The sequence below is a fragment of the Aedes aegypti genome, chromosome 3 (genome assembly GCF_002204515.2).
Source record: "Aedes aegypti strain LVP_AGWG chromosome 3, AaegL5.0 Primary Assembly, whole genome shotgun sequence".
NCBI lineage: Eukaryota > Metazoa > Arthropoda > Insecta > Diptera > Culicidae > Aedes > Aedes aegypti.
The window spans coordinates 27999608-28143786 of record NC_035109.1 but is presented as its reverse complement, the minus strand read 5'-3'; the positions used below and the strand labels follow the sequence as shown (position 1 = coordinate 28143786).

Here is a 144179-nt window from a genome sequence, read left to right as displayed (position 1 = left end):
CGCTGTAGGAGATGTGTGCTACTTGAATCAATTGTTGGCGATGGGATCCACCGCTCGGAATTCACGTTCTCTGGTATTGGGCCAGCGTATTTCCAGGATAGTTGCCGACTTTCCAATCATTAGAGTAAAGTGGGGCAAAAGTTCGAGTGGGGTAAGAGTTTCTTTATAAGATTTCTAGCTCAATTCAAAACAAATCTTATAAACGTCATGGTGGTTTGAATGCTATTCAAGTAAGAGACTTTCACTCCAAATATCATAAAAATCGATTGAAATTAGGAAAAGTTATGGCTATTTGTTGTTTTTAGACGTGAATATTGTAATTTTTGGTCAAACTTTCGTTGAATGGAACCAATTGAAGATAAAATCTTTTTCAATATTTTATGTAAGGGCGTTTCTAGGCCTATCATAAAGTTGCTTTGAGGTGTTTTAGTTTTTGCATAAATGCTTGGAAACAATTTTTGGCCCATAGTGGGGCAAAAGTTCGAATCAGCGGGGCAAAAGTTCGACCCATGTATAAAATCACGGAAAAAATTGCAAATTGCCTAAAATCCACATATTATCTTCAAATTTAGTTAAATTTGTCTGATCGTGTGAAAATTGTCACCAAAATTTTACATTTCCGCTTAGTTTTGCGAAAAACTGGTATTTTTAAGTATATTACAATTAACTCGGTTTTGGGCAATTTTTTGATGAAAATTTACTGTGTATTTTTCGTTAAACTTAAGTTTACGGCTGGTGTAAGGTATGCCTGTCATAAAAGGATCGATATTTTGTGTTTTAGCCAGCGAACTTTTGTTGAGCGTGCAACCGATCACGTTGCCATTAGCAACCTAACTAGATATAGTTTGAATTCAAACGTAGTAGGCTAAGAAATTTTCAAATAAAATTCTGTCCCTTTTGCCGACGTTCTCACCCAATAAAGACGTGTTCACGTGTAGCTCTGCCTATTTTATTAGGTTATCGGCCCAGCGCGGAAAAAGTAGTGTTTGCGACGCGAAAAATGGGTGAAGAAAAGTTGTGGCTATTCGATGGAACCAATTTCGGAAACTGGAAATTCCGAATTGAGGTTCTGATGGAGGACAAAAATTTGTTGGACTGTCTGGAGAACGCCATCGAGGACGAGGAGTACGCGAGGGATCTCCCGGAGGACACGGCTGCTGTCAGGGCGGAGAAGAAGAAGAACCTCGAAGAACGCATGGCCAGGGACCGGAAGTGCAAAAATTTACTCATCCACCGAATAGCAGAGGACCAACTTGATTACGTGAAGGACAAAAGGACGGCGAAAGAAGCGTGGGACGCTTTGAAGAACGCATTCGAGCGTGTCGGAATCGCCGGGAAGCTTTTCCTGAAGAAGCAGTTCCAGGAGTTGCGTTTGAGAGAAGGAGAAAACGTTAATGTAGGGTACCGGTGCCATTAGTAGACTACCTAAGCTATAAAAAATCATAACAAAATAACGAAAAGCCTTTACAGAGATCTTTTGGCGTCAACAGAAAGATTTCAACCTCTACTATATGGGAAAAATATAAAAAGAGTGATAAAACTTATTTTTTAACATAAAATTGCTTGAGCCACTATTGGTACACGTGTTCCAGTAGTTGCGCTAGTGCTCCAGTAGTAGACGTTCGGGAATAATACAATGAATTTTAAACAAAATGGTAAATTTTAACATAGGTTTAAAATTTTTCCCTCGGAACAGTAACTTATATCTTTCGAATGGAGCAAAAAGATCATCTCTGGGACATTTCTTCATTTTTATACATCCATTTTAAAAACGGCTTCCATCAGTTGATCCACTAATGGAACACGACGGCAACTATTGGTGCAAGGGAGCAATTTTTTTGCGTAAACTTAATTATATATATGACTTTTTGATAAAATAAAAAGCTGAAATTTAGCAAATCGACTAAACTAGAGGCGTTCTATCCACCAAAAATAGCACATGTCGTTTTTATCGAAAAATGTACGTTTTATTCCATAGTCCAATCTACTGGTACATTACAACCATTGGCACCGGCACCCTATACCTGCTCAAATTTGAAAAAGTGCTCCGTGAAATTAAGGCTGCCGGAGTAAAAATTGAAGAGGAAGACGTGGTTTGCCAGCTTTTGCTTTCGTTGCCGAAGTCGTATGATGCCTTGATTACGGCTTTGGAGACCATCCAACCGGACCAGCTAACCCTGGAGTACGTTAAAAAGCGGTTGATGGATGAATCAGCAAAACGTGCAAATCAATCGAGCCACGCGGAGGACGCCACAGGTGTGTCAGCCTTCACTGGGAAGAAAAGTGGCTTCAAGTGCTTTGAGTGTGGTCGTTTCGGGCACAAACGTGCGGAATGTCCCGATTTCCGGCCAGCGGGAAGCACGCAACGTGAGAAATGCACCAAACCAAAATCAAAATGGAGCCGAAAATCCAACGGCAGCGGTGCGCATGCCACGTGTGAGAGTGAAATTTCTTTCATTGCAACCACGGACAACGGTGCTTTTTCGGCGCCTACTGCGATGTCGAGCAAGCGTATTGAATTTTTTTTGGATTCGGGTGCGACAGACCACATGGTGCGAGATAAGTTGCTCTTCGAGGAAATGCACCCACTCAAGCGCAAAGTGTCCATTTCTGTGGCCAAATCCGGCCATACCATCGTGGCAGAATCAGCAGGCACAATCCGTGTCGATATGATGGTAGATGGAAACCGGCAACCGTCGGTGGTGAAGAACGTTTTGTACGCGCCCGAGTTGCAGTGCAATTTGTTCTCTGTGCGTCGACTTGAGGACATTGGGATGACGGTGAAGATTGGCGGAGGAAAAGTGGCCATTGAGAAGAACGGGCGCATTGTATGCGTTGGCCAACGGACCGGTCAACTGTACGCTCTCGATATCTACCATCGTGATGGTGCGGAACCAGCGAGTGCAAGTGCCATGACATCGAAGAACGACAGCTTTGAGTTGTGGCATCGAAGATACGGTCACCTAGGAGGTGCGAACTTGAAGAAGCTCTGGAAGGACGGTATGATCGAGACAGCGACGGAGATTCGGGAATGGCCCGATCAATGTTTGTGCGAAATTTGCTTGGCAGGTAAGCAGACTCGACAACCTTTTGACGATAGTGTTGAGCGGCGTTCGTCTCGTCCGTTGGAACTCATACACTCCGACGTGTGTGGGCCGTTTACCCGAATGGCAAGCGCTATTATGTGTCGTTTATGGACGACTATAGCCACTTCACGACGGTTTATTTGCTCGAATCGAAAGATGAGGTCCTGGAGAAATTCGAGCAGTACTGTGCACTGGTTACGTCATTCTTCGGCACAAGGGTGTCGAGGCACCGGTGCGACAACGACGGGGAGTACACTGGTAAGTCGTTCAGGAAGTATTGCCGCAATGAAGGCATCCGTATGGAGACAACCGTTCCGTACACTCCGCAGCAGAACGGGGTGGCGGAACGATTAAATCGCACGTTGCTGGATAAATCTCGTTCCATGCTGCAAGATGCTGGTTTGCCAAGAGCGATGTGGGGTGAAGCTATCCTTACCGCCGCTTACATCCTGAATAGAAGTCCGACGTCTGCTCTGGAAGAGAGAAAAACTCCGTATGAAATGTGGTACGGCAGAAAACCGAATGTAGATAAGATGCGAGTGTTCGGTTCAACTGCTTTCACATGGGTGCCCAAAGAGAAGCGTGGTAAATTGGACCCGAGGAGCGAGAAAAATGTAATGGTTGGATACACCACCAACGGCTACAGGATTTGGGATCCTAGGAAGAAAACGATTTTCACATCCCGTGATATCGTTTTTGACGAAAACAGAAAGATGAAGCGTACCGAACCAGTGAAGGTGGTATACGACTCCGACGACGATGATGAACCTGTTGTGAAAGTGGGTGTTGGACCTGAAGCAGCGAAACCGAGCGAAATTGAATCGCTTGGAGGAAGCGAATCCGCTGATGATGAGGAGTACGAGGAACCAACCGGTGCGCTCCCTTCGCAATCAAATAGTTGAAACTCCCCTGCAGAGGTGTCCACGAGGCAAAGCAGATGGGAGCGCAGAATCCCCGGTAAGTTTCTAGATTTTATTACTGGCTTTGAAGCAAATACTGGCAGTGAATGTTTCGCAGGTTCTGCTGATTCCCAAGCGACAGGCGACGTGGAGATGGCTTTCGCATTGAATGCGGAGGCGTTCGTAGAGGACCTACCGTCAACCATCGATGGCCTGAGGAAGCGAGATGACTGGAGGCACTGGAAATTTGCCATCAATAGTGAGCTCGAGTCACTACGCAAGAACGAGACATGGGAACTCGTACCGAAACCGGCAGGAAAACACCTTGTGGATTGCAAGTGGGTGTTTAAGGTGAAGCGAGACGATGCCGGTAACGTGGACCGCTACAAAGCGCGGCTAGTTGCGAAAGGCTATTCGCAACGGAAAGGGTTCGATTTCGACGAAACGTACGCGCCGGTAGCCAAAATCACCACTGTCAGAACACTTCTGGCGGTAGCACACAAGAAGATGTACCATATTCACCAGATGGATGTACGCACCGCCTTCCTCAATGGCATACTGAAGGAGGAAATATACATGCGACAACCAGAGGGTCTCCATAATGTCAACCCAAATCTTGTGTGCCGTCTCAAGAAAGCATTGTATGGCCTTAAGCAAGCCCCAAGGAGCTGGAATGACCAATTCCATTCGTTCGTGACGCAGCTAGGATTCAAGCGGTCCAATGTAGATACCTGCCTCTACCATTTGCGGTGGAGCGGATTCGTCGTCTACTTGTTGCTGTACGTCGACGATATCATCATTGTCTCGGACCGATTGGAGCTGGTGGACAGGATCAAACAACAGTTATCCAACCAGTTTGAGATGTCCGATATGGGGGAGTTGAAACTCTTCCTAGGCTTGAAAGTGGATCGAGATTTGAGCGGAGGTACAATGAAGATTAGTCAGCCAAAGTATATTGCCGACCTGCTGCAAAGGTTCGGCATGTCCGACTGCAAACCGGTAGCGACTCCGTGGGAATTAAATCTGAAATTGGAGAGTAAAAAAAAAGGAGATGTAGTGACGAAGAAGCCGTACAGGGAACTCATCGGCTGTTTGACGTACCTGGCACTGGCTTCGCGACCGGACATCAGCGCTGCAGTAAATTTCTTCAGCAAATTCCAATCTGCACCAACCGATGTTCACTGGTGCCATCTAAAGCGTATATTGCGGTATCTGAAGGGGACCGTCACCCTGGGCTTAGTGTTCCATCGACATGGAGGTCAACCGCTAGTTGGATACGCTGATGCTGACGGGGGCAACGACCAAGATGATCGTCGGTCGATATCCGGCAATGTATTACAAGTTTATGATGCCACTGTCTCGTGGATGACCCGAAAGCAAGCAACTGTATCGCTTTCATCAACGGAGGCCGAGTACATCTCTTTGAGTCAAGCTGCATGTGACGCTATTTGGCTCAAGAATCTACTTGAAGAGCTTGGAGTTGTTTTCCATCATCCGATACCGTTGTTCGAGGATAACCAGTCCTGTATCCGCAACTTTGCCAAAAAAAAGTTTTTTTATATCTCTTAAATTGACCGATTTAGAGCTATTTTACTACGGTGACATAGGGTGGTCCGAACAAAATTGGTTTTCTGGCTCTAGAGTTTTCAATTCGAATTTTTCATCAAAGTAGTCTATGAAACACTTTTAGAACTTTGAAAAATGCGTAGTTTGGTGAGTGAAGAAACTCGTTATCTCTTTCCGTTTGGGAGTTATTGTTGTTTTTCTCTCAAAAACATGCCTACTTTGATTGTGAATATTTTTGATTGGGGCAAACATAAAAAATATCTTTTGACGGCATTCAAAAGACAAAATAAAATTGTATATTATATCAAAAAATTACAAATGTGTTATTTTTGTAACTCTAATAAAATGCCCTTAAAAACCAATAATTTTAAGCAGAAAAACTTTAATAACTTTTGAACTAAAATAGATATCATCAATCTTTTTGCATGAAAATTTGCGTTTTGTTAAGTTCTAAAAGTCGTTCATAGACGGCTTTGACGAGAAATCTGAAATAAGAAAGATAGGGCTTTAAAACTATTTTGAAGATTTTCATAGTATGTATTTCTTTATTATTTTGCAATTTGAGCATGAAAATAAAATTTTAGACAAAAATGATCTTCTACAAAATTGTTTATAAAAATGTAGGCTTTCATACTGAGTCATTCAAAACTAGGGTGGTCCACAATTTCACACAAATCATATAATCAACTTTTTTATTTGCAAAAATACTGGTATATACTCTTAGGCAAAGCGGTAGAACTTGGAATTTTGACCAACTTTGCCAAAAAAAAGTTTTTCTGTAGCTCAAAATTTGACCAATCTAGAGCATTTTTTCCTAATCATCAAAGGGTGGTCCAACAAAAATCAGTTTTTCAATTCTAGTGTTTTTAATATTAGTTTCTCGTCAAAGTCGTCTATGAACGACTTTTAGAACTTAACAAAACGCAAATTTTCATACAAAAATATTGCTGATATCTATTTTAGTTCAAAAGTTATTAAAGTTTTTGTGATAAAAAATTGGGGTGGGTAATGTCTATTACATTACCGCGGGGTTGACGTAGAACTACGATGATTAATAATTTGATTTGTCATGTGTATGAATTTGTAAGTGTACTAGTTTTGTGTTGTTATTGATCGGATGAAGTTTTCAGAAGTTAACTCTTTTTGGACTCATTTTGGTAGTCCTAAAAAGAACCATTTGTCGTTCTGTGGTTCCGAAAATCAGTGTTTGGTGTTCCAGGAATAATGCCAGATGATTGAATTTGTTTGTTTGGTCGTTGCTTCCTTGTGTTGCTTGGTTGGGTGATCGGTTTCTGGCTCCAGCTGTAGTTCGCCAAACTCCTCCAGTAGATTAGATGTTTGATAGCTCGGGTGCTTCGATCGTTAGAATCGATAGAATCGGTCCAGTGCTTTGGTTTGTAGCAATATCCATTGCATGAGCATTTAGGCTCTGTACATTGATACTCATCAATATGCAGGCTTGGCCGCTATGATCCAGTATTTCACGCAGTTCGTCTCAAAGCGTCACTAATCGATGATTGCCTAAGCGCTGCAGCTCATTCCTCAAGTCAACCCTCTTGGGAGAATTGCTGCCTTTGGCATGATGGAACTTAAAAATATTGGAAGAGTTTGTCAAAAATAGTCCTTGCAGTGAAGTAACCCGCGACAAACAAACATATACCAATTGCTGATCCTGGCTTTTGTCATAGTCGTACACGACCTCGGGGAAAGTTCCACCTTGCGACTTATGAACAGTAAAAGCACAGGCACTAACCATCGGGAACTGAATGCGTTTGCAGTTGATTATGCCGCACAGTTTGAAAGTAAAATAAAAATTCTCTATACAGGAGTGAAATTGGAATTTCAAAACCAAGAGCCTTACGTTGGCATGAAATATTTTGAACTCTTATAACTGTTTGCTGGTTTAACGAAATTCCTTTGATGGCACCGCAATTGAAAGACAAGACATCAAAGGGTCATGTCGTCTACTTACTGAATCCCACATACCTGTCCAAATAGTTTAATTACTGTTTTAAAATAGAACGTTGATTTCAAGCAAATTTATAAATAGGGGTGCTAGAGAAAATTTGACGTAATTTGCTTTCCATTCTCCGCTTGGATCGCATCTCAGCATGCGACAGATCGGCTTGCTCTGACCGGGCGTGCTTCTCAGGCACAGACATCGATAGCGAAGGACCTTCCCGTTTGTCTTGTTTCGCTCAAATCAAACTGTCGAGCGAGCGAGAGAAGATGCCGTCCGAAGCCAAAGTCATCACCGCTGCCGCCGCTAAGAAGAAGAAGAAGAAGAAGAGCAAGCAGTCCACAGGAAAATTTGCGGTCGAACTGTGAACACGGTCGGGCAAGTCATTCTCGCTTTGTGCTTCACCGCTTGTTTGCGTTCACCCAGCCATCGTCATCGCCGCCATCATCAGATTTCGACTTAAGCCCGGTGATCCACTACCTGTTACTGTTGTGCGCCATCCACGCCACGAAACTTTCGGTTCGTCATAAAAGCAAATATGCTCAAATTTATACATTTGAGTTGAGGATTCCCCGTTTGACCATGGCAATCAACTGATAACATCCCGCAGTGTTATTTATCTGTAAGAGCATCAAAGCTAACAAAGCCATCGGCCCTTTTCAGGCCCTCAAGTTAGTGGAAAAGAGTTAAAAGAGAAATATTTCCGACTTTATATATAACTTCTTATATTCCTAAATCAATTTCACAGCTACATACAAAATTTAGTTGGTATGAATAATTTATGACTCAACCATTTGAGATTGTACTCGCGGACGCTGCTGCAGTGCCGTCGGGGTGAGTGCTCAACATTCCACAACAATTGTAAAATAGAGTGGCATTTCCAACAGCGTCTTTGATGTTCCATATTTTATGGGAACACTTTGATTAGCAAAATTATCACATGTAACCAAATTGCGACATATTAAGAATACTTTTGAAAAGACATTCTCATTGAACAATTGTAATAATTTTGGCACCCATGGATCAGAAATTTACCGTCATAATAAAGAAAACGATTGATTATCAATTGCTCGTATTGAATATTTAGTTAATATCAACCCTTCCAGCAATTCATGTTCGACCAATTTCTCACGCAGTAGCATTCTCCGCAATTTTCAAGTAATTCCAAGCCCAACACATTATTGGCACATACCCATTTCCCAGATTGGTCGATCAGAAAGCGAAGAGCACAAAAGGGAGGAGCATCATCTGCTATTCTGAGGTTATAAAACATGCTTCCTTCGTCGGATCCAGTTTCATTCCAATTCCGCTTTCGAGCTGGTAAGAGCTCCTCCGAACTTGCTCAGCGAGAAGTACCTCGATGCTAGAAATCTGCTGGGAGCAGAACAACCAGTGGTTTTATTTGCTCGAGCTTCTTTCACCGATGGCGAGTGGTGGGGTTCTCGCTTAGTTGTTTCGTCACTCCGTTCGCTACTCGCACGCGATTGGTTATTGCTTTTGCGCTATTTTCGTTGATGATTCTTCGCTGAGAAAAAAAAACTGCACTGAGAAAAATCTACACGCCAAGGTCGTGTGTTTTACTTATAGATTTGCGCAATGAGGAAACCCACATGACTTGAGTGTGGTATCCATATGGATTTCGTTATTGACTTCACGGTATAATAACATGTGTATCAACATTAGGTTGTCATGAGAAACAAATATGAATGTCTAAATATTAAATCATGAAAACCAACTGATTTGCTTATTGAATTCGAAATGTAGTGGCTTTAGATAGTCATGTGTGATAGAACATGAATGTCATGAGACTGAAAGAAGAAATTTGATAGTAGAAATCTTGCTCCCCAAAATATCGATTCGAGGCTCCTCTGCTCGTCGCAAGCTCACTTGAATGTTTTTTTTTTTCAAACAAGTGAGTCAGCAACAAGCGGGGCGCCGCAAATCCATAATTTGGGAAGCCCGGGATTAGCATATTTCATTTTATTCGAAGCTGAAAGCTAGGAAAATCTGTTAGTGGAATCCGATTTTTCTATAACACCATACATTATATCTAACGCTGGAAGTAATGCATTTTATTTATAGAAAATTAGAATGAACTCCATATATTCACTCGGACATCTTCAATAATAGAAAGAAAAACGAATCCGCAAATTTTCCTCTAACACTTTCAGCTTCAGAATTTGCTGCTTCTCTTTGGAACATGATGATGACTGTCGTTCGACACGAGGTCCATCCGCTATTTAGTTCGCTATGGGTTGATCACTAATAATTTAGAAATTTGGAACACGGAAATCGACAGCAAGCTCATCGATTTAAAATCGACTAACTTGAACATGATGATCATGACACAAGATAATCATAAGTTAAACACACTGAATCCGTGTTGGGTGATGATCCATAGCACCTATAGGTTGACGCATACGAATTTGAAATGGAAAGCTTTAGGAACTTATGTGGAAAACTATGGAATTCAAGTTGTCGGTTGATGAATCAGTCCATGAAGCAAAACTAAAGAATTGAATGTGTAATACACACGAAGTTTGTAAGAAAATCACAACAAATCGACATAGACGTTCATGAATCGATCCATAATTTTAAACACACGGATCAAGCGTGTGGATTTTTTTCAGTGTGCAACACTTTTGATTTTTCATGCAAAATGACCACCTTTGATAAACTATATCTCAGTTATTTATGGACCGATTTGAATGAAATTTTCACAGAATATCAGAAATAACTTAAATTTTAACATATATTTTTGAGTAATTTTTCCAATCACACGTTGAAAAGCAGTAACGGTTTGACTAAAGTGAATTTTTTGACGATTTGTTATAATTAACATAACTAAACAGCAAAGTTGTAGATTTTGACGAGATGAATAAGTTTGCTGAAGACAGTTTTTGTGTAAGGCTATCAGAATTTAAGATAAAAAGTTTTGAATTTTTCGTCGAAAATTACAGTTTAGTCAAACCGTTATTACTTAAAAACTTGTAATTGGAAAAACTATTTAAAAATTATATGTTAAAACTCAAGTTACATCTGATATTCTGTGAATGTTTCATTCGACAATATTTCCATAAATAACTGAGATCTAACTTACCAAAGTTGGTCATTTTGTATGGAAAATCGAAAAAGTTGCAAATGCATGTGAATAAGTTGGGGCCTTCCTTAGCCGAGTGGTTTGGTTAGAGTCCGCGGCTACAAAGCAAAGCCATGCTGAAGATGTCTGGATTCGATTCCCGGTCGGTCCAGGATCTTTTCGTAATGGAAATTTTCTTGAATTCCCTGGGCATAGAGTATAATCGTACCTGCTACACAATATACGAACGCAAAAATGGAAACTTTGGTAAAGAAAGCTTTCAGTTAATAACTGTGGAAGTATCCTAAGAACACTAAGCTGAGAAGCAGGCTCTGTCCCAGTGAGGACGTTAATGCCAAGAAGAAAAAGAAGAAGAAGAATAAGAAGATGTGAATAAGTTCTCAGTTTATTCGACAAACCAGCTAAATATTTTATGGGTGCACAACAGCAACAGGGTAGCGGATCACAGGGATTTAGTTGAAGTCTGGAAACGTAGCTCAATAGTGAGCAAGTTCGGAGGAGCTCTTACCAGCTCGAAAGCGGAAATGGAATGAAACTGAATCCAACGAAGGCAGCATGTTTTATAACCTTGGAATAGCAGATGATGCTCCTCCATTTTGTGCTCTTTCTGATCGACCAGTCTGGGAAATGGGTATGTGCCAATAATGTGTTGGGCTTGGAATAACTTGAAAATTGTGGAGAATACTAATACGTGAGAAATTGGTCGAACATGAATTGTTGGAATGATTGGCATTCCCTAAATATTCAATACGAGCTATTGATAATCAATAGTTTTCTTTATTATGACGGTGAATTTCTGATTCATGGGTGCCAAAATTATTACAATTGTTCAATGAAAATGTCTTTTCAAAAGCATTCTAAACATGTCGCAATTTTGTTACATGGGATAATTTTCCTAATCAAAGTGTTCCCATAAAATATGGAACATAAAAGGCGCTGTTGGGAAAGCCACTCTATTTTATAATCATTGTGCACTCACCCCGACGGCACTGCAGCAGCGTCCGCGAGTACAATCTCAAATGGTTGAGTCATAAATTATTCATGACAAATGAAATTTTGTATGAAGCCGTGTGAAATTGATTTAGGAATATTAGCAGTTATAAATAAAGTCGGAAATATTTCTCTTTTAACTCTTTTCCACAAATTTGATGGCTCTGAAAAGAACCGCTTTGTAAGCTTCGATGTTGTTACGGATAAATAACACTGCTCGGACCAGCAAAACTCAGGGGGCTTCTGGTATTTGCCCCTAACGGGATTGCTTCTTGACCACCAATGATGATTTCATCAGGAGTCGAAATTTTGAAGCGCGGGTCAACAGCTCCTCGGCCGATGAAATTTGCGGCGGCGATGACGATGGCTGGGTGAACGCAAACAAGCGGTGAACCACAAAGCGAGAATGACTCGCCCGACCGTGTTCACAGTTCGACCGCAAATTCACCTGTGGACTGCTTCCTCTTCTTCTTCTAGGCGACGGCAGCGGTGATGGCTTTAGCTTCGGACGGCATCTTCTCTCGCTCGCTCGACAGTTTGATTTGAGCGAAGCAAGACAAACGGGGAGGTCCTTCGCTATCGATGTCTGTGCCTGAGAAGCTCGCCCGGTCAGAGCAAGCCGATCTGTCGCCTGCTGAGATGCGAGCCAATCGGAGAGTGAAAAGCAAATGACGTCAAATTTTCTCTAGCCACCCCTATTTATAGATTTGCTTGAAATCAACGTTCTATTTTAAAACAGTTATTAAACTATTCGGACAGGTATGTGGGATTCAGTAAGTAAACGACATGAAGCTTTGATGTCTTATCTTTCGATTGAGGTGCTAATCAAGAAATTTCGTTAAGCCAGCGAAAAGTTATAAACGTTTAAAATATTTCATGCCAGCGTAACGCTCTCGGTTTTGAAATTCCAATTTCACTCCTGTATAGAGAAGAAAGACGTACTTCTACGTCAAAAATATTTGATTTTCAAGGTGTTTTATTAGAGTTACAAAAATAACACATCTGTAATTTTTTGATATAATTTACAATTTTTTTTTTGTCTTTTAAATGCCTTCAAAAGATATTTTTTATGTTTGCCCCAATCAGAAATATTCACAATCGAAATAGGCATGTTTTTGAGAGAAAAACAATAATAACTCCCAAACGGAAAGAGATAACGAGTTTCTTCACTCACCAAACTACGCATTTTTCAAAGCTCTAAAAGTGTTTCATAGACTACTTTGATGAGAAATTTCAATTGAAAACTCTAGAGCCAGAAAACCAATTTTGTTCGGACCACCCTATGACACCGTAGTAAAATAGCTCTAAATCGGTCAATTTAAGAGATATAAAAAAACTTTTTTTGGAAAAGTTGCTTGAAATTGAATGGTCTACAACTTTGCTGAAGCATGCATAGTATAATTTCTACAAATAAGAAAGTTAGTTACACAATTTCTATGAAAATGTGATCCACCCTAATTTTAAATAACACCAAACAAAGGACCTTACTAATACAAACAACTTTGTAGAAGACTGTTTTTGTCTAATGTTTCATTCTAAAGCTCAAAATGCATCTTTCCGCGTAAAACTGATTCCTGGACCATAGTGCAGTGGTGTCTCGGAAAGTAATGAATAGGTTTGAAGAGCTAGACTAAAGCAATATTGATAATCTTATAATACCATATTATAATAATCACACCAGGATTAAAGTGATTGTTTTAGATTCAAGATCTAAGAACTCAATTGAGTACAAGATTTTAAATGAACAATCGTAATTACCAATATCTTGAAGATAAATATAAAAATGGTCATGGCTGCATTGGCCGGACGGGATTCTACAAGAATCCAGGAAAGATTCAATAAGAATCCAGGCGGCATTCTACAAGAATCCCAGATGCGATTCTACAAGATTCTCAGACGGCAGTCTACAAGAATCCCAGACGGGACTCTACAAGAATTCCAGGTGGGATTCTACAAGAATCCCAGACCATATTCTACAAGAATTCCAGGCGAGACTCTACAAGAATCCCAGGTGGGATTCTAAAAGAAACCCAGACAGAATAGTACAAGTATCCCAGACAGGATTCTACAAGAATCGCAGAAGAGATTCTACAAGAATCTCGGACAGGATTCTACAAGAATCCCAGATGGAACTGTCCATGAATAACAAATGTGATTCTACAAAAATCCCAGACAGGATTCTACAAGAATCCCAGATGTAATTCTCCAAGAATACCAAATAAAATTTTACAAAAATCCCAGACGAGTTTCTACAAGAATCCCAGACGGAATTCTACAAGAATTCCAGGTGGCACTCTACAAGAACCCCAGACGGGACTCTACAAGAAGCCCAGACGGGACACTACAAGAATCCCAGGTGGGATTCTACAAGCATCCAAGGCAGGATTCTACAAGAATCCCAGGTGGGATTGTACAAGAATCCCAGATGCGATTCTACAAGATTCTCAGACGGGATTGACAAGAATCCGAAACGGAACTCTACAATAATTCCAGGTAGGATTATACAAGAATCCCAGGCGATATTCTACAAACATCCCAGGTGGGATTCTACAAGAAACCGAGACAGAATTGTACAAGAATCCCAGACGGGATTCTACAAGAACCTCAGACGAGATTCTACAAGAATCTCAGACGGGATTCTACAAGAATCCCAGATGCAACTGTCCAAGAATAACAAATGGGATTCTACAAAAAATCCAGACGGGGTTCTACCAGAATCCCACATGGAATTCTCCAAGAATACCAAATAAGTTTCTACAAAAATTCCAGACGAGATTCTACAAGAATCCCAGACGGAATTCTATAAGACTTCCAGGTGGCACTCTACAAGAACCCCAGACGGGACTCTACAAGAATCCCAGATGAAATTCTCCAAGAATACCAAATGGGATTTTACAACAATCCCAGGCGGGGTTCTACAAGAATCCCAGACGGGACTCTACAAGAATGCTAGACTGGATTCCAGGCGGGATTCTACCAGAATCCAGGCGGGATTCTTCAAGAATCCCTGACGATATTCTTCAAGGATCCTAGACGGGATTCTACAAGAATTCCAGGCGGGATTGTACAAGTACCCCAGGCGGGATTGTACAAGAATCCCAGACACTACTCTACAAGAATCCCAGACAGGTTTCTACAAACATCTTAGTCAGGTTTCTACAAGAATTCGAGACGGGATTCTACAAGAATCCAATACATTCTATTAGAATACCATACTGGCCTTAGATAAACGTAAAAGTTTGCTAATTAATCAATTGGAAGGTTAACTTCAAATTACCAGTCAGACATTTACCCTAGCAAAGTATCGGTTTATGATTGATTAAACTCAGTACTGTGACCTGCCGCCTACATGGTGAAACCCACATTTTGAAATCATTCGCTTTGACGTAAACATGTCTGGTGAATTAATTCCAACGGCATTTTAGAACTAGGCCCCCGCTTGCAACGTTCGTCGATTGATCGCACATAACTTATATCACCTCTAAATATAGTACCGCATAGTTTGACTGATAGCAATCGGTGCACCACCTCTAACCTGTGCCCACAGACAAACAAACGTAACACTTTAAAAATGTTGCATGAATTACTGTTTTGTGCAATCATACCACAAAAAGGCGCTAGTGTGAAACGTCAAACACGAACAAAAACGATGCACGTACCTCTGGTTGTGAGTTTTGTAACAAAGTGAATTTGAAATGATCGTTAAATAATTTCAATCAGTGTTACGTCTATGTGCCTATACTGCGCCGTAGCGGTCGACATCTGTCGTCATCGATCAAAGCTTGCACGGCACGACTCCGCTCCGAAGCAATTGAGACTCAATTTGAGTTCCAAGGCACTTACTTATGGCTCATAGTGCCCTTCTTCCAATCGCTCTGGCCGCCTTCGATCTCTTATTGGATCTCAGAACTCGTGAAATCCATACCTAAAGTAATCAGTAAGTTTTTTCCCATCGCAGCAGCTCGCGATTCGCTTATCATGTCACTAAAGAGAGCCTACTATGACGACGTTGCCTTCTTAAATTATGGATAGATTATTCAACTTTTGCATCCTTCGCAGCGTTTTTCCCATCCATATGGTACACTACTCTTCAATACGCCCGCGGTGGCAAGTGCATCATGGAAAAAAATCCTCCTTCATACCAAAACCAGAGTGTGCCTATTGCACTATGGTTGGACTACATTCAAAGAAGTGGTCAAAACCACCAAAAATGTTTTTTTAGAATTTTACATATTTCATCATTTTATAAAATATTTAAGAATATAATATTCTTCCTTCAATGAAATTGTGCTAAAAGTTAAATTTGTTTAACTTATGTGCCAAAAAATTGCCTAAATTAAAATAGAATGCACTAAAATCTCTATTTACGTTATAGGTTAGGGGTACATCAAAAGAATTTTACGTAAATAGAAACATTACGTAAATTCTCTGCTTCGAAACACAATTTGTATGAAATTTACATGTAATGTGATGATACTTTTGTTACTCAGTTCATTTGAAATGAATGTATCTACTTTTTATAACTCTTTTATACGTTCGATCAAATACGAACGAAATTTGTATTTTGAAATTTGATTAAAAATTTTAATTCATTTCTGATAAAATCAAGTATTACAATGCACTGTTTAAAAAAAAACATCAAATATTTAGAAAGGAGATGAGCCAGCTTCGGGCTGCAAATCTCGATAATGAAGATAATAATAATAATAATTAATATTTAGATATTAAGATCTAAAGTATATTACTTCGATTAACACGATAAAATTAGCTTTGGTCTAACTTTATTCATTTGCGACCAATGTGCATCGCCCAACTCGTCCACAAGCAGAGTTTCACATTTCCTTATCAAAAACCGATGGATGGCTCCATTTTTGCAATCTCTTGCAAAGTGCTGCAATGAATAAAATATTAGCCCGGCTTCAATCGCGAACGAAAGAATGATCCGAGAGTGATATGCCAACTGCCAACAACAGTGAACAGTATCTAATGCAGAACGAGCGAACCTAACAAGGATAGGAATTTCAATAAAAGTGGTATTGAGTAACTCTGAGGGAGCACAAAACGCACGCTGATATTACGAGACGACGGACACTGCGTTCGATTCTTTCCTCATGGATAAGAGAAGGGACCTTTGAGTGGGGAGGGATCTTCTTCGTGGCCCTTCCAAGGAAGGGTATTTATTTTGCGACGAGTTAAAGTGATTTCTGGAGAATTTAGTACAAACGGAACGTTCAATTTAAGTAATAAATGCTTCCTATCATCGTCTTTCCATTTCCATAGTTTGTAGATCCCGAGAAAACCGTTTCTGTTAGCACTAGTAGTGGGTTATTTTCAGATGTCCTTCCCAGAAGCATATGAAGAAGTTTCAAGAAAGATATGTCTTTATATGCATTTAAGAAGAATTTCAAGAATTTTCCTAACCCCAAAGAGTCTGCGATGGAAGTCACAGAAATAGGGAGCCGAATCCTATTCTTGGCACATTTGATTCACTTCGGCAGAGGGGTTTTTTGAAAGCTACAGATCTCATATTTGGCTACAACATGCGTCGTACTGATGCGCTTCTTATTGCAAAATGCCAGACAATTTGACCGAAAAAAAACATGCTAAAGTGAATCATGAAAGTGCCCAAGTGGTTCTACACCCTATGTGCTTGCGAAATGAAAACCTGTATCAATTTCGTCGGGGATTTTTACTGAACTCAAGCAGAATGTAATAGATGTTTATGCCTTTAACGACGACTAAGGACGACAGACCACATTTTTACATTCAATATAGGATTGACCCCTTGAAGATTTCCTAAAGACAGTCCTCTATGTTTTTCATAGTATTCATTCTGAATAAATCTAGAAGGTTGCATGAATGTAGATAGTAATAAATGATGAAAAACCTTAGCGAGTTTCCCAAACAATATTTGAAATCTCTAGAAAGAACATTTGAAAAATTCCTAGAAAAATTTTAGAATCCATTACGAATAAAATTTAAAAGAGTTTTTGGAAACACGCCTGGAATAATTCTTAGAGGAATGCTACGAGAATAAGAGGAAAGGAAAAAAGATCTTTGTAAAGATGTGTATTCAAAGAGGAAACCATTAAAATATTTGAGAGAAATTTCTTCGAAAACATGTTGGGAAATTTCTCATGAAATCATTTTTTTTTTTTTCATCTTTATTAACGAGATTTCCAGTCCTGGGCTGATTTATCTCAGGACAAACGGCTTCTCTTCCCTTCCTGAATGAAGTCCTCACTATAACTTTCACGTTATAAGTAACTATCTAGGGGATAAGATTCAATCCCTGATCCTTGGCGTGAGAGACGTAACCAGTGGATAACAACAGAGTTGTAACAGATTTTGCTACTCAGTCATTGCATTTATTCCAACAAAATATGTTGCAATTTGGCTGGAAGTAGTTAAAATAACAAAAATTATAATACATATTTTTCTGCACTGAACTAAATAAAAACAAAATATGCTATACTTAAAACAAAAATGTCACTCATTATATTTCAAATCAAATAAAAATATAACTCATTTTGTTATTTTTCATAATTGAATTATGACAAAATTAGTTATTTTCTTTTCGTGAATAAAAGCGCACATGTTTCAGCAATATAGCTCTCCGATTGTTTATAACTGTGTTATAATTAAGTTTAACTGAAACAAATTGGAAACAGCGTTTTTTATTATAACCGATTTTGTTTTAATTATGTTATAGTTTCCTCCATCCATATTTTTTGGTCGGGGTCTGTATTCTAACCACTACACCAGACCCATCCCCCTCTAATGGGAATGTTAACTCGAATTACATAGAATTTCGTAAAAGTATATGGAAGAAACATGTTAGAATCCTGAATCAAATTTATTGCAGAATGTCGAAGAAAATATCTGGGCTGATCTCCTTAGTATTTTCTAGAAGGATCTCTCATGAAAGCAATGGATGACCTTCAAAAAGTTTAAGTTAACTATTGGAAAAATCTTTGATTGCAGTAAATAAATGAAAAACCGAATTTAGTTCTATACCATTTAATTCCACAAGAGTTTGTATCCTTTGACAGATACGCGTATTTCGACCTCAACTGTAAGGCCGTCTTCAGTTACGTGTACTAGACTTGACTACTAGACTACTCATGTACTAGACTCGTACTACACGACAATGAAGCCTATTTACTTTAATCATTTGTAAAAAACTTCTATAGACTCCCTTTTCCTTTGAGTCGCATGACTGCTATAACCATAACAAAAATAATTTAAAACAATCACGATCGATACCTTCTCCTACGTATAGGTATTCCACAAAACAGTTCGAAGATTTATTATCATCTTTGCAGTAGTTCATGAAATGTATAGCAGGATTGCGACTACAATTCTTAAGGTGAAGATGCGTCGAAGCCAAACCTCAAATTTTCAAGGGCACAAATCTAGAGAACTAGAAAACGATTTGAGCTAAGAACTTAATCGATTGGTCACACTCTTGAAAATTTGTGATTTGGCATCTATGCATATTCAGCTTAAAGAAACCAAAATTTTTATTGACGCAGTTTAAATAGAAGAATTATTGAATGCTTAATTGAAACAATCGTTGAGAAAAAAAAAACATTAAAATGTCCTAAAAGAATCATTAGAGCAGTCGTAAAATTCCTAGAAAACCCATGAATGTAGTATACCAAGTAGAGTAATAAATACTGTTTAGCATCAATAAATACTGATTAGTTTTAGCAAGCACTAATTACCTCGTTTAGGTCAGTAATTTCCAAGCCATCAGCAACAAACCATTTTTTTGCAAACTACCAAAAACCCCGACCGCCATAAACCGCTTGTTTATGACAGCCTCAAGAAAAAACCCAAACCATCCATCCAATGCCAAGAGCTACCCGCTCTTGAGCACCGTTATTTATAAACACAAACAATACACAATAAACAGTTACCTGAACAAATGTAATCTAGTATTTAAGACCTTAGGTAAATAAACGAAGACACAGTCTAGTGACCTGAACCCTTGGAGTGTGGACACGCTGTCCAACGTATTTAAATACGAGTATCACAATCCTCGACAATCAGAAAAATCAATGGTGTACCAAATGGCGACCTGTGACTTGAGCCTCTTCTCAACACAGCTCGAGGAATAGTGAAGTGAAGTGAAAATCACGACTTTGAACAATTATCGTCGCAACAATAAACTCCCAACTCCAGTGATTTGTGTGCAAAGAAAGTCAAACACAATGGGATGGTTCACGTCGGATAATTTCATTTCGAACACCGTCGAAATACCGACAACAGAAATCCGAATTATGGTCGGTGTTGCCATTACCATCAGTGTCGTGCTTGTTGGATACCTGATCCTACGTCTATACAACAAATATCAGAAGAAATCGTTACAAAACACTATGCAACAAGAAATCCGCATGAACAATTTGGAAACGAAGTGGCAGGCTAAAGTTTAAAGTGACCAAACCCGTAAAATACGCAAATGTTCGAAATAGTGTGTGGAATGAGTGGCTGCTGGCCAATTTCTGCAACGACGACAACGACGACAACGGCGATACCAACAACATCGTGGAGCAGCACCTCGATCGAAACGACCACAGTGCACGAAATTGAATCGAACAATAACAGTGAGCTTGTGCTAACGGTAATAATAGTGATAGCACTAGCTTGTTTAGCAATTGCGCTAGTATACTATGACAGACAAAGAAGAAAGAAGCAAAGTGCGAACAGGAAATTAATGCAGATCATCATCGCGACAGCGCATCGATCGATTATCGCAGATGTCACAAACGAGCAGCAGAACGAGCAATAAGCAAACCAGACGAGACAAACAGAAACAGGCATATTTTAACCAGCTAGCAGAGGAATGAGCAACCCGGATGAGACTGGCAGAAAACGGTATGTTTTATTAAACGGATTGAATAACTATTAGTATTATAACAAAAAAAAAACGACAATAATAATAATTGCAAACTAGCCTAACGAGAAACTCAGTAAATTAAAAGCCTCTTGAATGAATAGGTTAAGAGATATTGAAGAAGAAACAAAGAGGGAACACCAAAACCTAAAGAAAAGTATTAACAGGGCTAGAACTCTCCAAGGAATCTTACAAAAATCCGAAAAATTAAAAGATTTTCGTAACGAGTACAAAACCATTTTAAAGTCATACGAATATAGACTAACACCAAAAGTTTGGGACCTCGAAGTAACAAACTACGAGAAACTAAAGTTAATATTTGAGGAATGTCACACAATTCTAGACAGATCCAAAATACTACCAACATTTAAGGCAATAGCCAAAGCAGCAATTATTTGCAATCGATTGAGCTTCAAAAATCAAGAAGTTAACGTAACGGTTACTACCACCACCATGCCTCTCGATATCAAATTGGCTACCGCCATTGTACAGCCGTATGATGGTTCGCCCAATGGACTAGATACATTCATTGACTCGGCCAATCTATTAAAAGAATCGGTCGACGGAACAAATTTACAAACAGCAATAAAATTTTTACGTACCAGACTAACTGGCAAGGCAAGACTAGGTCTGCCTGACAATCTTACAACCATCGATGCTTTAATTGACAACGTAAAGTCAAGGTGCGAAGAAATAGTAACACCTGAAAGTGTTTTGGCAAAACTAAAAACAATAAAACAAAAAGGGGATATCGACAGTCTTTGTAATGATGTCGATTCCCTCTGCAGTCAACTCCGTGCGACTTACATAGCAAGCGGAGTTCCCGACAACGTAGCAAAGAAAATGGCTACAAAAGCAGGCGTGGATGCACTCGCAACCGGAGTAACCAACCACGAGACCAGAATTATTTTAAAAGCCGGAAATTTCACAGACGTGAAACAGGCAATACAGAAAGTTGCTGAAAATGCAAACAGCAACACTAACAACTCCCAAATATTAAACTTTCATACCAATCGGCAGTTCAATAGGAACCGGAGTGTCACTAATCGGAGCCGAGGTAATTACAATTCTAACGGCAATTACAATTATAATGATAATTACAATTCTAACTACAACAATAATTACAACAATAACAGACGTGAATTTCGTAATAACGATTTTAGACGCCAACAACCTCAAGAAAGGAAAAATTTTGGCAGAAATTATCAAAGAGGTAATGGATCCTCACATCACCCACAAAACGTACAATCCAATCGCAATTATCACGGCAGAGGCGGACATAACTGCTTCCGTCGGATATATGCCACAAACATAGAAACAGATCAAAATCAACCACAAATGCAACAACAATTTACAAATTCTGCACAAATCCCGCAATCTCAACCTGTAACAAACAACAACTCTTTTTTAGGGAATTTGGCATCCCAAGCCAATCTGGGACAATATATGCACTAAATCTAAGTGCAGCAAACTTCGTAAACGTATTTGTTGGTATGACCAACTCAATATGTTCATTTATAATCGATAGTGGAGCAGATATATCAATCATGAAAGTAGATAAACTCCTACCACACCAAGTAGTAGACAGGAGCAAAAACTATCGAATAACCGGAATTACCGATGGCATAAAAGAGACATTAGCCGAAGCCATTACGCCTCTAAAATTTAATAATGGATTAATAGTTAACCACAATTTCCAGTTAGTAGAATCTAACTTCCCCATTCCAACCGATGGCATACTCGGACGTGATTTCCTGACAACATTTAAGTGCACCATTGACTACGAGCATTGGCTGCTAAATTTCAAATTTCAACAATCGGAAATATCGATTCCCATTGAAGACAACTACAACGGAAAAATACTTATACCAGCAAGGTGCGAAGTAGTACGAAAAATTCCAAACTTCAATGTCTCAGAGGACACCTTAGTGCATTCACAAGAGATACTTCCCGGTGTTTTTTGTGGAAACACTTTAGTCTCCCAAAATTCACCATGTGTAAAATTCATTAACACTACTGAGAAAGAAGTACTAATACAAAATTTTAAACCAAAAATTGAACCGTTAAATCATTATGTGACCATTAAACACAATCATTTGAGTAAAACGCAGAACTCAGATAGAGTACAGGAAGTTATCTCACAAATAAATTTCGATAAAGTACCACAATTTGCAAGGAAAAATCTCCAAGCGCTCATCACAGAATTCCAAGATATATTCAGTCTACCCGATGAAAAACTACCCACGAACAATTTTTACAGCCAAAGTATACATGTTAACGATAAAATCCCTGTGTATATCCCCAACTACAAAAATATACACTCACAAAATGGCGAAATGGAAGCCCAAATTCAGAAAATGTTGAATGATGAAATAATAGAACCATCTATTTCATCATACAACTCACCAATTTTATTAGTTCCGAAGAAATCGGACAATGATACAAAAAAGTGGAGACTTGTTGTCGATTTCCGACAGTTAAACAAAAAAGTCTTAGCAGATAAATTTCCACTTCCACGTATTGACACAATACTTGACCAATTGGGAAGAGCCAAGTATTTCAGTACATTAGATTTGATGGCGGGTTTTCATCAAATAACACTAGATGAAGACTCTCGCAAATATACAGCCTTTTCATCAGCATCCGGACATTTCCAATTTACAAGGTTACCGTTTGGATTGAATATAAGTCCAAATAGTTTCCAACGGATGATGAACATAGCAATGGCAGGCTTAACGCCAGAATGCGCATTTGTATACATTGACGACATTGTTGTCGTAGGATGTTCTGTCAATCACCATTTTGACAATTTGAGAAAAATATTCGAACGACTGAGATATTACAACCTCAAGTTGAACCCGAACAAATGCAATTTTTTCCGAACGGAAGTGACTTATCTCGGTCACAAAATAACAAGCAATGGAATTCTTCCAGATGATTCCAAATTCAAAGCCGTGGAAAACTTTCCCACGCCTACGAATGCAGACGAAGTTCGTCGATTTGTAGCTTTCTGCAATTATTACCGCAAATTCGTCCCGAATTTTGCAAACATAGCAAAACCACTGAATGATCTGTTACGAAAAGACACAAAATTTGAATGGAATTCAGTACACCACGAAGCGTTCAATAAACTAAAAATGTATTTAATGTCACCCCAAATATTACGATACCCGGATTTCACTAAAGAATTCATAGTGACTACCGATGCTTCAGACGTGGCGTGCGGAGCAATCCTCTCGCAACGCTACGAAGAAGGAGACTTACCCATAGCATACGCCAGTAAAAGTTTTACAAAAGGCGAAAGAAATAAACCAATTATAGAAAAAGAATTAACCGCCATTCATTGGGCAATCGATTACTTTAGACCTTATTTATATGGACGAAGATTTAAGGTCCGTACAGACCATCGTCCATTAGTTTATTTATTTAATATGAAAAAACCTACATCTAAGCTGACTAGAATACGTTTAGATTTGGAGGAATTTGAATTCGATATAGAATTCGTTCCTGGAAAAGCAAACGTGGGTGCAGATGCACTTTCACGAATTGTCCTAAACTCCGAAGAACTTAAGCAACTATCCATTTTATTTGTAAATACTAGATCCATGGTTAAGAAAAAAAATTTAGGGCAAGATAAAGTGACACCTCAAAAATTAGTGGAACCACATTTACAGACTGATCACCTGGTTGTGCGTGAAACTGAAAATCCTTCTGAGGTCCAGAAACTTTTAAAACTTGATTGTGTAGTGCACCATAATCAATTAACGATAATATTATTAAATCATAACAGCAGAAAGATACTCAAGCAATTTACAACAAAATTTACGCGCGATAATGGAAGTCAAGCCTTAGAGTTTGCTCTTCTAGAATTAATGAAATATATGAAATTTTACAAAAGAGACAAGTTTGCATTGTCAATGGAAAACGAAATCTTCAAATTCATCTCTTTACATACACTAAAGGAAATCGCAAACAATGCCATTTCCACGTATGAGATAATTCTTTATAAACCTCCGACGTTTATAGAGAACGAAGAAGAAATTATTAAAATCTTATCACAGTATCACATGACACCTACGGGAGGTCATGTAGGCCAACACAGACTTTATTTAAAACTAAGAGAAATTTACAAATTTAAAAACATGAAAAATTTAATATCCAATTTCGTCAGAAATTGTGAAAAATGCAAAATCAACAAAGTAATAAGACACACCAAGGAACCAGAAGTTGTCACTACAACTCCATCTAAACCATTTGAAGTACTTTCAGTGGACACTGCAGGACCACTGACAAGAACAAATAATGGTAACCGATATATTTTAACAATACAATGCAACCTTACCAAGTACATTGTACTAGTACCGGTACCAACCAAAGAAGCAGCAGTATTAGCTAGAGCATTGGTATACAATTTTATTTTGATTTATGGGACATTCTTGGAGCTCAGAAGCGATCAAGGATCAGAATATAACAACGAGATTCTTGAACGGATTTGTAAACTCCTAGAAATAAAACAAAATTTTTCCACCGCATATCACCCACAGTCTATTGGAACATTAGAAAGAAATCACAGATGTTTAAACGAATATCTGAGATGCTTTACTAATGCTCATCAAACAGACTGGGATGATTGGGTCAAATTCTATGAATTTTCATTTAATACAACACCTCACACAGAACATGGTTATACTCCTTATGAATTAATTTTTGGAAGAAAGGCAAGATTACCGCAAGAGTCTAAAAACTTAAGTTTAGAAGTCGAACCAATGTATAACTTCGAACAATATGATGCAGAACTAAAATTTAGACTTCAAAATTCAAACAAAATAGCAAGAAACAATTTAATTAAAAATAAACACAAAAGGCAAAATACAGCAAATACAAATGTAAACCCCATCACATTGAATGCAGGAGATAAAGTATACATCACAAACGAAAACAGGAAGAAACTAGATCCCTTTTATATAGGTCCATACGAAATTGTAAAATTAGAAGAGCCAAATTGCTTCATCAAACATACTGTAACGAATAAAGTCACCAAAGTCCATAAAAATAGATTAATAAAAGCTTAAAAGCTAGTTAAATACTTTTACCGATACATTAAGACTTATATTTTCTTTTTCCGAATGGTTACACCATTCTCCTAAAGGGGGGAGGTGTATTATACCAAGTAGAGTAATAAATACTGTTTAGCATCAATAAATACTGATTAGTTTTAGCAAGCACTAATTACCTCGTTTAGGTCAGTAATTTCCAAGCCATCAGCAACAAACCATTTTTTTGCAAACTACCAAAAACCCCGACCGCCATAAACCGCTTGTTTATGACAGCCTCAAGAAAAAACCCAAACCATCCATCCAATGCCAAGAGCTACCCGCTCTTGAGCACCGTTATTTATAAACACAAACAATACACAATAAACAGTTACCTGAACAAATGTAATCTAGTATTTAAGACCTTAGGTAAATAAACGAAGACACAGTCTAGTGACCTGAACCCTTGGAGTGTGGACACGCTGTCCAACGTATTTAAATACGAGTATCACAATCCTCGACAATCAGAAAAATCAATGGTGTACCAAATGAATCAAAAAAATTCTAGAAAAAATATAAATATGATAATAAATCTTCGAGCTGTTTAGTAAAATACCTATAAGTAGATGAAAAAACCGAATTTAGTTCTATACCATTTAATTCCACAAGAGTTTGTATCCTTTGACAGACACGCGTATTTCGACCTCAACTGTAAGGCCGTCTTCAGAGTCGTGTACTAGACTCGATTTCCGAGGAAACCAAGAATTAATTCCTGTTTGAAATAGTTTCCCAAAATATTATGGAAGGAATTTCCAAAAAGTTCAATAATTTTTTACTAGATTAAATATAAAAAGGAATTGTTAAAGAAAAAATAAGAGGAATCTAGTATAAATATACTATGAAAATATATTTGTAAATTTTCTGAAAGTGCTCTTAAAAGTCTCTAATCGAAATCTTCAAGGTATTCTAGGTGATTTATGTCAGTATTCTTGGACTAGATGTCCTGGCAAACGTTGCATTTTACCAAGCAGTAGGCTATGAAATAGGCCTTACAAAAATCTCTTAGAAGATGACAGTGTAGTGTTTCCCGTTTTGCTCCGTTTTCTTGTTGGTTTTCACAAATAATATAACTTACAAACGCGTTCTCAAGCCATTTCGTGACATACACACGGTGTGTTTCGTAGAACAAGTTTATTACAAAAAAATAGGTAAGTCTGAAACTTCTCCACAATAAAGTCTAGGTTTCTCGCGTTCATTTGCTGCTAAAACCAAAATAATCGGTCGGGGGGTCCAGAGTATTTTTTTTTTGTTTGATTTCGAGAGACTTGCACATATGTTTGAATTTACCTACCTATGTGTTTATGCTAATGGCGGTTCAAAATTAAAAAATGTTTGAGAATTCAATCTCACATATGTTCCTTACTATCCTTAATATAAAAATAGTGTTCTGTGAAATTCGCAGCTTTCTAGGTGGTGATTTAAGGTGGCCCAAAGACAATGTAGGTTTATACGGAAATTACTATGAAGAAATTTTGAGGTATGTTCCAAACACGCTTGTACTGTAATGTAAGTACAAACTTATTATCCCATTGTAAAAGCTCATTCTTCAAACCATAACAAAGAAATTTGCTGAAGAGAGGAATTCAATTCGACAGTTTGCAGAAGAGATATTCATGAGTTTGTTTGCTATTATTTAGCTTAACCCCTCTACCGCCAGCTTCATTTTTTCAGCACAAAAATATATTTGAATCGTGATAACTTTTTTGTTTCTCTATATTTTTCCACCATTTTTTCACAACTTCTCAAAAAACTCTTCTACTTTTGGAATCTATGTCGGTATTGACCATTGGTCAACTGGTTTTAAAAATATTTCGGTGTTCCTTGGGGGACCGACACTTCCCATATAAATTTCAATATGATGTTTTAAGAAGTTTTCAAGATCTCGTTACGGCTAGAGTGGTACCAAAAACATAAAAGCTCATTGCTCAAAAACAGTTACACCAATTTGTTTAATTTCTTCACTAAAGTTTAGTTTTGAAAAGCGAATAACCGAATATGAGAAAAAATCTGTAGCCAGAGATAATTACGAGAGTTATGGCTATGCGTCGGTCCCCAAGGAATTTTGGAATATCTCCGAATATAAATGACCAATGCTCAAAACCGATACTGATTCTGAAAATAAGAGAGTTTTTTGAGAAGTTGTGGAAAATTTTTTCAAAAATATTGAGAAACAAAAAAATTATCGCGATTTGAATATTTTGAAAAAAATGAAGCTGCCGGTAGAGGGGTTAATATGGGGTTATGATACTGCAAACAAGTACAAAAATCCCAAACCCATTTTAGCCTCATGATGCTAGTTTCTGATCTTTTCATAAGCACTGTGCCATTAAGAAAATAACATAAAAAATATAAGATTTGAAACTTCTCAAATACGATCCAAATTAGCGTATTTTTTAGCACCATGGGGCAAGTATATTACATGCCTTATAACAAGCTTTATCACATGCGAAGCCCTCTACTAGTTAATTCGAATAACTGAAATTGTGTTGTTTGAAAGGCGGATAAGTCACTTTTGTATCTAGGGGTCATGCACAAATTACGTCACGCTCCATGGGGGGGAGGGGGTTAAGCCATGCGTGACAAGCCTTACAAAATTATCGGAGGACTCATACAGAAAGTTGACAAGGGGGGGGGGGCCTTCGAAAAATTTGAATTTTAGCATGACATAATTTGTATACCATCCCCTACGAATAAAAAGAGAAATCTCGCATAATTTATGATCTCGTCCTAAAAGCCATAGCTTGTTATTACTGAGCAAACGAATGGATTTACACTTTATTTCACAATGCTACGACGAAGAGAAGATCCTCCTCTGTCTCCCAGCGGTGACAGTTTTTATTTTGGTCCGTTTATCTGCTTAATAACAACGAGCTACACACTCGATTATCAATGGTTTTAAGGGTGAATATACATAGAAGCCAAACCTCGAATTTTCAAAAGCACAAGTCTAGAGAAGCAGACAGCCGGTAACTCACTGGTCACTCGCTGGTGGCGACCAATCAATAAAATGTTCAACGCAATAGGTTGTCAGGTTCTCAAGATACAAATCTACAAACAAGCTCTTGAAAATTCGAGGTTTGATATCGAAGCATCTTCATCTATTAAAAATATTTCCTAATAACTTCTTACATCATTATGACCAATTTAAGTACGATTTTCAAGGTTTTTCGTGGACAATAACTAAAATGACGTTTGAGACAGTTCTGCAATTATGCGTATATTATATGTCATATATGCTTATAACAGCTCTTATGAGCAAGAACAACTTTACCTTCCAAGCCAAGGTGTTCAAATGGTTTGATCTCGCAGTTTGTCCCGTATCTATGTTCAACGCAATGTGTGTCGGTACAAAAACACATATCCATGAATACTTCACACAAAATAAAAAGAAATGTTCTGGACCCCCCGACCGATTATTTTGATTTTGGTCGCAAATGAAAGAGCAAAGTCTAATTGTTTTTAGTTCGAAATTTCAGACTTACCTATTTTTTTGTAATAAATTTACTCCTCAAAGACACCGTGATACAAACACCATTTCATTTTTATTTATTAGAGATGAAAATGTTTCAGACGATTTATGTGGAGAAATTTGTAGGTTATAAATTTATAAAGATAATTAAAATAACTCTATGGAGGACTTAAAGTAATTCTAGCAGTAAAGCTTTTGATAGTTTCTTGAGCGACTGCAGAAAATATTTGCAATTCCTTTCCGATCGGATTCTAGAGGAAATCCGGTATGTTTCTAGGAATCTTTAAAAAAAATAAAACGCCTTTAAGGATATCTTGATCAATTATCTATGAATTAGTGGTGTTGGGTTTAGTCCACAAACCTTCACAACACAGTAGTTAAATGGGGCCAGCGTTGATCTCAACCAGTTTTGTAGATGGGTGACTAATCCATTTTAGATGCCATTATCGAAGCCCTTCTTCGGTGTGGAGTACGATTTACCCTGAGAGAGAGGAGACAGCACACTGACAGTAGGCATGTTTTCTTGCCTTCTTTACTTCTTTCTTTGATTCTTGGGTTCTGCACAACCGTCAGATGATCTTATTTTGGTCAAAATCATATTCAATTCTAGTTGGTCACTATTAAAAAGAAATGAATATGAAAAAAATCAGTAGCACACAACTACATTTGGGAATTCAACTTTTTGAAATGTGAAATAATCGAAAAACATTTAGAAATCTTAATTACGTTTAATTGAATTTTGACGGTTTTCACGCTCTGCCCTTCGAATGTGCAGTTTTCCAGTGACAGTTGATTGCAGGTTTCCTTGACTTTCGGGAGCTCGCAATCTAAGCCAGCTATCTCCTCTCTCTCAGGGTTTACCGATTTTCCCGGTGATACATTAAAACTGAACACACATTACTTAGAAACACCAAAACACATTAAGAGCCCCTTTTATTACAAATTACTATTTACAATAGTGTTCTGCACAAAAATAATTTTCTCTCTTTCACCTCTTCTTGAAATAAGTAACTGGCCTTGTGCCAGTAAACGTCAAAATCCCAAACAAAATCGAAACAGTACAAAGCCAAAAATTGAACTGAGTCGAGCATTAGGCCTCCTACCCGACGTTTTAAACGTAAATTACTGTTGAGGACCTTGGGCTACTCTGAAACGATGCAGGGTGTAAAGTCCGGTAAACCTTCCTCTCGAAACCAGTGCTGTCCATGGTCAGCATCCCTTTTATTTTTCTGCATTCATCCGCTTCCGTCACCTCTCACACACAGCACGAACGGTAGAATGAACATCGAGAAACACTAAAAACTTTCAATTGAATGTCGTCTGACACGATGACATTTGCATATATCATAAATTTTGCAAAGAATTCAGATCTTGCATGTTATGACTAATGTGACACACATACAGTGAAAGCAACGCCTATTACGAAAAATGTCATTTTTATTTACGACATTCGTTTGATCGCTCGTGTTGTGCATGTCTAAGGGAAGCGCTGCCGAATATCCGCGAAAATGAGTCGACCACGATAACAAGAAACAAGGTATTATATTCCGAAAAATGACACTTGACGTCATTCCTATCGCAATCTCGAACGAGTACAAGAGAAAGCAAAGCCGACTCTCTTTTACTATCCTTCTAGCCCCATGCTTGGCGATAGGAATGATGACACATATTTTGATTGAAAATTCGAATTCCATAGAGAAAATCCAGGAAGATTATTAGAAATAAAAAAAAAGAATTCCCGGATTCCTAATAAAATCTGTTCTGAGTCACTACACGTATTAGGATGGTTAAAAATATCGTTTTTGTTTCACACCGCTTATCCGATTCTAAATTGGATTCTGAGTGTTCACTTAAAATTTGAGCTCATTTGAACGAAAATTGAGACTGCACAAAGCTTCAAAATTTATATGATAATTATTATGGAAAAAGCAAGCATGCACTCAATCGGTCATAAGCATTGTGCTGAAACTGTTAGATTGACGCTGTTAGATACATCAGCTAAAACATTGTTGAAGACCGTATTCAAATTGGACGTTAACTAATTACCGTGTGGGACCAAAATCCGTACACTTGATTATATTTTCAATATCTTAATATAAAAATGGATCAATATGTAGTTTTAAAGTTACACATCTTATTACAATAAGTTATGAGTTATTGTAAATGCTAACAAAATTTAAGTAGGCCATGTTTAAAAATTCAAAAAATCAAAATGTGATCGCTTGTCATTATGAGGTATAGTTTGTGTGCCTTCTTAGTGATTCGTCAACAAGAAAGGATATAGTTTTCAACATAATAATAGTGAAATTTGCACATATTTTTAACCAGTTGTTAATAACGATGTCTTCGAAACGTAAGTATTTGTGATTCCAAAAGAGTAAATGCAGCTTCTTAGCAGCATAATTACTGTTTGAGAGAATTTTTGTGATGTACGTATTTTGATTCATAATTTGTATTTGAATCGAAATCCGTACAAGGCAAAACATTTACATATTTCATCATGTTTTAGCCAAAACAAATGGTATATGAAGCCCTAATCTGCCAAATTCTTCTAATCTCCTTCTTATTATTCTTCTTCTTAGCATGACGTCCCAATTGAGACAGAACCTGCTTCGCAGCTTACTGTTCTTATGAGCACTTCAACAATTATCACACGACTACACTAAATTCATATATTTCCATAACATTTTCACACTTAGTGTGCGATTTTTATATGCGTCGTAAAGTGTATATCAAAGTGTATTTGTTAAAAAAAACCATAATGGATAGTTATGTTTTAAAGGGTAGTGCAGTTGGTGAGTAGAGTATATAAGGATAGATATTCATGAATATTACTCTAACGTTATGGAAAAAAGCCTTTCAATTCATACGAAAACGATGATGGTATTTTTTTCTCAAAACGTTTCAAAAAGTTTTTTTTTTCTGCCATTTGGCTTTACGAATTCCATCTATCTGTCTGCGCAAGGAAACCCACAATTGTGCTAACAATTTTTGTGACCCAAATAGAAGAGCATGATAATACTTTTAACTTAATTATTTTAATATTAGATATACAATTCTGTTTCTCTTAGCCTAGTTAACGTAGTTTTTAACATGTTCTTGAAGCTTGCCACACAAAATAATGATATCATTTTGTTTTAGTTTGCTTAAAAATAGTGACCCAAAATCACCCTAATGATCCAATGATACCCCACACGACGGTATCATAAAGACATAGTAGCAGTAACAGATTGTAAATCTGATAATAAACGAGAACTGAATCAATTCCACATAATGAGTCAATAAAAATAATAATAATAATAATAATAATAATAATAATAATAATAATAATAAAACGAGCAGGAGGAGATTCGGAATATGGTTGAAGGCGAAACGTATAAATACCTTGGATTCCTGCAACTTAGAGGTATTCGCCACACGATGATCAAGAAGGAGCTGCAGGAAAAGTTTTTGTCACGTGTCAACTGTATTCTGAAGAGCTTTCTGTCTGCCGGCAACAAGGTGAAGGCGATCAACACGTTTGCTGTGCCCCTGTTGACGTATAGTTTCGGGGTGGTAAAGTGGACCAAGACTGACTTGGAGGCGATAGAACGAGCAGTACGAGTGGCGTTCACCAAGCACCGAATGCGCCACCCAAAATCGTCCATTGAGAGAGTCACCCTGCCACGTGCAGCAGGAGGAAGAGGCGTCACCGATATCCAGGCACTATGTGTCTCCCAGATCCAGCAGCTGCGGGCATATTTCGTAGAAAGCCAGAACCGCCACGAAATTTACCGCACTGTATGCGAAGCTGACCACGGCTTCAGCGCCCTGCATCTGGCGCAGGAGGATTACCAGCTGAACTGCGACATCAAAACTGTCGATGAGATGATCGCAATGTGGAAGCAGAAGGAGTTGCATGGAACGCACCCCCATCAACTGGAGCTCGAGCACATCGATAAGGTGGCGTCAAACACGTGGCTGGTGCGGGGTGACCTCTTCTCAGAAACAGAAGGTTTCATGGTAGCCATCCAGGACCGGGTAATTGCGACGAAGAACTATCGGCACTACATATTGCACGAAGACGTGGAGGACCGCTGTAGGAAGTGCAATTCAGTAGGGGAAACTATCGAGCATGTCGTTGCCGGCTGTTCAGTACTAGCTGGATCAGCCTACCTCGATCGTCACAACGAAGTTGCCAAGATTGTGCATCAACAGCTTGCCCTTAGGCACAACTTGGTGGATCGATTTGTGCCCTACTACAAGTACCTGCCTGACCCGGTTCTGGAAAATAGTTGCATAAAGCTGTACTGGGATCGCGAGATCATAACGGACGTCCTCATCCGTGCCAACCGCCCCGACATTGTAGTCTACGACAAAAGGATGAAACGAGTTACACTCATCGACATCGCTGTACCGCTGGACCACAATGTCCAATCAACGTTCTCTAACAAGATAGCGAAGTACCACGACTTGGCGGAGGAGTTGAAGCAGATGTGGCACCTAGAGGACGTCCGTATAGTTCCGGTAGTCCTCTCAGCGACCGGAATTGTCCCGAAATCTCTCCTATGGTCCCTAGACGAGCTGGAATTGAAGAAGGACCTACACAGCATCCAAAAAGCGGTGATTCTTGGAACCTGCAGCATAGTTAGACGGTTCCTGAACCACCACAACTGAGAAGCTCATCCAGCAGACTCATTAGGATAAGTAAAACCGACCAATGAGATCCACAGAGCCTAATCCCCTTTGGCATACAGATTGCCCGGGGTAGGTGAAAGTTTCCAGCATTTTTTTGCTGAGAAGTGCCAAAACTCTATAATAATAATAATAATAATAATAATAATAATAATAATAATAAAACAACAACCTTTTTTTCGCAAAATTCAGCATAAGTAATATCAAGAAGACAAATAAGAAGATAAAAATACAGTCGACTCTCCACAACTCGATATTCTATAACTCGATATACTCCCGAGCAACACACATGTTATAATAGTGTATTATCAACTTATATATGACTAATTTTGGTCATATATCAGTTGATAATACACAATTATAACATCTGTGTTGCTGGGGCTGTATTTTTGGGTCCCTCCAAATTTCCATACATCGTGCTCTCCATAAGTCGATATTTCTATAACTCGATATCTCCAATAGTCGATGTCGCGTGAGAGATAAATTTCTCTCCATACCTCGATATCAATTTTGAAATCCTTTTTATTCGAGGAAACTAGGGCTAATTCGTGTTCGAAGGTGAATACATACTTGCAAGCTGTAATAAAAGTTGAAAAAAAACATGAAAATAAAAATAATATTGTCAATAAAAAAAGTGATTTTTCGAGCATTTCGAAAAAAATTTTAAATGATGGTTCATAAAAATCAACAAAATAGTATTGCGTTCTTACAGAAGTAATCATATATGTATTGATAATATAAAAATTTGTTCCTTCGATTTTGGGATTTTTCGTGTCAGTATATTTTATAACTGGATGATTCTAAAAGTCGATGGTCCCTTGAATATCGAGTTATGGAGAGTCGACTGTAACGTTTTTGGAATTCAAGCTTTAAATGTTGGGCAACTGTACGGATTTCAAATCACAGGTGTACGAATTTTGATTCAACCTCATCGGGGTGTACAGATTTCGATTCAAGACAAGTGATTTTTAAACCGATTATTTATGGTTTCTACTCAACTTAAGGGCCATGTTGTGATTAATTATATCTTAAAAGATGTGAAAGTTAATGAAAATAACTGATTGGTTGCCTATATCATATCTACTTATTTTTAACAGAGCGTTTAATTTGGCTAAGTGCTTAGGTGTACGGATTTTGATCCCTCACGGTACTGTCTTTATTGCATATGTTTATATCCAATTGAAAATTCTTGAACAGTGGTCATTATTCTTCTGAACAGGCAACATTGCTGCATGTTTTACTGCATATCTGATGCCTTGCAGAACAGTTCAATTATTCTAGCCAAAGATTTTCAATCCTTATAACAATCATTAACTAAATAATGAGACGTCCAATTTGAAAATGATTTTAACCCTTAAATCGCCGGAACAGACCTTTTATGCTTAATCAACTGTTGCTCAGAAACAAATAAGTTTAATGAAATGCGGTTTTCATTATGATCGATGGGATGAGTTAGTCTTCCTACAAATGGGGTTTTTAAACCAGAAGTTCAGGTCTGTACATGTTTTTAAATCGGAAATAAGTGTTCCCTAGTCACATTTTTTACAACTTCAATAACGAAACCAATATTAAACAATAGGTTTTAGGCATTATTAGACTTTAAATAACGGCCCAATGCAAGAATACATCATTTAGCTTATTTTCTACCATGGGGCGCAAGTCTGAACCAGGTTCCAGAAGTACTTTCCGGGTTGGATCCGAGGCCAAAGCACACAAAACAACAATGAGGCTTCTTGAACGTCATGAAATCATCCCACAAACCTAATCCAAGACATCATCTCTCAATATTATCGATTTTACCATATGACCCAGCCTCGGTTTTAGGGTCACTTCCGAGGAACCAGGAGACAAACATGGATGAAACTCAAAACTGATTCACCGGAAGTACCCTCAGAATCCGGTCATTGCCTGGCCAGCTTGACGAATAGTCAATACAGACATGAAGCATGTTCCAGCAGCTACGATGAGGTTTTTTCATGAAGTTTGAGCAGGTGAATGTGTGGTCTTACTTTTTATATATGTTTGTCTCTTTATATTGTTTGTCACTGGAAGTGACCGCAAAATCCAGTCATTTTCTGGTCATCTGGCCGAAGTTTCTATTTATTCAATAAGCATGATCTTACAACAACGCTGAAGTTATTTCATGAAGTTCGAGCAGTCGTATGCCTAGTTTTGAGCTTCATTCACCGGAAGTGACCATACAACCTAGCCTTGTCCATATAGGCAAATTGATAATATTGAGAGTTAATGTCTTGCCATGGATTTCTGAGATGATTTCACATGTTTCGTTTAAGTAGCGATTGTTGCATTGGGTCAAATTTACATGTGTTCCTTGGCCTTTGCTCCTACCCGAAAAGTACTTCCGGTACCAGGTTCCGACTTTCGCCCCATGCAAGAAAATAATTCAAATGTTGCGTTTTTACATTGGTCCGTTAATTAAAGTCTAAAAATGCCTAAAAACTATCGTTTAATATTGGTTTAATTGCTATAGATGTAAAAAGTGTGACTAGGGAACACTTATTTGCGGTTCAAAAACATGTCCAGACCTGAACATCCGGTTCGAAAACCCTACTCGCAGAAAGTCTTACTCATCCCATCGATCATAGTGAAAACCGCATATAAACTATCATTGAACTTATTTGATGTTTGGTACTAAAACTTGTTCATCCACCCACGCTATGTCTAAACCAACAGATTATGCAAATTGAATGTACCTCGGATTTTTGTTTGAGCTAGAGTTCAGTAATTAGGTTTTATATTCATAATCGGAAGTAGAGTGTCCATTTCCCGGCCATTTCGCTTGTCCCGGGATTCGGGATAAAATTGGAGGCTTGTCCCGGGAAATCCCGGGATTTTTCCAATATTCAACAAAACTAGTATTTTTGTGGAAATAGAAGTAATATTACAACAAAACAATGTTTTGCAATGAAATATAAAAATAAAGCAGCTATCAAAGACAAAAAAAATGTTATACCATATTATATTTTGTATGTGACTGCTTCATTTCGATGAAATAATTAAACAAAAATAAAAGCTTAAGGGTTTTCTGTTTTTTAAACGCACAATAATGTAAATGAAATGTGGTACACATTCGAGTCATAACATAAAAACCATTTGCTTCAGACATATAAGAATTCACCAAAACTTTGAAGAACAAAAGATACGTTTTAGGATCATTGAAATTATTGTTGAACATATTAAAAGTTAATTACTGAGAAATTATTGACTTCCAAATAGGCTTTCAAACCTGAGCTGAAAAAAATGTACTTTTTTAATTTTAATTCATCGTTTACGGCTAACCTCTCGTGGCATAGCGGTGACGCCCACTATCTAGCGAAAAGGGAGTCGTGAGTTCGATTCTAACCGAGACGACGTGTTACGCAAATTTCAATTCAATGTTTAGTTTTTCAATAGTTGCTAATGCTAATGTTGAGAAGAAACGCAAAAATAACCTTTACATATAGACATATAAATATTTGTTTTCTTGTTAGTTCGTTTACATTTATGATAACCTATTCATTCTGTTTCCTTTATGACATTTCATGATTTTATCGAGCTTGATTCTGAAGAAACTTGGCTTTGTTTTGCATTAAAATCGAATGAAGTCTCGTTAATAAAGACAATTCATTCATTCAAATTGAATGGTTTTCATTACATTTTCTGTTCATTTCGGGAAACCCGGGATTCCCGGGATGTTAGAACTAAAATCCCGGGATATTTTGTTCCGGGATGTCCCGGGATGGACACTCTAATCGGGAGGTTTTGAAATATTCCATCGATGGTTTTTTTTTTCATTGTTTTAACTATTTTTCCATATACAGCCTATGAAAATTAATAAAAATCACGTTTTCCTACACATTTCAGACCATACAATTACTGTTGATTATTGGCAACAAACTATTGAAAAGTCGTAAAATGTTGACTCCTTTCTTATCTCACCAATCACGTTCAAGCACATTTTTGGATTTCGCTTTCCAATATAAAAGCGCACCGGTCCTGCTTCTTCCCTCAGTCTTCTTTTTGCGGTCGGACTGTGAACAAGGTCGGGCGAGTCATTTTCGCTTTGCCTTTGCACCCGCTTCACAGTTCAACATGGTAAAAAATCAGCACGTTCGATTGAATGGATTGATCACTAGACTCACTTCAAAACACCAATGACCATGATTTGAAGAGTTCTAACTTTGGATGTGCTCTACTGTCTTAAGAACTAGAATCTGAAGTGAAAAGTCGTTGATTTTGAACATCATGTTTTCTGTATGATAGCAATCATTGACAGCTCGTTGTAGAAAGTGATTGAGAACCTTTCAACAGATGCGAGTTGGTGTCGAGGTAAGATACAAGGCTTGCACTCCGAAAATTGAAGGTTCAAATCTGAGTCAGCCGGAAATGTTTATTTTAACTTTTTTTATTTCAAATCAAAACATGCAACGTTGAATTCAAGTGCTGTTACCTGGATATTGTCAGTAGTGCATTTTACAGTAGTGCAAATCCAAGTGCAGAACTATTCATAGCATCGTGCTTGTTTCTTACCGTGAAATAGTGTCGTCGGAAGAGGAAGACGCAAGTTTGATTTGCGGCGGCGATGACGATGGCTTTGGAGCTTCTCCGAGCCGCCGCTGCTACTGCCGCTCGGAAAAGCGCCCAAGCCATCGTCGCCGCCGCCGAAAATTTATCCGCGCCTTCAGATTTCGACTCGTTATAAATTCAGTTTCGGACCGGTGGTCAAGAAGCAAGCCCGCTAGGAACGAAATACCGCAGGCCCTCGGAGTTGCTGATCCGAGGAGCTGCTGCTAACCGAGCGTCGGATTGGTGAAATCGCACAAGATTTCAAGAGTGAGCATCGTTTCCAAATTTCAACTTATGCCCGGTGATCCACAACCCGCTGGTCTTGTGCGCCATCCACGTCACGAAACATTTAGCTGGTTCGTCGTATAAGCAAATCGACGCTTTTCAGGGCCATCAAATGTGTTGAAAAGAATTAAAAGAATAATATTTCCGACCTTATTAAATCTTATATTTCTCAACCAATCGCACAGCTTCATACAAAATTTAATTTGTCATGAATAATTGAAGGCACGACAATTTGATACTGTATTCGCGGACGCAGCTGCAGTGCCGTCGGGGTGAGTGCTCAACATTTCACAACGATTGTAAAATAGAGTGGCATTTCCAACTAAGAAGCTGTTGCCATATTTTATGAGAACATATGTAACAAAATTGCGACATATTAAGAATGCTTCTGAAAAGAAATACTCATTGCACAATTTCCATCATTTTGGCACCCATGGATCAGAAATTTTCCTTCATATTAAAGATAATCATTGATTATCAATAGCTAACCATTGACTATTGGAAATCTTTTAACAAATCGATTCCAATAATTAAAACTATTGATTTTCATGCATAAACTTTTGAAAAATTGATAAATATCAAGGCATGTCTTATTTTCCATAGAAAAGCACTTTTTTCTTGTGTATTCCTAGCACAGACATCATTGCTCGATATCTTAGCCTCTTTCGTCATGCAAAGGGAAACGCCCCTTTCGGTCTTCTTCTTACTCCTCTTTATTCTATCGTGTTCAGTCGAAGCCAACCAAGCTTCAATGAGCCCCGCGCACATCAGTCAATCGTCGACTAGCAATTGGAGAAGGACTCCTATCGGAATAAATTTTACACATTCGTCGCTGCCGCTGCTTCTGCTCTTGTTCATTCCCAACCCAAGCTAAATGCTGCGGGTTCCGTGAAATCGCTCATCATGGCCATGGGCAATGCCAGCTAGACCATCAAAATCGTGGAGAACTCGTCTAGAAACCTTGAAAATTGCCGTCGGTGGAGTGAGAAAACCAACGAAAACAAGGAAGCACAAAATTACCGACTGCATTTCGATTTAATCGTCTTCGGTAATCTTTTGGTGTGTTTCTGTCTAACAATGGATTGACAACCCAGTTCGATCGACGGTGACTAGCCCCAAACGTCCTTTTCAGGACGACCATTTCATTTTGAAAGAGTTGTGAGAATTTTCCACCGTGAAGAGCGACATTACTGGTAATTGGATGTGATTGATTCAGATTTTGGTCAGTTTTTATCACGGCTAAATAATGCTTCTCGAGAATCACAGTGTCAAGAAATAAAATTCCCATTGTGCGCGCGCGGACAGTCGTCGACAGTGTGTGCATGAGTCGGATAAATCGCGAACGGCACTTGAATGAAGAATCCATCACGGTTTGCCCTGCATTTAGTGATGATTGAATGATGCCGTTGTCGTCTCGCATGCTAGAGCGATCAGTATCAACTTGGCGAAGAAAGAGCTAAAACTTATCAGCAACATCTTTGTAGACGTTTTGATTTGGTAAGAAATTGACGATCGAATCGAAATACACACACAGAGAAGACTGCACAAATGCTACCGCCGCCCGACCCGTGCGTCGGGAACCTAGATAAAACTTTGTTTGCCATTTATCTCCGTTGAAAACTTATCATTCGAAATTACAATTGATAACTAAATAAATTAATTAATCAATTGTGGCCCTGTAAAGGATTGATATTTGAAGTTGTGCTTCAATGCAATTTAAGCGCGTTCGCCACGAATACGACGAGCCAGCTGGATGTACTTCGGCATGATGGTGACACGCTTGGCGTGGATCGCGTACAGGTAGGTATCTTCAAACAAACCGACCAGTTAGGCCACGCTCGATTCCTGAAGGGCCATGACGGTCGTGCTCTGGAATCGCAGATTGGTCTTAAGGTGACACGGGAGACCGTGTTATTTTCCTTACCTTTTGTCTTACTCTAACAATTATCATCAAAACTTTGCAGAAGCAAATCTCTAGTTTTAGTGAACCGATTAAACTGAAAATTCAATGGGTTGTGCACTACATATATATAATGCTAGTGATACATTTTTCGCATCGATATATTGAGTGGTACTTGAGATTAACTTTTCAAATGGAGAGGGTGATTAAAACACCGTCCCGTGGCCTTAATCAAGAAGTCCTGATCGATTTCACCGCCAGCAACAACGATTGCTGTGGCGCACAAGATTCGCAAACTCTGCACCTGTTATGATGTAGAGCTGGGCTTGTCAGATGCTTATGGTGATATTTGCGCTGCCGAGATCACTATAATGAATTATCGGGCACTACTGGTTTGCCTCTACATCTCTCCGGATACCACAATGAAGCAGAAGAAGCTCTTCATGGCGCGGAACTTCTTCGAGTATCAAAAGGAGACCATGCCAATCATCGTGACAGGTAACTTCAACATCGATTTGAGCAAAGAGGAGTACACAGAGTTCGTGGACTTCATGGACAAGAACCCCAACCTCAAACTGGCTTCGGAATCCACTAAAGCAACCAATCTTAGTGGATCATGAATGGACCTAACGTTCAACCGGTATATTTGTTTGGAGAGCAAAAGTTACCGCTCATGCTTCATCTTCCCCGGTTCTATCGGTGTTGAAGTGTTAACCGAACCAACCAAATAATAACACTCAATGTCCATAATAGATCAGAACTGACATGCAACAAATAGTTTGAAAATTGAACGCCACTACCCCGAACGCCACTACCCCGAATGGGTCACTACCCCGAACGCCACTACCCCGAATAGTATGAGATACAGTGCAGTATCTAGTTTTAAATGCAAAACTACGTCTCTAATGAAAATTGGTAAATAATGGCGCGTAAAATCCGTCGGTAAAATGTTCATCATATATTTTCCCTTTTTTTATATGTCAGCTATTCTTTCGAGATATATTGATGGCAACTATCTTCTTCAATTTTTTCCTGAGACAGTGCCTGTTTATCAGCTCAGTGGGCACTTTGGCAGTTCAAGGGTTTATTCACAAATTTCATAATGCCAAAAATTGCCATTTTTGACACCTACACACCCCCGCACTATTTTTTGTATGGAAATTCTACATATTGTATATGGGCTATAACATTTTGAGGATTACCACCCACAACATTTTTTGCCCCTTCAGCGTTACAAAATTTGTGAATAGGCTCTTAATAAAATAAGCCTTTTATTGACTGAGAGCTTTCCTTGTCAATTTATCATTCTTGTACATGTGCCTCTATGCCCAAGGACGTCAAGAAAATGTTCAATTTGTTGTGTTCATATTTCAATTTTGTTTTTTAACAAATATTTTATTTTCTTATGAATATAGGTTGTGCCGTACCATCACATTTTTGCAGTGATCATTCACGTCATAGCTGCAAACATTTCACCAAAAATTTGCCCTTCTTTCTTAAACAGGCTGTTCTTTCAAGTTTTCGTTGGTAAAGATAGTCACTAATATTTCCATATAGAACGGCTATTTTAAAGGAATATATCCTGAAGGCATTCACCAAAGTGAATCCTGCTATAACTCTAATCAAAAATTTCTCTTTCGTTTATCTTACTGTATTGAAACAGACAGGTTTCTTATGGATTTGCTTACCACTTTTCTGCTATCATCATTTCTTCATTGTCTTGAATAAAAAAAATATTATTTTTATGGTTATCTCATCGAAATTAAAATCAATGATCCCAATCGCTCCGGAATCAGAAGAGACGAAATATATGCATTTTTAACGCTACCCCTGATGTGGGGTAACATGCAACACACAATGGTACATACCTGAAGTACACTATTAAAAATTTATCCTATATTGTGTTATTATGGTCATTTAATAATTGTCTACAGTAAAAACATGACAACTATCAGAAACAGGCAGCTTTTCTCTTAGAAAACTACTAATTATCGATTGTATTATGAGTATTGAATCAATTTGATTGAAAGCTTAATTGGCTTTGCATAGGGTGTCCACACTGGAAAATTCAAGCATATTATAAGTTTTGACAGTTATTGGAAAGCCATCAAAACGTTTTAATGTATTTTTTTTACAAATACAATGGTATTTTAGGCTTTACTTCACGTAACTTATTTTTTAGATATATTTAAATCAAAGCAACGTATAACATATTGATATGTAAAATTGGTTTGACATAACTTTCATCATATTTCATGCAGAGAGTTCCCAATGACTGATCTGTAAGTTAATTTTTTTTTGCTGCTTTTCTAAATTATTCTTTATTTTCATGAAATAAATAAGACGAAATCTATGGGGACGGACCTGGTGTAGTGGTTAGAACACACGCCTCTCACGCCGAGGACCTGGGATCGAATCCCATCCCCGAGATAGTCACTGACAAAAAAGTTGTAGTGACGACTTCCTTCGGAAGGGAAGTAAAGGCGTTGGTCCCGAGATGAACTAGCGTAGGGCTAAAAATCTCGTTAATAAAGATAAAAAAAGACTAAATCTAATAATAATACGATTTATTTAAATTTTTCAAAAATTAATACAAACAGTGTATCGAATTGATTGAGGTACAAACATTTTAATGTTACTGTACAAATATATGTTCAATTTTGCCTTTTCATGTGTTTTCGATGACAAACGGCAAGAAATATCAAACAATTGAGATCAAAATTGCTGTTGCAAGTTACCCTACAAAGGTAGTCAAAAACGTTTTTGAATTTTTATAGTGTTTAAGCAAAAAATTATCAAAATTTTTATGTTGTCAATTTGTACACTACTAAGTACTGTAACTGATAGCAAATGCCTCGAATGACATATTTCTACCGTTTGTGTGGTACGAAGAACGTTTTTCAAGATTAGTTTTATACAATCCAAATTTTAATATGATTTTCACCTCCAGCAAACTCACCAAAAAATAAACGATATCCAAACCCTTGTCAAAACCTTCTGTTGTATACCTAAGGTCAATAAACGGCGGAATAAATCATAATAATACAACTCAATGCTGAACGAAACGACTATTCGGTTACATGTCGAAGTGTTGCAAGTTTCACCCCTGTTGCAAGAAACCCCGTTTGACGGTACTTCAGAGCATTGCAATGAGGCTCTGTAGATCTCACCAAAATTAAAGGACAAATCCAAACGAAATTTAGTATTTTGAAACTATTTGCTGAAAATCTAGCTCCTTTTTTATAATCTTTTATTTGAAAAAAAAATAAAAATTGTTGAGCCCAACTCGTTAAATACTCATAAGGAATCTTACTATTATCTCCCCACTCTCAAACTAGAATAAGTCTCAAAATGTTATGCATTCGGGGTAATGGCGTTCGGGGTAGTGACCCATTCGGGGTAGTGGCGTTCGGGGTAATGACCCATTCGGGGTAATGGCGTTCGGGGTAGTGGCATTCGGGGTAGTGGCGTTCGGGGTAGTGTCATAGAGTCCTTTCATAAGTTCGTGACGGTCCTAAATCAGGAAATAGAAGAAGCTAACGTTATCCAACGTCAACTTGACGGTCGTATCTCGGAAACAACCTCTTACTTTTTTTTCCTTACTGGGAGTCCCAGGGGACAAAACAGTCTGCTACCCGGCCTGGTACAACCCATACACATTCAGCTTTACTTTACTTAAGGTAACAAAGGAGACCGTGTTATTTTCTTCATATTTCGTCTCACTCTAACAATTTTCATCAAAACTTTGCAGAAGCAAATCTCAAGTTTTAATGAATTCAATGAAAATTTAATGATTATTGGGCACTACATATAAAGAATTATATGATAAATTTTTCACATCGATATATGGAGTGGTACTTGAGATTTCCTAATTCAAATGGATAGGGTGATAATAAAGACGTCCCGTGCGGCCTTAATACGCTCTATTGTAGTCGTGTAAAGTGATCAGAGGCAAATAGGCAACTACTTGTCTGATTACTGGACTAAACTGGACTGGACTCGCAATGTTGAAGCGTTAGCTTCATTACTGTCATAACACTTCGAAAGCCACGTCCGATAATTATATCGACATAAGTGGCATACCCTTCCAAAATATTGACGAGAACTAAAACGCAAGGTCACGGAGCAGAATCTAATTCAAACACTTTTGAAGATAAGTTGAATGATTGAAAGTTTGACAACAAACAGCAACATTAAATCCGAAGATTAAATTAGTTTAAACTTGGTGTGAAACATTCGCTTAAATGCTCAATCAGTCGGCAATAATTCCTTGCAAGCAAACCGACCGCTACTTGTCAGCTGTTTAGTCCAGTTTTGTCCGTTTCACACCGAAAGCAAAACACCATAAACCGCTGCGCCGTCAGCCAAAGTATGACTAATCGCCGCTGTTTGGGCACCTTTTCATCAACCAAGTTGACCCACGCTCTTGTGGTGGTAGATTGGCGACGCAACCCGATCAGCTGACAGAACTGGCGCTCCGAGCTCGATTGATCTAATGCTGCTGGCCATAATTTTATCACTACGCACGACCAAAACATGGCAGTAAATACCTACGTCCTGCGTGGTGCCCATACACTTTACCAGTTGGGGATCGGTTGTTTACCACGCACCGTCCATAGATATGGAGGAAGGCTTTCAAGAGTACTTACGGCACTTGAGATCGACGCGCGCGCGCACGCAAACAAGATCAAAGAAGGCCTGATCATATCACAGCGTGGTAGCATGCTAGCTGACTGATATGCTGCCATGCCACACCGGGCACAGAGTGGGGTTGTAGAAAAACGAGGAAAAACGAAATGTTGATTTTGGGTGGAGCAAAGTAGAATAGAGCAGCAGGAAAAACAGAACAGGGATTATAAAAAAAGAGTTATAGCAAAAAGCAGAACAAACAGAAAACTACAAAGCAGAGTAAAAAAAATAATGCAAAAATAATTGTGTTGTACTCTTATTGCATAGACACCACAAATTGAAGTTCCAATTTTTGATGAAAAAATCCCCACTGTTGCCGCGCTATAAGTTGTTGTTTTTTTATTCATTTTTTTTTTTCTTAGAAAAATAATAACATAAAACGATCTCACCAATCAATCTTTGACTTGAATAGCCAACTTCATTCCACAATCAGACAAAAAAATCATTGTTTCGAAGCAAAAGACTTGAGAAAAGATCAAAAGACAATCCAATGTTTAATTAATCATCAGAATCCGCTTAATTGATGGAGAAAATGAGCACGCAACTACACTGTAAAAAATGTATTAGAGGCCTTTCCTAGCCTAGTTTTGTTTCAGTTCAGTTTAAGTTTCAGACCCCTCGGAAACATTCCCTTCCATATCAACGCAACCTGTTCACCTGAAGTCTCTCACCCAGAGTACCCGCCATATGTCAGGGTGCGTACAGTGGTAACCTCCCGATAAAGCTACATGTGACACATTACTCGCGTTCTTGGGTCGCGATTCTCCCCACCTTTGCGAGCCGTTCCATATCAGCGTCGCTCTGAGACCTCCAAAGATTTGGCAGCCGGTCCGGTCCCCGGTACGAGGTGTCGCGGAGAGGCCGAGGGTCGGAACCACGCGCCGCGCCAATCGGCGGATGCTGGGTGTAAGTTGTGCGCGCCCCGTGTGGTATAAAAGAGGTGTCTAGTTCATATTTTGACTCATAAATCTGCAAGTGAGTCTGTGCTATAGTTTAAACAGCTTCTGCCGGTGTTCTTCTGTCTGTGGATTACCAGTTCACCTTTACTTTCGTTCAACATGAAATTCTTCGTAAGTGTTTTTCTGAGTGTGGAAGCGATCTGTAGTTTCTGTGCTGAATTGTCGGAAAATTATGAATTATTCATGAAAACGGACTATCTAAAGTGAAAAATATAATGAAGTTTCCATCGAGAAAATACCTGCAGTTCATCGAGAGAGGCAATGTTAGAATCTAGATAAACAGTTCAACAACCAACGCACTAATTTTCAAGAAATCATTAATTGAGCATAAGTGTTAAAAAAATATGATTTTCCATATTATCGTAAAACAGTTTTATGCCTTGGAATAAGCCGCATTGAGATTACTGGTTGTTGTCTGTTTAGTTGAAATATGATTACATTTTTGTTTGTGTTTACGACACTTTACACCAGAAGAGTGCATTAGTGTCGGATGATTAAATAATGTTTGTAAAGAATGTTATAACATTTATTGGAATTATGTATGGAATTTATGAAAAAAAATCGAACTCTTAGTGTTTGTTAACAAAATACAGTACACTGTAACCTCAATTTACGAACTAGATCGGGGGTGCGTAAATTGAGTTGGTGCGCAAATTGAATCAGTGCGTAAAACGAGGGAGCTCAGTTCGTAAAACGAGGTTTTTCCGTTTGGAGTCTACTTGTATGAAATTAATTTATATTATTTAGAAAAAATATGCTCTTTTAGTATAATTAACATATTACTAACACATTGGGTTCTTAATCAGGCTAAAATGTGTGCAAGTTAGTGTGCGTTTGTATTGACAGATCCAAGTTTTGATAATTAAGTGAGTACAACAGGTGTTCTAGTTCATTCAAAAACTTCCTGGAATATATACCAGCAATGTACTGGCATATTTAGCGATCCTTTGATGTTTTTTTTTATGGCACAGGCCCTTATCTATTCATAGTAGTTAAATGAGTATTTTAATAATTTGTGCCGATGCCCTATGTCCTCCAAGAACTCCATTGAATACAGGCCTTGGGATCTACGACCGTAATAAAAGATTAAAGGTTCGTTTTCAAATACTCCACAGGCCCCTAACCATTCATGTGAGTAAACGGTGTATTGTTATAATTTGTGCGGATGTCCTAGGTCCTCCAAGGACTTCATTGAATATAGGCCATGGGATCTACGATCGCAATAATAGATTAGAGGTTAGTTTTCCAATACTCTACAGGCCCCGAACCATTCCTGTGAGTGAACAGTGTATTGCATTAATTTGTGTGGATGTCCCAGGTCCTCCCAGATCTATATCGAATATTGGTCTTAGGATCTACAAGCGTAACCAATTATCAATAGATGCTTTTTTGATATGGCACAGGCCCTTATCTCTATGTAGCAAAAAATGAGTATTGTTTTAATTTGTTTAATTTAATTTGTTTTAATCTAAAAAAAGTGATCAATGGTCTATATGTAGTTTTTTAATATGGCACAGTAGGGTGGGGCTTATTTCCAAAAATCTTCCGTAATCAGGATTTACAAAGTGGAAAATGATCATCGGTCCCAAAATAACATCCTGTGAAAAAATGAGAATTTTTGGTGAAGGTTTAGAGGTGGCGCAAAGGGCGTAAGTGCAGTTTTCCCATTTTAGTGAACTCTGAAAAACTTTGGTATGCTTTTCAGCTTGTTTTGGTGATTTTAGGACCCTTAAGGACAAAAAATCACCTCAAAATTGCAATATCTCCACTCCTTTAGATGATATTTGACGTAATATATTTATGCATGCTTGGCCCTTGAATAGGATAGGATAGTGACATTTTGAATATTTTGAGAAAAATGGGTTTAAAGTCTAGCACTCTGTAATTTTTAAACTCGTTAAAATTTTGGTTCAATATTTCTACACATCTTTGTGTTGCTTTCAAACAATATAATGTGAAGTAATAATCCCGAAAAAACATAATCTAAACCTCTAACAGAACGATTTTTTGATGGACTATGTGCACTTGGTTCACTTTGACTGAACAATGGTCAACATGGTCAAACTGGGTGCATATCTCTAAGATGAACAGATTATCAACATCCTTCGTCATCAGTATAGTAAATTCTTCAACATTCCATATCTTCAATACCAAAATCAGTGGCATTACGATGGCTTGAAAATTAAAGTTTTGCAGGGTCAGGGCATTGAAGATCAGTTATATTCAAATATGCGTTCAGTCAGAATAGACCAAGTGAAAATCTTGACTACCGGTCAAAATATAGTGGTCTAATGATCAGATTCTAGGACACTACATACAGACACCATAGAACTGCCAAAAACTACTATCGGACTCTGAAAACGAGTTAAAAAAGTTTTAATCAATCAGTTTATTGCTTTTTGACACTTGGTCCGCTCTGTCTGTACAGAAACTGAGTTTAGATTCATTTCTTAGGTGTACGGATTTTGGTCCCGCACGAAATATCCTTATTAAATAAATCCATAAACGATTTCTGCTCTCTAACAATAATACTTCCTCCTAGAATTTCCACAGGAATTTTTGGATTATGATGCCATTTCAGAAATTAATTGCGTTTGAGTTTCATACTTCACTTTCGCCACAACACCTTCAAACTTCAACTTCGGACAAACAAACAGCATAAGGCAAAAATCGGTAGTCAAAATTCAAGTAAGTGCACGAGCTTCTGTAGGGTGCAAGAGATAAAGCACTTCAGGTTGAAAACCTCTCGAATAAAACCAAATTTCCAGGATAAATTGCTATCAACATTCCGGGAAAAAAAACAACCGAACGATAACTAAACTAAAGCAGTAAAGAGTATTTATGGACATGCATTTATCTATACCTACCAGGAGAATAATGATGAAACTTCACATGAAGTTCAGGACATTTTAGCCGTTACTGAAATTTTTCCATAAAAAGTAATCTAAAATCGTTTGCGTGGGTCCAGAACTAGAGATGGGAAAAAAATTGATGCTCTTTCCCTACTTGAAGAAATATTGCTCGAAATATTTCTGAAGTAGGTAATATTAAACTACCCTTAATATTAAAAATTATTAACCCTTCGAAGAGGGTCAGTTTGTCTCAGTCACCATCTGATACTGACGAAGGATGGATATGCTCCCAATGCACGGTCGTCCGTGCGGCGTCTTCTGGTGGCTGGGCGTTTTTTTGTGGAGGGGCTGGGAATCGAACCCATAACCTTCCGCTTATGAAGCGACATCGTAACCTTAAGGCTACGGACCCTCCTGGTAATTTTAAATAAAAGTCAATAAAATCATCGTTTTCTACTGGAACTTTTCTCCATTGCGTAAAATCAAAATTTTTCAAGATTCCTCAGTTACACTAAAGATATCACTAGTTTCACCCTCCCACCTGTTTAACCCACCCAACCTTACAATCTTCTGTGTTCTTTGTTCTTTCTCTCATTCTTCCATTGCTCTTTGTTCCATTCTACTAGCATAGGAATCCTCCTCAGCTAATCATATGCTTTTTCGGATTCATAGTAATCAGTCAGCGTAACCTATACAAGGGCCAAAAATCGCATGCATAAATATATTACATCAAATATCATCTAAAGGAGCGGGGATATTGCAATTTTGAGGTGATTTTTTGCCCTTAAGGGTCCTAAAATTACCAAAACAGGCTGAAAAGCATACCAAAATTTTTCAGAATTCACTAAAATGGGAAAACTGACTTACGCCCTTTGCGCCACCTCTAAACCTTCACCAAAAATTTTCATTTTTTCACAGGATGTTATTTTGGAACCGATGATCATTTTCCACTTTGTAAATCCTGATTACGGAAGATTTTTGGAAATAAGCCCCACCCTAGGCACAGTCTCTTAACCATTCATCGGAATATTTTATTGATTTATACGGATGTTTTTGGTCCTCCAAGGACTCCAATGATTATAGGCCTTGTGATCTACGGCCATAATAGCTGATTAGAAGATAGTTTTCAAATACTCCAAAGGCTCCTAACCCTTCCTGTGGGTAAACGGTGTATTGTATTAATATGTACGGATGTTCTTGGTGCTCTAAGATCTCTATCGAATATGGGCATTAGGATATACAAGCGTAACCAATCATCAATAGAAGTTCTTCAATATTGCAAAGGTCTCTTACCATCCATATAACCAAGTGTTGCGTTGAGTTGTGTCGATGTTTTTGTATTTCCAAGGACTCCATGATATATAGGCCTGAGTATCTACAATCGTAAGTAGTTGTACATTGATGTTACTTATTTACAGCATAAAATCTAAAGTCTTAAGGCTAAGTAGCCCGTCATTCGTTTTGGTAGCCATGTTGATTTTGCAGATTGCAATTTCAAAGGGATAAAACTCAGTCATCTTAATTAATATTGATTCATAAAAGTATCACTACTTGCACTTACATACAAAAAGTATGCTGATACATTTTCAGCAATGTCAATGCACAACCAACTGTTTTTTTTAATTCGCAATCGTGAGACGGATTGGCCACAATCATTGATGCCCAGTACAAATTTCAATGACGGCCTACTTCGCTTTAATATGAGCAAATGGATCAATGTACTGATCTGCACTGATGTTCATGAATTTACTTCGTTAAACAAGTGACGTCAATTCAATTTGCGTAAAAATAGACTTCGTTAACTGATGTTTTGGCGAATTGAATTTAAAAATGGCGTCAGACATCGATTTCCGCCAACAATTTTCTCCAAACGTAGGTCGTCATCTTGGATTTCAAAATCGGACATCGATCTTCGTCATCCCATCGTCGTGCCCGTTCCGAAAATATCCTAATTTCATGGGTTTCCAACGGTTTGACCCAGGCTATCGACATGCATGGAGACACCATCTTCTATGGTGACAGAGGGCTCGATTGGCTTGTCAGATAGTTCGGGCCCGGAACATTCTGTCTACTGCGAATTGCTGCATTTGATATAGGGCATGTCCATTGCCTGGTTTGACCCAACCGAAGGTCGCCATCTTGGATTCCAAAATGGCGTCGGACATCGATTTTTGTCATCCCCTCGTCGTGCCCGTTCCGAAAATACCCATATTGCATGAATTTTCTTACGATTTTCTCCAATCGGAGTTCGCCATCTTGGATTCCAAAATAGCGTAGAACATCGATTTTCGTCATCTCCTCGTCGTGCCTGTTCCGAAAATACCCGTATTGCATGGGTTTCCAACGATTTGACCCAACCAGGGGTCGCCATCTTGGATTCTAAAATGGCGTCGGACATCGATTTTCGTCATCCCCTCGTCGTGCCTGTTCCGAAAATACCCATATTACATGAGTTTCCAACGGTTTTCCCCAACCGGAGGTCAATAATTCTCCACATAATTGTCTAAACTCAATTTATGCACTGCGTAAAAAAGTGACGTAAATTGAGTTTACTTCGTAAAAAAAGTGACTTAAGTTGAGGTAGCGTAAAAAAAGACTTCGTAAATTGAGGTTTTAGTGTATTAAACATTGTTAAGATAGATCACTGTTCTTGTAGAACGAGAATTTCCAAAGCAAATCAACTGAATTCTACATTTTGCTTTATTTTCGTGCTTATTCTACAATTCTTGAATCAAAAATAGGCATATTTTGATTATTGTTTTCAATTATATCTTGAAATAAAAGCGTTGCATAACGCAATCCGTTTAAATAATACAAGAAAACAGCTGACTTTGATCACAAAACTGAACACAGGTTGCTAAAATGCATTTCATTAAGTTGAGAATCAATTTCAACCTCTATTATGCCGATACAAATGATTCTATTTGGACCTTTGAGTGGTTGGTATACAAAAAATAAGCAATCTTTTGAACGAAAATAATTAACACTTATCAGATTTGTTGAAATAATGTCTGAAAACCTTCATTTTTTTATTAATATGTTTAGACAGACCCCTCAAAATACCATATTTGAATCGATAATTTTAAGAGGCGATACCTTCAGCAAGTTAACAGTCTACAGATGACTATCAACACCTCGTTATGGAAGTAACTATCGAGAAAAGGAGAGATCGAGACCAAAACAAATTTTCAATGAGTAAAATATAGGAAAATTCTTCAACCCGAAAAAATAATAACAAGCAGATGTTTTTTCCTACTTTTGCGTTTGAGTTGGGTTTCCCGACATTAAATTTCAATCACAGTGGCCAAACACATAACTTTAATTGAAAACGGTACCAATTAGCATCCTTGGGTGGACCAAAGTGAAAAAATAAATGTAAAACTGCAAGCCTTTCTAGTATGAACTTGGAATACCTCTTCATTTTCAACAACTGCCTTACATATAAAAAATCAAGCAGATTAAAAAAATCGGATAAAAAAGCATGCTGTTGCCCAAGGAACTTTCTGATTAAATATTTGACAGAACTTTAAGTCCATAAGAAGTTCAACTTTGCTGAGGAAAAAAAAAGATAATGTAGGGGAACCTGGTCCAATTCGAACCCTGTTCTAATCAAGCATTTTTCAATACCAGTGCTACAGTAAAGATCGTGTGTATAGTATTTCTACTCACCGTTTGGTCTGGATCTAAACTTAGATTGGCGTCTTTCAGTTATTTCTTTTGCTTTTTACATTAGCTTGTTGTTTTGAAGTCATCCAGTGTACTGTCCAAGCTATTTCCATGTTTCTGTAAGCGACAATAATTCTACAGTATTTCTGTGTTATTTTATGTTCGAATCCTCTCAGCCTAGGCTTTCATCTGACCATGTGGTTTTGATATGTCCAAACACTGATTGTGCTCAACTAGTTTAAAAATCACAAATTGTGTGTTGGTCCAATCCGGACCTTTTAATATGGTTCAATACGAACCTCTTGATTTTTAACGAGCACTCAGCCTATTCTAAAAGCTCCACCTCGTGAAAGTCTTCTCGAAATGGTAGAGAATCATATAAGTTGCAATATTGAATTATGATGACTTTGTTTCTGTTGCGATCACAAAAAAAGTCTTCAAAAAATAAGAAAATTGTTCAAACATGTCTAGTCATGTCCTAGGACTCCTGGTAGGAGATATCATGAGAAATGTTTGCACACTGAATCAGGCTTTGACGAAAACATAGAACTCTTCATGCCGTTTATCGTGCTGAAAAGATACGGTCAAAAAACTGAATGGGACCATGTTCCCATGAAGCAGGGATTCCCAACCAGTGATCCGCGGACCCCTAAGAGATATTTGACACTTCCCATTTTTTGAAATTATAACTTATTACCTATGTTTTTTTTTAATCTGTGGAATATTTGAATTTTATAGCTGCTCCTTCCTCACCGACGTTGTGTAAATAATATTCCAGTGCGAGCAAAAAATGAAACATAAATCATTTCCGGAGCTATATTTTTTGGTTTTTCTTGCTAGATTTAGCCAAAAATGTTTGTCACCAACTTCATGGCCAGAAATTATTCACTCACCATTGACGGAATCTTCTTAAATCTTCCACCAGGATTTTCGGATAGATATCTGCAGTATTGAGCATAGATGGATTTCGGCGAGTTTTTAAGAGTTTTTGATGAAATTTCTAATTGTCGGTGGATAGCTTCGAAGAAAAAGAGCTTCTTTCCTAAAACATAAATTGCAGCTTCCGGAAATGATTCCAGCCAGTAAACAGCAACATAATTTCCCTCCCATCCCCAAATTGACCTGCATTCGTACACATCCGGAGCCGATTTGAGTCCAAAAAACAAATCGTTTCACAAGAAAAGTATCGAAATGAACATGAGCACGGATGACCGCTTCGTTGTTGCACTCCGTGATTGACCAGAACAATCGAAGTTCCTCAGGGATTTAATGAATGGGATTTGGGATTAGCTAACCATTCTCAATGTGTACAAATCGAGAGTTCAAAGTTTAGAAGTCAATAACGGCGCCGGCCACGTAATTACGATCATCGAGAAAGGAAAGGAATATTAGTTAGATAACCATTGTTACTAGAGACCAAATAAACTCTGCATCTCCACAGTTGTCATGGAAAGTATATTGGGTTAGTGGGATGAGGTGGTGATAAAGTAACTCCGCGTGAATAAACTTATTGCTAATTGCTCTAAACTACATATTTTCAAGAATTATAAATTTATTATAGTTTAAATACATAAGAAATTCCGAAAAGTATTTCACAAAATTCAAACAAATTTATGACAATATTTTTGAAGCCATCTTTCGATATTTCTTGAAAAAACAAAAAAGTATAATCACATTACTCAAAGAATATCCAATGGTGGCTTCAGAACCATTGCTACAAATCTTTTGTGAGTTAGTCAAATATTATTGTAAGGTTTTTTAAAGCTTTCAACGTGAACGTCCTGGAGGACAATCACAAATTGCGTCAGAAATTATCCTATGTTTTTTTCGGGAAATCCTGCTTCAATGGATCATACGAAAAATGTTTTCAAAATGTATATTGTTCTCGAATCTTACTTATTTTCAAAAATTTCCGTTATTAGCATGGCAGTTAAGAAATCTTCGAAAAACATTAAGGAAAATAACTGGGAAAAGAGAAAGGATTTATTTAACAAAATAATAAAAAAATTAAAGACGTTCCATAAACATTTCTTTAGTTTTATCAATTATTATCAGAATTCCATATTGATTGAGTTCTTCAGCAGAATTCCAAGACACTTTCTGGATGAATTCCAAAGAAGATTCTGGTGAAACAACCGCAAAAAGGGTTGTATTTGATTCATTATAAATGTTCCAATTACCCTGTAATAATTTACCTCTAAAAAGAGATTATGAATAATCACTTATATTTCGTTGCTCCGGTGTCCATTTATTGTTTCTACCCATACATCCAAAATGTACGTATAACAAAATCACCTTTTGCGTTATGCGGTACGATGCAAAGTTTCACGTATAAGATGTCGTCAAAAGGTCTTATACGTATAAACGTGGAGGCGATGTACGTGCATGTTTTGTATAATGAAAAAATAGCACATAATGCGAGTGTATATATTATTTTCTGCGAGCTAATCTGTACCCTTATGCGACTTAACTTGTAGCTTAGCTTAGCTTAGCTTAGACTGACTACACATATCAATGGTTGCTATTCCGTGATTGACCGAAGTCAGTGAAAATGCACAAAGAATCAACTAGAAGTTCGGCTGGGATTGGCCATAATCTTCTTCAGTGTGCATAATTCAGTGCCTCTATTTATACAGGGTCAATAACGGCGCCGGCCACGTCCTTGCAGTCAGGTGGGATTGGAGGAAGGAATGTTAGTGTGTATCCTTTGCTATATGGAGACCGTGTTTACCTCTGCATCTCCACAAAGGTTACTGGGAGGGATGTTTGTTAATGGGGAGGATCGTTGGGTCACAGGATTCACTTTGATAAGCGATTAGACCATGATAAATTATTTGACGCGAGCTATGGATCGAACACTACCAACCTGCTTCGCGAACCGCGCCACTAATAAATCATGCCACGCGAGCGACGCGCGACACGATTGATCCTGCTCACATCACCCGCCCCCGCAGGAGCAAGTGACGCGAGCAAAGGATCAAACACAACTAACCTGCTTCGCGAACCGCGCCACTAATAAATCATGCCACGCGAGCGACGCGCGACACGATTGATCCTGCTCACATCACCCGCCCCCGCAGGAGCAAGTGACGCGAGCAAAGGATCAAACACAACTCTGTACCCTTATGCGACTTAACTTGTGATTACAAAGTTGATTTGACAGCTGCTACGGATGGATCAAACTTACATTGTAATAGGGTCCTAAAGCCCTGTCCCAATTTTAGTGCCAAACGCTTAAGCTCAAAAACACATGTTTACTCAATTTTCTAATGTTTTCCGATTGTTAAAGCCCAAAAAACATTTTTCACACCCCTTGGCTTAAACTCAAAATTTCGGTGTATTTTGTTTTCCGTGTCTCTTCCGAAATGTCAGAAAGGAACAACCCCAGTGTAAAAACTAAAAACCGCTGTGGTGTTTTTGTCGACTAAGCGAACGTCAAACATGATCAGAAGTGTCAAGGTTCATTTATGGACCAGTTTTTAAATTAAAGTTTAAACATGATATAGCCGTTATTTAAGCGGGAAAAATTGCTAAAGTAGTGGCAGTAACATGCTCTTTCGTGTTATTAAGTAAAAACAATATTTCAATAACAATTTTAGGACCCAATTGTATACGGGACGAAAGGAAATGTATAAAAGGAACCAGAGAGTAGTGTTTTATGCGAGGAAAGTTGTCAATCAAACGTTTTCACCCACCATGCAGTGCGGGTGTGTTGCAATTTGTATGATTGAACGACTCTTTTCGTAAATTCTTATGCGACTTCTGATTGGCTGGGTACCTGCTGCACCACATGTTTCTTCTTCCTTCGCATACTTTTTCCTCCTTTACAATAAAGGAAAGAAAACATAACCAAAGAGAATCTTTGTTTTGAAGATAGGACCAATCGACATATTCTTACTGAAATCATCTTCGGGGATATATAACTTTCAGTCTGTCGTTATGTGTTAATCGTGGTTCAAAATTAAAATAATTTCCACTAAAATATGAAACATGGTTTATAGAAATCCATTATTTTTGATTGCCCTTGAGATGTTAAATTTCGTATGAAGTTGTGATTGTTTAATCATCAGCGACAAAGATCCTACAAGATTTCCAAGACAAACACTCAAAAACCAAAATACGTAGAACCAATTTTAAAAATATTTTTCTAATTCTAACCTACAGATCGTCCTGCTCGCCGTGGTCGCCGCCGTCTGCGCCGAAGAGATGGCCTCCGAATCCATGAAGACCAAGCGCGGTCTGCATCTGAGCCTGGGCTCGTACCACGCTCCAGCCGTGGTATCGCATTCCTATGTCGCCCCAGCTCCACTGGCTGTGGCTCACCATGCCCCTCTGGTTGCCGCCCCAGTCTACACTAAGACCTATGTCCACCACGCCCCAGCTGTTGTGCACCATGCTCCTCTGGCCGCTTACCACGCCCCAGCTTACGCAGCCTATCACGCCCCAGCCGTCGTTGCCCACGCCCCACTCTACAGCGCCTTCCATCGCCGTTAAGCAGCTCCGTTGGGATATTCGAGACTAATCCCCTCAGTTAGGACATAAATTCCACCGTCAATCCGTCCATCTTAGATTAAGTACTCAGTATGCCTAAAGTGTGTGTGTAAATAGTTGGGAAAACCATGTGAACCAAATCGTACTTTACTTTCGTTTGGAGAAATACAAACCATTTGCGGAAATCATGTTTAATTTTCACTCAATCATCAACCGTATCAATTATCGAGCAATTTCCACCGAATGGGCGATAATCCCTGAGAAATTAATACCACTGTCACTGTCGTCGTTTGATTCCGGGGAAAACCCCCATCAATCCATCAGGCTGAAAAACGAAACCTGTAATTCATCGACATGTGGCCGTGACAGAGTGTCAATCCGAACACGGCCCTTCAATACACGGTGCGCTTTTTTTTTTGCACTCTGTGACCTTTGCCACCCATTATCACCCAATGCCGACCAATGGCCAGGGCGAACGTAAGGCCTTGATGTTTGTGGTGGGTGTTAAACGTCCACCCATTGGAAATCGACCAGTCATCCCGTTGCCACCTTCTTCGTCATTGAATTACATCCTCAATGGGTTAGAGCCCAATTCTCAGCTTAGTGTTCTAAATGTAATTTTACAGAGTATTCCGACCAGGTTATAAAAATCATAAAATGAAAACTCAAACCGTTAATTGAACTCACCTAACTATCAGAGAGATGTCTAACCCGGGCAAAGTCGAATAATAACCGTAGAACATTGCAATAACAAGTTCTAATATCATGAGCTTATTTTGTTATTTCTTGTTATCAATGAGAAGAATCTTTTTATCAACAAAGTGATATCGAATGTTTGGGTTCATCTTTATAACTAACTGATAACAGAATGAGTTATCTATGGAAGGAATTGAATGTACATCAGTCTTTCAATCTATTGAAATGATAACGCAATGAGGTATTCTTATAATATCATTTGTGTACATTTTTGTTATCATGCTTTTGCATAATAACGCCTGCTTATTCAACCGAAATGAAAGGAAACTAAGTTATCAAATGCTTATTCTCTGATAACTCAACCTGTTATATTTTTTTTTTGTGTTAAGTTAAAAGAGCCTCCAAATTTGGAACTTCTGATTGGCAATTTTTGAAATATTTCGTGTAAAATGTATCCAATACAAAGTAGAGTGTCCGAAATTTGAATCAACACGGTATCATAGAACGTCTTGTTTTTGAGATATTGGCTGTTGAACATGTGTTTGGCATAAAGTCGATTAGCATAATGGTCATTTGGCATAAAGTCATTTGGCATAACGGTCGTTTGGCATAATGAGCCTAGAACCAAGGATTTCTCAAGTTGACATATTTTTTTTTTATTCCGCTGGCGACATCAAGCTTATTTTAGAATCAATCAATACAAAGCAAAATGATGACAGTGGAGAAAATATTGCAAATAGTGTATTATTATTCCACCAGACGTTTTCCTTCTTTCAAATATAAATTATTCTTTTGATTTTTTTAAGGGATAAGCAGTCAACCGTCTCTCGTCACCTAATGTACAAATTTTTAGGAGAGATGGAGCTTCTTGTAGTGCCATTTAATATTGGGTGTAACAATTTGTACATTAGGTGACGAGAGACGGTTGACTGCTTATCCCTTGAAAAAGGTCCAATACACGGGACCGAAACGTCGGGCTTAGCCAAACAAGCCGTTTTAATTTAGTAGACTGAGAAAGCCATAAAATTACAATTGTCCTCCCAGTCGCAACACCATCACTAATTATTCTTTTGAGTTGCACTCGAGAAGTTTGCAAGTTTTTGATTTGCAAGCTTGAGCTGGATGCATAAACCTGCAATCAGTCAAATTATTGTTCGTAAAAATATGATGTTACCACAATTCTTCACAACCACTGTTGAAAATTTAACTGGAAACTCTACACAGGATCTTTTGCTTTCTTTTTAAATTGTCCGTTTCTTAGATTTTTTTTTTAGTTTGCTTTGGTTGAAACATTACGATGTAAACGCAACCAGAATTGCGTTCGTCATTTCTGGTCACTGTCTTTGTTCCGTGAGAATACGGATGCGAACCCCTGTGCCGTGTCGGAGTTATTTGTGTTTATGTGTATTGTTTGTACTTCGTGTTTTTCTGTCATGCCCCGTTCTGTCAACCAAGTCACATAACAGAATTAGTGAAAACAAGAGACAGAACGGGCGCATAAAGTTGGATCTATTCCAATGTGGAAAAATCACCGAAGTTGTAAGTGTTTTGTATGTTTTATTTATATAAAAATGCCTAATAAGATTTTAACAGCTTTATAGCACAGACAAACAGACGTAACACTTTGAACAAATCTCGATCAAAATCATAGTCACGAGGACATGTACGCCCAATGCTAAAATAAGCGTTTTTGGCCGACGGGCCAACAGATGGCGGTAGTGTGTAAACGTCAAACACAAACAAAAACGAAGCAAGCGCTGCGGGTGGCGGATTGGCCACCTAACATATTTTTGAATCGACCGTTAAAAAGGTGGTCGATGGACAATGATGAGAGTGTGACGTCTGTTTGTCTGTGTTTATAGCATGCGGCAAATAAGTGTTTGCTTTTGCCCGGCTGAAAGATCGGTGCCCGAACCAGTCCTGTTTTCAACAGTCTTGTACTTTAGTTTGCTGAGAACCAGTGCTGGAAAATGGTGAACAGAGTCTTTTCATGCAAAACGGAAAAATGCTATCGCAACGTTATTTTTTTTTTGTACGATTGCGTTCTTGCTTTCTTTGCTCGCGATTGCCAGAACACGAACACGCATCATTTTATTTTGACATTTCTACGATAACACCATTTATCGGTCACTTTTCTCAATACTGTCGTACATTAGTTTGTAATATATCTATCATAATCCGCTCAACTATTTACAAAAAAAAAACAATGAACGGAAAAATAACGGCTGCGAGCAAACTTTGCTCAGAAATCGCGCTCTTTGTACATTCTACCTGTGCGCCGCCGCACAGATTCCTTTTACATCACGTCGACGCCGATTGACGTATCGGCGGCGCGCCATACGCCGGTCACCCACCCGCCGCCGATTTTGTATTTTCACGCCGATTAATATTTCAGCTCGAAAAATATCAATTTGAAAAATGGCCTAGGAAATATTTAGGCCTTTAGGAATTTTTACAGGACATCGTTCATATAATGCGTCAAAGAATTTCTTCAAGAAGTTCTTCAGAGAATTATTCATTATATTCTCCAGGAATTGCAATAGGGATTGCATCGAGAATCAGAAATTCTTCTGATAATACCTTTTAGAGTTTCTTCAGAATGTCCTCAATAAATGTCAATTTGTTCAAAATTATTTCCAGGATTTTTTCTTCCGATTTTTTCCAAATATAAAGTTAAAGTATGTGTCCATAAACTTCTGTATAAGTTACACTAGTAACCTCCGAGTCTATATTCACGAACTCAACTCATGAAATCTGTTTTTTATTCATTGCTTCATTAATTGCTTCACAAAATATGTCTTCCAGGTTCTACCACGAATTCGTGGATTTTGAAGGATTCCCCTGTGAACTCTTTAAGGAACTCATCGTAGGATTGCTTAATATTTTTCTGGAAGACTTGCATTTTTAATTCGGATCTTCTTCAAGGATTATTTTTAATATATCTTCATGAATGATTTTGAAAACGTTTCAAAAATTATTCTTGGAATTGGTCCATGCATTTCACAAAAACTATCTAAGAATTTTTTCAAAAACTGTTGTGGGGAAGTCGTCCAAGTCCTGAATAGCAAACCAGTTTTTGTGAATGGTCAGCTTTAAGCTAAAACTAATATTTATAAGCATGTTATATAAAAGTGTAACAAATTGCTTACATATTTTGGTGAACTTCCAAGTTGGAGAGGTATCTTATCTCAACTTCTCAGGCCTAGACACAACGCTATCCGTATGTTCAATCCAGTACTTTAGGCTTATTTGTGCTATATTTCTACACTGTCGCTCGTGTCTTTCCGTCAAACTATGATGAATGCTTATTTTGCTTCGTACTATTAAATATTTCAATTCACTTTTAGTTTTAATATATAGGATAAACAATTAGTTATAGTTCAAATAGTATTAAGCCTAATTTAAATGAATTTAGTAGTATTTTAATCAACTTTAACTCAAACGCATAATTGTCTCATGTGAATAGGAAATCCAGCAAACATGAGACATGCGTTTATGGGCAGTTTACGTTAGGATAAGAATTGCATGTGTAATTGAATTGTGTACACTAAATCTTTTAGTCATTGTTTTCATCCTTATCTCATTCTCTTATGCTTCTTTAAGATAGCTACCATCAGACCTAGAGTCACTGTATTGGTCGAAACAATTGACCGCTGTGGTGTCCACAGTATTCATCGCCCACAGTTGAACTGTTGCAGGGGGGTGACGTGACAAAAACTTTCAATAAAGATTTGTTTAGACATATCTTTATAAATTTTTGCACGCAGCTAACCAAAAATGCATGCATTTAACACCTAGATCCCTTCCAACAATATTCCATACGTGCCTTTAGTGATACATCTAGAAATCAGTAAAAGGAATACTCAGTGATTCTGACAAAGTTCTGGCAGCTGCATGATTCGTTTTGGATTTGGAGGGGTTTTTCTCGCACAAACTATCGGAATGCAATAATGAGCATTTCAACGCAACGCGTATTTTAGCGAAATGTATACATAGAAGGTTTGAAAATACTTCTTGTCGTAGTAAGTCCAAAGTGACAAGATCCTGTAAAATTACCCAAAGATGAACATTGAACCTGGAGGACTCTTAAATTACTAGGGGGAGATCCTCCAGTACCGGACAGCACCCAATACCGGACACCGTATAAGAAAAAATTAAGCTATTAAGTATAGAGAGGAATGGTTGCGAACAACACGTGAATTGTATTATTTTTCATCATATATGAAAAAGGTTTTTGGAACCACTTGGAACACTAAGTGAAACTCATTACTCTTGTGAATGTTGCAAATTCATTGAATTGGCAGTAAAATACCAATCCTAGAGTAAAAACAGTCAACAGAATTCGAAGCATTTCCAGATCGTTTCCGGTATTGGGTGCCGCCTTTTAATATTGGTTAAATTGATACCGTAATCCGGGGTACCCAAGTAACCACTAGCCCGCTAATTCGCCTCTTTGTCCTTATAGGGCTATTATACGGCTAATATAGAGCATGTCAGCACTATAATAGCCGTACATTAACACGGAGGGCGAATTAAAGTTTGGTTACTTGGGTATCTATTGATCAGTGGGGTAACACTGATCGAAATGACTCATCTCATAAAAAATTCGTATCATCATTTATTGATGGAATATTTCCAAACCATGAATTGCGCTTTTTTTCATATTTTCGTAAGCTAATGAAATCTACAATTTTTGAGAAAATTGTGTTAAACTCATGCAAAAATTTGTCTTCTTTTCGAAACAACGATTTCAATGGTAAAGGATGACACTGCCGAAGATTCATGTCTCACATAAGTTTTGCAAGCGATATGAGCAAGCGGTTCTCATTTAAAATGACACTGCAGAAAACGATTCCGTTCTCAACACTTTCATAAGAATATTCAATTAGGCATCAATAACGAGTTAATGGCGAGAATGTATTTTTTTTTTTTTTGAATTGCCTGGCTTTAGGCGTATTCCGCGGTTCGAGGTGTTTTTAATATTAAAATAACTCAAGAAGTAAATGATTTGTAAGCGTTTGACCTTCATATTCGGCTTCAGAAGTCGTGATTTAAGTGACTAACGACATTTTCAATATTCCCGAACGTTGTTAACATATTTTATCCCATATAGTCTAAATAAAAAAAAACGCTGAAAACATTTTTTAAACATGCTTAAATCTTACAAAATACAGTATATAGTCACGAGCTATAGGTGGTAGTACTCGTTTTAAAAATATAAAACTTGCAACATCTGCATTTTCAAATGAAATTTTCAATAAATATTCAAAAAACTGATCAATGTTACCCCGGATTACAGTACTAAAATATATCATCAAAATGCAATGTTGAAATTCATACTTACATTTTCAAATTTATTTCTGTACGCTACAGACACGATAATATTTTTCATAAATAGGCACCAAGACCGCATAAAATAAATAATTTTTGAATTACAAATTTAACGGCTTGGGTGTCCGGTACTTGAGGATCTCCCCAAACTTATTGTTTTTTTTTTATAAAACTTCCTCTAAATATGTTTTTTAAATTCTCTAAGTAGATCTCTAGCATCTAGAGGAATGCTGCCAAAGATTCTTTCTGGATTATTTAAATAAATTAGTTCAAGCGTCACTTCAAGAATTTCTCATCCAATTCCTCTATGCATTTTAATAAGGATTTTTCAACATCTTTCAACAATTTCTCAGAAATTTCTTCAAGGATTCCTCAGATGACTTCTGCACAAGTTCTTTCTAGCAAGTCTTTGGGTGATTTCTACATATATACGGGCTAGAGTTTTTCGGGTTTTCTTGAATTAATTCTGATGGTCCATGTGGATTTTATTTTTGAACATTCGTGTAATTGTACCTTCGAGGATTCCTGCAAAAAATCCATATTACCAATTATTCCAATGAAATACCTCTTGATAATTCATGGGTTCCTTAAAAGATTCCTTCATATATTCCAGCGATAATTTCTTCAGGTTCCATCCATGTATCTTTTCAGAAAATATTTCTAAACTTTATCCCAGATTTTCTTCAAAGATTCATGTAAGAATTACTACTGTTCGTTCTCCGACAGATAATCCTCTAGACTTTAGGCATCCTCCCAGAATCAAAAAAATCTGACAGGAATTTTATCAACAACTTCTCCGAATATTCTTTCAGGATGGTTTTAAAATTTTATTAGGAAATCCCAATGAATTTTATCAGAAATTGTTACAAAATAACCAATATATGGCAATTATTTTAATTGCTCTATAGTTTCGAAGAACACACGCCCTACAGTTATAAATAGCCCACAAATATGGATCAATTTTTGATGAAATACATAGATATTCATAATTTATTTTGGGACTGGGCAAGAGACATACATATTTACTCAATTATGTTTCTTAAATAACGTTTATAACATTCAACATATGTTAGCTTAAAATCCATACAGCTTTGCTATCATTTATAATAAAAAAATAAAATTTCTAAATTGTAATGTTGTATGTATAGCATTTACCGTTCCCTACCGATTGAGCACGCTGTTCCTAGGTTGTAATAAATTATTAGTTGTACCAAAAAATATTCGTTTCTTGTTCTCGTTATCCGGCCTAGTAAAGTCAATACAACGTAAGAGAAAACATCCTAGCCGCTCGAAACAGTGATTCATAACTGGCACTGTGAATGAATCAAAGATATGGCGATTTTAATATAATGCCATCTATCAAAAAACATGTAAAATTCTACCAAAACAAAAACTTTTAGCATTATTTGCACAAAATAATATTATTAATTCAGCAGCTCTGCTTATACAAGCTTTAGTATTAAGGTATGGTAATATATCTTTTTCATATGAATAAATATTTAAATATAGAATACCTAGCCGAAGATTTATTATAAAGAAACCTTGAATGCTACCTTTGATATATTACCAAAATGTCCGTTAATTTGAAAAAACTCTATTTCATAAAGATATGGGAATAGCGTTTTCAAAGATTTTTGTTGTTAGACCTACATGAAAATTTTTATTTTCAATTTCCCCCTACGCCGATGTCCGCCGCCGCCGAATATGGTCAACTGCGTGACGCCGATGACGCCGCCACCACCGGTGCAAAAATGCCCTGACGCCGCCGCTGATTAAAAATATTTCGGCGCATAGGTCTATTGTACATTTGTTTTATTCTGGTTCTCTGATGCAAGAACCTGTGAGCAAACTGGTCGGTGTTGGTTCGTGAGCGTGTGAGCAAGGATCCAGCTTAACATTGGTTTATTTTGTGTAAACGGCATGATACTTCCAACCTCTGCTGAGAACTAGTCATAATTTTTTTTTTGCTTTCCACCGAGCGGTGCTATCAATCTTGATAAAAAGCTTTGAAAAATACCGATATTCAAGGAATAACAGATTGTAAATTTTCAAAGGTACAGAAGAAATCCCTGATTATTCATGATATATTGTATTTCAAATCTGCTCATTATAAATCACTCATTATGCCAAACAAATATCTGTCAAACGGAGTACAATCATATTTCTCACTTAACTCCTTTGTACTCATATGATGACCCTGTTAGTCTAACCCCTGTAAGTGCAATTCCACAGTTATTAGCAAAGAATTTTCTGTTCTAAAGTTACTTACTGAAGTTTTTGGGACGGACACGAAGATGCCAAAGAAGCTTTACAATACCACATTATACAATTCCATACGTTTGAAAAAGGCTAAGAATTTTGTTCTTCTTCTTCTTTCTGGCGTTACGTCGGGACAAAGCCTGCTTCTCAGCTTAGTGTTCTTATGAGCACTTCCAAGTTATTAACTGAGAGCTTACTATGCCAATGACCATTTTTGCATTTTTATATCGTGTGGCAGTTACGAAGATACTCTATGCCCAGGGAAGTCGAGAAAACTTCCAACCTGAAAAGATCCTCGACCAGTGGGATTCGAACCCACGACCCTCAGCTTGGTCTCGTCTCAGCTTGTGATCTCGTGAAATTTGCTTGCCGATTACTCGGCTGTGCAAATGTCTTTAAAAATAAGCCGAGATTCGGCATATTAGTTAAGTGTGTAGATTAAATAGGCAAATAAAAGCGGAATTTGCGAAACAGTTGCACGTCTTCTTAGTGAGAATAAAACTCATTACTCCCAAGTCGATAGACGGAACCATGAACGCAAAGGACAACTTGAATTCGATTACAACTCAATCACATGGTCCTCTATCGCAAAGCGCACTTCATTCGGAAGAATTAGAATCAGATGCAAACACAACGCTTTCTATTGTATAGGCAATGCATATGCTGTAAAACGGCTGTAAAACCTAATAGCAGATCCTATTTCCCAGAGAAAGAGTACAATACCGACAGTTACAATGTGCATAAGTGATTTTACATTCAGCACCTTGACACCTGACGACACCCATCAGCCTGACGTCATTTTTTGCGAACTTGTGGCCTCAACCAGACTGGAATTTGCCGCTAGATGTGAGGTGTTTTAAAATATTAATCGAAATCAGAACACAGCAACGGAAGGAGAATGCACCTTACCAGCAATGTCATGGAACAGGTGTTGACTTTCTCGATCGAACACTATTCTAGTTAGCATTTTTGCTTGGATGAGAGAGTGAATGTGTTCTACCTATGATTATTGAACATCAAAACAATTAACATGAATTAAAACCGCAATTCAAAACTGACATGTGGAGTGGAGAATACTTTTTCCTGTTTATCATTGTGGCTATACCTATGTGCAGATTTATGTAAAAAGTTTAAATTGAAAGGGAAGAGACCAGCTGTCTGCGTTATTGCGAAATGCCACATAGAATCTGTCTTCTCCAGGCATAGCAGAATTCGGTCTCATTTGAAGCACTATCAAAGCAAGTGTAGGAAAACATCCCATCTGTATCGGTCCATGATTGGCAATGTTTTGCAAGTTGTAAAAAATTTGATAAATAACAGCATCGAACGAGAGCCCCAAAGAGTGAGCGATGAAAAAACCGGGTTTTATCATGCAATCAATGCTGAAGTGTTTAACAAAAAGTGTGAGGATTAACCAAATTGTATGCATCAAATAATTCTTTCCAGATTTTGCCTTAAACATTTCTGTTTTCCTCATTCACACCTTTGTGAGAAAAACAGCAAAGACCGGGGATTGAACTCTGAGAAAATTGAGAGTATCTAATCACTCTTTGAAAAAAATCATGATTCGCAATACATCATGAGAGTCTGTTTATCACACGCAGCTACAGCTCTGATTCGAGAGTCGAGAGTCGAGAGTCTCTTCAGCATCCTCCGAGAGTTCGTCTATGTCAGGCCTGTCCAACCTTTTTGGCTCTTTTTCGACATAAATGGTTGGTACGTTCGCAATAATAGACCGATTTGAACAAAAATAATCTCAAATGAAAACTTGGTACCGTGATTTCGGGTGAAATTGATCATTTTTCTCGGTTTTCTTTGCCTATTTTCAATAATGTTGACAATGCCAAACAACTAAGTATATGAAAACAAGTACAATGGTGAGGTTCATTGGCTCGTGTACCGAAATTTTCTAACAAATGTGATTTTAGTGCTAAAAATCATCTCCAAATTAAAAAATCGGGGTATACCGTTTCGGGGTGAAATTGATCACTTGTCAATACGATTGTTGTTAGGTTTTAAAACAACTCTACATACTGAACCTGAGTTCTCTGAATCCGAATATGCTTACCAAATTATAAGCAATACAATATTCATAGAAATAATGTACGATTAAATTTGAAGAATTACGCGGAAAACGCCTAAATGTAGGCAATTTCTCAAGGAATTTTATGATATCGAACACAAATTCAATTATTTCAAACGAATGAACAAGTTGGTACGAGTTTTGATGATGAAATCTGATTGGGGAATATATTTTAAGCATACTTACATCCTTACTTTCAAGTTCATACCATGTTCAAAACTTTGTTTAGAACAAGGAGTTTATGGATGTTTGTCAATACTGCACCGTACACGATTTTTAAATTTTGCGTTATTTTCATATAAATAAACATTCTATAACGCTAAAAATATCACAGCATAAAATTCGACAATAGTTCCGACAAACAACGTTCATTCACTGTAGGTTACATTGATATTTGTGCTCCGGTGGCACGGTGATCAATTTCACCCTACTGATCAATTTGACCCGAATTTACGGTAGTATATTTGTCTACTCCATGCTGTAAATTTCAAATTTAGATCGACCCCTTTGCTACCAATGCAATCAGGTCCAAAAAATGATCCTGATGTTTACCTTTGCTTGTATCGCTAGCATAGAGTTTGATATAAATTTAAAATTTTCAGCATGGATTGGACAGATATACTACCAAGCTTTCATTTAAGACTTATTTTGTTCATATCGGTCTATTCTTGCGAACGCACCAACAATTTATGTCGAAATAGAGCCAAAAAGGTTGGGCAGGCCTGGTCTATGTAATCCTGAATGAGTATTGTTTAACATATGAAATAATTTACATCAGATACTTCAGAAATTCTTACAAGGAATAAAGGTGGACTTTTTAGGCTTTCTCCTAGTATTCTTGTAAGAACTCGTTTTATGATTCCATCAACCATTCCACAGGATATTTATTTTCCCAAAAATTCCTCAATTTTTTCAAAATATTCAGTTTTTTGGAGTTATTTGTCATCTTAAACAAAACATTTTAAAAATAAAAGACTAATCTTTCAAAAATTGTGCTTAAAACAACTCCTGAATCCATCAAAGCATTTTGCAAGAAACCCCATCTAGAGATTCTGGACATCCATTTCGCAATTCCACCAGCAAGTCTTGTGAAATTATCAAAACACTCTCACATGAATTATTCAAAGAATGTTACGACTTTAAACTTTGAATGGCGTGTGCACTTCCAAATGTCTTTTTATTTTTATTATAGGCAGGGATTGAATCCTGAGAAATTTGAGAGAATCTCTCACTTATAGCTCTCTGCAACAACTATGATATTCAGGATATTATGAGCCTGTTTATCGTATACTGCTACAACTTCGATTAGATCGGGGAATAACAGTTTATGATAAAATCCCTCTAAACAAGTTCCAATCCTGGAAGACTTACTTACTTACTTATTTGGCTTTACATCAATTATCTTGATAAAGCCTCGCCAACAATATTTCGCCAATTCCCTCGGTTCATGGCCGCTTCTCTCCATCCTCGACTGTGACCCACGCTCTCCAGGTCCTGGTGTACCTGGTCCATCCACCTAGCTCGCTGCGCCCCACGCCTTCTTGTTCCGACCGGATTCGTGGCGAACACCATCTTTACAGGGTTGTTGTCCGGCATTCTTGCAACATGCCCTGCCCAGCGTATCCTTCCAGCTTTAGCTACCTTCACGATACTGGGTTCGCCGTAGAGTTGAGCGAGCTCGTGGTTCATCCTTCGCCGCCACACGCCGTTCTCCTGCACGCCGCCGAAGATCGTCCTTAGCACTCGGCGTTCGAAAACCCCAAGAGCTTGCAAGTCCTCCTCGAGCATAGTCCACGCCTCATGCCCATAGAGGACTACCGGTCTTATGAGCGTTTTGTACATCTTGCATTTGGTGCGGGGGTGAATCTTTCTTGACCGCAGTTTCTTCTGGAGCCCATAGTAGGCACGACTTCCGCTGATGATGCGCCTTCGTATTTCCCGACTAACATTGTTGTCAGCCGTCAACAAGGATCCAAGGTAGACGAACTCGTCCACCACCTCGAAGGTATCCCCGTCTATCGTAACACTGCTTCCTAGGCGGGCCCTGTCGCGCTCAGTTCCGCCAACCAGCATGTACTTTGTTTTCGACGCATTCACCATTAGCCCGACTCTTGTTGCTTCGCGTTTCAGGCGGGTGAACAAATCTGCCACCGTTTCAAATTTTCTCCCAATAATATCCATGTCGTCCGCGAAGCAAACAAATTGTCCGGATCTCGTGAAAATCGTGCCTCGACTGTTAAGTCCGGCTCTCCGCATGACACCTTCAAGCGCAATATTGAACAACAGGCACGAAAGTCCGTCGCCCTGTCGTAGTCCCCGCCGAGACTCGAACGAACTGGAGTGTTCGCCCGAGATCTTCACGCAGTTTTGCACACCGTCCATCGTTGCTCTGAGCAATCTTGTGAGCTTCCCGGGAAAGCTGTTCTCGTCCATGATTTTCCATAGCTCAATGCGGTCGATACTATCGTATGCCGCCTTGAAATCGATGAACAAATGGTGCGTAGGGACCTGGTACTCACGGCATTTCTGGAGGATTTTCCGCACGGAAAAGATCTGGTCCGTTGTCGAGCGGCCGTCGATGAAACCTGCTTGATAACTTCCCACGAACTCGTTTGCTATAGGTGATAGACGACGGAAGAGAATCTGGGATAGCACTTTATAGGCGGCGTTTAGGATGGTGATTGCACGATAATTTTCACACTCCAGTTTGTCGCCCTTTTTGTAGATAGGGCATATAACGCCTTGCTTCCACTCCTCCGGTAGCTGTTCCGTTTCCCAGATTCTGACTATCAGCCGATGCAGACAAGCGGCCAACCTGTCCGGGCCCATCTTGATGAGTTCGGCTCCGATACCATCCTTGCCAGCGGCCTTGTTGTTCTTGAGCTGTTGAATGGCATCCTTAACTTCCCCCATCGTGGGAGATGGTTGATTTCCGCTGTCCGCTGTGCTGACGTAGCCATCGCCTTCGCTGTCCTGACCTTCTGTGCCTGTGTTCTCTGCGCCATTCAGGTGTTCATCGTAGTGCTGCTTCCACCTTTCGATCACCTCGCGTCCGTCCGTCAAGATGCTCCCATCCTTATCCCGGCACATCTCAGCTCGCGGCACGAAGCCTTTGCGGGATGTGTTGAGCTTCTGATAGAACTTCCGCGTTTCTTGAGAACGGTACAGCAACTCCATCTCTTGGCATTCCACCTCTTCCAGGCGGCGCTTTTTGTCCCGGAATAGGCGGGTTTGCTGTTTCCGCTTCAGTCTGTATCGTTCCACGTTTTGCCGCGTACCATGCTGCAGCATTGCAGCCCGCGCTGCATTCTTCTCCTCTAAAACCTCCTGGCACTCCTCGTCGAACCAATCGTTTCTTGAGCTCCGTTCCACATATCCGACAACGCTTTCGGCAGCGTCGTTAATGGCTGCTTTGACTGTCCTCCAGCAGTCCTCAAGAGGGGCCCTATCGAGCTCGCCCTCATCCGGCAACGCTGCCTCAAGATGCTGCGCGTACGCATTGGCGACATCCGGTTGTTTTAGCCGCTCGAGATTGTACCGGGGCGGGCGTCGGTACCGTACATTGTTGATGACGGATAGTTTTGGGCGCAGTTTCACCATCACCAGGTAGTGGTCGGAGTCAATGTTGGCGCCACGATAGGTTCTGACGTCGGTTATGTCGGAGAAGTGCCGTCCATCGATCAAAACGTGGTCGATTTGCGATTCTGTCTGCTGAGGTGATCTCCAGGTGTACCGATACGGGAGGCTGTGCTGGAAATAGGTGCTACGAATGGCCATGTTCTTGGAGGCGGCAAAATCTATCAGTCGTAGGCCGTTCTCGTTCGTCAGCCGGTGGGCGCTGAACTTTCCAATCGTCGGTCTGAACTCCTCCTCCTGGCCAACCTGAGCGTTCAAATCTCCTATGATGATCTTGACGTCGTGGCTTGGGCAGCGGTCGTACTCGCGTTCGAGCTGCGCGTAAAATGCGTCCTTGTCATCATCAGTGCTTCCGGAGTGTGGGCTATGCACGTTGATTATGCTGAAGTTAAAGAATCGGCCTTTGATTCTTAACTTGCACATTCGTTCATTGATCGGCCACCACCCGATCACGCGCCTTTGCATATCACCCATCACTATGAAAGCTGTTCCCAGCTCGCGTGTGTTGCCGCAGCTCTGGTAGATGGTATGATTACCTCTTAACGTTCGCACCAATGCTCCTGTCCAGCACACCTCCTGCAGCGCTACGATGTCGAAACCGCGGGTCTTCAGTACATCGGAGAGTATGCGAGTACTTCCAATGAAGTTGAGAGATTTGCAGTTCCACGTACCGAGTTTCCAATCGCTAGTCCATTTTCGTCGCTGTGGTCTTTGCCGATTGTTCCGGTCCGTATTCTCTCGTTGACGTTCCTGTGCTGATGTATTTTTACGGTTGGCTTGCAGGGCCTGACACCAACCCCCTAGATTTCCGGAGGACCATTCCCCCTAAATGTTTGGAGGGCCATAGTGCGCAGTTTAGCTTAGAGTCCTTCTCTGGCACTCGGACGATGATCAGCCGCCCCTGACATGGGGAACAGACGCTGTTGTGAGCCGCTCCTAACGTGGAGTACAGACGCTCCAGGTTTGCAGAAGCAAACCCCCCCTTCCCTGTCAGCATACGACCAAAGTTCCCACCGGGGGTTGGTTACCCGATCTTCCCCAAGGTTACTCGTACCCCGGCCAGTACCACGAGGAGGTAGGGATAGGAGTTGCTGGGCAAGAGGCTAAGGACCGCACAAAGGGGTCTATTTTATTCCTGCAGGTACACGAGGTACCAATGGTACGCCATGCCCAGCCATTTACCGCGCTAATCCTGGAAGACACTATTGCTATCGGATGTTTGGGGATTGTTTATCGTGCCAGTAACATAAAACACCTACCCCCACTGGAAAACAAGCGATAAAATGAATTCTATCATCGCTTTCTCTCTCTTTGGGTCTCTCGTTCGCTGCTTTGCTTTATCAAACTTGTTTGCAGTTTGTGATACATTGCCGATCGTAGATCGATACAGATGGAATGCTTTTCTTGGCCCACTTTAATCGTGCCTCGAAATCAAAGGAGAATGAATTCTGCAATGCTTGATCATAGGGAAGAGAAAACTTTGAAATTTTCATCAGTCTGATATAAGTAGTTTGTGATTTTTTATCGTGATATAAGATTTGCTAGAATATATTTGCTAGAATGCTACTATTCGCTAGTGAATATTTGACGTCGAGTTGCAAAATTCCCACAGTTTTATTTGACTTTGCAATGAAATCCAATCCTACCCAGCACGCAAAACCATCACCCCCAAAGCAGTTTGCAACTTGTCTCCTGACTTGAGCAGATAATCGTTTTCCGCAACCCACAAAAAAGACACTTCCGAACAGCATTAGCGCGGGCGCGCTCTGTGGATTTATCCAAACAGGAATTTAATTAAAAAGTCAAACATAGAAACACTGAAAACGCACGAAAAATGCCGCCAGCGAGCAGTCCTTGTGAGTTCGGAGCCGGAATAACTCTGAGAAGACTACGTGGGATGAGGAGTGGAATACATTTGAGCACTTGGAGATATCTTACCAGGTGTGATGAAGCTTCTCCGTAGGAAAAATATAAGAACAACTCTACTTATGTCAAAATGTTGAAGCAAACCCTAAGAAAATAGCTTTAGTAAAACTTATCAACTTAATCCCAGTTTCACTGCATGTTGCACACAGCTGAGCCCTCTGAATAATCAAATGACTAAAGGCATGGCTCGTTGACATCTGAAGAGTAACTGCAAGCTTGTGATGGAAAATTGAAGCAAATTTCAAACGATGATGCCATTCTCGCAATCTTTGCTGCAAAAACTCCATAAGACGTGCGGACGCCACTTACTTCCATTGCAAGAAATAAGTGAGGATTTTGTATTATTCTCCGCTGTAGGGACTGTATCGAAAAGTAATTGGGCAACAGCACTGTTCCAGAAAAGTTGGGACGATTTCATCAACTTTTTTATGGTTCTAAGTGCTGTGTATACCCAAATTATAAGATTTGATAAAAAACAATGAAATTTTCAATTGGGCATGGTGTCAAAGATGGATCAAATTGGTATGAGTTTGCAGATTGCTGACCAGTACTATTTTCAAATAATACATTTTCTGGAAGCTTCTGTTAAAAATCTAAAATCTTTTTCTATTGGTTTATGTAGTAATCAAAATGTTCAACATAGTGTATGTTTTTTTAATAATTTCTGTTTTCAATTAATAAATTTCTCGAAGATGTGTCAACGATCTACAGTTAACTCTCCCTTATTCGATATTCCATATCTCGATATCGAGTTAGAGAATCATAGTGAAAGGTTGTTTTCATGGCTAACTCGATAATCCCTTGGATCGCAGTTGCACTGGTTGTATGTTCTGTAACTCGATACCTCCCTAACTCGATGGTCCCTTCAATATCGAGTAAGGGAGAGATGACTGTAATATCGTAGAATTTTAAAATGAAGAGAGTGAAAAAATTTGATTCTTTCTCTGATGCAACAATTCTTGAAAAAAATTAATTGTCCTATATTAAACTCTGTATAATATTCAAGGTTTACCAAAAACTTTGGCACAGAGAGATGCATTTAGCTTGGAGAACAAGCATCTTGAATTTTGCTTATTTCTTTTCGATACAGTCCTCACTTCCTTACAGAAGTACCGAACTGGACTCGGCACTTGATAAATAAACGCTTCCAGAAAGTTCTCAAATTGCTCCGACACCGTTCCCCTCGAGGCGCAGAGTGGAGTGGTCGTCCAAATGCTTACCGCCCGTCGCGTCGCACTTATTATCCCATCCAACGGGCAGAGCAGATTGCATTCATCTCCGCCAGAGTCCAGGCGAATTTCGTTGCTTCTGTTTGAACAAGTTTCAATCTCAACTTAGTGACTCTTTGTGCGGAATTCCATCCGATTCATGCCGAAGTGGAGCAGAAGCTTTCTGGCCATCATCATCGGGGAAGTGAATTATTTAAATGTCTGAAAAATATAAAAGTTTTTGTGTGAGAGGATCTTATGCGACGGGTATGGCCAAAGACAAAATAAGGACGTAGAAATCGGGCTTAGAATGAGTACCACTTCTAGCACTATGTTTGATCCTTCGATACGTCCGATACTACACTCGGTACCCAAGTTTCACAGTTTCCAATCCCGGGAAATATAATTACCCTTTTTTTTTTGTTTTCGGGGATTCCCGGACTTTCCAAAAGTTTTATTTTATCAAGAATTGACCATCTATTTTCAAAGACTGTACATTGAAGTTGAAACTGTACGTCGAAGTTGAAACTGGTACAACAAAAAAGTTTGGATTTGGATCCAGGTTTCAAATATGTTTCAGTAAAAACCGATATATGTATGTTATCGGCTGTTAGAAAAGTAAACAACGCGTCTTCTCTACTATTCAGAACACGAGGATTCCAATACAATATACTATTTTGATCCATTAGAGAAACGTAATCTAATTACAATTTTATTAGTACATTTTACACCAACTTGGACTGATTCAGCCATAGTGGTGATTTTGAACATTTCAACATCTTGCCCTATCCGTTTCAACTTGCCGCGGTGTACCTTAAATGTTTTTTTGAGAAAATATGATAATTTGAATAAACAAGGAATGAACTGCTACGAAATACCATGAAGACAGTATAGCGAGCAATTTAAAAAAAATGCGATGAATTTGCTTCTTGTTCAATATAAACTTATTTTTAAGTTTTGATAATAAACTTATTTTAAGTTTTGAGAATTTTCCGGGACCCAAGAAACTTCATGGGAAAAGCAATTTTATTTCCCGTTTTCCGGGAAAGCAATTTCTGGAAAAATTGGAAACTTTTACTCGGCACTCTAGATCTTGATCTATTACCTCACGTGCCATAAAATGTAGGGCAACTGCAACGTCCTTCTTTCGTCTTTGGTACGATATCAAGCTCAAGGTTATGTTTCTTCATCGTCCGCGTCCATTGGTTAGGATGTTTAACATACTTTCGTGACAATGTGACATAACAATGCCGTTTGATGGGTGGGAGTTTACTACATCCCCCAATTCAATGTCAAACTATGATGTTAACGCAACTGAGCGCGTCTATCCTAACTCCTAGTCGTAACTCAATGGCACTTCCATAATTACCATCCGTCCGTTGCATTGTTTTGGTCGAACGTCGTTCGTTTGCAATGGCTTTCATCGCATCGACTGTACTTACTACATATAATCCAATTGGTTATTGGGTGAAAGTGATGTTCCAAACGCACATTCCGGAGTGCCATTTTCGGCGCTGCGAACGCGCTCGCTGTCAATCCACCAGTTGACAATCGTCCGTTATCAGTTGCTTCAGCTGTCGAAGAGTCACAGTAGGCGAGCTACACCCAACTGAACGATGAATAATTGCAATACATTTTATTGCGATTTCTCATCTTAGTTGGCTGTTTTTATCATCCAGATCTTTAAAAATAAGGCATACTTTGCCAAATTTTCGTATTATAGTCAACTCTCGATAAGCTGATATTGAAGGGATCATCGAGTTAGGGAGGTATCGAGTTACAGAACACACAACCAGTGCAACAGCGATCCAAGCGAGCCATGAAAACCACTTTTTATATGGTTCGCTAAATCGGTATCGAGATACAGAATATCGAGTAGAAGAGAGTTGGCTGTAGTTCATCAGGCGACTGATTTCGCGACTCATTAGGTGTCGGCCAGGGTAGACGCGTCACGCGAAGCAACGCGAAAATCCTTTGGAGTTTGACATTTCATTATTAATAATTGTTATTCCTTCACGTGCAATTTTCGCTTCGCAAATCTTTGGAAATGCGTACGCCGCAAAACACTCATACAGAATTGTACTCGAAATCTACCCCTTTCTTTTGGGTGTATAAACCGCGTATCCATTTCAGTGATCCACATGCAATACAATCTAATATCAAAACAAGCCAAAGACGGTCTGTCACGTAGTGCGGTAATAATTGAACAGCAAAACAAAGCTGAAACGACACGCTTCCTGATTTTGGGCTTTTAATGATGTTGGCGCGTTAACCCGTGGCCAACTCCGGTCGGGTCGGGTGGACTGTATATTTCGGGATGAAAGGAACAACACCACTGATTCTGCTAGTCCACGGTACACTTTATTGCACTACTTCATTACACTGTTCATTATTCACTACTGTTCACTATACTTTCACTCGATGTATACTCGCGGTGGGTTAAAACAATACTGACTCGACTACGCGAAGGGATCGCGTATTTATAGCACCGCGCCACGTGATCTAGAAGCACGCGGAAGCTTCTAGAATCACGTGGAACAGTCGCGATGCGCGTAGCTCGGTCACTCACTCGTGGAAGGGAACTCACGAGATCATTCGGTAACTCACGGAGTTCATTCGCTCACTGTGAAAACTCTCGACCACAGAAGCGTCGGCAGGGTGGGTCGTATAAGGGGCTGCACTCGGATGTATTTTAAATCGCACATGTTTACGGCACGTTCCGTACGGAACATACTCCCCCCGGTTGACACGCAGTTTCAACAGTATGGTTTCGGGTTTGTGGTTCTCCATGGTCATTCTCTTCGGCGAGCGGAATCTGGGTCGGATACGGCGAAGTCGTATCTCTGTCGCACTGATCTTACTAGGTCGATATTGGACGGGATTCGGTGAGCGGGATTTTCGTTCGGAGAGGTTGTCATCCTGTCGACTGGGTATGGTTTCCTTGGAGTCGGTTGGTATTTTCCTTATGGTATGTTGCTCAATCGTTGGAAAGGTCGGACGATCTATGGTGGAGTGCGATGTGTCGGGAACTTGATGGCTCGATGTTGGTGCATATTCCTGTCGGTCGTATTGGTAGAAGTCTAACTCGTTACTCTGGAATTGTCGCTGCTCTGGACTGTTGTTACTCGGTGACTGCAGTGTGTTTGCCGGATTCGCTGTCTGTCGGATGTTCGATCTATGTCCAGTGCGTTGGTCGTTTGGATCGGCTTGAGTATCGTGCTTTCCCTTAACTGATGGATTCGGATCTGGAATCTGGTACTGTCGTTGGCGATTGATATCCTCTAATGTTGTTCTGAAGTGCTTTGGATGTGGATCGGATGACTTTCGATTTGGGATCTCAAAGCTCTTCTCTGGAGGACTCCTCGGTTGTGCGTGGTTGTCCTGCGGGTTTTTTTTCTTTGGCTTCTCCTGTACTACGGGCGCTAGGAAGTAAAGCTTCGTCCAGTCAGCGCGATATTCATCGACAGCACGGATCGGGTCGTTAGACGGTTGTAGTTGTGGATTAGGACATACGGCGGGACTCTTTTCTTGGGCGATTATCAAATCTTCGATTGTCGTGCGTACAACATTATATCGGTCTTTGAAGTCGATGAACACTTCCTCGTGTCGTCGTAGAGCGGTGACTGGAACAATGGCAATCACCTTGCTGTGTACGGCGGTGAACTCGGCAAAGGCGTCCTCAACGTTCTTCAAATATGTCCTAAGTCGAGGTAGGCTCACCTGATTCGTGGCGGCAGCAAGTGCGCTTTGTACTCGCTCTAGTTTCAGGCTCACGTGGGTTTGGAGGCGTGATAGCGACGAAAACTCCTTCAACGTGTTCGGATCAACGGTTGTCTTCCAATCAGCGTTTGGGTCGATCAGAGCGGCGTCCTGGTTGTTTGGCTTAGTGGATCTCATTTTCGGCATACAATTTTGCTGCACAGCGTCTCCTGATGGAATTCGGAACTCCATGGCGTTGGGATTCGTGTCGGGTCGAAAAAGTCACTCTGAGCAGGGATTCTTCGGCGTTTGGCGGGTGTCGAGCAAACACGGTGGCGGATGCACGTCCTGGTCCAAGCACCACGCAGACGTGTCGAATGGTCGGGATACGGTTTCTCCTATTGCTACACGCTTTGGGAAAGCGTCACAAAACGTGTCGGTGATTCGTGTTGGGTAGCGGAACGAATGTCTCCTTCCTGGGCGACACACGTCTCGGTATGGGTACCGTGCAGACGTGTCGGATTATTGGCGGCTGCGAGACAAATCTACTCTGCTCGGCGAAACACGTCCCGGTATGGGTACCTCTTGCAGTACACGTTGTGGTCAAAGCACCACGAGAACGTGTCGGATTGGACGACGAAACGGATACTACTATCCTCGGTTGAACACGTCCCGGTATGGGTACCGCGCAGACGTGTCGGATTAGTGGCGACGATAGTGAACAGCTACACGTTGTGGTTTGGAACCCACGGGAACGTGTCGGATTTGGCGGCAATAGTGAACAACCAACTCCTCACGAAAATACACGTTTGGGCGCACAACCAGGCAAACGTGCCGGAAATTCTCACGATGAGCGGTGGCGGTGGTTGATCACTTCCTCGGGCGGGTGGTACACGTCTTGGTGAAGGCACCAAGCGGACGTGTCGGCGGCGATGACTAGTAGAATCTTCCTTGGAATACACGCTCTGGTCTGGGTCACCACGCAAGCGTGCCGGAATAGCTCTCGTCGAGCGGCGGATGTGTCGATTCCTTTCCTACGGCGGGCGGCGCTGGATCCGGCTCGAAGGACCACTATGTTGGCGCGTTAACCCGTGGCCAACTCCGGTCGGGTCGGGTGGACTGTATATTTCGGGATGAAAGGAACAACACCACTGATTCTGCTAGTCCACGGTACACTTTATTGCACTACTTCATTACACTGTTCATTATTCACTACTGTTCACTATACTTTCACTCGATGTATACTCGCGGTGGGTTAAAACAATACTGACTCGACTACGCGAAGGGATCGCGTATTTATAGCACCGCGCCACGTGATCTAGAAGCACGCGGAAGCTTCTAGAATCACGTGGAACAGTCGCGATGCGCGTAGCTCGGTCACTCACTCGTGGAAGGGAACTCACGAGATCATTCGGTAACTCACGGAGTTCATTCGCTCACTGTGAAAACTCTCGACCACAGAAGCGTCGGCAGGGTGGGTCGTATAAGGGGCTGCACTCGGATGTATTTTAAATCGCACATGTTTACGGCACGTTCCGTACGGAACAAATGACAATGTTGTTACGTCGATACCTACCGAACCCGATGTAACGAGTTAGTTAGTGTGAACTCGAATCAGAGTAGTAAAAGAGTGATAGAAACTCCTAGGTTGATTAATCAAATAACAGATCAGAGAGACCAATAAGGAAAATACTACTATGAACAAAGGATGAGTGATATTCTGAAACCTACTTCGTTAAAAACTGTCTTCGAAAGCGCAATTCCTTTTAAGGGTAAATTGAATTGAGAAGAGCAATCAATTCGATGCACTAGAAAAAATTTCCGACAAATTTATCGTGTCAACCTCTTGCCAGTGTTGTGAAAAACTCAATTTCTTAAAACTCACGCTTGAGATTTTTCATACGTGAGTTGTCAATCGCGCAACTCAGCAGTCAATTCATGTATTGTAGCTAATTCATGAAGATACACTTAAATATAGTTACTTAGGTTTAGTTCGAAAACTTATGATGTTTGAATTGTGGAAAGCTAGGTATTGGAAAAGCCAACTAGGAAACTGGGGATCCTGGAAAATCCTCTTTAGAATTAATATGCAAGTTTGATGAAGTTTGATATGCGTAAGCTATATTCTAGAACTAGAAGAGTTGTAGAGGAAGCAATGAAGCACATTTTTGCTTATCACTACAATATTCTAATTATAATTCGTGTCATTTAAATTTATAAGCAAATTTTGGTGAAAAACTATTGAATCTTAAGATGCTAGTAACTCTATTTGAAAGACCATACATAAGGCAACTTTTGCTTAGAAAACTGTGAGAACGTATTTTTTTTATTACCCCTCTAAAAATGCTAAAAATGCTATTCAAATAAGAGACTTTTACTCCAAATATTATTAAATTCGATTGAGATTTGGAAAATTCTGGTTATTAGTTATTTTTCGACGAGAATATTGTAATTTAGGTTCAAAATTGCGTTGCATGGAACCAAGTAGAGATAAAATCTTTTTCAATATTTTATGTAAGTGCGTTTTTAGGCCTATCATGAGGATGCTTTGAGGTGTATTAGATTTTGCATAAATGCTTGGAAACAATGTTTGGCTCATAGTGGGGCAAAAGTTCGACCCATGTATAAACTCACGCAAAAAATTGCAAATTGCCTACAATCCACATATTATCTTAAAATTCGGCGAAATTTGCTTGACCGAAATGTCACCAAAATGTTACATTTCCACCTAGTCTTACGAAAAATTGCTATTTTTGAGTATGTTACAATTAACCCTGTTTTGAGCATTTTGTTGATGAAAATTTAGTGCGTATTTTTCGGCAAACATAGGTTTACGTCTGGTTTAAATTATACCTGTCATAAAAGTATCAATATTTTGAGTTTTTGCCTGCAAGATTTTGCCCCACACTAAATTTGAACTCTTGTCCCACCGGTGGTTACTAAAAGTGTTTTGACACAAGTTTGTTCAGCAAAATTATAGCCAATATGTTGAAGGTTCACTGTATGGTATTTATTTTGTTTTAACTGTTATTGTTTGTCTGGAAAATTTGATGATACCACTAAGGTCGAACTTTTGCCCCACCTTACTCTGACTTTTTTGTTTTTCGATATTTTTGCACCATTTTTTCACAAGCCTTCAAAAACTCTTCTATTTTAAGAATCTGCGTCAATATTGATTATTGGTCATATGATTTTGAAGATATTAGATGTCCCTTGGGGGACTGACATTTCCCATACAAAAATTATTTGGCCGCCATTTTGTTTTTAGTCAATTTATCAAAAAACTAAAATGTGGGCTACACAATGTCAGATTTTAAGAAGCTTCTCAGAAAAAAAAAATCATGGAAATCGGTTGAGTTGCTTCAAGAAATCTGAAAATTACTAAATGATGTTTTTTGAAGATTTACAGATCCTAATACGGCCAGATAGGTACCAGAATTAAAAATGTTCATTAGGGTGCTGTGCTAGTATACATCTTATTAAACATTGATCAGTTAGAACTGCAATTTTCCCAGTATTGCAGTGAATGATGCTGATACAAACCAATGTTAAACATTTCTTTCTCAAAATGGCTTTAGCATTGTACAATAAGATTTTAATAAAGCTTGATCTATTTTTGGAAATATTGCAAATAAAATGCATCTTGCCGTAGTCTCAATTCACCGTATCGTTTTCATTTCTGTCGCAATCAGTTTCTAGATTCGTCTCACAACTTACGGCTCACTGTAATATAATGAGTGGTCAAAACACAACATAATATACATAATATACTAATATACTAATATACTAATTTCCTTTAAAATTCATTGTTTGCCATCAAAATTCAGCCCAAACATATAAACACAATTCCTTTTGACCGAACAATTATGGCATTTGCTCACAGTGCAGCGAAAACAACACAATCAAAGGAACCGTAGTTTTACGACGAGCATCATGCACACATTGATGTGCACGAGCTTTTTTTTTCTCAGTAAGACGTATTGAACTTTGTTAACATTCTCAATTTTACGAGGTCGTTGAATAAATTTCATAAAATTTCGTGAATTATAGAAGTTTTATGCCGTGTGATTGGAATGAAATCCTTCAGTGAAGAAATACGAAGGTTTTCCATAGTGAAAATAAGTGCCCGGCGAAGTAAGTCACACAAAGGGCGGGAAGGAACTTGTATCATAAAGTGGTGTGACTGGTGTCGATCGTTAAGCATTTCTCTCAAACCGTGTTCGTCCATGCGATTTCGGTGAAAAAGTGCAAAGTGGATAATTGAACTGAAGTTATTTAGCGAAATACAGTAGTTTTATTACATTTTTGGTGTTCAAGTGTACGAACTTTGACAGCTTTCACAATATTACACTTGGGAAATGAATCTGTGTGGCAGGTAAGTTGGAACATCCGCCGTAGTGGAACATTTTATGTTTGATACGACGAATAATAGCGCTTACAACGAAGTAGAACGAAACCCTACTCCAAAACGGTTGCACCAATTTGCTTCATTTTTTCACAACAAACTCTCATTGAAGTATTGTTCCGAAAAGCGAGTGATCGAACATGATAAAAATTCTGTAACCTGAAATACTCTCGTGGGTTATTGCAAAACGTCGGTTCCTAAAGAAATTTCGGAATATCTCCAGATCCAGATGACCAATACTCAATATCGAAACAGATTCTCAAAATAGAAGAGTTTTTTAGGGCTTGTGAAAAAATGGTGCAAAAACATCAAAAAACAAAAAAAGTTATCGCTGTTAGATTTTTTTGTTTTTGTTCAAAAATGATGTTGCCGATATAGGGATTAAGAAGGTTCACTTTAAAAATACCGTTAAAACTCGAAGTGTTTCTGTATTCAGAAAACTCTAAAATTGTCAGCGTGCTGTCTTCAGCGAAGTTATAGGTTTTAACTAGATCTACAAGTTCTTCATGTAAAATAAACACTGTAGAACCTATCTATAAAGTGACCAGATGTCCCGGATAATGCGAGACAGTACCGGTTTTCAGCAACCTGCCCCACATCACCAAGCGTCCCGGATTGTATTGATAGCCAAAAATGATGAAATTTGAACTTGAAATATGAACAATGAATTGTTATTCATTATTTATGGAAATTTAAAGTTACATCCCGTAGACAAACAATATTCTAATTAAAATCTTGACAGGATCCCAACAGAATTCTATTCAATATCTAAACAGAATTTTGCTTTTATTCTTACCAAGTTTTGAAATCTCCACAAATTATTATTGGACCCCTAATATAATTCTGTGCGCACTCAACATTGCTGTAACTATTTGATTATGATTGAAATGTTTGGAATCCACAGATGCACTTGTAATCGGATTCCTGACATAATTTTGTTAGAAATAAAAATTTTCGAAGTATTTACGGCCACTGGTATAAGTTTTTACAATATTTCTGCCAGAGTCCTGTGAAAATACTAGCAGGATACGAAACAGCATCTATTGTTTTTAGGCACACGGTTTAGTTCACAATCTTCTCATAGCACTGTTAGGAAACCTCTAATGATTATGTTCAGAATCTTCCAATAGTTTCCAATGGTTTCGATCTCTAAATATAAGCGAGAAGATTTCGGCTGATATGGGGGTATTGGAGCTACTTATTTCGGCGTTATACTCTAGGGTAATCAAAACGACTTTTTCGGATTTTTCCCGACATTTCGACTTTAATCCGAGTCTTCTTCAGGGGGAGGATTCTGTTTAGTATGAAACGTCGGGCAAAATCGAAAACAGTCGTTTTGATCTGAGAGAGAGAGAGGAGACAGCTCACTGACTGTTGGCATATTTTTTTGCCTTCTTAACTTCTTTCTGTAATTCTTGGGTTGTGCACAACGGTCAGATGAACTTATTTTGGTCAAAATCATATTCACTGCTTGTTGTTCACTATTAAAAAGGGTTTGGATATAGAAAATCAATAGCAGTTTGGCAACACACAACTGTTTTTAGGTGTTCAACTTTTTTAAATGTGAAATCATCGAAAAATACCTAGAAATTCAAATTATCACGATTCCTTAGTTTTGAAGGTTTTCCACGCTCTGCCCTTCGAATGTGCGGTTTTCCAGTGACAGTTGGTGACAGGTTCCCTTGACTTTTGCGAGCTCGCAATCCAAGCCAGCTGTCTCCGCCCTCTCAGGTTTTGATTACCCAAGACTTCAGTGCCGAAATTAGTAGCTCCAAAATCTCTAAATATATTTTCTATTCCTGCAAAGCTTTTGCTCATAATCATGTCCGAATTCCGAGCATTTAGTTGAGCAAACCAACTCATCGGATACATCGCATAATCCTTCTAGATTTAGAAGCTTTCTTGGATTATATGATCGATTTTGAGATCAGTTACTTTTATGAACACTGTTAATTCATTTAACAAATTGGATGGATGGTATCTTCGGCAAAGTTGTATAGCATTTATGGGTTGAATTGATCACCGTGAACTTCTATTTAATATTATATATTGGCTTTTCTCGGTGACAAAAGAGTTGTTGTCACCGAAAAAAGTCAATATATAATATTAAATTAAAGTTGTATAGTAGTCTAATGACAAGTTCTTAAATTCAGATTTCTTGCACTAGGTAGCGCTGGAAGCATCAAATGCTTCAATTCTTTTAGCTATTTTGTCAGCAGCTCTTGCCGGCATAACCACGCTCACGGTATGTTATAACGTGGTTCAAAACCAGGGATTTCTGAAAGTATATCCAGGGGTTCAAATGTAAATCCTTGAAAGCCAGTGTGGGTTCTGGGATTCCAGTGAGAATTCTGACATTTGAAAATGGATCATAGAAAATGGATTTATAGATGGATCCTGGGATGCCAAAGTGGATCTTGAGAATCCAGTACGGATCCTGGAATCCCAGTGGATTTTAAGATATCAGAATGGATTCGGGGTTTTCCAGTATTATACCTTTAATTCTAGTATGGATTGTAGAATGCCAGTATTTCAATGTGAATCTTCTGATTCCGGTGTGGATCTTGAGTAATGTGGATCCTGTGATTCAAATCTTGATCTTAGGATTCTAATGTGGATACTAGGATGCCAGTATGGACCCTTAGATTCCAGTGTAGATCCTGGTATTCCAGTGTGGGATCTGGGATTATAGTGTGGATACTGGGATTACAGTGTGGATCCAGTTTTTTCACTGCATAACCAAAGATCCAAGAGTAGAGTAGTGTGCGGACTTTTGATTTGTAGTGTGGATCCTAGAATTCCAGTATGGATTCTGAGATTCCAATAAGGATCCTTGGATTTGATCCTAAAACTCCAGTGCGAATTCTAGTGTTTCAGTGTGGATCTAAGGATTGTAGTGTGGATGCTATGATTAAAATGTGGCATTTAGGATTCCAGTGTAGATTATGAGTTCCCAGTGTATATCCAGGGATTCTAGTGTAGATGCTGGAATTCTAGTGTGGATACTAGACTTTTCCAGTGAAGATCCAAGAATTTCCAGTGTGGATCTTGGAACACCAATGTGGGTTGTGGCATTTCAGTGTGGATCTTGGATTTGTAGTGTGGATCTTGGGATTCCAGTGCCAATCCTGGGATTTTAGTATATATTCTGATTACCTAGTAAGGATCCTAGGATTTTATTGTGGATTCTGGGACTCCAGTGTAGATCATTTAATTTCAGTATGGATTTCGAGATAGTAGTTTTGATCCAGGAACTCAAACGTAGATCCTGGGATTCCAGTGTGGATCCTGGGATTCAATCAATGCAGGAATTCTAGTGTGAGTTCTGGGATTTTAAAGTGGATCCAGGGACTTCAGCGCAAATTTTGAGATTTCAGAATGGATCATGCTTTTACCAATGTTATACTTTTGATTGTTAGTTTGGCTCGTGGGATTTCAGTGTGTGATCCTAGTATTTAAGTGGGACTGCAGTGTGGATCTTTTGATTCTAGTGTGGATCTTGAGATTGTAATGTGAATCCTATAGTTCAAATGTGGTTCCTGGAATTCCAGTGTGTATCCTGGGATTCAGTGTGGTATATAGGTGTAGATCCTTGCATTTCAGTGTAGATCTTGAGGTTGTAATTTGGATCCTGGAATCCCAGTGTGCATACTGGGATGTCAGTTTAGATCCTGTGGTTCCAGTGTGGATCCTCAGATTCCAGCGTTGGTTCTGGGATTCTAGTGTGGATCCTGCGACTCGAAAGTGGACTTCAAAATTTCTGAACGGACCCTGTTTTTTCAGTGGTATACCTTTGATTCTATAAGGTGTCCCAGAAAGTATGGGCACGACTTTGATAACGAAAATCGCAATATTTTTCCAAACAAAAAAATATTTATGTATTTTTTATTTTTCCTTCGAGCATTTTAAATGCTGCTCGTGAAAATTTTGTTTGATGAAATAATTTTTTACATTGGAATTTTTGATTTTAGAAAATCAATTCTTATCTAGCCAGCACAGACCCTACTTTTGTGTTTTGTTGGAACATGACTAGTAATAAATGTTTTTATCAATATCTTTCGATGTGGTGAGTTCAAGTACACTATATCTAAGATGTTCCACAAGAATTTTTGTTTCAAATTCTATTTGGCTTTGCTAGGATACATTTGACAAAATGGTAAATCGTTAGTTTTTCTTTCTTCATAAAATAATTTCATGAAATCATAGGTTGTTAGGTATTTTCAATATAAATAAAAATAATTCAATTCATATTTACTTTTGTCAAATATCTATACTTTTTGATAGGCATCAAAATTTTTAGATTTTTACATGTTTTAACGGACATGCAAAGACTTGGTTTTTACCCTTTTAAATATCGACCACAGCTAAACCCAGATTTCAAGTTTCTCTTTAAATCTCTTATGCTTAACTTTATAATTTATAATAAAATAAGTGATAGTCAGATTATTTATCCTATCGGCAATCATAAATATATTTTTACAGATTTTTATTGTGCATACTCTATGACATAGCACAATTTTCGTACAACAAAGTCGCTCAAATATAACACGATTTGTGCAAAACTGAAAAGAGGAGCTTCCAGAAATGTAACACCATCAACAAACAGGTAGCGAAAAAATCGCCCATAATTCACAATCTGTTCTTGATGTGTGAATTTTGATTTTTTTTCTGTGTGAAAATTTGATTTTTTTTTCTGCACTAGTCTCCGAATGGCAGTATGGTAAAGTCGTGCCCATACTTTCTGGGACACCCTATAGTATGAATCTTGGGACTTCATTTTGGATTGTAGTATGTCAGTGCGGATCCTGGGATAATGTGGATTGTAGTATTTGATTGTGGATCCTTTTGAACGGTTGCGGATTCTGGGATTCTAGTGTGGAGCCGATATTGATTTTCCAGTGTGGATCCTACGATAATAGTATAGATTGTGGAGTTCTGTGTGGATTGTGGGAGTCCAGTTTGAATCTTGGGATTCCAATGGGTGTATTTTGTAACATTAGTGTGAATGCTTTGACTGCAACGTGGATCCAATTTCAATGTGAATCTTTTGGTTTCACTGTGGATCTTGGGATTCCAGTGTGGATTTAAGGATTCCAGTGAGGATTTAAGGATTCCAGTGTGGATTATGCGATCGCAAAATAGATCCTTGGATTCCAAGGTAATTATTCTGAAATCTCGTGAGATTCCCGGAAAATCCATGTGATTTATTTGGGGGGTGGGCCGTTTCGCATAAAGACGTTTCGCATAAGGACGTTTCGCATAAGGACGTTTCGCATAATGGACATTTGGTATAATGAGAATAATATGCCTTCTTTGAAATGCTACCTGTTCTTGTATGAAACTGCTTTATGCGAAACGTCCATTATGTCAAACGTCCGTATGCGAAACGTCCTTATGTGAAACGTCTTTATGCGAAATGGGTCACCCCCCTTGAGCATCCTGTGAAAATTCCAATGGAAATTCTGAAGGAATACAGTGGAAATAATTCGAGAATCCTGTAGGAATACTGGAGGAACTGTTTTGGCTATGTATGTGTGCGTGTGTATGTGCAAATTGGTATGTTGTTCATGCACGTGTGTGTGTGCTTATGTATATTTCGTACACATTTGAAATGCCTGTGCAGTCATATCTAAACACACTCCGTTTTGTCTTTTATATTTATGCTAACATGCTATTACCGTTGCATTATGCTTGTCACAACATCTTGTCACTTTTAAATGCGCCATATCTACTTCAAAAATTTGCGAATATAATCAAGTCTTGTTGAAGAGAGAATTAATCAACAATTGGCTATTTACGTCGCATGAAGAAGAATGTGAGATGACGGTTTGAAAATTTTTTATAACAAAGTATTCGAAGTGATATTCAAAAAGCTTGTTTCATTTCGATTACACTGATCATGTGTTCAAGTTACACAATTTTGTGTTAGAGTTATACACCTTTATATTTTCATCCCTTTTTCATCCACAGTTTTTTTCACTCGTTTTTGTGTTCTAGTGGACCAAGGGTTCACACATGGATATGTGAAAATCTTGGTCCATCAAAATACAAAAATAAGGAAAAGGGATAAAAATATGAAAGGTGTGTAAATCTATAAAAAAAAAACTGTGTAACTTGAACACATACTTCGTGTCAAGTCCCGGAGAGCAAACCGATTCTAACTAAATATTGTATTCAATTTAACAGAAACATTTTAAACATCATTTTCATTACCGTCAAACGGGGTAACTTGCAACAGGGGTGAAACTTGCAACACAACGACTTGTAACTGAATTGACGTTTTCTAAAGCATCAAGTTAAATCATTCTAATGTGTTACACCGGCTAAGGACCTTAGGTATAAAAGAGAGGTTTTGGTGAGGATTTTTTATATTATTTCTACTTTGGTTGGTTTGCTGGAGGAGAAAATCATATCACACATTTGACCTATAAAAACAAGACTGAAAACCTGCCGCTTGTAATCCAAAACACATGTAAGAGCAAAATTGACCATTTATTTGTAGAATTACATTAAAATTGTTGATCAAACAATTTATTGCACGTTTAATATAAAATACTAAAAAAGTTACATTAATTGCATTATTATTGGAATTAATTATTTTTTCTTCGTGAAAACTATAATCATTTCCAAAATCTATATCAAATGTAACTTGCAGATCTGTCATTGTGAACTTTTTGCATTAAATATAAAGATAGCTATTTTCAATGACCAACAGAGGCCATTTCAGAGACATGCTATAATATATGATGCTTTGCTTTGGTTAAAATATGAATAAAAAATAAGTTATTTGAAGCAAAACCTCAAATCCATTGCGTTTGAATAAAAACGTAGCACTGAAACTTTTGAATGGCTTTCTACTAGCCGTCAAGACTTGTGATTTGCTAGAATTTCCATTGTGTAACCAACAAAATACAAAATCAATTGATTTTTTAATCGGATGGAATCAATACTCATATTTCAATCAATAATAATATAATAATTTTGTAAAAAACTTGTTACCTAGTTTCTGTGTATTGTCATGCTTTTACTGCTGTCAATTATTTAATGATTAAAAATACGGGATTCATAAAATTTTTGATAGTAAACTTCAGTCAGCATTCTGTATTGCATGTTACCCTACATCAGGTGTAGCATGAAAAATGCATATTTTCAGCCTCTCCTGATCCCAGGAAACCAAATTATAATAAAATAAATACTACATGACATTCTTTATGTAGCGAATAGGATACTAGATTGTTTTTGGTTCTTCTAAGTCCTTAAAATGTTCGTCCAAATAGATTTAAAGTTGAAAAGTGTTGCAAGTTACCCCGTTTGACGGTACTTTGTAACGGAAAATTTTCAATCGTCATCTCTCGCCGCCTACTTTTTATGCAACGTTAGATCGTCTATCTAGATCAGCGATTCGCAAAGTGGGCGAATTTCAGGTCCAGGGGGCGAAAATTTGTAAAATGGAATTTGGGGGGCGAAAATACTAGAAAGGGGGTAAAAATACTAGAAACTGGGAGAAACTGAAAACTACGATTCATTTATAGAAGAGACTCAATTTAATAGGAGATCATTCTCTAATAAACTGAAGATATCACATCTAAATGTTTCCCTCTATTTGTTTGTACCTTTGAACGTTTTCTTTTAAAATCAGGATCGACAAAACTTGGACACACATTGCCAAAGACAAAATATGTTTGTAAAGCATTCAGTTTTTAAGCATAAGTGCTAAAACTCGCTATGAATTATGAATTGGCAACTGAAATGTTTCCAAAATATTACGTATGCAATACTATTTTATATATTTGTAGTGAGAGATAGTTTGGAAGTGTTTTAAAGTTATCAATTTCATTAAATTATTAATCAATTTTAGATATTGGTTTAAGCATCTAAATTTAATAGATTGATGTTTTATTTATAAAAGAACTTTAAAATTAGACAGCTAGTGATACAATTATTGGCGGATACTACCAGGCAAAGTTTTCGACAAAACTTGTTACTTACTTATAGCACAAACTATTAAAATAAACAAAAAATTTTGTTTGCAAAATTTAGATGTCAACGTTGAAACTAATTACTGAAGACGTTAGGCATGTAACTAAAAATAGATTTGAACAACTATCAGATAACAACATCCAGGTTTTAAGGTAAAAAAAAAAATATTTTTTTAAATAAAAACGATCTTACATTGCAGTTAATAAGGCAATGGATTTTTTTTTTTGATTTACCAATGTTCTTTTTTAAGTTTTGGAGTTTTGAAATTATCAAACATGTGTTTCACAAAATTTCTAAAATTTGTTTTTACAATTTCAAAAATAATATATTTAAACATTCAAATTAATAAGTTCCAAAACTCAGAAATTCAGTCAAATTTATTTAGTGCAGTAAAATGACCATTTTCGACGTTATGAAATATGTGGATGAACCCTGTAATACACTTAGGTTGTTTGCTGTTATGAATTACTTACCAGTACAACCAGTTCAAAAAACGGTCGTTTATTGAAATTTAAGAAAGTATATCATGATGATATGCAGATCTGCAGATAGATTTGATGATACAAGAATATCAATGAATATGATATGTTTAATTTAAGCTTCAAAACCACATATATTTAACATTTTTACATCAGTAAGTTTGATAACTTAACCAATCTTTGATTACTTATGATAAAACATTGGTCTGAATTTTAGCAAAGTAGAGCGTCTAATACAAATATTTCAAAAACATGTCAGGGGGGCGATTCCAAAAGTATATTGGGCTCAGGGGAGAGTCAAAAAACTTTGGGAACCACTGATCTAGATGCAAGGGACATTACTTTTGGAACCGTCCATGAATGACGTAAATTTCTTGACTTTTTTGAGCGAAAAAGTATACTTAGTTTGTGAGTAAACTTTCAGAATCGTTTTACCAAGCACAGACGAATTATATTATAACGTCTGTTCAACAAAGTTGTTCATAACAACATTTTCTAAAAGGTATCCTGCCGAGAAATTGAACTCAGTCACATTTTGGACTCCATTGGGCCCACTGTTCGAGAACTGAGAGTATGGATTCCCTTCATAGATTAACGATAACCATTCAAGGAGAGTGTGAAAGATGAAATTCATAAAAAAGCTTCCAAGGTTATTCGACACCATTGATTTGTTTTGTCGTTTTTTTGTGCGGACAGTTGGCCGCATTTCTTCTCAAGTTAATTTAGAGCAACAAAGTTTATCAATGTTTTATTTTCCATTAGCAATAACCTTCAACTTTCTTTCACTTGTTAAGTTAGTAGCTCTTTGTGTGGTTCTTGGAATCAGAAAGAAAACACTACTTTATTATTCTTTCTAAAGTATCATTTGCTTGCAACGAAGAATGAATCCTCTGTTTTACTGTTTTATGTTGTAGCTTGATGCACCAAATTCCCCTAGCCAAACTACAAAGTTGCCTCCAATCATTGCAAGATCAGCATCGCCAAAACGCAAAACGATTGCATCCAACGACCTGTCAATCAGTCGGAGTCGCATTCCGCAAGAATTTGTCGCCCGCAGCACCGTAGAAGACCACGTTGACTCGCAACGCTGCTAAGCCATGGTCGGACACCCCCAAAAAACGCCATCCCTTCGAGACCACCCGCACCTCAACCAATGCACAATGGTCCAAAACGACAATGTAGAAAGGAAAAAAGACTTCCAAACCCGTCTGTTTGAGATAATTTGTGATATGCGTGATTGTACGAGAATTCCGAAGAGTCCCTCACAATTATAGCCAACTTTTTCTCAATCAAAGTATGAAATTAACCTGTGAGAAGTAGGCTTTGAAAGGCAACCTACATGACATGGCATGACACAAATTTTATCTGAACTTACGTAATATTAATTGCCTAGATGCAAAGGAGTGTTAGTGACATTTTGGACGATTTTTTTTAAGACACGGAAACGTTATTAACAGTTATGTCTTTCGAAGGAAGCACTACACTAGACGACGAACTAGAATGCAACGCCCAGTGGCACAGTCGAAATACGTTCCTGACGAAAAGTTTACCAGACTGAAGTAGGAATCAAACCCACACTTCTTGACTCGATGCGGCTAAATGCTTGGTAACGCTAACCACACGGCCACGAAGCCCACAATTATTTATACTGAAAAAAAAAACTTTATCTAAACTTTCCAACGGTATTTTTAGGTGATTGTTCCGTTCAACAGGAAAAAACTAACATAACTCATAGAACATTGGCTTGTTTTCTTGGTTCCCATACAACTTAAATTCGTTTTTTTTTCTTAAAAGCAGATTTTTGTTGCATACACACATTTGTTCCAAATACCTACTTGCCATACTTCTAAAATATGAAATTTAGAAACTCATTTTAAATTATAGTTCATGAAAAACATTCAATATGTAATGTAGCTTATATTGAATAATTGGGTCTTTACCGAAACCATGTGTGTTCTTATTTAAAAAAAATCTGCAAGCCGCATTTAGTACTATACCATTTAGTTCTACTAGAGTTTGTATGTTTCACAGATACGCTTATTTCGACGTACACTTTAAGGCCGTTTTCAGTGTCGTGTTCTATGTAGACTCGGAGTACCTTGTGCCTTTTAATTCCGCCCTAATTGCTTATCTTTTATCTTTGGGCTTCGTGGCCGTGCGGTTAGTGTTACCAAGCATTTAGCCGCATCGAGTCAAGGGGTGTGGGTTCGATTTCCGCTTCAGTCCGGAAAATTTTTCGTCAGGAAAGCTTTTCGACTGTGCCACTGAGCGTTGCATGCTAGTCCGTTGTCTAGTGTGGTGCTTCCTTCAAAGGGCAAATCGTCCACTGGAAGCATTAACGTGTCGGTGTCTATTAAAAAAAAAATCTTTGACAGATAAGCGTATTTTGACTACCACTTGCAGCTTTGTTCAGTGTCAGTTACTCGAAGATAAGCAATAAGAGCGGAATTAAAAGGTACAAGGTACTCCAATCTACTTTTTTGTTTCTCTATTGAGATTCTGCTCAGAGGATTCGAATACATTAAAAAGAGTTATGTACACTCGACTTGAAAGAATTCATCGTATTCTCACATTTACTAAGCTCCAATGAAGAGTTAGATCTAATAAAAATTATACGTACAAAATCAACCAGAAAAGAGAAAATACTTGTTTTCTTGCTAAATTGTTGATTCGGACCATTGTGCCAATGTATAATGTCATCCCCCAAGACTCGGTCCTGCACACGTGTGTTGTTGTGGGAGGTAAAGCTATAAATCGGTCGCCAAATGAAAAATTCAAATCAGACCGCATCCAACACTTTCCGCGTGCCGATCAATTATTTAACTTTAACCCTCGTGGTACTCATCCCTATTGTCGTGTCGTACGGTTTCCAGTGTGGGTCTGTAGGCCAAAACCACCTCCCTCCCCCCTCCCTGGACGCGAATTTCAGTGCACAACGTTTTCAAAGTAATTACCACGGTTCTTTTGTCTTGGCGCTTGCTGCGATCGAACACAAGTGGTATTTAAGCCGAGGGGCTCACCAATAGTGAAGTGTGTCTTCTGTGTAGAAGAAAGTGCATAAAGTGGACACAAAAACACGCGGTGACGAAAGATTGGATTGCAACGAAAGTGTCACGGCGACGCTCCGAAGCGATTAGGAGGGTATCGGGTGTCGGACGATCACCACAGCAAATAAAAATGAAATTAGCGGTACGTGATTGTAATAAATTAATTGATGGATTATGAATTGATGACGATTATGGTGACAGGTGACTGGCTTGGTTAAAGCAACCAGGGGCCTGATCAAAGTGTTGTAATACACCACAATGGGATTGGTTATACAATAGCAAACGAAATTCCATGGATTAGAAGTGTATAGAGGGTGGCACAGGATGAGTGATGAAAAAACAGCGATGGTGGTTTTCATTTGGTTTCGAATACTCACAAACAATGGATAAAAACAAAGCAAGCTTTTGTTTTGTTCTGGCAGAATATTTCATTTGGTGCATACATTTGGGAGCTCTGTGAGAACATCCATGTGATTGATTGGCAATTTTCAGATTGCCTAAAAAAGTGTTATTGTCGTACCAATCTGGTTGAAAGCATTTTTTCTAGTGTTTCTATGGAACATATTTCGCTTTCATAGTTGTGTATTGACAAACTTAAAGCCGTGAAAAGCACTGAACATATATTGTCGATCCACGAACAAATCATAGGTTTCCTCTATTATTAAGGTTTTTGGCTTTCTAGATTTGTGTTCTTGACAATTCGATGTTTCGATGTGTGGTTTCGTATTATCTTTACGTTAATGAGAAAAATCAAGTTGGTATGAAGTTTTGACTGCATTCATCGAATTTCTCTTGTTGATAATCCAAAATCAAAATTGTATTTCCGATTGTAAGCATAGCATACCATACACTGACTGTACATGTCTATGCTTGCTACTCCGTGATTGATCAAAACTGGTAAAAATTGCACTTCGATCCAAATGAATAAAGGATGGGACTTTCCACTCGAAGTGCACATTCTATCAGATCTCATATTATAGATCAATAACGGCACCAGCCAAGTCCTTACAATCAGTTGGGATGGGGAAAAAAAAGAATACCTCTGCATCTCCAAAATTACCACGGATAAGATGTTTATTAGTGAAGGGAGGAAAATATCTAGGAATCACCCCTAATCGGTGCTGCGGTCCATGGATAAGAAGGAAAAATACGACTCTTACTTAAAACTAGTTTTGCATTTTTGTCTCGAGATGTACAGTTGAACGAACCGAACCATTCAAAAGATGTTTTTAGCAAGGCAGCATCCATTTATTACGTAATCACGAGCATACGATACGACGATCATACATACTTCTATTGAAAATTACATAAAAAAATTCCGAAATATTCTAAACAAAATCAAAAATTAGACCAGTCAATTCCAACGTGTATTTTAAATAAGAATCGATCCTGTGTCAAACCTAAAATAGCAGTTTTTGTTTTCGATTAGTCAATAAGTCACGAAAAACGAGAACGTCTCTTTATTACACAGTAAAACCTCCATGAGTCGATGTTCCATTACTCGATATCGACTCATGGAACCATACTAAATTCAAAATTTCATGGTTACTATGATGGTCCCCTCAAGCTGCATTCCAAGTCATTTAAGTTCTAATACTCGATATTTCCATGAGTCGATGGTCCCTTCAGATATCGACTCATGGAGGTTTCACTGTAGATAACTAAATGGAGAAACGAGCGTTCTTATTTTTCAAGACTTCTTATACGTTCGGGATCTGGTTATAAGTTCAGTTTTGAAACATTATTATCCTACTTCAACCTCCTTAATGTTGTTTCGCTTTCATTCGTTGACAGCTCAGTCGAAATAGAGTGATTCATTCTGACAAATTGGTTCCGTTTCCGTTGCGTTCCGCAATCATTTATTCAAAATACACAAGTTAAAGTTTATTTTTCAATCATATTCTCAACGATCAACCATCACCTTGTGAAACGATCATAATTTCAAAGTTGCACATCTCAAAATTAATAACTAATGAAAATGGCCTAATATTTTTTGCATTAAACTCGATATAATTCGAAATTGGCTACTTCTAGAGAAATTATTCATTTAATCATTATGGCTTAGAATCATTTTAAGATGCTTACTGTATCATCAGAACGTATTTATTTTGACAAAAAATCAACATTTTGAAAATCGACCAAAAGTTGTTCTTAGAAAAACTTTTTTATGAAAATTTTTTCCATCATGAAACTTTGTCCCAAACATCTGTTCACTATCTAGATTCTATGGTGAAAATTTAAAAAATATTGAAAATGGGATTCTTGTGTAATTTAAAATTTAACTTTTATTTTAGATTTTTTTATAAAAATAATAATATTTTTTTCTTATAGTCCAAACGGTTCACTACAACTTCTTCATAGATCATTTTTCTCTAAAATCAACAGTTTCGGAGTTAGAATTTTTCAAATAAGTTGCATGCAAAAAATATGGGCAATTTTCAACAGTTACACTTGAGTCAAAATGATCATTTTTTCTATGGAAAACACTTATTCTACCATACCAAAACCATGTGCAAAGTTAATCCAAATCGAAGACTATCGAGCACGATTTTATTTTATTTTTTTCGACTCATTCTGGATGGAATAATTCCATTATTCGTCTATAGGCCTCTGCACTGTTTTGATTTTGTATGGGGTTTTGACGTTTACTGGCCTTGTTGTTTACTAACTTTGTGTGAGTGTAAAAAAGAGAGAATGATTTTTGTGCAGAGCCCCATAGTAGTCTTAGCTCCACGGCGCACAGTGGCCGCATCCCATACAAACGCTGGCCAAAAGTGAAATTCTCACTCAAACCGTTCAAAAATGCTAATTATTTGACAAAACATGATTTTTAGAAGTAATTTGACAAAAAAGCGCAAGTGAAGCCATAGTACATCGAATACTATGGAATATTTGCCACACATTAAAGGGTAAATGATCATTTCAGGGCGTTTCCAAGGTATCTTGCACTACCTTCGAAATAATGTCTTATTTTTTTAAGGAGCTCTATGCTATACACTTCTTGACATTCTCAAATAATAAACATGTCAAATATGGTTCGAAATATCTTAAAAACAAATCCAAAGGTATATTCTTTCGAATGAGACTTTTGGTAATAGAAATTTCCTTGACTTCCCTGGGCATAGAGTATCATCGGAATGATTTATTCATGATTTAGTACAGAAACTGCAGTTTCTATAGAACAACCTTCACGAAATTTGAAAAATTCAAAAGGGTCAATTTCTGGTCACATGCTGCGAAATATCGAAATATACACCGATCGATCTGAAACTTTGGGGAATTGTTTTTCAATACTGAAGAAATCAAGAAAATCTATTCGAGAAGGAATCTGCAAACTTCATTTTTTTGACCAGCTTTGGGCCACTGTGCGGCGTAGGCAAAATACAAGTCAAAACCGTATTTTTACGAAACTTTTATATTTTTCCTATAAAGTATGGATCAAAAGCTTTCGATTGATGTAAAAATTTCGATCATATTTGAACCAAATCGAGCTGTGTATAAGTGTATCTATGGTATTTAGATGATTAGCTAAAATTGTATATGTCACAAAATATATTGCAAAGATTTATAGCAAAACGGCCGTAAAAAGCCACTAGTGCGACTATAAAGGACTGTCTACTAAAGGAGCATCGACCCTATAATATCCATGAACGTGTTTTCAAAGTTTAACACTTGATATAATACATCGCCGACGAAAAAACTAAAATGAAATTCCAAAGAAATCTGTACAGGAATCCAGAGTCATTTTCTTGGGAAATTTCTGACGGAATCTTAAGAGCACTGTTTCTCAATCATCTTCTTTCTTTCTTTTTTTGGCATTACGTCCTCACTAGGACTGAGCCTGCTTCTCAGCTCAGTGTTCAATAAGCACTTCCACAGTTATAAACTGAGAGCTTTCTTTGCCAAAGTTGCCATTTTTGCAAGTGTATATCGTGTGGAAAGTACTATGATACTCTATGCCCAGGGAAGTCAAGGAAATTTCCATTACCAAAAGATCCTGGACCGACCGGGAATCGAAACCAGACACCTTCAGCATGGCTTTGCAATCGACTACATCGTGCAGTTACACAATGGTATTCCAGAATAAGGATGGAATGAGCAATGTTGTAGATATTGGGCAGTATGAATAAAAAGTAGTAAACTTGAGTACGAGAATGTACGGTAGTAAATACAATAATGTGGAACACGAGTGGAACATGTATGTGTCATTTCAGTCCACTATACCTTTCTAACGTACTACAAACAAGGCGTTGGTATAAATAAAAGTACTGAAATAAAGAGCTACTGAACAACTTTCTCGAAGACGCCATCTCTCTAAATGGTCAGGATCCTGAGCTATCGGGAAAACAAAAATTCTATGCTCACTAGCGCTGCCTGGTGGCAAAATATCGGATAGCTTGGTTAAAATAATGATAGTCCTTGAGCTACTGAACAACTTTGCCGAAGACGCCATCTCTCTAAGTGACCAGGATCCTGAGATATCCGCAAAACAAAAGTTTCATGCTCACTAGCGCCGCCTGGTGGCAAAATTTCAAATCTCATAACTTTTATAATGATAGCGCTTGAGCTACTGAACAACTTTGTCGAAGACGTCATCTTTCTAAGTGGTCAGGATCCTGAGCTATCGGGAAAACAAAAGTTCTATGCTCACTAGCGCCGCCTAGTGGCAGAATTCCTCAATTGAATGACCACCATATGTTAGCCCTTGAACTACTGAACAATTTTGCTAAACATCATGATTCTCTATTTTGAATACTTATTAAGATAGTGATCATCTATAAAAACGGTCGTTAATCTGAATTTCGGTCGTAAAAAAGTGGTCGGAGTAAGCGACCACCGTCGTTAAAAAAACGGTCGTAAAAAGAGGTTGGAGTGTACTACAAAGCTACTGGTAGTTAGCTTCAGAGGTTGCTACTCATGCTTTGAGATTGTTCAGTTGAATGGAATAACTTAAATTTGAGTAAAAGTTCTGGGACAATAATGTCAGCTTTGATATTTCGAAATTTATTTTGAGATTCCCGTAAAAAATCTAAGATTACGAAAATAATTTTAAGATTCCGGTAAGATTACCGTAGGAATTTTGAATTTTCTCGTGAATTTTGGCATTATGATAAATATATTGTTTCTTATGAATCCTTGGATGTCTGTGGGAATTCAGGTGTTTGTTTATTAATACTGAACTTAACGTGAGACTTATGATATCCAAGATTCTCGGAGTCCGGAATTTGTTACGAGATTCTGGGATTCCGTTAGACATTCTAGATTTGTTATAATGATTCTGGGATTCTTGTAAAAACATTTAAATTCGGTATTTGATTATTTTGGTATCTTTGAGAAGGTATTCCTGTAAAAATCTATGACATTTTCGAATTTTAATTTTTTTTATAGCTTAAATTTCAAAATTCTCAGGAAAATCTTTGATTTCAAATCATTATAAAAAACACCTGCACTTAAAAGAAAAACTCAGGATTATCACAAATTTACACTACAAATCGTGTAAAATTACATAACTTTTGTTTGAATTTGTGTCCATGCTCGATTACGCGATGTATAGCGGAAATGTAGTAAGATTCATATTTTCACATGATTTGTCGTGTCAATAAGTGACAAATTTGGCATTCCCTCTATTTGGCTGATTATATTGATTTTACGCTGCACTCTGAATGGATTTTTCTTAACGTGCAGCATCACTCTGCACTCTGAATGGATTTTTCTCAACGTGTAGCATCAATCACTGCTCATGTTCGAAAGTAGTATGTACTACAAGTTCGAAAGGTTTTTAATTCATACCAAAACTGTAGTAAACTTTGCGGATTTCGTTTCGTTAGAAAATACATTTCGCTGAACTTGGATTTTTCTCGGAATCCATGCACAATGCGCACTCGAGCGCATCAAGATGCGAATCGAATGCACCACTTCCGAAGTTAGGTATCTGCCATAGGTTCTGAGAAAAATCCAACTTCGGCGAGGAACCATTTCTAACTTTTTACCGCACCGACAATACGTGTAAATTAAGCGATTTTTATTCATGTCTTGAATACCGCAATCGTTGGGCCCCTCTTTTTCAGGCAATATTTTGGTATTTAGATGTATAAAGCTGGAACAAGAAAAAACATTTTAAAAATAGAAGTTCAACTATCATATAGGATGCAGAGCTACTTGGGCACTTCCATGATTCACTTTAGCATGGGGAATTTTTGTCGGCCGAATTGTCTGAAACTTTGCAAAAAGATGCACTTCGATACGACGCATATTGTGGCCAAATATCAGTAGCTTTCAAAAAACCCACTGCCAAAGTGAATCAAAAATGCCAAGAATAGGATCCGGCCCTACCTAGGACTCCCAGACTAGGAGTTTACCTTTTCACGAATAAATCAACGATGGATTAGAATATTTTTGTATGTTTGGATTTGTTTGAACTTATCAAGACCTAAGACAAGACGTGTCAGGTTAAAGTGCAAAAATGAAACCAATTGCCTGTCAAAAAAGACCACTTCGCATTGGTCGTTTTGGCAAAGGCCTACTTTCACATCGCTGAGTTGAATTGCAACAGGGCACTTTGTTGCTAGCCAGGCCGTGTTGCTAGTTCATAAATTAGGGTTTTCACCAAACGTTTGAACATTTTGCATGAGATCTTTATGTTTCAAATCTTTTAAAATTTTATGTCAAGTTTACCGCATGTGCTCCAACAATGTCAAAATAAATAGAAAAATTAATTGAAAGCAAATAACGCTATTTGTTTCAATTATCTCTAAAAATATCGCCGGTTTTTATAACGAACCTGTTTTTTTTTTAAGCCAGCATCCTCTATTGCACATAATGAATGAAACGTGCAAAAAACTACCAATTCATGAGCCTTGATATTTAAATTTGTTCGAAAAATTTGCTTAAAAAGGGTACTGGTAGCATTGGCTTTTGCATCGTCAAGGTCATCGACTGAAAAACAACGGGGCAGTCTTAGTTGAGCTGTCACGTCCTGTCCTAGATCAAGACAAACAATGAAGGATGGTAACGGTTGGTAACGAGATGAACCGAGTACCGTGATCAAACAACGCCAATCGAGTGTACGAAGGTACGGTGCTGCCATCTGGGAAAAGTTTTCTCGATGCGTGAGCGTCGAAAATTTTACCCGGCAAGGTATAGGAAGCGAAATTTCAAATGCTCATATAAAATTAACTACAATAGTTTTTTAAAATCATTTCAGTATATGATGATATACTTTTGATGGGCTACATTATAGGCATATCATTTTTAGTTTTATATATTTTTCTCAATATGCTGCTGATTCTATAGTTGATCAATAGTCTAACACCATACACAGAATTTAATTAAGAAGTGTTTTGAATTTTTTAGAAGCATTTGAAAATTGACTTCCTATGTATGCCATGTAAAATAATCGGAGCTTCACGCATAGGGTCAACTGTGGTAATTACCTTCGTAGGCGCGAAATGAATTACCTGCATTGCTCATGGCCACAGTTGATCAGCAGAAGTTTTCTCGTTTAATTTTGTATGGAGAAAGACATCTAACTGAAAATATCTCGTAAATGAAAGCTTTAATCGAAAAAAGTATTTGGTAGACTTGAACTTCTAGAAATAATTCGTTAGATGCATTTCGCCACACAAATATTTTTTGCGTTACCTATTAGCGGTTTTTCCGCATACGCACTAGCGTATGTGCGTTACTAGGGAGATGTGCTAGTATCCATCGTATTAAGCATTGATCAGTGAGAACTGAAATTTTCCAGTATTGCAGTGAATGATACTGATACAAACCAATGCCAAACAATTCATTGTCAAAACGGCTTTAGCATTGTACAATAAGATTTTGATAAATCTTGAGCTGTTTTTGTAAATAATGCAAAGAAATGCATTTTGCCGTATTCTCAATTCGTCGTATCGTTTTCATTTCTGTCGCAATCAGTTTCCATATTCGTCTCACAACTTACGAGTGATCAAAACACAACATATCAACGCTATAATAACATGTTTTACTAGAATATATAGATCTACGGGCATCTCCCTCCATTCCTTCAGCATGATGGAATATACTGATTTCCTTTAAAATTGATTGTTCGCCATCAAAATTCAGCCTAAACATATGACCACAATTCCTTTTGACCAAACAATTATGACATTTGCTTATCGCGCACACATTGATGCGCACAACCTTTTTTATCATTACGACGGATTAAACTTTACGGCGTGTGATTGGAATGAATTTCTTCATTGAAGAAGCACGAAGGATTTCCATAGTGAAAATAAGTGCCCGGCGAAGTAAGTCACACAGGGGGGCGGGAAGAAACTTGTATCATAATGTAGTGTGACTGGTGTCGAACGTTAAGCATTTCTCTCAAATCGTGTTCGTCCATGCGATTTCAGTGAAAAAGTACAAAGTGGATAATTAAACTGAAGTTATTTATCGAAATACAGTAGTTGTATTGCATTTTTTGTGTACAAGTGTACGAACCATAACAGCTTTCACAAAATTACACTTGGAAAATGAATCTATGTTGCAAGTATGTTGGAATATTCGCCGTAGTTGAACATTTTGAGTTCGAAACGACGAATAATTGCGCCTACGACGAAGTAGAACGAAACCCTTTGTGGTGAGTTGCGAATCAGGCCTTGCGTTTAGCCCATTGTTTGAACTTGAACACAGCTCTCGTAAGCACAATCTTTGAACAGAACGCGTTCAAATGCATCTCTGGGGAAGTCGAGAAAATTTCTTACTCGAAAACATCTTGGACTAATGAGACACACGACACTCAGCGTGGTCTTGCTGAATAGCTGCGCGTTTACTGGCATGGCGGTATCTGGACTCCCGTTGAATACTAATGAGATTTTGGTGAAGATCGATACCGCGCTCACTAAAAAAACGATTCCTCATGTAAATCATTTGGGTTCAGTAATCTGTTTCTGGTTACCTTTTTGACTAGCTAATTACTTGCCAGTTTCTTAAGGGATTTTTGATGTGACGATTTTCTGAAGAAATTTCAAAGTGAAATCTTGGTAAAGGAACTTTGCATTTAGTATTCTTTGATTGTCTTCAATGAACATCCTCCATAGAAGAACTACTTGAACCACGTTGCGACCTAGTTCCAAAGATATGCTTTTTTACTTAGTTAATCATTTCAAAAATTTCATTTCTTATTTATAACTAGTGGTCCCGGCAAACTTCGTCTTGCCATCAAGTAGGCTGGTAAAAAACGCTATGAATCGTCCCATACAAAATGACAGTTCCGTTCACGCCCGTTTTTCCGACTTTCCCGGTGAATATCCTGGAATTTTTATACACACAAACACGTCGGAACACTTGACGACCAAAACGGAAATATAATTATTCAAATCCGTTGACCCGTTCGGAAGTCATTTCGTGACATACAAACACCATTCCATTTTTATTTATATAGACTAGGTGTTCTGTGTTAGGTAACACTATCGTACTAATTTGGTTATGTACTAAATTAAGCAATTATTAACATTTTGTTAACAACATATTGCATTTCATTTGCCATTTCATTTCGGAATACTTGCCTCAAACATAAAAGTAAGTCGCTTTTGATAAAATCAAACTAAATATATAATGCATTTATCATGGCAATATAAGAATGCAATGATTTTTGTCTAAAATTTTTAATAATTGTATTCGGCAATTGTTCCGTTTTTTTGACATTGGATATAATATGTAACTCATTAGTAGTATACCAGGACGGAAGCTTCAGAATCATTTTCAAATTTTTATTTTGAATCCATTGCAAAACTTGCTTTCTGTTGATTACAACTGCTACTCCATTTTGGTACAGCATACAACCTGGCTGGCCTGAAATAGTTATTTGGGCAACAAGTTGCAAAATGATGATTTTTTCAGCACGAGTTGTACATTTATCCAACGAGGCTCGCCGAGTTGGATAAATACAACGAGTGCTGAAAAAATCGAGTTTTGCAACGAGTTGCCTACAACATTTTTTGCTATTTCGAAAAATGCCATTTCAGCTGGATGAACTCTAAAAGCACAAACAAACATTTCAAGAAAACCCACATGGGCACACATCCATGCGTAGTATCAATTCAGTATTTTTCAATCACGTAGGCTGTGATACAGTAGTACCTACCCATGAATGTCACAAATTTTTCACGCTCCCATTGAAATCAGGTAAGACAGCACAAACAGTTGCTGACTACACATGTTGGACTATTCGATTCCAAATCAGAATCACGTGGTCATTCAAGGGGAGAGGGAGCGTCTGGCCAATTATAATTTTATAAATTTGTGTATGGACAAATGACGACGAGGGGGGAGGGGGTTGGCCAGGAATCACAAAAAACTGATCACGTGGTTAATGGACAGCCCCTGTTGGAATCAGATCGCACAACGGATCTAGAATCAAATGCAATTATGCTTATTCTGCGCGGCATGTGAGGCGAGACGAGTCGAATGTGGGACAATTGTCGACTCGCTCCCATTGGATTAACATTAGTCGCCTCACATCACCCGAGGTGAGAAAGACTCGTGTCGACTCACACGTCGCGCAACTAAGCGCAAATGGCATGAAGAGACTGGATTGTTCTGTTGATGCCTACCAAAACAGTACTGAAAAGTGCTACTTTTCAGCACTGAAAAGAGTGCTGAAAAGTAGTACTTTTCAGCATTGTTTTTTCAGTAGGAAAAGTAGGCCGTTATGTTGCTCAACTTCTCAATGAAAAGTTGATTGATTTGCAACGGAATTGCAAAAATGTGTTTAAAGATCAAAAGCTTTTTCTTAAGACAAAGTCTCGATTTTTTGTTAGTAAGCGGTTACTGACACTGTATATATTCGTTACATTTGGCTTGAAAATCATCAATGTGATTTTTGACAGTTCATTTTTTCAAGATGCTTAATTTTATCTGGAACCCCTCTTTTCGTGTCCTTGAAGGTTACAAAAAGGAGCTTTTTGATTATGTGGGAATATTATAAGTTGAATTTTGGCAGCATTATGAGAAATCTTCCATTTATGCAGGTATAAAAAAAAATATCCTAACTTTTTTGCAATCTACTACAGATGACATGCGAGCTTCGCCCTTTGGCGGAAACAAAGCCTTTCGACATCCTTGAGGTAGCTCATGTAAGTCAGATGTAAAAATATTGTATATTACAGGTTCCGAAACGCTGTCTTGAGGAACGCCAGCTCTTACAAGCAGAGTGTCGTGTTTCTCATGTATAGCTGAATGAGCTAGTGTGCCATGCGACATTTCATATCGCAGCTCACATAATATATGAGACACGAGATGCGGATACGTACAAAATATATCTTAGTGAGCGAGTCTCATGAGACATCTCGTGAGGCTCGTCACATGCGCTTACTAGGAGCACTTCTATGCAGTGATGTTTGCCTAGTACAATAACCCCACGGAAGCATACGACTTCGGTCTATGCCTATGCTTTTTCGGTGGCCAGCACAAGTTTTTCAATTCAAATTCTAGAATTCAACCGCGTTGAACCACGTCAGTGCTTTGAAACTGGCTACGGGCAGTTTTTTCATAGTTGAATCCCTTTTCCATGCTTTTGAAACCTTCGCTTGCGAGGCTCAAATGCACTGTCACATTGAGATTTTCTCATGAGACGGCGCATGAGCCAGTGCAGATGTGATCGTTTGAGCTAGTACATTGCTACATGAGATCTAAAAAAATGTGTCTCAACATAGAACGTGCTCAAGCGCGCGAGAGTTTTTGTGCGCTCATGGCAAGCTGATCTCAAGCTCTTGATATGAAGCGCGTATACATGATGTCTGCTTACAAGAAGTCTTACGATTTGACAGATAACTTTTAATTATTCTAACAATGTATGTTATGTCGGAAAATTAAAGTTTGTTTTTTTTTATTTCAAGCCTTCATGCCAAACACAGTTAAATGCTATTTCTATGTCTAGGAGTCCAAAACCAGTTGAAAAGCGTTCAGATTTGATGGAGCGAATTAAAATTTGTTACACGTAAAAGTTGATGAGGTAATGTCCATGTAGAAATCCGAACTGTTCATTAGCAAAAATTTAATTTTCATTGATGTGAACCATCATTCTGTTCAAAATGACATTTTCAAACAGTATAGGATGCCGGTGCCATTAGTACGGGGGTGACCCATTTCGCATAAAGACGTTTCGCATACGGACGTTTCGCATAAGGACGTTTGGCATAATGGACGTTTCCCATAAAGCAGTTTCATACAAGAACAGGTAGCATTTTAAAGAAGGCATATTATTATGATTATGCCAAATGTCCATTATGCCAAACGTCCTTATGCGAAACGTCTTTATGCGAAATGTCCCACCCCCCATTAGTAGACTACCTAAGCGATGAAAAAACTTAACAAAATATGGAAAAGCTTTAACAGAGATCTTTTGGCGTTTCGGGAAAGATACAAGGAATTTAAAACGAAGTAGTTAATTTTCACATAGGTTTAACATTTTTCCCTTGAAACAGCAACTAATATCTTTCGAATGAAGCATAAAGATCATCTCTGACACTTTTCTTCATTTTTATACATCCTTTATTAAAACTGCTTCCATCCGTTGATCCACTACTGGAACACGACGGCAACTACTGCTGCAAGGGAGCAATTTTTTAGCTTAAACCTAATTATTTATATGACTTTTTGATACAATAAAAAGCTGAAATTTGGCAAATCGACAAAACTAGAGGCGATCTATCCACCAAAAATAGCGCATGTCGTTTTTATCGAAAAATGTATGTTTTATTCAATAGTCCAATTTACTGGTACATTACAACGATAGCTAGAAGCTTCGGCAGGATTTTTCTTCACGAGTTTTTCTAGTTATTCCTGTAGGGAACACGATTTCTGTCATATGATGTGTCAGGGAAGTTATTTCTATGTATAAACGGCTTTATCCGAACCATTCAGTTGAACAATCGAAAAATATGCAAAATGAAGGATGAAAAAACATAAAAGTGGAAGTGCCACATGACATCATTATACCGTGCGTTCGTGTCTTCTGCTGTAAGGGTCAATGTACGCCAACAAAGAATCCCCACCACTTGTATAATTCCGATAAGTCCTTTTTTCCACACAACTTTGCGTTCAGCACCATTCGTACCCATCCATGGTACGATTTGCGTTCGTAACACTTCATGTTTGCCGAGCCAATAAAATGAAAGCTCAAATCACATGCGCTGTATTTGTTCGTGTCATAACCTCTCAATGGGTGTTACCGGTGGTGACCCATTCCAAGTAACGTTGGGTACTTTCCATATTCACAACGTAATGCTGGCATATTTCACCCTTGTTCAAAAAAGGGCAGAACAGCATCCAGCAAGAAAACCAAGCGAACGTGATGCCAATGTTTTTAGAAAAAAGTAAAACCACATTTCTGGGCCTTGTTCGGGTGTATGTACACAGTAAAAAGTAAACAGTAATTTCACGTCGTTTTGGCTGTAAATCACTCGTTGATACTTTATAAAATTAGGGCTCATTCACAAATTTCATAACGCTGCAGAGGGTGGGTGGGTGTCGTTAATGTGTTACAGCTCATACAAAATTCAAAAGACTTTCATACAAAATGCGTTACAAGGGAGTGAGTGGGTGTCAAAAATAGACCTGTGCGCCGCCGCGCCACGCCGCCGCCGCCGACCTATTTCACGTCACGCTGACGCCGATTGATACATCGGCGGCGCGCCATACGCCGATCAACGTCTCGCCGCCGATTTTGAGTTTTCACGCCGATAAATACATTAACTCAAATAATTTATAAAAATAAAAAAATAACACAGGTTATTTAGGTATTAGAGATGGGCGAACCGTTCGCGAACGGTTCAAAAGAACTAGTTCTTTGCGAAGAACGAATGAGTCATAGTTCTTTTTTTGAGAACGGTAGTTCAGCAAGAACGGTTTACTGAACGCGAACTGCGAATGAACGAACGTGAAAAGAAAACCGTTCGGTATGCATTCTTCCATTGTCTTCGTCAAACAAACGGCATAGAAAAACGAAGCGAATGATGAACGCTACACTCCGCTCTTGGCATGCCCTGCCCTTCCTACGTCCATAAGACGGTGGTTATGATTCGGTGCGCCGAATGAGCAACGAATGAAATGTGTTTGTGTAAATGATGATTCCTCGTCACTTCGCTTTAATCATTGCATTCATTCAATATTTGTTTAAATTAGCTGGCTAAGGCTAAACACGGACGGACAAGTCTTGGCGCGCAAAGGAAAACGCAAGTATTGAGCTTATTTATTTTCATTTTATACTACTTCATACTAGTTTCAAAATAAATGCATTCTGTTCAATTTTCACTGGTCAAAGTTTTCTAATCGATAATAGAATCATAATTTAGCAGAAAATTCCAGCGTTAACTAAAAAAATCTTTCATGAATCGTAATAAATACATTATTTTAAAGGCGAAAATAAAAGATTTTTTTAAGAGCGAATGAACGGTTCAAAAGAACTAGTTCACTTTCGAGAACGGAATGAACGGGAACTGTTCATTGAAAAGAACTGTTTTGCCCATCTCTATTAGGTATCGTCAAGGATAAAAAAAATCGTTCATCAATGTTTCAAGGGATTTTTTTTTCAAAAATTTGTCCAGAAAATCGCCCAGTGGATCCTTCATAATTTGTTCTACGGATCCCATGGAGAATCTTTTCAAAGTTTCTTTTAAGAATACCTTCTTGAAGTGAATAATTCTCGAGAGTCCACCAGGATTCTATTTTTTAAGATTAAATATTTCGTGAAATTTTATTCAAATTATTCTAGTGATTTTTCCAAGATTTTCTTCGGCGTTTCCTTCAAAAAATTGTTCTCCAAAAATTCCTTACTTTCCAAGAGCTCATGTATACATCGATAGATTTCCACCTCAATTTTTATCATGAATTCACCCTTATTCATGTAAAATCGTTCAAGGATTGTCCAGAATTTTTGAATGGATTTCTCTATTATTTTTTTCGAAAAGAGTCGCTGAGACACCTAGTTCTTGAAATTCTCATAGTAATTTCTTTAGGATTTTTTTAAAGAAATTTCTTCTGGAGTTTTTCTAAGAATTGCAAAATTAATTATTGTAGGAGTTGCTTCTAACACTTCTTCAAAACTATTCTAACGATGCGGCATAAATTTATTCAAAAATCTCAATCACCTTACCACTGTGTGAGAAAAATATCGCCCTAAAAAAACTACAATGAACTAGGAGAATAAATAACTTATGGCACATTTATTCTGTCAAAAAGTCCTGTGAGATTTCCTCTAGAAATGTCTTCAAAATTTGTTCAACTATTCCTCCAAGTTGTTTTTTAAGGAATCCTACTATTGATTATTTTTGGAGTTTTTCTAATAAATCGTACAATAGTCACTTCAAGAATTCCAACAGTAATTCTGCATTGCATTTTCTCAGGAATTATTCAATATGTTTCTTTATTATTCCTGGAGTTTCTTCTGGGATTTCTCCGATGAATAGGGTCCTTAAATGATTAATGAAATCTTGTTTTTATTCAATAACACGGAATAGCATGTTACTGCAACTTCTTTAGCAATTTTTCGAGCTCAAATAACGGCTATATCATATTTAAATTTTAATTTAAAAATTAGGTCCATAAATGAACCTTGACATTTTTGATCATGTTTGACGTTCGCTTAGACGATAAAAACACCACAGGAGCTGTAGTTTTAACACTGGGTTTGTTCCTATCTGACATTTCGGAATGAACATGGAAAACAAAATACACCCAAAATTTGAGTTTAAGCCAAGAGGTGTGACAAAATCTAAAAAAAACATAACAAATGTTTTTTGGACTTAAACAAACGAAAAACATTTAAAAATTGAGTAAACATTTGTTTTTAGCCTAAACTTAAGCGTTTGGCAATTGTGACAGGGCTTTAGGATCCTATTCTCCAGAAGTTCTTACACGGTAATCTTGAGATGTTTTCTTCATAAGTTTCATGCAAGAATTTTTCTACATTATGCTTGAATTACTTCAGGGGTTCAGTCGGAGTTTTGTTGAATATTCTTACACGAATTCCTGCAGTGCTTCATGCACTTATTTTCCAAAATTTCATTCTGAAAATTCTTTTAATATATCTATACAATTTTTTTATAATCCTTGAATTATTTCTCCAGAGTCTTTTAAGGAACAATTTCTTGAGCATGTTCAGAGGTTTATAAAGAAAAAGTTTGCAAGAACTCCTCTAATAAAATTTGTAGATATTCCACCAGGGGATCTCGTAAGGAATTTAGTGTTTCTTTGATCTTTGAAGAATATTTCCATAAGTCAGTGAGTTGCTCTTCTCTCTTTGAAAACTACTCTAAAAAAATATTTTACTATTTATTCTCAAAAATATTTTTCAGGGTTTGCTATAGTACCGTTAAGTCACCAGTCACCGTGCGGCCTTCATTCACCGTGCACATATGAAAATTCCTACAGAATATTCATACAATAGTCGCAAATTATTCTTTTGACAGCAAAATAAGATAAAACTGATGAAATGAGGTAGTTCTTGTCACAAAACATTTTGAAAAACCTAGTGTATGCAGTCAAAATCATGGGAATTCCGTTTAATAATGCGATTTTACAATACTCTTAGTAGAAACGCCAAAAATTAACGTTTTTCATTTCAACGTTAGAGTATCTCATTTTTCATTATTTCAACAAGTTTTCGCTGCAGATACTTCTTGTAAGATGTATTTTATCGTATGAGGTGAGCCATGAGGTTTTATGCAAATCAGATTTTTTTCTTGCGATTCAGTCGAAACACAAATGCACGGTGAATTGAACCTTTTCAATATTTATGGTTCCTTTTACCGTGCCTTAGTATAGAATGCTTGAAATTATTGGGTAATATTGAATTTATTGTTATATCGCGATTTAACTACTTTATATTTAGTTTTTGAGCAAATTTTAAATGGTTTTGGTCAAAACAGTCAAACCTCCTATAACGATTTTAATGAAAAATTAGTAATTTAGTTATTTTTTCAACTTTCTATTATTTTTATTTTAATCTTCTTCTTTATGGCATTACGTCCCCACTGGGACAGAGCCTGCTTCTCAGCTTAGTGTTCTTATGAGCACTTCCACAGTTATTAACTGAGAGCTTACTGTGCCAATGACCATTTTTGCATGCGTATATCGTTTTATTTTAATATAAGATTTGAATACCCTTAAAAGTGAGTGCGCATACTACTAGCAACATATTTTCTCCACCAACAACGTTTCTTCAAGGTACAAAATTAAATCATGTCGAAAACTATACGCACGGTGAATGGTGATATAGAATGGTGCGAGGCGACCTTAGCATGATATTTGTAAACATAATTTTTGAGTAAATTTTGTTATGCATTACTGATTTTTTATTTTTCCCTGAATTATGGTATAATTGCACGCTTCGTAGTGGTATTCTAGTTCGCTTATAATGATTTGTAAAAAAATATAATTTATTGAAATGCATATATTTTTTTTAATGCACGGTCAATTGTAGCTTGACGGTAATTTAGTCTGTCATTCTCATTGGAAACCTTGAAAAAATGGATGGATTTTAGGCTGTTCCTTATTTTTCGAAAATGCAAGATGTTAAAAGTTTGTCATTGTAAAGTGCTCGTTTTGGTAAGAAAAAAATCAGGTAAAAATTTGAAGTCCGTACGTGGACGCTAAGTGGTCCCCCAACGATCCTAAAGGTATTAGGTAGAGATGAACCCTGTGCGACAAATCGAGCTCGCTGCTCTAGTGTACGCAACATGAGTACGAAAAGCCACTAGTAACAAATTGATAATCAGCATGGACTTTTGAGTAAAATAATATTTTATATTGTGGATATCTTCATAACACTGCACGCTGACATAAAATTCAAAACTACAAAGGGATCGTTCAAATATTACGTAACGAAACAGGGGGAGGTAGTGTTACGGTCCTTACAATTTTTTTTTTTCATACAAAAGTTGTTATGTGTTAGAGGGAGGGGGTCTAAAATTGACAAATTTTGCGTTACGTAATATTTAAATCATCCCAAAGAAAACAAACTTCTATGCTGATTATCAACGCGCGCAGAACAATTTGTTACTGGTGGTATTTCGTCATGCTGCGTGCACTAGAGCAGCGAGCACGAATACGCTCAAGGGGTCATCTACACCTAATGAATTCAGGGCCGTTGGGGGACCACTTGGCGTCCACGTACGGACTTCAAATTTTTACCTGATTTTTTCTTACCAAAACGAGCACTTTACAATGACGAAGTTATAACATTTCGCATTTTCGAAAAATAAGGGACGGCCTTATGTACATGGATTTTTCTTCGAATAAGTGTCTTTGGTATCTTCCGTTAGTATGACAGGAATAAATACGGGATAACAATTTCAGACGCTTAAGTACGGTCGTCCCGCCGCTTTGGATCAATGTTTGATGAAGTACAGAATTATTCATCATATAATTTTGGAATACAGTACTAACCCGATTTTGTTAGTCCCTTTTTCAGAAATCTTGTTGTTCTCACTGTTTGATTAATGAATTTCAACCAAGTATTTTTTAGTCATGTTAAAGCTACTATTAATATTCATAACAAAGCAAATATAGAATATTGATCAGTTGTTTACATTTTGAAGGAGAGCTTCACAAAGTTTTGAAAAAGAGGCTGACAAAATTTGGGCATCTAATGTAAACAACATTTTAACTACGTGAAATGATACCAGAATAAACATTAGTTATATTGGAAACTAATGTTGATACTGTAATGCCGCAGATTTTGATTAGTCAGCTTCTTATCATTTTGATCATTTTAACAGTTAAAATATCAAAACTGAAAGCAGAAACCTGTTCCTAAGAAATCAAATTAAAAACGATTTTTGCCATAAGTGACAGTGATTTTAAATGTCATGAACATCAATCAATCGAATAATGCAAATATCTTCCATCCCCGCGGAAAAAGTCATTGAAAAATGTTTTTCTCTGGTAATCATATCTGAACTACTTGCAGTTGGCCATATATTGGCTTAGAAAAACGCTATAAGCACTTCAATGTTTCAGAAATTTCGACATTTAACAGCTCTCAGTGAAAGCAATTTAAAAATTTGAAAACTTTTTCCGCATTAAGAACATTGAGAACTCATTGAGGTTACACATATTTTTGGCTGGCATTGAAATGAAGTCATCAAAATAAAGATTTTATTTTTTATAAGTATGTAGCACTTTTGAGTAATAGTTATGTAAAATTGTTACAATAATAAAAAAAAATGGTAGAAGAACAAAGTATGATATGGAACTTAAGATAATAATAAATTGATACCAAACAAAGATATCATCTTACTGCTGAAAACAAGATATGTTTTCAACATGCTTCCTTCATGATGTTGAACTTTGCTCGAGTAATCTAAACAGCACGCAAGAAACTATGATAGAAATTTGTACATTTTTTCTGTTCCGAGAAAATAAAATACTGACAATATCCAAAGCTGTGATTAATTATTGTGGAATATTATGAACGATTCTATAGATATGGATATCAGATAAGTTAATTCAAAAAGTAACGCGAAAAGTCCAGTAAACTTCTACAAAAATACAAACAAAATTTTAGACAAAATTGAATTGCTTTTCTTTAATTTTCTTAAATAAAAAGTTCGAATAATCAGGTCAGATAATATATCTTAGTAGCAACAACGGGGATATAATATATTATATGATAGTTTTACTAATGTTGAAACTAGGATGTTTTATATAAACTTCCAAACTTTGAATTCTTACCAAAATGACTGAAAGTATTCCTGCACTCTATTTCCATCATAAGATTGTAAGACAGATATGGGAAATGGAATTTCAAGTTCGGTTTCGATTGCATTTGTACGCATACGGTTTCATAAGTTATATGTTCGATTTTTTTAATGTTCAATATTTGTCCACGCCGATGTACGCCGCCGCCGCCGAAAATAGTCAACGGCGTGACGCCGATGACGCCGCCGTCGCCGGTACAAAAATGCTCTGACGCCGCCGCCGACCAAAAATATTTCGGCGCACAGGTCTAGTCAAAAATGGCCATTTTTGGCGTTATGAATTTTGTGAATAAACTCTTACATTTTTTTTGTTATAGGATTTACAGAACGATGTGATTGGCCAATTTGTGTTGTTTCAACTATTTTATTACAATATAGGCAATTGCTCAGTATTTTAACGTTATTATTGCGTGAAATTACTCTCGAATGATTTGCAGCTAAAACGACTTGATATTACAATTTAATGTTTACTGTGCAATGTCCTTGTGACTTTTTTGTCTCCTAACTCAACATTCCAACTGGGACAGAGTCTGAACATTTCCACTGTCATCTTTCCCCGACAAATTTACCCTTCTTGCTTTCATTGGGTTCAGGAAATTCTTTAAACATAAATTTCCTGAACTGCATCGGAATAGGAACACAGACACCTTCTGGATGGGTCTTGCTCCAAAACTTTTTTTTCACCGATGGAGCAAAGTGTATTAGGCATTGTTTTAAGGAGGAAAACCATCACACATGTGAAACAATACAGCTTGATGGCACAAGTTCTAACAAATCAAATCAACACCAGTTTCCTCTACATTCTGGCTTTCTGGTTATAAACGCATATGAGTCTTATCTTTGCTTGGTTTCCTTTGCATATAGGACAGTTTGGCGATTACAGATTATGATGGGATTCATATCGTATGCGTTCTCGCATCTAACGATTTAAATATGTAGGCTAAGTGTACCAGTTATGGACATAGTGGTTCCCTATTTCGCCATACGTGATTACTTTAATGTCTTCAAATTTTGAATTTTCTTGTGTGTTGTAGTAGTTAGATTTAAGATATATCTTGATGTTAAAGCATTCGAAAATACTTGAAATGTGAAAATTATCAAAATGTCCCATATGGCCAAATAGGGAACCACTCTTGCTTATAAGGGAATCATTTTGGTGACAACATTTCGAAAAGGCGTAACTGGTTTTGAAAATGAAAAAATAAAAGATGCTATCTCCGATAGTGGAATTAGTTTGCGTACAAGGAGTCAAACGTGGTCTTCAGTTTTGAACAAAGGTGTTGTATACTATATAAGTTACGCCCTTTTGAAACGTTGCTGCCGATTTGATTTTTATTACCATGAAGATGAAATGAAATGAAGTGTTTGATCTATCACTATCCCGACACAGAACAGAAAATCAACTCCAAACAAGAATCGAAAATAAATATATAGAGTAGAAACGAAAAATTACTGGTTTATTGGCCAAGGAGACATCCGTCAGCAGATAAAATTTAACATGCCCATTGATGAAATATTTTGAATCCACCTAAAAGTCAGATGTTCTATGCAACCTTGAAAGTGACAATTGAAAAAAGCATGATTTTCCAATATTGAATTCACTAAACAGAGAACAAGTTCTCTTTTTAGAAAACAAACAAAAAATCTTCATTAAAATTTTACATTATTGTTCTTAAAATGTTTTGCAATACTACAGGTTAAGTTTTGACCCATTCTCACCTTAAACGACTGAAGTACTTCGTACTTCTAAAAATTTAATAATTCCTAAATGGCGTATTCCCACTTTTAACGAAGAAAAATAGAAACTGCTCCAAAGTCAATCAAGTCATGCTCTGAGATCAATACAATGCAATGTACAACATCCGATACATCTGTTGCATGCCTTCAAGTGAGCACAAATGCAACGAAAAAGCGCAACAAGAATTTATATTGCAGACAACTTGATATTATCCTTTCCTTTCTTCAGCGTAGCGGCTTCTTTGTAAGCGTTCCTACTCGAGAAGTGTGGCAAAGTGAGCATTCCATTGAAATATAAGATTTTGAGCTGTAGTAATCGTCTTCGTCATTGATGTTGAAGTTGAAGCAAGGTAGACGTTTGAGCATTTGATATCTGAATTTGCGTTGATGAAATATGCAAAAAAATGGAAGAAAGACGAAAAGAAAATCCTAGTTTGATTCTTTGCGTTTGTCTAGAGACATGTAAAGATAAATTCCATAAGCGCTGACCCTGCCTTGGAAAGATACTGGTTCTGGTACTTCTGGTTCTCTTTTTCGAACGTGTACAAATTTAACATCTCACATTCTTCAAACTATCCATCTTTTTACGAGCGCTAATGGCTGCCGCCAATAGGCTCGCTTTCTGGTAGGGATCGGTCGATTTGACGTTTGGCTTGGGTCCGCTCAGTATAAAATGACCCAAGCCAAATGTCAAATTGACCAGAAAGCGAGCCTGTTTGCGGCAGCCATTAGCGCTTTTAAAAAGCTGGATAGTAATTTGTTTGCTGTTATTTAGCTTCATGTGAGATTTGAGTCCGGCAAACTTCTGTTTTTGGACCACTATTGTTTTCATCGTAAGGATGGTAAAGAAGATAGGGGAGATAGAATTTTAAACTTTTTTGAATTTTGACCCGTCCTAATGCGATAGGTATATGGAGTTGTCATACATCGAAACTATAGAAAAAATGAAAACCATAATCATGTTCTACAGGAAACTTTTATCTTATTATTTTGTTCTGGTGGGTCGCGAAAAATTAAGTTCATGGCTACGTGAGTCGTGCAGCTGTATTGTTCAAGGGCTGAAACGTGTTTGTGAAGAATAATATTTGTAAAAATCCACCGGGAAAGTGGCTTTTTTCAAAGCCTACTGGGCGCAATACAACGTTTGTCAGAACACCAGTTCTTTATATTAACGTTTAGCCCTTTATAAGCCAATAACAACGATTATTACCACTAACAAATGGTATTTTTTAAATAGTTTTTTCCTAAACGAACAAATTCCACGTTTTAGTACATCTCATGTTCACGATCACTTCATAGTTTTATAATCCTTCTTCTTCTTCTTTCTGGCGTTACTTCCCCACTGGGACAGAGCCTGCTTCTCAGCTTAGTGTTCTAATGAGCACTTCCACAGTTATTAACTGAGAGCTTACTATGCCAATGACCATTTTTGCATGCGTATATCGTGTGGCAGGTACGAAGATACTCTATGCCCTGGGAAGTCCAGAAAATTTCCAACCCGAAAAGATCCTCGACCGGTGAGATTCGAACCCACGACCCTCAGCTTGGTCTTGCTGAATATCTGCGCGTTTACCGCTACGGCTATCTAGGCCCCAGTTTTATAATCCTATGGAAATGTAATTGGTGATTCTTTTTTGGGACAACAAAAGGTAAATGAACATTTTTAATAAACAGTGAAATCAAAATTGTTTCAAGCTTAATGAGAAATCTCTGTCGCTTTTATGCAACAATAAAATCCAACCCAATTTGTTTCGTTATTTTTGAAATTTATACGTGTGAACCTCGATTACTAGGTCTACCACCAGCCAACATTATAAAAACAAACAAAAACGGTTAATAAAGTTACACATTTTAAAAATCGTTCGACCAAAAATTTAAATTCAATTAGACCAATTAGACATTGATTTTTCATTAGGACTTAATTGCAATGGTCGATTTTTCTTTATCGCCACACTTTTTGCATTATTAAGCGAAGTATGCACTTCAACAGAAAAGTAATCGCCTATCTCGATGTGTGGGAAATTTCTTGCAAGAAATGCTCAAGAAAAGCATTTTTCTTTGATCGCAGTACGCAGTTGAAAAGAAATGTCAAATCAAATGGAGCTCTTCTTAGGAAATTTCTTGACCATTTCTTGGGCAGAAATTTTTACTTTTCTTGAGCGGAACAGCATACCTAGCTTTACAGAAAAATTATTCACTTTTTGAAACTTTTTTCAAAAGCGGTTCGTTAAGGACTTGCCGAATTTTATTAACGAAAGATTGATTAGAGAAATCGATAAAGTCAGATTAGCCATTCTGTATGGAGGGACAGTGTCGATTTTTTTCTTGTTCACAAAATCTCAAATATCAGAATACACATTTGAATTTTTTTTTTTTTTTTTTGATTCCATTCAATAGTTTGATTAGTATGAGTTTATTCCTTGCTTCGTTTGTTCAGCCTCATAAAAGGCGCACTGGCAAAATAAGAAAACGAATGTCAAAATTTGCTGTTTTTGGGTTGCGTTTGTTAAAATGGGGTTGTGCATGAATTACATCACGCTCCAAGGGGAGTGGGTCAGCCACAACGTGATAACATTTTGAAAGCTCTCATACAAAAACTGTGATAAGGGAGTGGGGAAGGGGTTGCAAAAAGTCCCAACTCAGCAGATTTTTGTATCATATGTCATCTTCACTTGAACAGTGTGAAACAATCAAATTATAGGTATCTTCAAACACGTGTACGTAAAACGATTTGAAATTGAGTGTTCATGAAGTTAACTAACCCTATTCGCATAATTGTTTCTTATTCTACATAATTTCCCACGTACATGGGACAGTTCGACACTGTTCCTTTAAAAAGGTCCAACTGACATGAGCGATTTCTCTTCGTCGATTCTCTCTTCACTAATAACTTCGTCGAAAAAAATAAAATAAATATGTTTTGTTTATGAATCAAGATATAGTGATTCTTTATCCCACAGCACGAAAACATGTTACGAAAAGTGAATCAATTTTCTGCAATAATCAATGTCGAATAATGCGAATAGATGCAGGTCAAACGAAAAAGTTCATTTTTTAACAAAATGAGATAAAATTTGGAAAAACGAACTACTTTCATCTAATATAATTTATAGTTGACCAAATTTAAATTTCGGAAAAAAATACAAATTCAAATTTACAGAGAATGGCGCTAAAAATTTAAAATTGAATAGAAATTTGTTTTAGTTTTGTAGACTTAATTGAAGGACATTTTTTATAACTTGAAAATTGTGTTTCAATCTTTAAATATTAATATTTTTGACTGAAACTTATTTTCCAAGAAATTTTATAAGGTGTTGGCATATTTGTAAATACAGTACATGCTCGTTTTTAGCATGGTTTAATTTTATTCTATGTCTCAAACAGGTTAGTTTTAGTTAGACTAGTAATCACAAAAAATAACTTTGGAAATGTTTTTTCCTGATATTTTTTTTTATGCAAAATAGTCAATCAAATCCTCCATAACAAAGAAGTTCAGTTTTGACACCATGAAATATTCGTCATGTTATCAAAATCGTACGGAGAATGTACGTCACCGTCAAATAGAAAAAGTCGTCGACGAAACTAAAAAACGAATCGTCATCGTCACTCAACCAGCGTTGGATGACGATTTGCTGCAGTGGTCCGCCACAAAGGCTCGGCGTCATGACGAACAAATAAGCCTCTTTCGTTTTGAATCTTCGTTCGGGAGCTCTGAGCCGACTAAAAATATGAACCGTGGCGTCGATAGATTGTGAGCCTTTTTTGAAAAAATAAAACAAAAAAAATGTGTCCAGGATTGAACAAACGATCTCTAAATCGTCAACGTCACGCGCTTATCAACAGAGCTATTGCTGAAGCTTGAGGAGTACGGGTTAAATCGCCAATACAAGCAATTCTGGGATGGTATTCGCCGTTTTGTGCATAGCAAGCGAATATACAATAAACGCCTCCTTCGTTTGAGAAAGGGGAGCGAACGGAATGAAGACAAAGTTGTTCGTTGACGATTTTGGATTGACGCTCGTCGTGCATTCGTTCGTCGATGACGAGACGAGTAATGTTGGATCCGTTGAATCTGTTGCATGCTCCTTGTGGGCGAGCGACGGAATCCGGATCCATTGTGTCCGGTTCGCGTTGCGCGGAAGAAAAAACGAAATGCGCCGGTGAAAAACAAAAAAAAAAGCGTCAGTAGAGTTTGATACGTTGAACCTGTTGTATGCTCCTGTCGAGCGAGCAACGAAATCAGTATCGTGTCTGGTTTGGATAGTGCGATCATTCGTGTATATGCTCACGTATTCATTTCGAATTATATATTTATCGTTTACCAAAACGAATCCTTTCCCATATCCAAACTCCCAGTGTTTTCTTGTGGAAGTGCAGAGGACTCCTCGGCTTCTGTAAAGCAAGTAACACGTCAACATTTCCCTCCCATTCCCAAATTGACCTGCATTCGGACGCAGCCGGCGCCGGTATTGTTTATTATAATAATAAGAGCACCAGTATTTACACATTGAGGATGATACTGATCCCGAGTAGTGTCTGTTGGTTCCCTGTGTAAGTACAGCTATTCTTTCAATAACGGAGTAGCAACTGCGGGCGGTCAATCATGCTCATGCTCATTCTTTCGTCGATGACGAGACGACGACCTGCCAGAGTTATTAGGGTAACGGTCGTATTTTGGACCCCCTAAGGAAGTGATTTTAGTTTTTTGTCTCAATTAATTAAATGCACAGCGTACCAAGTCAAAGAACATGCCAACATGTAGAGAAAAACTTCCTCTACGAGACAAAAATGCCCATACGGTCGTGTAGGATCCATAAAACGTCGGAAATAATTGAATTGTGAAGCACTGTTTTTCATTATTTTAGACACACCAATACATTTTGGACCCTCAAAGTATATATTTTGGACCCCCGGCATTTTTTATCGTTTGGCGACAAAGCTCACGACACTGGTTGTATAATATGCTCGCCCATAGTCTAATCAATCGATTGACAATGGAAAACTGAAGACATACTACGGATTTAGTTAAGAAATTTGAAAAAAGTTTTTGTTTACATTTGAAAAATTTCTGACGGCTTCAATTTATGTGTGTAACGTGTTGTAACGGACGGTTGCATGGATGAACCAATTAAATTAAATAATTTTCAGATAAAATAAACACAGTTTCTATGTACAAATGGTTGATGCAAGTGCGGAATAGTCCTATCTTTCCAAATGACATGCGAATTGAGTTGGTCTTTCAATTAAAACTGAGAATTATGCAGGAAAATGGCCCAGGGGTCCAAAATATATAGAGGTCCAAAATATATTGGTTACCCTATACTGGATGACGATGTCTTTTTTTATTTCGTCATCGCACTGTGACGAAGCTGACGATTGCCTGCCCTGTGTACAGCACATGACAGGATAATTAAGTGTTTATTACAGCAGCGCCAACCACAGCGAAATTGCTACCGCCACTACCAGCCGACTTTATATTCCAGGATCGGTGATTGGTGATGACGACGATGCTGCTGCCTATCGTCTCGTCACCATGAGACCGTCCCAATCTAGTCCTGCATGATTTATAATGATTCAATTTGACGATATGGCAACCAATAACACAATCTACCTAATGTCGGCAACGCCAAGCCATGTGCCTATAATAGGGTAAATGCACCAGTATGCGCCACCCTAAGGAAACATCTTTTTCTTCTTCCTGGCATTACGTCCTCACTGGGACAGAGCCTGCTTCTCCCCAAGCAGCACACTTTGCCATATTGAAATTACAGCAATTTGTGTGTAACATTTTCAGAGAAAACGGAAAAGCTAATTCAACGAAATATTTAACAGCTATGTAACGAAAAAAGCGCAGGAGGTGTAGCCATTATGTAACAACTGAGGAAAATTGCCACTAGTCGCCTTTGAATTGCAATCGCCCAAGTTGCTACAACTATGTAACAGACATACATAACAAATTATGTTTCAGAAATCTGAACAAAATGTTATCAAAACATAAGTCAAGGAAATTTTCATTACGAAAAGATCCTTGACCGACCGGGAATCGAACCCAGACACCTTCAGCATGGCTTTGCTTTGTAGCCGTGGACTCTAATCACTCGGCTAAGGAAGGCCCGCTAAAGAAACATATTTTTTATTAATCAGTGAAAAAATTTTGAAGTGTCAACACATCAAATGGAAGCTTTCTAACCGTGTTCAATAGGAAAAATAAAAGAACAGGTTACCAACCTTGTTTTTGTATTGACAATTGGGGTGTCGAATACTATTGCAGTTGTTCCTGTTCCTGAATTTTATTGAATTTTTTTTTCAATAATTTTCTCAGCAAATTTAGAGATTTCTTAGAACGCTGATATTTTATTCAAAGTGATTTAATGAACACTGATTATATGCGTATTTGTGTCTTAAAACCTTACATTATCCGAAGTGACGCATACCGGTACATCTACCCTACAATACAGCACATTGGAGGGACAAATGGGGTGACGACGCTCTCGTCATATCCATCTCTCCGCAGGGAAATTTTCAGTCCCGTTCGTGTGATGATGCGGTGTGATACCAATAAATTACGAGTAAAGTGAAATTTCGCGCGGCCGTCGGAAATTGATTAAGTGATGAGGGAATATTTTCGGCTTAGCAGCTTTGCACAAGGCTAGGCTAGGACCGGGAAGCTGTTGATTTTCGTGCGATGAAAAAAAAAACGATGCGGTAAAATAATCCTGTACATCATCATCATCATCAGCGTGACAGAGAATAATCCAATGCAGTTGAGTTTTTGATTAACATACATCGAGTGATTTAGTGATCCTAGTTACGAAGGATATACGGATATAGTAGAGCCTCATGAACACTTTAATGTTGTAATGTAATTTGCATGACACTAACACGAAATCATTGCTTTGGGCGAGAAAATTGTGAAAATACAAGACATTGAGTGAAACGGATGGGCCAACTTATCTATGATTTTTCAACTCTTCAGAAGCGTTAAACATAAGATTTTGAGACTACGCTAGCCAAGCGGTAGTCGAGCGGTTCCACGCGAAATCGTACATAAAATGCTGAAATCTGACATGTACCATTCCAATTTGGATGAAACTGCGCATATGTATTAAGTATATGAGACGAAAATTATCTCATATAATTGGGAATCGTTTAGAATCGAGAGTAACTTCTGATGTGATGCGTATGTATTTTTGGCACCACCATTTAAAAAAAATGTACCTCGGAAACCGTTTGTTATAAAGAAATAGTGTCTGAGAAGGGATGGTAGACAATCAAATAGGCTTTGTAAATAAAATATACACTGAAAAAAAAATACTTTTATTTTCATGAAAAAATCGAAATTAAACCTTAAAACACAAATTGCAAAAAACAGATATCTTCGATTTTTTTAAATTTTTTTCTGTAAAATTTCAATGTAAAACCAGATGTTTTAAGCGCAGTTTCAACATGGTGCAATCTAAAATAAAAAAGTTTTTCTAAGAGCAACTTTTGGTGTATTTATGAAAATTCAATTTCTGGTTATAGAAAAGGCGTTTTGATGCTGCAATATGATTTTTTATCCAAAAACAATTCAAAATTCTAATATCAATGATCTTCCTATAAGTTACCGCTTCAAGATATTTGGGATTGAATTATATTAATATCATAAAACTTAAGAAAATACGCCCGTTTCTTACATTATTCCAGATGCTCCATCAACAATGTTACGTTAATCTCTTCCCACATTAATATCCCATCTACTTTTTCTTTGACATTTAGACGGTTGGATGAACTGTTCGAAAGATACAGGATGATTGTTGGAATATTGTTGAGAATTAATATAAGTATTACCACAGACAAACAGACGTAACATTGGATAAATTTCCATCGCCCACGAATTTAACGATCAGTTTAAAATACAACAGTCGTCAAGTTCACAACCAGAGGCGCGCGCGTCGCTTTCCTTCCTTCGTGTTTGACATTTCACACTACCGCCACCTGTTGGACATGTGGCACAAAAAGTTATTTCGTTCAATAAGCTCACTAGATGGTGGTAGTATTTGTGGTCGAGAGAATTTTGTGAAAAATGTTCTAGGTGTTACTTCTGTTTGTCTGTGGTATTACGATGGAAGATGATAATATGAATGATGTTAAGGAGGGGAAGAAGGAAAAACGCATTTAAACTTCTTAACCTTATTTATTTATTCTCACGATTATTGTACATAATTTTAATATTTTTTACACCAAAAGTTGCCCTTAGAAAAACTTTTTTATTTTAAATTGCACCATGTTGAAACTGCCCTTTTTTCATGCATCTCTAGGAGTTAAAAAATCTTCTCAAGACTGGCCTGTATTTGTTCATGCTCATGCCACAGTGTATGGTTTGGCACTGTGTGGGATTCGCAATGGGGCGCCTACCCACTAAAAAACAGTCTCCTAGGTACACCGTCACCCTAAAGAATTCTTCTCCGGCACCACCTTGCGGTATTACTGGGGGGGGGACATTAATGTGGAAAGAGATAAACGTAACATTGTTGGTGGAGCATCTGGAGTAACTTATGAAACGGGCGTATTTTCTTAAGTTTTATGATATTAATATAATTGAATCCTTCTTCTTCTTCTTTTTGGCGTTACGTCCCCACTGGGACAGAGCCTGCTTCTCAGCTTTGTGTTCTTATGAGCACTTCCACAGTTATTAACTGAGAGCTTACTATGCCAATGACCATTTTTGCATGCGTATATCGTGTGGCAGGTGCGAAGATACTCTATGCCCTGGGAAGTCGAGAAAATTTCCAAACCGAAAAGATCCTCGACCGGTGGGATTCGAACCCACGACCCTCAGCTAGGTCTTGCTGAATAGCTGTGCGTTTACCGCTACGGCTATCTGGGCCCCTTATAATTGAATCCTAAATATCTTGAAAACGGCTAGTTTTAGAAAGATCATTGTTATTAGCATTTTGAATTGTTTTTCGGTGAAGAATCATATTACAGCATCAAAACGTCTTTTCTACGGCCAGACATTGAATTTTCAGAAATGCACCAAAAGTTGCTCTTAGAAAAACTTTTTTATTTTAGATTGCACCATGTTGAAACTGTGCTTAAAACATCTGGTTTTACATTGAAATTTTACAGAAAAAAATTGAAAAAAAAACGAAGATACCTATTTTTTGCAATTTGTGTATTAAGGTTTAATTTCGATTTTTTCATGAAAATAAAAGTTTTTTTTTTCAGTGTATATATTTTTTTTACAAAGCCTATTTGATTGTCTACCATCCCTCCTCAGACACTTTTTCTCCATAACAAACGGTTTCCGAGGTACATTTTTTTTTAAATGGTGATGCTAAAAATACTTACGCCCTTATCAGAAGTTACTCTTGATTTTAAATGGTCTATCCACCAGTGGAAAAAACTTATTCTATTATATCGAAACTATGTGCAAAATTCCATTTGAATCCAAGGTAGTCGAGTTTCATCGTTTACCGATATGGCGTGGAACCGCTCAGTCCTAGAGATATCTAGAGAGAGCCAAAGAATTTCTAAGGGGATGTCAAAAGTTTCCGTAAGTTTCCAAAAAGTACCAAACCTAATGGATCAGCGAGGATCTAACTAGCGGTCATGACAAGCAATAATAACTATTGAAAGCATTCAAATCAGGACTGCACCGAAAAGAAATTAGCAACATTCAAAACGCTTTTTTTTTTTTAATTTCTTTATTAGTATCATTCCAAACATTACATTCATTTCTTATATCTAGGTGTTCTGTGTTATTTGACAACACTATCATCCTAATTTGGTAAAATAAATTTAAGATTTAATTAACATTTTGTTAACAACATATTACATTTCATTTGCCGTAGCAGTTCAGTTTTTTTTACAGGTGAGTTGATTTCACCTGCTTATAAGAGAAAAAAAAAAACGTTTTTAATATACTTAACCTAACTTAACCTAAACATATAACGCATTAATCGTGGCAATAGAAGATTGTAACGATTTTTGCCTGAAATTATTAATGATTGTATTTGACATTTGTTCCAATGTTTCAACATTGGATATTCTATGTAACTCATTGGTACTATACCAGGGAGGTATAGTACCAATGAGTTACATAGAATTTCCAATGTTGAAACATTGGAACAAATGTCAAATACAATCATTAATAATTTCAGGCAAAAATCGTTACAATCTTCTATTGCCACGATTAATGCGTTATATTTTTAGGTTTAGTTAGGTACCACATTCAAAACGCTTGTTCTCCAAACTTATTGCACCTTTTGTACCAAAATTTCCGGAAGGATTTCAATATTGTATATGGGTCAATCCATACCAAGTGTCCACAAAACAGTACAAAGGTGTCCGAACATCACCGATTTCAACCAAATTTTGGCTGTTTGCATGTTTCAAGTGAGTGTACATTTGACAAAAATTTTGTTGAAATCGGTGATCGCTGATTCGTTTACACGTCCTGTAGACACTTGGTCATTCCAAACCCATATAGTTTGAGATAGGGCATTAAGTTTCTTAAAAAGATATTAAAAATAGATTAAGGTTTGCCCTGCCCACTGGGCCCACACATGTCATTTTAATGTCGCACAAAATGCGATTTTGGAAACATATTTAGGCAAATCATAATTTAATAGCAAAAAAAATTACAGGAAAAATAGTGAAAAAAATCATTATGTTGAAAACTATGTTTAAATTATGTTTATATCATGTTATGTTTTATGTTATGTTTTTTTTTTACAAATGGTTTCAAAATTGATATAAATAACTAAACCAAATAAAATGAATTCGTTTTTGATCTCAGTGCTCAATGTATGTTATGAAACATTTTCATGTTAAAAATATATTTTTTTTGTATAAATGTGGATCAGTGCCGAATTTAGGCTCCAGGAAAGCCGGGTCAGATTTTTTGAAGGGGCCCTAGATACAGCATGAGTTTAAAACACTAAAAATAGCAAAGTTAAATGACGATCAGATTTTCAGTAGAGATTTAAGAAAATTGGGTACAATGTACAGTGCTGTTCGGAATAATATCAACGTCAATCGATTTATCAATTTTTCTGTCGAGAAGTGAGATAGTACTTGAAATGCTTCAAAACTATAGCAAATTTTTGATTTTAACGTTTTTGTTCTACAAATATTTTAAAATATTTTGTTTTAATTGTACGTTTGTTAATGAGGTGAAGGCCGTTTATAGAAACTCAACGTCAAGCAGAAACTATATATTTTTTAAATTGCTTTTATTTCGAACAATTTCATCAGTAATTCATTTTCCGACAGATGCTTAGAAAAAAGTGAAATTTACTAAAGTTACAAAATTGAATTTCTGTAGAGAAAATTACAGCTTTTTTCGGTTTTTTCATCTACTTATAGGTATTCTACTAAACAGCTCGAGGATTTATTATCAAAATTCTACGGTTTTTAAGTTTTAAACGTCTGGCAGAAAAATAACATAATTCGTAGAAGATTGGCTTGTTTTTATAACTTCCATATAATTTGTATGGAATGGAAAATTGCTGAAAAAACTTCAAAATCGATTTTCTCAAAACCGAACCTTCAGCTGTTGAGATTACGGTGAAATTTCACCGGAATCCGTAATTTTTCTTCAGTGTGTGTGTGACTCGATCAAAGAATCATGTCTCACAGGAGTTCAGAAAACGATATGAGCAAGATAAATGCGATTGTTACTAAAAATAAGAACGCTGAAAACGATTCCGGTGTCAAAACTTTCATAAATATGTTCAGTTTAGCATAATTCACAAATTACCATAAAGAATGGTGAATTTGCTTAGAAAATTGCCTACATTTAAGCGTATTCCATAATTCAAGATGTTTTTGATTATGAAATAACTCAAAAACGAAATGACTTGTAAGAATCTAGCCTTCATATTCGGCTTTAGGGACCATGGTTTTAGTAAGGAAAGATATTTTCAATATTTTTGTACGTTTTTTTTTCATGGGTGACCAATGTTACCCCATATAAGCTTAAATAAAAAATCACTTAAAACATTTTTTTAAACATGTTTTAAACTATTAAAAAACAAAATACAGTATATAGACACAAGCAATGCGTATCAGTACTTGTTTTAAAAATATAAAACTTGCAATTTATACATTTTCAAACGAAATTTTTAAGACATATCCACAAAAATGATCAATGGTACCCCGGATTACGGTTCTACTTTGTATCTTCAATGAATATCATGCGAATAGTAAATGAGCTATTATGGCAAAATTTGATATTGGTTTGTTCTCATGAATTATTGAAACAAAATTTTCAAATATATAAATAATTACATATTTTACTGTGATGGCGAAGTTTGTTATGGGAAGTATGCACTTCAACAGAAAAGTAATCGCCTATCTCGATGCGTGGGAAATTTCTTGCAAGAAATGCTCAAGAAAAGCATTTTTCTTTGATCGCAGTACGCAGTTGAAAAGAAATGTCAATCCAAATGGAGCTCACTGTAGGAATTTGACCATTTCTTGGGCAGAATTTTTTTACTTTTCTTGAGCGGAACAGCATACTTAGCTTTATTCTTCATATATTGCTGTTTGCATTTGAGGTGCAAATCTTCACTAAATGTCCTTTAAATGCGATAAGACGAAACAATCAAAGGACACCTAGCAACGATTACACACATCATCGCCAACCTAGCATAGAAAAGATTACTTTGACATCGGATTGCCTGTAGAAAGTCTTACCGCGTTTGGTGTTCCCGCATTTGATATTTGCGTTTCAAATGCACACAGCAATATTAAATGTTTTTTAGTATTTTTGCACAAATAACAAATTTTACCATGATAGTATATATTTTGTTATCAATTAGTTACTACACGACTTTCAAGTACCATCAATCATACCAACTTCTTGCACTTTCTTTATAAGCATTTACACAATCACTTGTTTAAACCATTGCCATTTTCAATTTGTTAGATAAGGTAGCGTGGGGCAAGTGAAAAAATGGAAATCGTATAGTTTAGATTCTTCACAATTATACGGGAAATGTCGGTCTCCCAAGGAACATCTGAATATCAAATTAATTACCTCATTACTCGTGGTAAAGATGGATAAATCAAGGGTGAAATTATGAAAAAAAAATCCATGTGCTCGGCTGGGATTTGAACCCAGGACTCTTGTACGCTAGACGAGCGCTTGGTGACCCAATAACTCAGTTGGTTACTTACTTACTTATTTGGCTTTACATCAATTATCTTGATAAAGCCTCGCCAACAATATTTCGCCAATTCCCTCGGTTCATGGCCGCTTCTCTCCATCCTCGACTGTGACCCACGCTCTCCAGGTCCTGGTGTACCTGGTCAATCCACCTAGCTCGCTGCGCCCCACGCCTTCTTGTTCCGACCGGATTCGTGGCGAACACCATCTTTACAGGGTTGTTGTCCGGCATTCTTGCAACATGCCCTGCCCAGCGTATCCTTCCAGCTTTAGCTACCTTCACGATACTGGGTTCGCCGTAGAGTTGAGCGAGCTCGTGGTTCATCCTTCGCCGCCACACGCCGTTCTCCTGCACGCCGCCGAAGATCGTCCTTAGCACTCGGCGTTCGAAAACCCCAAGAGCTTGCAAGTCCTCCTCGAGCATAGTCCACGCCTCATGCCCATAGAGGACTACCGGTCTTATGAGCGTTTTGTACATCGTGCATTTGGTGCGGGGGTGAATCTTTCTTGACCGCAGTTTCTTCTGGAGCCCATAGTAGGCACGACTTCCGCTGATGATGCGCCTTCGTATTTCCCGACTAACATTGTTGTCAGCCGTCAACAAGGATCCGAGGTAGACGAACTCGTCCACCACCTCGAAGGTATGTCCGTCTATCGTAACACTGCTTCCTAGGCGGGCCCTGTCGCGCTCAGTTCCGCCAACCAGCATGTACTTTGTTTTCGACGCATTCACCATTAGCCCGACTCTTGTTGCTTCGCGTTTCAGGCGGGTGAACAAATCTGCCACCGTTTCAAATTTTCTCCCAATAATATCCATGTCGTCCGCGAAGCAAACAAATTGTCCGGATCTCGTGAAAATCGTGCCTCGACTGTTAAGTCCGGCTCTCCGCATGACACCTTCAAGCGCAATATTGAACAACAGGCACGAAAGTCCGTCGCCCTGTCGTAGTCCCCGCCGAGACTCGAACGAACTGAAGTGTTCGCCCGAGATCTTCACGCAGTTTTGCACACCGTCCATCGTTGCTCTGATCAATCTTGTGAGCTTCCCGGGAAAGCTGTTCTCGTCCATGATTTTCCATAGCTCTATGCGGTCGATGCTATCGTATGCCGCCTTGAAATCGATGAACAAATGGTGCGTAGGGACCTGGTACTCACGGCATTTCTGGAGGATTTGCCGCACGGAAAAGATCTGGTCCGTTGTCGAGCGGCCGTCGATGAAACCTGCTTGATAACTTCCCACGAACTCGTTTGCTATAGGTGATAGACGACGGAAGAGAATCTGGGATAGCACTTTATAGGCGGCGTTTAGGATGGTGATTGCACGATAATTTTCACACTCCAGTTTGTCGCCCTTTTTGTAGATAGGGCATATAACGCCTTGCTTCCACTCCTCCGGTAGCTGTTCCGTTTCCCAGATTCTGACTATCAGCCGATGCAGACAAGCGGCCAACCTTTCCGGGCCCATCTTGATGAGTTCGGCTCCGATACCATCCTTGCCAGCGGCCTTGTTGTTCTTGAGCTGTTGAATGGCATCCTTAACTTCCCCCATCGTGGGAGCAGGTTGATTTCCGCTGTCCGCTGTGCTGACGTAGCCATCGCCTTCGCTGTCCTGACCTTCTGTGCCTATGTTCTCTGCGCTGCTGCGTAGTGCTGCTTCCACCACTGCGCTCTGCGTAGTGCTGCTTCCACCTTTCGATCACCTCGCGTCCGTCCGTCAAGATGCTCCCATCCTTATCCCGGCACATCTCAGCTCGCGGCACGAAGCCTTTGCGGGATGTGTTGAGCTTCTGATAGAACTTCCGCGTTTCTTGAGAACGGTACAGCAACTCCATCTCTTGGCATTCCACCTCTTCCAGGCGGCGCTTTTTGTCCCGGAATAGGCGGGTTTGCTGTTTCCGCTTCAGTCTGTATCGTTCCACGTTTTGCCGCGTACCATGCTGCAGCATTGCAGCCCGCGCTGCATTCTTCTCCTCTAAAACCTCCTGGCACTCCTCGTCGAACCAATCGTTTCCTGAGCTCCGTTCCACATATCCGACAATGCTTTCGGCAGCGTCGTTAATGGCTGCTTTGACTGTCCTCCAGCAGTCCTCAAGAGGGGCCCTATCGAGCTCGCCCTCATCCGGCAACGCTGCCTCAAGATGCTGCGCGTACGCATTGGCGACATCCGGTTGTTTCAGCCGCTCGAGATTGTACCGGGGCGGCCGTCGGTACCGTACATTGTTGATGACGGATAGTTTTGGGCGCAGTTTCACCATCACCAGGTATTGGTCGGAGTCAATGTTGGCGCCACGATAGGTTCTGACGTCGGTTATGTCGGAGAAGTGCCGTCCATCGATCAAAACGTGGTCGATTTGCGATTCTGTCTGCTGAGGTGATCTCCAGGTGTACCGATACGGGAGGCTGTGCTGGAAATAGGTGCTACGAATGGCCATATTCTTGGAGGCGGCAAAATCTATCAGTCGTAGGCCGTTCTCGTTCGTCAGCCGGTGGGCGCTGAACTTTCCAATCGTCGGTCTGAACTCCTCCTCCTGGTCAACCTGAGCGTTCAAATCTCCTATGATGATCTTGACGTCGTGGCTTGGGCAGCGGTCGTACTCGCGTTCGAACTGCGCGTAAAATGCGTCCTTGTCATCATCAGTGCTTCCGGAGTGTGGGCTATGCACGTTGATTATGCTGAAGTTAAAGAATCGGCCTTTGATTCTTAACTTGCACATTCGTTCATTGATCGACCACCACCCGATCACGCGCCTTTGCATATCACCCATCACTATGAAAGCTGTTCCCAGCTCGCGTGTGTTGCCGCAGCTCTGGTAGATGGTATGATTACCTCTAAACGTTCGCACCAATGCTCCTGTCCAGCACACCTCCTGCAGCGCTACGATGTCGAAACCGCGGTTCTTCAGTACATCGGAGAGTATGCGAGTACTTCCAATGAAGTTGAGAGATTTGCAGTTCCACGTACCGAGTTTCCAATCGCTAGTCCATTTTCGTCGCTGTGGTCTTTGCCGATTGTTCCGGTCCGTATTCTCTCGTTGACGTTCCTGTGCTGATGTGTTTTTACGGTTGGCTTGCAGGGCCTGACACCAACCCCCTAGATTTCCGGAGGACCATTCCCCCTAAATGTTCGGAGCGCCATAGTGCGCAGTTTAGCTTAGAGTCCTTCTCTGGCACTCGGACGATGATCAGCCGCCCCTGACATGGGAAACAGACGCTGTTGTGAGCCGCTCCTAACGTGGAGTACAGACGCTCCAGATTTGCAAAAGCAAACCCCTCCTTCCCTGTCAGCATACGACCAAAGTTCCCACCGGGGGTTGGTTACCCGATCTTCCCCAAGGTTACTCGTACCCCGGCCAGTACCACGAGGAGGTAGGGATAGGAGTTGCTGGGCAAGAAGCTAAGGACCGCACAAAGGGGTCTATTTTATTCCTGCAGGTACGCGAGGTACCAATGGTACGCCATGCCCAGCCATTTACCGCGTCGACTCAGTTGGTTACAAGTTTAGAATTCAAATGTCCACAGACCACGTAGACCTTTTTCATAGCCTATATCCATCCATCTTATGTTTACTACAGACGCGCGCAGAGCGAGTGCGATTTGTTTAGTGTTGAAACTGTTTGCCCAATGAGAATATATACTAAGGTGTGGAAGAAGAAGCAATGGCTATGTATTAGTAAAGACAAAAAAACGTAAACAAAATAAACTACGTCACTAATTTCCACGGCTTCTTATGGCTTCGTTTGTAGTTGTGAGACATTTTGCACCGTACACCGATGTCACGCACACTAAATGTCTTCTTCCTCACCTCGGTATATATTCTCATTGCTGTTTGCCTATCATACCTACATCGCTTCCACAGCAACTGTATTGTGGAAGAGTAAAGATGCGGGAAGGCTATCAACGAGTCGTTCTCACCCAAGTGACGACATGACTAGCGGAATTTGGGGCAAGTGTGCCACCTTAAGCAAATTGTTCTCTAACTTTGCCTAAAGCTTATAAAATCCACCAATTTAGCCTCATGATTTTAGTTTCACATCTTTTCATAATCACTGTACCATTTAAAAAGAAAATAACTTCAAAAAGTATTAGTTTTGGAGCTTCTCAAATATCATCCAAAATAACCTATTTTTTGACACTATGGGGCAAGTGTGCCACCCATATGGGGCAAGACGGCCACCTAATGAACATCGCATGTAATTCTACTTGTAGTGAAATTTTATTTATTTCCTATTGATATTACTTACAAAGCAGACGCCAATCGATAATTTAAAAATAATTTTAAGTTTACCGTAATAAGGGGATGCTTTATAACAAGGTTCAAAACATGCGTAATTCCCTATTACACAATTCGTATAACTAAAATGGTTATTTTTGTCTCCATTCAATACAATATATGTATTACCCTTATATTACGGCGAATATGTATAATATTAAACTAGATCACCACTAAATAACGGTGAAATTTTGATGTAGATATGTAAAACGGTACTTGATAAGCCGAAAATCATGTTATTATTGAATATTTTGAGAAAACATAACTTTGGGGGGCAAACATGTAAGTTATTCCCCTACTATACTTCAGAAACTACTACTAGTGTTTCATTTTGGTTTATTATTATGATTTTGTTGATGATGTTCACATTTTTATCAATTTCACTCCAACAATTTTTGTTTACCAAATAGGTGGCACACTTGCCCCAATAAGTATACATTTCAACCAAACTGGATTTCGTATGTAAAACAAAATACTTTTTTCATTCAAATGCCACAATAACTTACACATTTGAATAGTTTCACGATGTACAGTACGTTAGAAAAATCTGTAAATAATTTACCTTTCATTATGCTATTTAGAAACAACGAAATCTTATAAAAATCCATTCAAATTTGGTTGTCTTTGCACAAGTCGATGTAAATACGTGAAAAATTGAGCAATTTTCATAATATTTTGATCATTGTATTGTGAACTATTAGGGAACATATTGTTAAGTTCAAAGAGAAAATATATATTGTAGTGTTTATAAAAAGCAGGGGTGGCACACTTGCCCCTATGGCACACTTGCCCTAAAGTCCGCTACTACAGAGAGGCAGTAACACTCTAATATAAATTGACGCTTATATTAAGTTGTTCGGTAATTCAATCCGCATGGTTATGAAATTAAATAACTCATTACACGTGATAAATTTCAATTCTTTGGGATTTGAATTTTGAACTTGTAACCAATTGAGTTATTGGGTCACCAATCGCTTTGAGGGGTCCACTTTGTCTAGTCCCAATAGATAACGCACAACATTCGAGTCAACAGAGGTACTAAATGATAAAACGTTATAATTGATCTAAATTATTGATATTTTGTTTGAATTTCCATTAATTTGGTGTAGTAACTATTTCCATTTGAAAATTGATGATCCTGTGGTGCCTAAAATGGTGGTAATAAGAATCAAATTACTGATAATAATATGATAAGCTATTAAAGTGTCAGAACAAAGAAGCTACCACTGATAATGAATACAATGAAAATTCTTGACAGTCCAATAAACAACAATCTGAAATCACTACCTACTAAGACTAAACAATAATTTCGTAGGCGATAAATGTCAAAATCGAATCACCCCCAGACATTTTATGGCTAGTGTAAAAAGCTGGATATGATTCGATATAGAAGTACCTGCAGTAAAGCTGGAAAGATTTACTAGGAAGTCTGGAAGAATCGAAAGGGGAATTTATAGGAGCATATTCCTTTATAGTTTCTGAGAAAACAAAATCCGAAAATCTTGTTTAAGAATGTTTAATTTCTTTCCATTTAAACATCAGATGATTTTTTTTGTTGATAAATTGCTTTGCAGAATTATTGTAGAAGCTATATGGTACTTCTTCTTCGTCTTCTTCTTTATGGCATTATGTCCCAACTAGTACTTAGCTTCTCAGCTTAGTAGCTTTTTGAGCACTTGTACAGTTATTAACTGAAAGCTATCTTTGTCAAGTAACCATTTCGTATGTCTATATCGTGTGGCAGGCACGATGATACTCTATGCCCTGAGAGTCGAGAGATCTAACCTAAATCTCATGTGAGGGAAGCCTTTTCTTACTTTCCTTCGCTTATGTCAAGCTTAAAGCCTGATTTGCTGCTGAAAAGGAATCGCAAAAGACATTTCTCGCAGATTCCTTGCAGAAATTTTCTACAGCGACTCCCGTTTGAACCGACATTTCTTTTCAACTGCTAGTGCGATGAGAAAAAGGCGCTTCCTTGATCGATCCCATGCATCAAGATAGGCCAAGAAATAACTTGTCAGCAGCAAATCAGGCTTAACTGTTGAAATATTTGTAAAGAATTTTAAGCCAATGCTTGAAAAAGGTCTCTGGTCGGAAACTGACACTTGTTTTACAGAGTGCACAATAAACGAGACACCACAATTGCGATGTTCCAAGTACCTACATAAGTAGCATTTCCAACTTGGCGACAGTGAAAACCGACGAGGATTAATTTCACGGTAAATCCACTCGGATATGGTACTCCATTATGGTAATGATTTTGAGGATTAAAATGAGCAAAAATTGTACCACGTTGCATTTTGCCTTCACCCCACAGGTGAACCACGTATAATCATCGTTGCCACATGGGTACGAGAAGATTACCACCCAAATCAAAATCCCGTCAGCACTTGTCAGCGGCCCATTTCCGTGCTCGGCTGCGTCAGCTTTTTCAAGAGAAGAGAAATGACATCCGGCGAAAAATCCGCCGGTTCGTGTAAAACAATAAGGCTCAAAACAAAGCAAGCCACGAGTCACGTTACTAATTGTCTACTTCAGGCGTATCCAACCATGTTGGATCACGGGCCATATATAAGACCAACTATTTTGGGGCGATCATGGGGGCCATCCTTAGCCAAGTGGTTAGAGTTCATGGCTACAAAGCAAAGCCAAGCTGAAGGCGTCTGGGTTCGATTCCCGCTCGGTCCAGGGTCTTTTCGTAATGAAAATTTCCTTTGATTTCCCTGGGCATAGTGTATTATCGTACTTGCCACGCGACATACGAATGCGAAAATGGAAACTTTGGAAAAGAAAACTTATTCAACTAATAACTGGGGAAGTGCTTATAAGAACACTAAGAAGCTGAGAAGCAGGCTCAGTCCATTGAGGACATAGTGTCAAGAAGATGAATGAAGTATGGCCGATTATAGAGAGCGAAAAATTATTTTTAAATTGAAAATGAAAATTTATAATCACATTTACACACAACATTCGATTATTTTCAAAATTATGAATTTAGGTTTAAGTTTAGTTTATTATTAAATAAAAAAAACTAAATTAATTAACTCATTACGCGTGGTAAAGATGGATAAATTATGGGTGAAATTATGAAAAACACCCACGTGCTCGGCTGGTGTTGGTATGAACCACTAACTAATTGGTCTTGGTATGATCTAACTTTGAGCTGGTAGATCAATAGCTAGATATAAGAGAAATCTTCAAACTTTTCGTGGGCCGCACACATTAGGCAATCCTGATCTACTTTCAGGTTAAAAACGCGCTCTCGTCTGAATGGCAGGGCCATGATTAAAATAAAATTAAATTCATACGAATCAGCGTGAACGCAATTCTAAATTATTCTAAATTTTCCTTATCCCCTCTCCCGATAATCGCACCCACAGGTACTGCTCCTCCCGCTGCTGACGATTGGGACCTCGTTAGCGATAACGACATCCCCAATCGAGACGCCTCCATCCAAAGCGGAACCCAGCCGGAAGGATAAACGTGGCATCTTCGGTCTGGGAGCCTACGCTCCGGCGGCCCCTGTGTATGGTCACGCTTTTGCCCACGCCCACGCCCATGCCCATGCTCTGCCTGCTGCGCCTCTGCCTCTGCCTCATTTCCACGATGGTGTCGTAGTAGGCGCTGCCCCAGTTCCCCCACCGGCCATTGCAGCCCCTGTTGGGCCGTTCCTGGGGGCTCACGCACACACCCACAGCCACACGGTGGTCACCAAGAAGATTGGCATTCCCATTCCGCAGCCGTATGCCGTTCCGGTGGAGAGGCCATATCCCGTCCCAGTTAAGGTAATTGAATTCTTTCGTGCATTTTTAATCGTAAATTCCCCATTTCGCATATGATATATTTATTACCTGTCGTCGGCAATGTCAGGGCGCAGAAATTCGACGGTCATAGTCCACATGGTGGACCAATTGAAATTGATTTTTTTGGGAGATCGCTTGTGAAAAGAGGATTCATTTTTCATTGACACAACTTGTTCGAGCGAAACAGTTGCAGTGTGGTACACAGGGTTACCGACCATACTCTTCTTAGAGTACACTTGCCCGAAAAACTTGTTATGCCTATTGCGATGTTTTTATTTGATTGAAATCATCAATGGACGGTCAACACTCCCTGTGTTAGCTTCTCAAGCGTTTGTTTGCAGATTTCCCCCACGTAAAAAAATGTACTGAAGACAGCTGAAGACACATAACTTGATCTTTGAGAAATGCCAAACAGTTTTTTTGTTTCGCTGTCATATGGTAACCCTACTGGTACATCATATTTGGGGATATGGCAAAAATTCCATCGACCGTTATTACTGGACCGCAATGACAGCAGTTCAAATATATGTCCACCCTCGAGGTTGCGCTTGGAATGACCGTTGAAATAATGTTTTCCTTTATACATGACCTCGCGATCCAACCTCAATATCAATTTAGTTTGATTCGCTAGCATAACTTCTAACCAACAAATATGAGTGAGACCACGTGCATTGCGGCTATGCATAATTAGAAGGGACTTTTCGATTAAATTGGTAAAACCATCGACCTATGGAGTTGAAACTTCTTTTTCATACGATTGAAAGAAATTATTATACAGTTAACTCTCCCTTACTCGATATTCCGTATCTCGATATCGAGTTAGAGAACCATACTAAGAGTTGGTTTTCATGGCTAACTCGATGGTCCCTTGGATTGCAGTTGCATTGGTTTTGTGTTCTGTAATTCGATACCTCCCTAATTCGATGGTCCCTTCAATAACGAGTAAGGGAGAGTTAACTGTAATACTAACTCAAGACTCACATTTTGTATCGTTCTTTATCCAGGTGCACGTCCCCATCCCAGTAGACCGTCCCTACCCTGTTGCGGTCCCGAAACCGTTTGCCGTTCCCGTCGACCGGCCCTACCCGGTCCCAGTGGATCGCCCGTATCCGGTTCCCGTGGCGCAACCCGTCCCCGTTCCGGTGGTGAAACACGTCGGAGTGCCCGTCCCCGCGCCGGTGCCAGTGGCCGTCCCCAAACCGGTGCCCGTCCCGGTGCACACGCCCGTTGGACCGTACGGACCGGATCCGTGGGTTGGTGCCAAGCTGTGGTGAAGCAGATGGATGGGAAGTCAATTTTATTCCGCCAGGTGAAATATTACTGGCGACAACAGCACAAAACTATGAAGAGATTATAAAATGACCACCACTGGTGGATTTAGGTTTAATTTTATTATGTTATTTGAAATACAATGGTGCATAGAAGTGATTAGGAGTTGTTAAGCGTATACAGGTGAATTGCAAGTGCCCTATCAGCTTTTTCAATAAAGGAGGTAATCTACGAGCTTCCATGAAACACTAGGATAAAGATTCAAATTGATATTTGGTTAGCAGATTGATATTTATTTATTGATTTAGGTAGTTCAATAAAAATGACATTTTAAAATCAACACCTGTTTTTTTTTCATTCTTGGCGAGACCTTAGGCGTATTAAATAGGGTAAATGATGGCTTCGGCACCCTGAGGGTATTTTCGGCAACACTAACTTATCGTCCTTGTTTAAATTTATCTATGGAACAAGAGTTAACTTCAATGTACTCAACATATTCCTTGAACTATAATCTTCCAATATAATATATAATATTTTTGTGAAAGATGTGATTTAATCTTTCACAAAAATATTATATATCATGGGTTTTATCATTAAATCAAATAAATGCATACGAAATTATCGTCATTCGTGAGCTGCCGAATAAAACAACACAAGAACAGCTTACAAAAACTCACCACTTTAAAAGGTCCAATTCTCAGCTCCAATGCCAATTTTTTCACACAAGCTACGCACCGATCACTTATGCACTATTGAACTTTTGATTTGTATATAAAGCACTCGAAAATACTTAATTTTTATGCTTTAAATCACAAATTGAAATTAATGCACTTTGATTTCCTCGGCAATCAATTTTTATTGCTGGACTAAGTTGCCAGAAAACTATGTTCAATTGCGGTGTATTTATTATTCACGATTTAAATTCACCGAAAAAATAGAACACAACTAATTAGTTTATTGGAATTAGCCAACAAAGCATGCATTGGTTACAATTGAGCCTTTTAATACTTTCTTATTAATAGATTGTAGGGCATAATATTCAATATACTGAGAAACAGATAAAAGATACGTCTTTTAATAGTTGAACTATTTTGGCAACACTCCTGTTGTTCTACAGGCAATCAGAGGATGATGTTTTTGTGTCGAGTCATAAGTGAATTGATTTGCAAAGGGCCTATTCTGATTTTCTCATACACTGAGAATAATAGGAACGCAAATCAATTTTACTGGCAAAGTTGATCCGAATGGATCGAACAATATTCATAAACCAAAAAAAAAAAGTGGAACATTGAAAACAAATGTGCAAGTACCGTCGTTGGGGGTGAGATTTGGCCAAAAATGCGTAAGTCCTCATTTATTTTTGAACAAATTTCGCAATTTAACTTGATGTGTTCGACTAAAAAAAATGTATTCTCATTGCAAAAATATATTTCACGGGCAGGCATCAAAATTATCAGATAGACGATGATACTATCATCTATCTGATAGACAACTGATACTACCAGTTCAGCCAGATGATACTATCACTTCTTGTCCATCCTGATAGTATCAATGAGATAATGGTTCCCATCAGAGAAAGAGGATAGAGTGATAGTATCCATATCCCAAAAAAATCTTATGATGTACAACATCTCTCAAATAACAATAATAGAGGTTCTATCTTTATCAATTGATAAAAATAGAATAAAAATTGTTGGACGATGGGTATAGAAATTTAACTAAATTCCATATTTAGCAATCCAATGTGGCGGCTTCAGGAGAGTAAGAATTGTTGGAAACCCATGCAATATGGGTATTTTCGGAACGGGCACGATGAGGATATGACGAAAATCGATATCCGACGCCATTTTCAAATCCAAGATGGCGGCCTCCGGATTAGTACCGGGTACCCCCGTTGGTTTGACCACATTTAATCTGAACACTTTTTAATATGTACCCCGCTAATTTGCACATCGTTCAGATTAAAAATGGTTCAAACGTCATTTAGCTCATGGAACGGAGTGAAATGAGATGGAACGCCGTGGAACGGAATGCAAAATCAAAACAAAACAGTGAAAGAGGTAACCAAAAACACGTTTCTAGGGTGACTAGATGTTCAAATTAAAAATGAACCCCGTTCAAATTAACGGGGGTGCACGGTAAAATAATTGGAAACCCATGCAATATAGGCATTTTCGGAACGGGCGCGACGATGGGATGACGAAAATTGATGCTCGACGCCATTTTGAAATCCAAGATGGCGGCATCTGGTCAAGAAAAATGGATCATTAAAATAACCAAAACGGCCGCTATGGAAAGAATAGATAGCGCCACCGTAGCATTGTGTGTTTGACAGAACAGCAATGCTGTCACAATGTTAAATCCAATATACAGTGGCGCCTTTGTTTTGATGCGGTGAGCACTGACAAAAACTACCTTCAATGATCCATTGTTGAAAACCCATGCAATATGGGTATTTTTGGAACGGGCACGACGAGGGGATGATGAACATCGATATCCGACGCCATTTTGATATTGCATGGATTTTCAAGGATTTTACCAAACCGGAGGCCGCCATCTTGGATTTCAAAATGACGTCGGACATCGATTGCCGTCATTCTCTCGTCGTGCCCGTTCCGAAAATATCCATGAGAACATACCTTGGTTTGTTTTTATTGGCCTTTTCCCATTATGCGCAAGATTTTGGTTTCAGTATTTGTATCAATGATATGATAGATACCCAAGGAACAATTGGTAGCTTTTAAGATACTTACGTGTTTAATACAAGCTGCATAGCAGCAACCATTGCTGAACAAATTTTTAGTTGAATCATTAATTGAATAACATTAATTTCCGCTTATAAAAAAGCTGTTATTCCACTTGCAGTTTGTGTTTTGAATAAGAGCTGAATAAACCTCCGAAAATGCAAATATAGTAGCTTTTGTTCTACAACACATAAAAAGTTTAACAATTGACTGATTAAAAGCTTCTATAGGTTGTAGCCATCATTTTAGTAGCATATTGAACATTTGATTAACAACAAATCGTACAAAAGTTTCAGTGTCTAATACTTAAAATGTTGACCAGCATGATTAGTAAAACTTATAAACAATGTGAATAACAGTATATGAGTATGCTCTTATTCAAGCAAAACATATTATGTCTTTTTATGTTATTTTCAAATGTTTCAAATGATTTTCAAATCAAATCCAAGACGTGTATGCGATGGATGGATTAACGTAATGGACGTAATGGCGACGTAATGTATCAACGAGGGTAAATTTCGAATCACATTGGATTAAAAATATCAAAATTTAAATTTTCCAAATGTAGTGATCATCATCTGCGACGTTATTGATATCGGAAAAAGTTACTAATCATAACATTTTTAATGATAATCGAAGTATAAATAATAATTTAACAATAGTTACATGAAAGTGGTTACCCAACTTACAGTCAAGTGTCACAAATAAACATACATAGTTAATTATTGTTGAATAATGGTGACAGCTGAAAAAATGCCCTACAAAGAGCTGAGAAGATGGTATTTAGATCCAAATTTAAGTCAATGTTCAACATTTTTCATTGGAATGAATAATAGTAGAATCAACACTTATTAAACTTCTCCAAAGAATCTCTGCCGACTTGTCAAGATAGTTTTACTAATGAGTTGAACAAGTCATTTTTCCTTCTATTAAAGAGCCAATATTCCACCAAACAAATATAATTGTGTAAACAGATGTACAGGAGACGAACTAACGATTTGGTTGCTTCGCACTTCAGCTGTTTCCATGCTTAACATGAACATGATTAAAAGCTGAATAGGTATTTTATAACATCCTAATACAACATAGATATATCATCCCAGCAGGTCATCCAAAGAAGTCCAAAATAACGATTACTAAACACATTGTTCAGCAACAAAGAAGCCTTACAAAATAGGTCACACCATAACCAAATTTTTGAAAAATGGACAAAATATCTAAAAATTGCGTTGTATTCCTAATGTATTGCAATGTTCAACTTATCAATATTATTATTATTTATCTTTATTTGAGTGGATTTTCACCCTTGGCGAATTCGTCACTAACTTACTAATATATAAAAACATGTTGGATACAATAATAACTGATGCTTTCTCAATACAATATTCATATATGTTTAGAAAATATTTTGAATCAGTCTTCTGACATAGGATTATTGATTGAAATATATTTTATATTTGTATAATGTTTAATAGATGGAAAAAGTGCGACAAATAATTAAAATATTAACCTAGTACAGTCGACTCTCCACATCTCGATGTTCTACATCTCGATATCTCTCCCTATGTCGATGATTTTTTCGGTCCCTTCACTCTGCATACATTTTCACTCTCCATATCTCGATATCCTCCTTATCTCGATATCTCCATATCTCGATGTGATTTTCGTTCCCAATTTTCTCTCCGTATGTCGATATGCCCATTATCAAAGGTTACTAGACTAGATTTTAGAGATTCAAAACAATTTGCGAAGACGAAATGACATCTGTTTGTTTTTGATTTTCCTGGCAACGGGGTGATTTTCAATCTAGTATTCGTTAAAAATTTGTTCTATGTCTCGATCTCTCCCTATCTCGATGGTCCCTTCGATATCGAGATGTGGAGAGGCGACTGTAGAAATATTATACATTAAATAAATGATTTTTAGTATAGTTAGATGAACAATTCAATTAAAGTTTTAACAAGTTAAAACTTATTATGAAATTCGATTGATCATTTCAGACTGTTTTTACTTTGTGAATAAACTTTATTTTTGACCAGCATTGAAATAAATTTTCTCACTGTGCGCTATAAATAGCCCTCTGAGTTCAGCTCGCATCAGTACTGAACAGCAGCAGAAGTAATGCGCTTATTCAGTTGTTGATCAGCATAGCACGTGTTGATTAGTTATTGTTGAATAGAAGCTCAAGCATGATCAATAATCAGCTACAAGAGGTTTATATTGGGCACTGGAAGGCTGATATATGAATTCAAGTATGGCGCAGATGGCAAGGTATACCGCTGACGATGGGAAGGTCTCGAGTTTGAATCCAGTATTCAGGTAATTATTAAAAGTGTGGTTATTAATTCATGGTAAAGGTATACACTGCATTTGATGTATACAGTGTTAGCTATTTTTAGTCATTTATTTGTTTTCAATCAATTATGTGGCAGTTGAATAAAAGCTGAGATGAATGCTTATAAAGCGATTTTGAAGTTGTAGAATAAAGTCAATATACAACGACACGCTTTATAACTTCTCCAAATTTGTGTGAACAACGCCTGAACAAAGGATTCACTTGGAAATAATTAAAATGTTGTTAAACATAATGCTGAATTGAAATGCAATAATGTAGTTTTTTAAACTAGCGTTGTTAAATCATCAATCTTTATTAAGCTAAGTGAAACCTGAATAAACATCATTACAATATATGATTACAGTCACTAAATGATAAGAAGCTTATTAATTTCGCCAGATTTGCTTGAACAATGTGTGCGTAGCAGCTGCAAAGTAATATAATAAAGCAACTATTCAGTATGTAGTTGTGAAAAATTGCTTAATAAATGATTATAAAATAGGCAAATGTTTCTTGGGTAGGGATAGCTATAGAATTTTGCAAGTAGTATATTTTTACCCAAAGATAGATGATAAAGATATGCTTGATCCAACAGTGATAAAAAATGCTGATAGTATCTCCATCCGTCTATCAATTGATAGAGATAATATAGTCTATCTTCTATTCATCATGTTTCAAGAAGTGATAGTATCCCTATCACTACCCATAATGATAGTATCATTTGATAGTATCAAAAGATAGACGTGATAATGGTAAATGAGAGGGATAAATTTGAAGCCTGTTACCTGGAATCGAACCAAGAACCTTGTGATCGATAGGCTCGTGCGCACTCCCCTCGTCTATCGGGTTTATGGACAAAAGGTCGAAGGACAAAAGGTCGAAGGACAAAAGGTCGAAAGGACAAAAGGACGAAAATGATTTGCTTGGTGGGAAATTTTTCCTTCTTTGAAAAAAGATTTTAGAGCTTTTGTCTCCCCTTTTTTGTTCTTCGACCTTTTGTCCTTTCAACCTTTTGTCTTTCGACCTTCTGTCCTTTCGACGTTTTGTCTTTCGACCTTTTGTCATAGATTCCGGCTATCGACGCCTTGATGTGGGGTGATGCAAAAACGATAAATAAAGCTTTCGTATTGCAATCGTTCCATCTTTCTAAAGGCAAAATGTATGAATTTCTATAGTCCAGATCGCCGCATGTATAATTGATACGCAATAAGAACAAATCAAGAGAACCGTGTTCGACCATTC

General features: G+C 38.0%; 2 protein-coding genes across 2 annotated transcripts; both read left to right on the top strand.

The window, feature by feature from the left end:
• The first annotated feature begins 46101 nt into the window (after positions 1-46101).
• LOC110679405 (larval/pupal cuticle protein H1C) lies at positions 46102-57332 on the top strand. The gene is made up of 2 exons (XM_021853906.1): positions 46102-46246; positions 56818-57332. The coding sequence occupies exons 1-2, from the start codon at positions 46235-46237 to the stop codon at positions 57145-57147; spliced, it is 342 nt and encodes a 113-aa protein (XP_021709598.1). The 5' UTR covers positions 46102-46234; the 3' UTR covers positions 57148-57332.
• Positions 57333-93633: 36301 nt separating this feature from the next.
• LOC110679103 (tetra-peptide repeat homeobox protein 1-like) lies at positions 93634-138198 on the top strand. Its single transcript, XM_021853063.1, has 3 exons — positions 93634-94035; positions 136167-136571; positions 137594-138198. The coding sequence occupies exons 1-3, from the start codon at positions 94024-94026 to the stop codon at positions 137861-137863; spliced, it is 687 nt and encodes a 228-aa protein (XP_021708755.1). The 5' UTR covers positions 93634-94023; the 3' UTR covers positions 137864-138198.
• The last annotated feature ends 5981 nt before the right edge of the window (positions 138199-144179 follow it).

Excerpts from the sequence above, each read along its gene's own strand:
- LOC110679103 (XM_021853063.1), top strand. Across the intron at positions 136,572-137,593 it reads CATATCCCGTCCCAGTTAAG|GTGCACGTCCCCATCCCAGT; the intron begins GTAATTGAATTC and ends TTCTTTATCCAG.